At 39.9% G+C, this 144,179-nt stretch overlaps 3 protein-coding genes across 8 annotated transcripts in view; 2 read left to right on the forward strand and 1 right to left on the reverse strand.

Annotated features, from left to right (window-relative positions):
• Positions 1 to 26,040: 26,040 nt before the first annotated feature.
• LOC118579404 (solute carrier organic anion transporter family member 1A5) lies at positions 26,041 to 120,997 on the reverse strand. 6 transcript variants are annotated; one of them, XM_036180656.1, is made up of 18 exons: positions 85,842 to 85,951; positions 84,395 to 85,189; positions 84,088 to 84,229; positions 83,333 to 83,512; positions 66,391 to 66,499; positions 62,926 to 63,067; positions 60,292 to 60,424; positions 55,075 to 55,181; positions 50,754 to 50,900; positions 46,543 to 46,641; positions 45,269 to 45,490; positions 44,699 to 44,863; positions 43,371 to 43,566; positions 39,124 to 39,289; positions 37,039 to 37,211; positions 33,692 to 33,756; positions 30,934 to 31,051; positions 26,041 to 27,715 (listed from the first exon to the last, which is right to left on the reverse strand). In XM_036180656.1, the coding sequence occupies exons 5-18, from the start codon at positions 66,448 to 66,450 to the stop codon at positions 27,496 to 27,498; spliced, it is 2,013 nt and encodes a 670-aa protein (XP_036036549.1). In that variant the 5' UTR covers positions 66,451 to 66,499; positions 83,333 to 83,512; positions 84,088 to 84,229; positions 84,395 to 85,189; positions 85,842 to 85,951; the 3' UTR covers positions 26,041 to 27,495. The 6 variants fall into 6 exon arrangements, with proteins under 6 accessions (XP_036036549.1, XP_036036546.1, XP_036036547.1 ...); XM_036180653.1 differs by lacking the exons at positions 84,088 to 84,229; positions 84,395 to 85,189; positions 85,842 to 85,951 and adding exons at positions 107,900 to 108,072; positions 120,789 to 120,997; XM_036180654.1 differs by having other exon boundaries at positions 84,088 to 85,189.
• LOC118579406 (islet amyloid polypeptide) lies at positions 99,602 to 104,699 on the forward strand. The gene is made up of 3 exons (XM_036180658.1): positions 99,602 to 99,672; positions 99,974 to 100,068; positions 103,870 to 104,699. The coding sequence occupies exons 2-3, from the start codon at positions 99,989 to 99,991 to the stop codon at positions 104,066 to 104,068; spliced, it is 279 nt and encodes a 92-aa protein (XP_036036551.1). The 5' UTR covers positions 99,602 to 99,672; positions 99,974 to 99,988; the 3' UTR covers positions 104,069 to 104,699.
• A 20,529-nt stretch (positions 120,998 to 141,526) lies between the features above and the next one.
• The window catches only part of Pyroxd1 (pyridine nucleotide-disulphide oxidoreductase domain 1), a 19,949-nt gene continuing 17,296 nt past the window's right edge, over positions 141,527 to 144,179 (forward strand). Inside the window, exons 1-2 of the mRNA XM_036180527.1 lie at positions 141,527 to 141,676; positions 143,283 to 143,363. Of these exons, the coding sequence (XP_036036420.1) occupies positions 141,602 to 141,676; positions 143,283 to 143,363 (156 nt within the window). The 5' untranslated portion in view covers positions 141,527 to 141,601. The remainder of the gene's footprint in view (positions 141,677 to 143,282; positions 143,364 to 144,179) is intronic.

The raw sequence follows: 144,179 nt of genomic DNA on the forward strand, positions 1-144,179 counted from the left end.
TTCCTCAAACCTCTTGAAATTGCTTCTCCTACCCACATATTATCATGATCATGAGCCTCAACAGTAACCGTGTCTCTAATCCAATCTTCCAAGGGTGCAGATCTTGCCTTTAATGGCCTGATTATTCTCTTGCATGCTGCATTTGCATTCTCAAAAGCCAAAGATTCAATTATTATCTGGCTAGCTTCTGAATTTGGGACCATTCTATTTACTGCTGAAGCCAGTCTTTGTAAGAAATCTGTGAAAGATTCTTTTGGGTCCTGTATAACCTTTGTAAATATCTCAGTTTTCCTTTCTGGTTCCTCTACTCTGTCCCATGCATTCAAGGCTGCCATTTGACATAGAATTAGAGTTTGGATATCATATAAACATTGTGTTTGTGCCGCAGCATATTTGCCTTCTCCAACAAGCTGATCCTGGAAAACTTGTATACCTTTATCCCTACATTGTTTTGCTATGTTTTCAGCTTCCTCTTTGAACCACATTTGCTACTGGAGCTGTTGTCCGGGTTCCAGAACAGCCTGTGCCAGCTCCTGCCAGTCCTGTGGTATAATCCTATTATAAGCTGACCAGGAGTTTAACATTTGCTTTACATATGGGGAATGCATGCCATAAGATACTATTGCCTCCTTAAACCTTTGTAAGTCTAACATTTCAACTGGACTCCAAATATTTTGTGTATTCACTTGACCAGGTAGCTGTTGTATGGTTACTGGATAAATTAAGGGTGATTGTGTGAAAACAGGCTTTCTTTCTGTAACCTTATAATCCAATCCGGAAACAACTTCACTTAATTTCTTCTGAAAGAATATGAATTTCTCTATAATTCATTTCAACAGGTTTAACAAGTTCTAAAATTTTTATCCTGGCACTTAAATTGACTATCTTTTTAAATAGTAAAATAAGGATAAGAAGAGTAATAATGTGCACAATTTGATCAACATTAATCTTTTCATATAGTTGTTCCATTGTCAGACTGCCTAAAATTTCAAACAAAGCCCAATTTTCTTTCAATGTACACATAAAACACATTTTTTTTAATGTGGAAAAAAATCTCTTTTAAATAGTTTCCTTTAAAATATCTGATATAATTGACTTACCAATTCTGAGTAGAACAGTAGAAATCCGAGGGAATTTCAACACAGCTACCTAGTGTCCAAGGTGGGAATTCAGAGAGAGAGAGAGAGCAAGAAAGCGAAGCCACTTTCTAGCTAAAAGCTTGAATCCAATCACTTGTTCCCGCCTGAGCCAAATCGAGCCTGGGCTCTGGCTTCCTTAAGCTCTGTTGACCATTTGCTCTGGCGTTTCAGCCAAAAGCAGTCTATCTGCAGTTGCTTGTAGCTACTGCTCCCACAGGCCTGAGTTGTTCGTAGCACCGGCTTTTTAAAGAAGTAACTCCAGCTGCAGTGATAACTGCTTGTAGCTAAGGTAGGTTGGGCCTGAGTCCTAAGCTGAGCTAGGCCCCCGCTAGGCCCACCTAGGCCTGAGCTAGGCCCAAACTAGACCTGAGCTAGGGACCCGGGCCCGCCCAGGTGGGAAGCCAGACCCACTGCCAAGCCAAGTGGTTTTTAAGTGAATTTTTGCCACGTTGGGTGCCAATTGTAGATGTAACCATCTTGTTAAATAAGAAACACAGCCAATTGTAGAGTTAAAAGCCAAGAGGTCAGAGCAATAGCTGAGAGCTGAAAACCTTACCCTTCACTGCTGCTGCTGTCTTTCCTCTCTGCAAGAGAGCTACTTCTGTGTGTTTTTTCTTTTTTATAGACTTTCTGTTCTGCTTTCTCATTGGTTGTAAACCCAGCCACATGACCTCCTCGTCACTGCCTGTCTGTACAGACCTCCAGATCTTCTATGGTTGGTAATAAAATTAAAGGCTTGTGTCGCCATGCTGGCTGTATCCTTAAACATACAGAGATCTGCCTAGCTTTGTCTCCCAAGTGCTGGGATTAAAAGGTGTGCACCACCACCGCCCAGCTTCTGCTATGGCTTGCTCTGACCCCAAGGCAACTTTATTAACATACAAATAAAATCACATTTCAATACAAATGAAATATCACTGTAGGCTTGCTCATCCTGCTTTTGTACAACCAGACGTGTCTGACAGGAAGGCACCAGCCACAGTAAGCTAGGCCCTCTCACCTCAATCATCAATCAAGAAAATGCACCACAGGCTAGACCATCAATCAATTATCTGGGACATTTTCTCAGTTGAGGTTCCCTTTTCCTAAATGGCCCTAGCCTGTGTCACATTGATATAAAACTTTCCAGCACAGTTGTGTAGGTGGTTCACTGGGTAACATGTTTGATTCCTAAGCTCAATTTCAATTCTTAACAACCAAGTAAAGAGCTGAGCTTATCTGCATCTGCCTGTAATGCCAATACTGGAAAACCCAGACATTAGGATCACTGCAGTATGCATACCTGGCACTCTAACCAAATGAACAACAGACAAATTCAGTGAGGAAACTCCATTATAAAGCCTAAAGTGTAGCATTCTAGAGGAAGACACTCAACATTGACTTGTGGCCTCCATAGTATACACACCTGTATATATGCACTTGCACCTGCACACATACTTACATATATACACAAACCCATACACACTGTATACACATACACTAACACACACACACACACACAGAGAGAGAGAGAGAGAGAGAGAGAGAGAGAGAGAGAGAGAGAGAGAGAGAGATGTTGTGCAATATTTTCTTTGTCTATTGATAAATAAAGCTTTCTTCCTGGGTGGTTGTAGCGCATGCCTGTAGTCCCAGCACTTGGGAGGAAGAGGTAGGTGGATCGCTATGAGTTTGAAGCCAGCCTGGGCTACCAAGTGAGTTGCAAGAAAGGTGCAAAGCTACACAGGGAAACCCTGTCTCAAGAAAAAAAAAAAAAAAAAAAGCTTTGTTGGTGTCAGAGGGCAGAGGTAGCCAGTAGTTAACCATAGAGGTTTGGAGGACTCTAGAGAAAAGGACAGTAAGTGGTAAGGCAGGGCTGAGATAGAATCTTGGCCCTTTTGGATGGAGAAATAGAAGAGGTAGAAAGTCACTGGTGGCTGCTCCCTGCTCTTCTGATCTTTCAGGTTTTTACCCCAATATCTGACTCCTGATTTTTATTGGTAAGATTAATTAGATTTAACCTTCATTTGGCATTCAACTTTTGGGGCATGAATTCATGAAATAGCCACTTGCCAGTGGCTTTGCAGCCACTGGCATCCACTGGAGCTGCATGTGGAAACTGCAGCCCATGGAGTCACTGCAACACTGGCTGGCTTTCCCTTTCTTTCCAGAGCCCTCTGAGCAAGTCTGAGATCTTTCTGTTGCAGCCTCTCAACAGCAAAATCCACCAGTCCCAAACTCCATGGGCACCTGGGCTCCAAATTCCACAGGAGTTAGTGCTTTAAGACTGGCCAGCTCTGCCTTCAGGTAGCTCTGCACTTTCACTTCCTGTTGGTCACACAAGATGCTTCCTCATGTTCCCCTGTGTCTGCTTTTCAGATCATTGGCTCTTTTGTTCCTTTTCCCTGTGGGTTGTTGTCTTTCCTTAAACCCTGTCCTCATGCTAGTGACTCATAATCAGTGGCAGCTGTCCTCACCCTGCTGTGTACCACCTGTGTTCTCTGCTCAGCCATGCTACACAGCAGCAGCCAGCCTCATACTTCACCATCATCCTCAGTAGATTGAGATGATTGGGAATTCTTAAATGGAGGAATAAGTTTTTTAAAATGAGTTTTTTCCCATGTTAAAAAAAATGGAAAAAACTATTACAGTGAGGTAGGTATGTATTGGTATGATTACTCAATGGATATTTTAAAAATGATAAAAATGGAACAATTAAATGAGGGGATAATTAACTTAGTTGTGATTTACATAATGTTAATTATAATCATTATTAGGTTGATAATTCTTGTTTTGTCCCTCAAAAACTGGCTTGATATGAGTGCCAAGATACAGGCCTTAGAAAGAGTTACCAAAGAAAATATTTTCATTTTGTATGGTAAATTACAAGCCTTAGAAAAACATACTACAACATATAATAGAGATGTTCAGACAAAGACATAGGAATTTAAAGGAGAATCAACCTCACCATTACATTATAAAATTAGAGAGGAGCAGCCCAAGGTTGCCAAACAACCAATGTTAATTTATCTAGTCACCTTACAGGAACAACTGCCAAATGACAGGCATCACCAAGGCTTTGTGTGAATTGACTGGATTCCTGTGAAAATATAAGATTTGAGGGCATTTAAGGAAGGAATAGTCTTATAAGGTATGCATTTACCTTTGTGTATCAGATGTTAAATTCATGGTCAACTAGTAACAGAATTATCCCACACAACTAGAGAAACATAGTTACAGCAGTGTTGGAACCTGGTCCTCAATCACAGTGGAGGGCCTGGCAGAAAAATGATGCTAGGACCATTTAAAACAAAGTAGGGTTAGAGGTATTAAAGTCTCCACTTCTTGGAGAGTAAAATTATGCTGATATACAAAGACAATCTCCATATGAGGACCACACTCTGGCTTTACACTACACAGCAGCCTTGAATGCTTGGGGCAGAATTGAAGAAGTTGGAAAAAGAACTGAGTCATTTACTAAAGTTATAAAGGGTCCAAGAAACCTTCATTGATTTTTTTTTTTTACAAAGATTGACTTAGAAGGTAAATAGAATGATACCAAATTCTGAATCTAGACAAATAATAATTGAATCTCTGGCTTTTGAAAATTTAAATTCACAATGCAAAGGGGTAATTAGGTTTTAAAGGCAAGATCATCACCCATAAAATAGATCTGAGATACAGTCAATATTGGATCTCATAACCATGATGATGCTTATATAAGAGAGGTGATTTGCAGAGGCTTGAAGAAAACTAAAAATGTCAGGTGTTTTAACTGAGGCAAACAAGGTCATCTAATAAGGGACTGTAGAAATGGCATTCCTAGAAACAATGTTTCTCCTAATACAAACAAAAGGAAAAGGCCCCTGCATTCTGGGGTATGCAATAGGTGCATCAAAGGCCAACACTGGACCAATGAAAGCAGATCAACAAGGGACAGGCAAGGTAACCCTTTGCTATCAGGAAATGCCTTGGCTTTCCCAGGCTCATGTCAAATTTAGTTCAGTCATTCCCTGTCACTTGGCTAAACTCCTCCCCAGAGCAATTCAAGGATTTAATGCCTATTATAAAAGACCATATTGCTCTGATCATCGAACAGCTTTAGAAGATAAAACAAAAATATCAGGAGAAATCATAAAACAAATACTTTGGCAAACTTGAATAATCAAAGACCAAAGCTAAAAATATAATAAATTATATTTTAACTGATGGTCTTGTAGGCAGACACAGGCAGATGTAACAATAATTGCACCAGAACCTTGGCACCAAATTGGCCTCTTCAGAGGTAAATGTTCAGCTTTAAGGGATTGGAACTTTATCTCAAGTAAAACAAAGCTCAAGATGGGTCGAATGTATAGGATCAGAAGGACAGAGAGAAAAATTAAAGCCATATGTGGCTAATATAACAATTAATTTATAGGTATGTGAATTGTTACAGCAAGGGAATACCCAGACTAAAGTTTCTCCCATCAGGATCAAGCTGGAACAGGGACAGAGTGGGAGGGCAGGCAGGAAGATACCATGATAGATGAGGACATCATGGGAATAGGAAGAGGCAGGGTGCTATGGAGGCCCTCAGGAATCCATAAGGCTGACCCCACCTTGGTCAGCTGGCAGTGGTCCAGAGGGTGCCTGGAATGATCTACTCTGGTAACCAGCCTAGCAAATAACCTATCTGTCATCTTAGAGCCTTTGTCCAGTGACTGATGGAGGAAGATTAAGAGATCCATGGCCAGGCATGAGGCTGAGCTCCGGGAATCCAATTGATGAGAGAGAGGAGAGATACTGCAGGAGAGGGAAGTAGAGATCATTATGGGAAGATGTGGAGAGATGACCAGCCATACTAGTGGAAGTCCATGAACTGTGAACTGGTGGCTGTGGAGCCCCCATGGGACTGCACTAGGCCCTCTGGATACAGAAGACAGTTGTTTGGCTCAAACTGTTTACAAGACACCCAGGCAGGGGGGTTGGGATCTGTCCCTGGCCTATGGGCAGGCTTCTGGAATCTGGTACCTGTGGTGTGACACCTTGCACAGCCTTGGTGCAGTGGGAAGGGGCTTGGACCTGCCTAGGCTCAGTGTACTTGGCTCTGCTGATTCCCCATGGGAGACCTCATTTTAGGGGATGTGGGGATGTGGAGTGGCTTGGGAAAGAGGGCTGCAAGGTGGGAGGAGAGAGAAGGAGGGGGGGGGAATCTGTGGATAGTATGTGGAGTGAGTAGAAAATTTCTTAATAAAGAAAAATGAAAATAAATTCCTCCCATTTCATAAACAAACTATAAATTAACATAAGCTCCTGAAAAACATATTAAAAGGCATTATATAAAACAGTCACTGACCATTCAGATTATATATAACGAGAGCACAACATAAAGAAAGCTGACCTTTCAAAGGTACCAACAGCCCTACAATTAAAGTGGTTAACTGACAAACCTGTCTGGGTGGAGCAATGGCCTTTGACATCAGAAGAATTATAATCCTTAGTACAGCTGGTATAGGAGCAGTTAAATGCTCAACGTATTGAAGAATTGACCAGTCCTTGGAATTCTCATGTATTTGTCATTAAAAGGAAATCTGAAAAACAGAGAATAGTAACAGATCTAAGAGCTATTAATAAGGTGATTCAGCCAATGGACTCTTTACATCCTAGAAGTCCCCTGCTTTTTCTATTACCTGAAAGATGATCTATTATAGTTCTTTAAAAGACTGTTTCTTCACTATACCTTTACAAGATAATGATAGAGAAAAATTTGCCTTCCTGAGGACTACTTAAAATAATTCTCAGCCTATTAAGATATATCAATAGAAGATTCTCCCAAAAGATTTGTTAAACAGCATCACCATGTGCCAATATTTTGTACGACAGCTGTTGGAAGTTATTTATGCACAATCTCACAATCTATAATTTACCATTATGTAGACAATATCTTATTTGCTGATTCAAATATAGATATTTCAGAGAAAATGTTCTAAGAAGTAAAAATAAAATTTGTCTTGTTGGAAATTACAAATTGTTCCTGACAAATTACAAAGAGGAGATTCTATTAATTACCTATGATATAAAAAAGTTTACAAAATTCAACCCCAAAAGGTACAAATCAGGAAAGATCAATTGAAGACTCTTAATGACTTTCAAAAACTACTGGGAAACATTAACTGGCTATGACCCATAATTGGATTGGCAACTCAAGAACTAAGTAATTTATTTCAAACCTTACAAGGTAACAAGATCTTAAATAGTCTAAGAAAATTATCAGCTGAAGCTGAGAAAGAATTGTGTTTGGAAGAAAGGAAATTACAGGATGCACATGTGGATCATTTGGATCCAGAGCTTAATTGCAATCTGGTTATTTAACCTTCTATGCATTCTCCTACAGGAATTTTAATGCAGATAGAGGATAATATCTTAGAATGGATATTTTTACCAAAATCATTAAACAGAGTAAAACATTAAAGACCTATATATAAAAGGTTTTGGAGCTCATTCTAAAAGAAAAATCGAGACTTCAACCATTAGCAGGAATAGACCCATCATAAATTGTGGTAACTTTTACTATGCTGAAATTTCCTCTTTACTAGCAGAAAATGGACATTGGCAAAATGTTTGCAGTAATTTTTTGGGAGAGATTAACAACAAATATCCCCAAAACAAAAAATTCAGTTTAAACAGAGAACTAACTGGATCCTTCTTCACATTGTTCAGGGAACACCAATTTCTGGAACACCTACATTTAATACTGATGCTAGCAAATCAGGAAAAGCAGGTTATAAATTAGGAAATTTAAATAAAGTGATTCAAAGTCCTGATGATTCTATTCAAAAGTCAGAATTACATACTATTTTCATGGTATTATACTTTCCAGAACCTCTTAATATAGTTATTTACTCTAATATGCAAAAAGAGTTGTTTTACATATTAGAACTGAAGAATGTATTCAGCATCATAGAAAACTGGCCTTCTCATTTACTTAGTTACAAGAAACAATCAAAAACAGAAATCATCCCTTATATATAATACATTATATCCCATACTGATATTCAGGCCCTCTGGCACAAGGTATAGATGAAATTGATCAACCATTAGTAGGAAATGTGCTAGAAGCCACAGAATTTTGTAAAAAACATCATGCCAATAGCAAGGAAATTTTTTCCATCACTTGGCAACAAGCCAAGGAAATTATAAGGGAATGTCCTACTTGCTCTTTGTATAACCAAATTCCACTACCTGCAGGATGTAGCCCAAAGAGTACTCAAAGAAATGAAATTTGGCAAATGGATGTGTTTCATCTTGCAGAGTTTGGAAAATTAAAATATGTATACCACACCATTGATAGATATTCAGGATTTCAGTGGGCAACTTCTTTGAGTTCTGAAAAGGCTGATTCTTTCATCACATATTTGTTAGACGTTACAGCCATCATGGGATACTTGTACAATTAAGACTGGTAATGTTCCAGCATATGTCTGTGGTAAAATGAAACAATTTTTTTGCATATTACAACATAAAGCATATTACAGATATACCACACAATCCTACAGGGCAAACAGTTATAGAAAGATCTAATCAAACTCTAAAAGATATGCTAAATAAATAGAAAGGGTAATAAAGACCCAAGAGATAGATTTCATAATGTTTTATTAACTTTAAATTTTCTAAATGTTAATGAGAAAGGAATGACAGCTGCAGAGAGACATTGGATAATTTTTAAAAATACTGATGAATTAAATCAGCCTGTATACTTTAAATATGTGTTGTCCTCAGAATGGAAACCAGAATATGTGTTACATGTTTTGTTTTTGTTTCCACAGGAGAAGAAAAGCTATGAATATCAACAAAATTGATAAAGATTATATTTGAACAAGGGAGACCTATTGATTAGGAGAGATAATAGTTCATCAATGAGGGTTACCATTCACTTTAAGCTAACTTATAAGACTTACAAACACAGCTTGGCGGTGGTGGCACATGCCTTTAATCCCAGCACTTAGGAGGCAGAGGCAGGCAGATCTCTGTGAGTTTGAGAACAGGCTGGTCTACAAAGTGAGTTCCAGGACAGCCAGGTTTGTTACATAGGAAAAACCTGTCTCAAACAAACAAACAAACAAACAAACAAAAAAGACAAATACATTTCACTTGATCAGATATAACTTGCCAAAAGGGAGAGTCCCCAAAGTTAGGGTTGTGGCAGGGTTTTGTTTTTATTTTTGTCTTTTCAGAAGAATGAAGGCTAAGGAATCTAAAGAACACTGGATAAATGAGACATCGAAAGAAAAATGATTAATCATCCAGAGAAAATGTCCCAAGAAAAAGAATAAATGGCCTAATGATAGAGCAAATTTCCAACAGGAGAAAGCCTGATCTGACCTAGTCTGGTGATCAGATGGTCAAACACCCTGATGGTTGGGCTGAAACTCTCATCCAATAACTGATGGAAGTGGATGCAGAGATCCTCGGCCAGGCCCCAGGTGGAGCTCCAGGAGTCCAATGTCGAGAAAGAGGAGGGATTATAAGAGTGTGAATTGTTGAGACCAAGATTGGAAAAAGCACAGGGACAAATAGCCAAAGGAATGGAAGCACATGAATTATGAACCAAAGGCTGTGGAGCCCCCATCTGGAGCAGGCCCTCTGGATAAGTGAGACAATTGAATAGTTTCAACTATTTGGGAGGCATCCAGGCTGTGGGACCGGGACCTGTCCTTAGTGCATAAGCTGGCTGTTTGGAACCTTGGGCTTACACAGGGACACTTTGCTCAGCCTGGAAGGAGGGGACTGGACCTGCCTGTACTGAATCCACCAGGTTTAAATGAATCCCCAATGGAGTCTTGGCCCTGGAGGAGATGGAAATGGAGGGGAGGGGCTGGGGGGAAGGTGGGAGCCGGGGCAGGAGGGGGGAGGACAGGGGAACCCATGGCTGATGTGTAAAATTAAAACACAAATATAATAAATCAAAAAAATTCATATACCTTCCCAAACATTTTTTCTGCTTTTCTTTACAAACATGTAATGCAAAATGGTCTTTTTGTAGTTCCAATTCAATTAAAAACTAAGCTAGCTGGAGAGTTGGAATGTGGCTCTCTCCTTCTCTATACCCAATCATCCTTGGTAAAGAAAATTCCAAAATCTGTCTCATATCAGAAGAGCCACATATTATGAGATACACAAAAAAAAATTAAAGGTCTATTCATTGCCACTAGTGTCATAATCCATTGGTTTTCTTTTGACTCTTTAAAACTTATCTTAAGGTATAAATATTATCTCAAAATTTATAAAATTAATATATATAAATTGAAATTTTGTCATGATATTAATAGTCATATAGAGTACTAATTCTAGAGAAGGGCTTCATCCTACTTCCTATACATGACTTTGGGTTTGAGTCTCTATCAGGTAACTAGGAATTAAGTTTTGTTCTTTGGATGTACATAGAAAAGTATGGTCCTTTAACATCTTTGAGATCTGCTGCATATGACAGGAAAAACCAAAAAAACTAAACAAAAAACACACCACCCCCCAAAAAAAAGAAAAAAAAGAAAATCTAGATTAAAGACCAGACACCTAGACAGTTTTACACATGGTTATTTATGACCTATATATTATGTATGTACAAAAATGTTCCTCCCTATATAGGTTTTTTGTAGATACGTGTATTTATAATGTATTGCAGAAAGGTGACTTGAGCTCTGTTCAACTGTAATAGCCTCATCAAACCATGTTTTGTCTTGAAAGTAGGATCGTTTTAATCACCATTGAGGTAGTCTGACTGTAAATGGCCCCCATAATCTTATAGGAAGTGGCACTATTAGGAGGTGTGGCTTTGTTGGAATGATTATGGCCTTACTGGAGGAAGTGTGTCACTGTAGTGGTGGGCTTTGGGATACTTTTTAATACTTAGGATACTGCCCAGTGTCTCAGTCTACTTCCTGTTGCCTGTAAGATGTAGAACTCTTTGTTACAGCTGCCTGCATGCTACCATGATGATAATGGACTGAATCTCTGAACTGTAAACAAGCCACTTTAATTAAATGTTTTCATTTATAAGAGTTGCCTTGGTCACAGTGTCTCTTCACAGACTAGAAACACTAAGTAAGACCATCATCAGAGTCTTTTAATTTCATATTTATTCTAGAAAATCATTTCAACAAACCAGTATGATTTCTTAGCAGTATCCACAGCTGAGTTTTATGAATATCCTCTGAACAATGCCCATTTAACAAGCAATCTTGAATGGCTCTAAGTTTGTCTATGTTTTTAAAATATTTTGAAAGGTTATCAGAGTTGCAAGTCCCAGTTGCCTCTGAGGGATTATATATGATCATAGAACTCTTTACTGCCTTGCAGTGCAATCAATTCTTATTTAACACTTACTACGTGCCAGTCACTGCACGAAACACCAAGCCTGAAGAAAGAACAAGATTAGTTTGCTTTCCTATAGAGAAGTGAAGTCGTTTAAGATGCCTGAGTCACCAGAGAAAGCTACTTGGACTCAGATCCCTAGGAACCTATGTTTCTGCTGGGAAAGATAAATTTATTTTTTTTCTTTTCCTCCTTTGACTATTTTTTTTTCATTTTTCTTTATTAGGAAATTTTCTGCTCACTCTACATATCACCCACAGATCCCATCTCCTCCCTCCTCCCACCATGCAGCCCTCCCTCCCAAGCCACTCCACATCCCCACATCCCCCAAATTGAGGTCTCCCATGGGGAATCAGCAGAACCAAGTACACTGAGCCTAGGCAGGTCCAAGCCCCTTCCCACTGCACCAAGGCTGCTCAAGGTGTCACACCACAGGCACCAGATTCCCAAAACCCGGCCTATGTACCAGGGACAGATCTCGATCCCCCTGCCTGGTTGCCCCCCAAACAGTTTGAGCCAAACAACCATCTTCTGTATCCAGAGGGCCTAGTCCAGTCCCATAGGGGCTCCACAGCCACTAGTCTGCAGTTCATGGGCTTCCACAAGGGGATACAAATTGGAAAGGAAGAAGTCAAACTTTCACTATTTGCAGATGATATATGTGTATATACATATATATATATATATATGTATGTATATACACATAAGTGACCCCCAAAATTCTACCAGGGAACTCCTATAGCCAATAAACTCCTTTAGTAAGGTAGCATAATACAAGATTAACTAAAAAAATCAGTAGCCTTCCTATAAACAAATAATAAATTGTCTGAGAAAGAAATCAGAGAAACATCACCCTTTACAATAGCCACAAATAATATAAAAAACCTTGGGGTAACTCTAACTAAGCAAGTGAAAGACCTGTATGATAAAAATTTTAAGTCTCTAAAGAAAGAAATTGAAGGACATATCAGAAAATGGAAAGATCTCCCATGCTCATGGATAGGTAGAATTAACATAGTAAAAATGGCAATCTTACCAAAAGCAATCTGCAGATTCAATGTAATCCCCATCAAAATCCTGACACAATTCTTAATAGACTTGGAAAGAACAATATTTAACTTTATATGGAAAAACAAAAAACTTAGGTAGCTAAAAGAATCCTGTATAATAAAGCAATCTCTGGAGGTGTCATGATCCCTGACCTCAAGCTCTACTATAGAGCTATAAGAATAAAAACAGTTTGATACTGGCATAAAAACCAACACATTGACCAATGGAATTGAATTGATAATTTTTTAAGTAAATATACACTGGGATAGAACAGAAACATATAGGCTGAAGTACAATTTACTTACTGTGGAAATAGGAAAGAAAATTTATAGGCTAAATGTGAAAATTATAGAGACTGTCTAGGAATCTCTCAATAGTAGTGATTATTATTGATTCATTTCACAAATATTTATTATGGCTTTACTAAATTCCCATCATAGTAGTAGATGTTAGGGATCCAAAGATGAATAGTTTGTGCTTTCTCTAAAGGTCTCAGAAGCCATTGAAAGAGATAGATAATTAAGTGGTATGCTGATTCATAAGAAAATGGCCCACAAAGGGAGTGGCACTATTAGGAGGTGTGGCTTTGTTGGAGTAAGTATGGCCTTGTTTGAGGAAGTGTGTCACTATGGAGGCAGACGTTTAGGTTTCATATATGCTCATACTACACCCAGTGTAACAGACCACTTCCTGTTGCCTTCAAGTGAACATATAGGACTCTCAGCTACTTCTCCAGCACCATGTCTGCTTTCACACCAGCATGTCCCACCAGGATTCTAATGGACTAAACCTCTGAAATGTAAGCCACCCCAATTAAATGCTTTTCCATTGTAAGAGTTGCTATGGTCAAAGCATCATTTCAAGGCAATAGAAACCCTAACTAACACAGAAGAAGTGGGGTATGGTTGATATAGGCCTAACTATGCTTTTGTTTCAAGGAATTTGGACTTTGGTACATTGGATTAAGAAAGCAGTGGAATGTTTTAAGTGTTGCTTAATGGTCCATGATAGTGGGTACATGGAAAATTCGAACTGTGAAGGCCTGGCTAAGAGGTTTCAGAGGGGTAGAATATTAATTTGTGCCCTGGATCATTCTTGTGATATTTTGTGAAGAATACAGCTGTTTTTTCCCTTGTTCAAAGAGTCTGCTTGAAACTAAAACAAAGAGATTTTCATTAATTCCATTGCCAGAAGAAATCTCCAAACAGCCTAGTACAGACTCTGTCATAAGGTTATTAGTGGCAACTCTAATAAAGATTTATAATGTAAAGGAAGAAAAACCAAGAAGAAAGAGGAGTGGAATGGAGCTAAGTCCTGTGTTCAAGGAAATAAACAGATTAAGAAATGGAATAAAGGGAGCAGTGACCTCAGGGCAAGATCCCACCCAGCTAAATTTCCAACTTGTGAAAAGAAATTAAAGAAAAACATAGGTAAAGTTGTGGTGGAACACACCTTTAAGAAGAGCTAAAGAGCTACTGCTTAAGAATTCTTGTTGCTTGGCCAGGGTACTGCACATTGGATCCTAGCATTGGCCAGAGGATTGTGCATGGGACCCCAGCACACACATCAGGTAGCCTTCAAACACCTGTAACTCCAGCAAGGGATGCCAAAATCCAATTCTGGCTTCCATAAACAATTGCACACAAGTGCACAGACACATAAGTAAATGAATATTTTTTAAAAAAAATGATAGAAAGCACAAGTTTATAATCCTAGTTTTATCATTTCAGAGGGAGAGGCAGGAGGATGGTTATAAGTTCAAAGTGACCCCAGTCTTCATGATGAACTCCATGCTAACCAAAGCACACAGGGTGAAACTTCCTCAAAAAGAAAAAATATATAACAGTTGTAAAATTAATCAGTGTTACTGGAATTGACTCTTTAATATTAACCAGAATACTATGCATGTCTGAGCCAGACTGATGTTACATGCTAACTATTTTTGTTAATTATTATCTAAACATTTTGATTTCACTCTGCACATCTCTTCAGTCTCCTCATTTGTTCCCTTCTCTTGCTTTACATAGATTTAAGTTTAATGAGACAGTCCAAGGCTATCCTAAGCTTCTAAGCAGAGACACTGAATGGCCAACAGGTGCCTTGAGTCACCATTCAGAGTGCCCTACTGGCTACATATGTTAGAGGTTTCAAGCAATCCTCCAGGTCAGCTTCAGGTCACTTGGTCATCTTCTTGATATGAAAAGACAAGTGTCCCCATTGAGTGTAACTCCAGCACAATGTCAATGCTGAAGATTCATAGGCAGCAATGGAAGAGGTCAAGGGATGCACCAGTATGCATGACCCATATCCATTTCTGTCATCACTACCATGTCTTCCCCCATGCTTTTCCATCGCACTGGAACATTCTGCTTTCTCTCTTGCAGTATCCCACTGACCCCTCAAAGTCAAATATGTATGCATGGGTGTGTGTGCATGTGTGTGTGGAGGGGAGGGGGACACATATGAACTCAGTTGAAAATATCTCAGGTCCTAGCCTTTTTCTTTGTTTTTTATGTGTTTTTGCATGTAAGATTCTGAATTACTATTTCATTCTGATTAATTCATTTTGGTTTTATGTGCTTACACTGAGGATCAAGTCTAGGGTTTTGTGCATGTGAGAAAAGTACTCTATCATTGAGCTATCTTTACTTTTTTGCAATCTATTTAAATCAAATTAAATTTTGATGAATCAATTGTGTTTAGGAATTCATCCATTTCTTAATTTTTTACAGTATTTTAGTGTGTAATTTCTCATAATAGTTTCTTATGATCTGCTGTGGAATATTCCTCATACTGTGTAAATATATGTCACTGTGATTAGTTTAATAAACAAGATGACTAGCCAATAACTTAACAGGATACAGTTAGAAAGGAAAGACAAACTGAGAATGATGGGATGAGAAAGGACAGAGTCTGAAGAGTCACCAGCCAGATGCCCAGGGAGTAGCAGATGACTTTGTCATGATAATAAAGGTACCACCATGTGGCAGAGCATAAATAGAAATATAGATTAATTTAAATGTAAGAGTTAGCTAGTAACAAGCCTGAGCTATTCATCAAGCATTTATCAATAACATTAAGACTGTGTTTGGTAATTTGGAAGCAGCTACTGGGCTGGAGAATGGGCAGTCAGGGTAGGAAAGCTTCCTACTAATTATGGCAGCCCAATGTGGGGCAGGAATTACCATAAAAGACCTAAAAATGTATTCTATACACAAAAATGGACTCAAGTGCAGCTTCATGGTAACTGTCTTTTCTCTGGTAGGCTCTGTTTGCTGGCAGCAAGAAGAGGTGCAGCTCCTTTAAGAGATGGCTTTCTGGCTCAGTGCTAGCAACAAAACTGGGCAACTCTTTTGAGAGGCCATACTGCCAAACACCTATATGGTGTTTATGAGCAGCCAGTGGCATGCTACTCTGTGTCAGGGTGGACCCAGAAACTTCCCCGATTTGAGGCAGTAAACACCGCTCCCAAATCTGGTAGAAAATATGCCTCTGCCATGAGATTAGACTCTCAGGGGACCGCAGGGGAGAGCCAATACCAGCACACTATGATCTAACGGGTTTTGTTGTTGTTTTTGTTGTTGTTGTTGTTGTTGTTGTTGTTGTTGTTGTTGTTTTGCTCATGCAGAGAGAAAAGGTTACAGATGTGCAGTAAGGACAGATTCAGACAAAAAGAGCCTCTACACACTCACAGTGTTTATAGGCTTGAGAGAGATGAGAACAAGTATATCCAGTCTTAGATTAAAAGTAATAAAAGTAAGTCCTTAAAAAGGGAAGTAAAGTCATGACAGTGAGACATATCTGGTCAAATGGCCTCCAGATAGGTACAGCCTAAGATTCCCTACTTGTCTATTTCTGAGCATGGGCTCTCTCCTCTCATCTTAGGATTCCTCCCATCTCCCAATTACTAGAACTATAGGCCTAAAAGTTCCAAATGTAACTTTTGTTGAAAATTTCTAAACTTTAATGTCCCTAGTTTATATTTGTCACATCAGATTTCCACTTGGCTGACAGACAGCATCTGGGCTTGCTGAAAGCTGAGGAAAACCAGTCTGGCCTGTATGATTGCTCCCTCCTGCTAAAGCTGGCTCAGCTAACCAGATGCTTATGATAAATGCTCAGTTGCTTAGCTTTTGGCTAGCATTTCAGCCCTCCTGGGTCTTAATAACAATGCCTTAGCTTCAGCTAGAAGTAGTTACAGAAGAGTATATGCCAGCCCTTGCCCCCACAATGGGCTGAAATGCTAAGTTAAAAGTAAACTCCTTGATGTAGGGGACAAAACAGCTACCCATAATTTCAATTGGCATACCAGGAAAGTGGGCCACGACTTATCAATTGGTAGATTCATTATAGTTCTACAATAGGGTAGGGCATTTTGGCCTGCTTTATACAGAACAAAGAGGTATTATATGGCTTTAAGAAAAAAATGTTTCAGCTGGGTGGTGGTGGTGCACCCCTTTAATCCCAGCACTCAGGAGGCAGAGCCAGGTGGATCTTTGTGAGTTTGAGGCCAGCCTGGTCTACAGAATGAGATCCAGAAAAGGCACAAAGCTACACAGAGAAACCCTGTCTCAAAAAAACAAAACAAAAAAAAAAAGAAAAAAGAAAAAAGAAAAGAAAAAGAAAAAATTTTCCTATGTAAACCATGTGGGATGATAATCTGACTGTATTCAAAGAAATATTACAAAATTGAGATGAGATATAAAATAAATAGCTGCACACACACACACACACACACACACACACACACACATGCTAAATGAATAAATAAATAATCCCTCTAAGACTATGTACAATGAGATGTCTCTCTAACTCCTGATAAATAAAACTTTAGATGTAAAATTGTTGGGTTTTTTTTTTTAACCTTTATTGTTCATCCACTTCATTATAAATGGCTTTTTTTTTTTCGGTCTTTTTAACTATATTGTTTCTTTGCTCTTTGGGAATTTATAATTCATACACTGTGATTGGATCAAATCTATCTTCCATTCCCTCCCTTCCAAATTCTTTCAGGCTGACACCCACTTCCTGTACTTCCTCCCAACTGCCTTTACCATTTTGAAAAATCCAGAGTCCAGTTAGTTTTCCTGCTTATATACTTTATAAAATAGTTCTTATTGTGGTATTACAGACTGTTTTTGAGTGTCCATAGCATTGAGAGAGTAGGTCATCTGCCCTCAGTTATAACTCCTCCATAAGTCATACTTCCTTACTGCTATACTTAATTGTTGAAAATTACATTTATATTTCACAAAAATAGAAACTCCAAGCTCCTACTACCTCTCATACCATTAACCCCACAAAGATACTCAGTATGTGCTCTGCTAATATTTACCCAAGTGTTAATGTAAGGGTAGCCCATGTGCTCCAGCTGCCTATGAAGCACTTTCCATCCATAGGATGGAAATTAATGACAGATCCTCCCTGGTGACAGAGCTAAGCAAGGCCAAGGGTATTTAAGACAGCTTGAAAGTTACTGAGCTGTGCATGCAGAATTAGGCTGTGATTCCTGAAGCTTGTTCTGGCTATCAAGGCATTTTCTGATATTGCTGACACTAAAATGTAAAAGACATCCTATGCTTGAGAAATGTTAGGTAGTAAAAGAAAATCAATCTTCGTCTTACTTGTTGGACTTATTTCGGAAAAGTGTAAAACAATAATGTGTTATACTAGAAAATTTCATGCTGTTTTAAAAAAAGAAATTAAGCATTTTGAAACTTGAAGTTGAAAAGATCATTTAAAAAATTAACAGAAGTCCTTGTAAAATACACTTTAAAATTTCTTTGAAGGTTTTAATTTAAAATTGCATCAATCAAAACTGAAGGACATGGCTTGACTTCATTGTTTTCTCTTCTCAGGAAACTTGAGAAGCAATACAAATCTTAAAGGTGCCAGCTGCTCTCCTCATCATCTCTGTGGCACTAAACCACTTGAAAGCTACACTTGTCAGAAAGTTGGTAACCTAAAAATCCCTAATTTTAAAAAGCATGAGGAAATTAGAATTCAACACCACTATGTAACTAACAGTCCTTGTATTGTTCAATTTCTAAGTAAATCTTACCATGAACAGTACTTGAAGGGGAAGGTTTCCCAATTCTGCATTCTTCCAGGACAAAGTCAGTGACTGAGGAATGACTGGTAGAACTTCTTAGAGATGGGCATGGATAGCAACATTTTTCTGGAACTTATTAGAACCTACAGGGGCAAAACCAGAGTAAGATGCCAGGAGAACTGACAGACAGTCTTACTGTTTGAACCCAACTGCTATGGGATGGTCCTTGTATATGCTGTGAATATGTGTTGCTCTCATTAGTTGGTAAATAAAGCGGTTTTGGCCAATAGCCAGGAAGATTAAGATTAGGTAGTACAATCAAACTAGGGATGAAGAAGTGTGGAGTCGAAAGGAGCCAGTCAGCCACTGGACAAGCAAGATGTATTAGAACACTGATAAAGCCACAATACACATGGCAAAACATAGGTTAATAGAACTTAAGTTGTAAGAGCTAGTTGGTAATAAGCCTGAGCAATAGGCCAAACAGTTTGTGATTAATAGTAAGCCTCTGAATGACTATTCTAAAAGTGGCTGCAGGACCAGGCAGGACAGAAAAGCCTCTGTTTCCACTCAACAGTGAAAAAAACTGAAATGATTGAACAAGACATTGCTTTTTATGTCAGTTGAAATTTTGCTGCGTATTTTCAGGAGTGTGTTTGTTTGTTCTTCTTCAGAAGATTCATGAAATGTCCAAACTTCTACAACTCCTGAAAACTGAAGCTATAAAATGAAAGATTTTAAGAAGTTAAATTTCAGAAATAGTTAAAAAGTTGTTTGCTATTTGAAGGTCATTCCATGTCGTAGCCATACAGAGATAAAAGTTCTACACATGATGACTCTGAGCATCTGTGGATGTAAATTAGCAATGCCTGAAATATTGTCAGTGTGTAGACTGTACATACACATCATCAAGATTTCTGAAGAAGGCTTATTGGAAATATCGAAGGTAAACAAAGAAAACTAAAAGTGATTCAAGGAAATCTAGGGTCATTAATGCAGCTGGCAGCATAGTAGCGATTATAAGCTTCAGATGGAAACCACTAAAAACTGTAATTCTCCATCTATTTAAATGATTCCTGAGACCAAACCCATGGATCTGATTTAAACAAAGTAACAAGAATTTGTGCCTAAATCAGTTTTGCTCCATATATTCTTTTTTTAAGCTTTTAAAAGAAGCATTTATTTGTAGTATGTGCATTACAGGAAACACAAGAAGCCAAGAACAGCCACCTAGTCACATGCATCTCAGCTTGATGTGTCCTTCTAGATGCTGCAAGTGTACACACATTTAGGGTTTTTAGTTGGTGAATATTCGCAATGTGGGGAAAAGCATGGTACATACTGTATAATCTCAATTCCATATATTCTTAAGAGACCAAATGTAACCACTCTTTGACAGCACAAAGAACTAAATACACCTTTGAAAAAGAATGTAATTTAAGTCTCCCAAAAGAATTATTATCATTATCTGTTTCTTTTTCTCTTGGGTATTTGTTCTTGGGTGAAGGTCTGTGTCAATGTGAAGACATTTCTACAGCACTAGCTGTGATTAATAGCAGGAATTATTAGAAAATGGTTTTTGTCATCTGAAGACTTACCTGGTTTCACCCAGTGTTCTCTGAACTGACTGTAATTTTCAACTGGCTTTTTCATGGCTAAAAATAACTGTAAAACCAATATAAAGTTTCCAATAAGCAGAACAATTGAATCATGATGGAAAATTTCACAGCATTACCTAATGTTTCTTCCAGTGTCCCCATTTATTTTCTTCAAGTATATACAGAGATTTGTTAAGCACTTTTACCAAATGTGTCTGTGGGTTCTCACATCTTATACAATGAACTTTACTCTGAAATAGAACTATTCACGACATTACTATCTGTCAGATTATTTTTGTTTTCTCATAATTGTTTATCTTCTGTTCACTCACAAGATGTGCTTGAAATGTCTTTTAAAGCATTTCTTTATATCAGTCCCATTTTGGACGATGGGGGATACATACATACTCACACTCACACTCAATCCTAGTTTTATCACTAGCAGCTCCAAGTAATAGCTGCACACCTCTATACAGAAATGTTAATATAGACAATTTATTAAGAAAAAAATACCAGCCACTGAAGCCATGCCAATCTGAGTGGCTGAGCTGCCACCTGGGGCCAAGATAACGTGCAAGCCCTGGAATGTGGACGAGGACCATGTGGTAGGTATTATGTTCCCTGAAATATTGTGTGTTCCCCGAAATAAACATATCTGTGGTCAGAGAACAGACAGTCACTAGAACAAAGCCAAAAATGGTGGCTAGAAAATGGGTCAGAGCAAGCTATAGCAGAAGTTGGGTGGTGGTGGGGCACACCTTTAATCCCAGCATTTAGGAGGCAGAGCTAGCCGGATCTCTGAGTTCAAGGCCACTTTAGAAACAGCTAAACATGGTGAACCACACCTTTAATCCCAGGGAGTGGGGGCAGAAAGAGAAAGGTATACAGGCATGAGGACCAGGATCTAAAAAGTAAAAACATGCAGTTAATTAGGCATTTGGTTGGTTAAGCGTGCAGGCTTTGGAGCAACACAGTTCAGCTGAGAATCATTAGGATGAGGACTCAGAAGTTTCCAGCCTGAGGAAACAGGATCACCTGAGGAACTAGCAAGGTGAGATAGCTGTGGCTTGTTCTGCTTCTCTGATCTTCCAGCATTCACCCCAATAACTGGCCTCGGGTTTGAGTTTCATTAATAAGAACACTTAAGATTCATGCAATAGGACCATGTGTGAGTCTGTGGTCCTTCAACATTGGGGTCTGTGTTGATGTCTGTGGCTCATGGTGCCACCAGTGATTACATGAATGCCCAGGGTCTAGGCCACAACCTGTGGCCAGGTTGGTGCCCGAGAGCTATGGCACTACCAGGGCTATTCAAATCTGAATAACCATGGTGTCATGTCTGGGTTTGTAGCCCTACCATAGCCAGGGTCTGTGTTGATGTCCATGGCTCCTGACACCATGCAAGGCCAGGCTGATGCCAAGGGTCTGGGCTGCCACCTGGAGCCATGTTGGTATCTAAGTGTTGTGGAAATTTTGCCATTCAGTCTCATGACCAGTGGAATGGAGCAGTTTGGCCCAATGGGCATAGTCTTCTCTGAAGGTACATGACCTTTTAAGAACCAGTGGGGGAGGGTCCTGGTCTCTTAGACTGTGGAGGGCTTCCTGACCCCATGACCCAGTGACCTTTTCTGGACCTTCGCCAGCTCTCCCTGGTGAATGAAGAAGCATTGCTTCATTCTGTATTCATAAGTGTACTGAATTGATTTCATCCTTTAATCTGTCTGACCTAATCCAATATTTCTGTATCTTGCATTATCCAAGGGCCACTCTGCTGCAGGGACCATGCTGGTCAGAGTGGCCTGTGCTAACTCCTGGGGCTATGGTGATATCTAAGCACAGGCTGCTCCAGACCATTCTGAGTCCATGGTCTTAACAAAGTTGGGACCTGTGATGCCCATGTCCTGTGTTGTCACCAAAGGTCACACAGATGCCCAGGTTGCAATCTGTGATCATATCGATGCCTGTGGGCCATGCTGCCACTGGAGCCATGTTGATCTGGAAGTCCTGCACTGCCACATAGTGCTATAGTGCCATCCATGTCCAGGTTGCTGTAGTGAACCATTTCTGAGACCATGGTCCAGCAGCAGCCAGAGACCTGTTTAATGTCTGTGGCTCTTGTTGCCACTGGGGACTGAGCAGATGTGTGCAATCTGGATAGCCACCTGAGACCATGTTGGTGTCCAAGGACTTTGCTGCCACTGGGACCATGGTGACATCCTGCTGCTGAGGGCATCTCTGGTTCTATGCTCCTGCTCTAGTTAGGGTCTGTGATGACATCCATTTTACCACAGGGGTTAATAGGAACAATATGTGTTGAAATCTGATTGCTGGCGCTCAGTGAGCCCTGCTCATCACTGGCCCTGTGATAGGTTAACCTATCCCTCACTGGACACTGTAACAGATTTGGCCTCTGCATTCCAGAGAGATGTCCCTACCCATCACTATGGGCTTTTGAGATCTGGCTCCAATGTCATGGGCCTAGGAGAACTGTCTCTGCCCCTCACCTGAGGGGTTGGTCTCAGTGGCCCAGACCAACCAGCTTGTCTACCACCCTGACCTACATCCTGGGCCTTGGGTTGGCCCACCCTAACATCTATCCCATCTATGACCTGCTGGAGTGCATGGAGATACTTGTCCTACAGAATAATAGTTATAGGATCTCCCTGACTCTGGGAAACAGAAAGATATCCAAGAGGAGGTCTGTAGCCAGAGTTTTCTTTGGTCCTGTGCAGGCCTGAAGTCTTGCAGCTGCTTATAAAATAATCACTCAGAGGCTTACTATTATTTACAAACTGTATGGTCTATGGCAAGCTTCTTGCTAGCTAGCTTTTTCATCTTAAGTTAACCCATTTACTATTAGTCTGTGTATCGCCACATGGCCGTCCCATTACATGGTGCTCCTAGGATGGCGGCTTGGCTTCCCTCCCACTCTTCCTTCTCCTCTCACTGTCTCTCTTGGATTTCCCTGCTGGTCTTTAAGCTGCCTTGCCATAGGTCAAAGCAGCTTATTTACTAACCAATAAGAACAACATATATTCACAGTGTACAGAAAGACATCCCCCAGCAAGGGTCCAGTGATGGCTGTGTGCCAGAGGCCCTGAAGCAGAACAAAGACTCACTGCAATGAACATTTTGCTGGTGGGGCTGATTGGACAGAAGGGTAAACTGTGTAGCACACCACAGCTCCTGGTAACATTAGCATGAATGAAGAGATGTTGGAAAGACAGAGGAGTGAGGTAGAATTATGTATTTGTTTGTTTTTTGTTTTAATTAGCTTGGGGTGGGGACATTTTGCAGCATTGAGGGGAGGATATGAGGGACTGGAAAGTAAGGATTGGGGTACATGATGTGAAATGCTCAAAAAGTGAATAAACAATTATGTTTAAAAATACCGAAAGGGGAGATAGCATCTCTTGCACTGACTTTGTCACCCTTACCCGGCACTCCAATGATTGTTTTGAATAGTTGTGTGCATTTGCTCACCATCTTCAGATGGAAGCTTTCTTGGGGGAAGCAATACTGCATCTAAGACACAAACTCAAGATTTTGGTGCGTTTTTCATGAGGAATGGTGGTCCATGCAGCTAACTCAATATGATAATGTTTTATTTAGATAAGGTAAGGCGCTGTTATTACCCTCTAACCAGTTCTCAAAGTCCAGCCCCACTTGCTTGTGGAGAACTCTACAGTCTGCTCCCATCACTGTCAAGAACATCTGCAGAGATTGCTCTGCATTGGTAGATCGTGTTCTCAACCGTCTTAAATCTATCAGTTTTCAGGTTCACAGACCAACTTCTAGTCCCAGATGTTTTGTAGGAAAAGTAATGTTATTTAAAATTAATGTCTTGTGTTTGGAGACACTGGCAAAACTCTTTAAAGCATTAAGTCATTTCTTTGAAATGCGGCGTTTATATATGTTATAGCTTCAAAGAACAGATAATATCCCTGAGATGAATGCAGATGAAAAGTGTAGATTGCACTGGGTGTGGTGGCACACACTTGTAATCCCTGCACTAGAGAGGGGAGGCAGGAAGATGATGCTGGTCTGAGATTAAAAAGTGGGAAATCGCTTCAAAAACTGAGAATGTTAAAACCAACCTGTGGGTTCCACAGTGGGCTTCCTTTCACTACTGACTGTTTCTAAGTACCAAAGAACCTGTGCTTTTAGAGTGGGAGATAGTCTCCTTCATGAGGGTGAGCCCCAGGCACTGGGGGTGAGCGCGTGTCTTGAAGATCAGAAACATCAGATCCCCCAGAACTGACGTCACGGGGGGGGGGGGGCAGCAGGCGGGGGGAACCAACGCAAGAGCAGCCCATGCTCCTAAGTGAGCTCTCTCCACCCCCATGACCTTTCCTATTGTAGGACACACACAATTTTGGGAAATCATAACAACATGAAGGTAACTGCAGAAAGCCCTTCAGTTCTGTTGCCCACTTTCTCTTCACTGAAGTTTGGGTTTGGACAATCCCCCAAGGTGTTAAAATCTTAGTCTGCAGCAAGGCGCTCTTGAAAGGTGATTGAAATATTAAGAGGTGGGGCCTAGAAAGAGGAAGTTGGGTTCATGGTGATAAGCCCTTAAAGAGATATGAGGCTCTTTGGCCCTTCCATTCCTCTCTCAGATTCCAGGTCAATATGAGGTCCCCACCTTCTTTTTTTTTTTTTTTTAAGGGGGAAGATTTTAATTAATTAATTTATTTATTTATTTATTTATTTATTTATTTATTTATTTATTTTTCATTTTACATACCAACCCCAGTTCTCCCTCCTTTCCCTTCTCCCGCCTCCTCACCTCCCTCCCACTCTACCCCCATCCACTCCTCAGAGTGGGTAAGGATCTCCCATGGTAGTCAACAAAGTCTGGCTTACCTAGCCCCTCCCCATTGTATCATGGCTGAGCAAGGTATCCCACCACAGGGAATGGGCTCCAAAAAGCCAGTTCATGTACCTGGGATAAGTCCTGGTCCTGCTGCCAGGGACCCCACAAACAGATCAAGCCACACAACTGTCACCCACATTCAGTGGGCCTAGTTCGGTCCCATGCAGGTTCCTGAGCTGTCAGTCCAGAGTCAGTGAGTTCCAACTAGGTCCCCAACTTCTTTCCTATGAGTTTCTTCCCCAGTGTGCTGCATAGACACAGGTCCAAAGCCACAGGGCTGAGTGATCATTGCTGGAGACCTCTGCAGCAAAATAAGGCTTTCCTTCTTGGAAGTGGATTGGCCTCAGTTCCAGTAACAGAAACTGTCAACTTAACTCTCCCATGAACATTCTGGCTCCCTTGAAGAGCTTTTAAGATTCTCTAGCAGGTAGATGTTCTTTCTCACTTTACTATGCATAAATAACCACAGGATATTGACCTCCATCCCTCATATTTTGTTTCATCATCCTCCCCATCTTTAGGGATTTATGCTATTTTTATATTATGGAATTCACTACCAAGGGAAGAAAAATGAGGAACAGAAAGAACTAGTTTTGGTCATGCTGTTGTCGTGAACCATGGCTTGTTGTTCCTTAAAATCTCTTCATTCTTTATCATCACAAAATAAGATGAGTTCTGTGTCAGTTACTTTTCACTGTTGTGATAAAACACCACAAAGCAACCTGTAGAAGACAGAGTTTATTTTTGCTTATGATTCTAGAGAGGTAAAAGTCCCTCATGGCAAGGAGGCATGACAGCCAGAAGCAGCCATGGTGACTGGAGCAGGAGGTTTCACATTCTCTTTTTTGTTGTTGTTGTTTGTTTGTTTTTGTTTTTTTGAGACAGGGTTTCTCTGTGTAGCTTTGCGTCTGTCCTGGATCTCGTTCTGTAGACCATGCTTTCCTACAACTCACCAAGATCCGCCTGCCTCTGCCTCCCAAGTGCTGGGATTAAAGGCGTGCGCCACCACTGCCTGGTGGTTTCACATTCTCAACCAAAGCACAAAGCAGTGGGAACTGAAAGTAGGTGAGGCTTTTACCAATTAATGCCAGCCTGGTAATGCACTTCCTCCACTAAGGAGGCACCCCTTTCCTCCCCAAGCAGAGTTACCAGCTGGAACCCAAATGTCCAAATTCCTGAGCCTAGGAGGGACAGTTCTTTAACAAACTATCACAATTTGATTTTGTTTTTAAGGTGCACCTTGAGTTTTATTAATCACAATTTTTTAGCAATAGTCACACTTTACAACTTTGTACATTTTTTTCATTTATTTATTTATTTGTGGGTGAGGAAGTACAAGAGAAGAGGGAATGGAACAGCCTGCAAGAGATGGTTTTCTTTCTTGGTCCTAGGGACCAAAACCACCTTGTCAGGCTTGGCGCCAAATACCCCTTTCCACTGACCCATCCAGCTGGCCCCTGTTAAATTGTTTTACTCTAAGATGATTTTGAACATTAATACCCATGAGTTCTGAGGACACATGAGTAAAATGAACACTGGGCCCAAGAGGCCACCTGCATATAAGAAGGTAGTTTTTTGAGGACATTTGGTACTTCATCCAGCCTTTATTTTTATTTTATTTTATTTTTTATTGTAAGTAGTATATTCTAGCTTGTTGTTGATCCCAGGGTCTCTGACATACTAGGCAAACATTGTACCAATGACATATAGTGCCATCTCTACAAAGGGCCTTTAAAAGGCTTGGCTTTCTCAAATATTTGCTTTTAAGAAACTTTCATTACCAGATTTGAATTTCTAGGGGAACAAAAAGTTCCCCCCATCTTTGCTTCATGATTTTAAATAGCCAGATTAAATCTATCAGTAGTGTTCTAACAAAATGATCAAATGTGTAACATGATTAACAAAGAAAGGATTGAAAACAACAGATGACACATCAATGAGTAGACTAACTTTGGAAGCATCATGTCTAGAATTAAAAAAGAGAGTTTGCAACTCCTAAATAGGCAGAGAGGTATGTCTTGTACATAGAAAAGATAAATTTAAATAAATTATCCCAATGTAACACAACTCTGTAAATTTTCAACTCTAAAAATACCTCTAACATTGAAGCATAAATTCAACAAAATTGAATAGTGTTTCAGGGATGGGTAAGTTTTAATGCTATTTGAAGATATGTGAGAAATATACTTGCTTTCATTGAGTTAAAAGAGAAAATGCTGTTTGAAAATGAAGACATCTTTAAAGTTCAGTGTGGGGTCACCATAGTCTTTCCTGGGAAAATCCTAAGTGCTACCCCAATGTTCTAATAATGCTATCAGTAAATATTTTTATCATGAGTAAAATAACTTTTGAGGTCCTTAAGGATAAAAAAGAGTTCCTATAGTATTCTCATGATTCAAAAAAACCAAAGGCACACTCTGTCATGGCTTATGCAGGCCAACAGAAAACTCATTACAGCTTAGTTTTCAGTTCCCCATCATTCTCAACCCCAGGACTTCTGTGCACATCCACGCACTCGCTTTTCTTCTCTTTGAGCTTTGTCTCTGCAAGTTCAGTGTCTGAAGACTCAATTTCCCCAGGGAGCTGGCGCTTCCTCATGAGTATTAGAATGAAGAACGCTGGGAGAAAGCTTGATCCTCTAAGTGCTGCAGGCACGCCAATGTAAATGTTCCTATGGAAAACAGCTCATCTGTATCAATATCATTCTTAATGAATTCAGTGGGAGCTAATTTTCTATATCCTTACAGATCATTTATTCTTCAAAGAAAAACATCAGGTGATTACTTTGCCCATGTACTTTATATAATCTATTTTGCTGAGTTATTAAGTCTGCTTATTAGAATGTCAAAATTTTTTCCAACATAAAATCTTAAACACATTTTCTTCATTTTGGTGATGGCTAGCTTTCATTGTCAACCTGACTGGATGTAGGATCATTACAGAGAGACATCTCTGGATGTGCCTATGAGAATGTTTTCAGAAGGTTCCTAACACAGCATGAACCATGACCAGCCCCCTCACACCCTGCCAACATTCATCCTCTCCCACTACATCACACTCAGCCATAGTTCTACCATGATCATATAGTCTCTTAAATAACGAGCCAAAAAAAAAACAAAAAAACAAAACAAAAAACAAAACAAAACAAAACAAAAACAAAAAACCCCTATATCAGGTTAAGGGAACCACTCTTTTCTCTTTTCTATTTTGTTTGCTCTGGTTTTGATTACACAAGTCTAAAACACATGTACAGAACAACATACAGTCACTTTTAAGGACTTCTACTCAGCATTTTTTGCTGTATTACACCAATAGATTTTTTTTGATACTGGAATCATCCTGTATCTAAAATAAGTCATATTACTCATTTGTATATTTAGTAGATTCAATTTGTTAATTTTCATGCATAAGCTTGCTTTTGTAATCAATTCATGTATCTTATAACATGTTACTACCTTTAACTATGTGTATGTGTTGGGTCTCTGTGTAGATACGTATCCACGAGTCCTGGATACCTGGGAGTTGGAGTAACAGGGAGTTGTAGGCTGCCCAATGTGGGTTATGGGAATTAAACACATGTCCTCTGCAAGAGCAATGTGTACTCTTAACCCCTGAAACATCTTTTTAGCCCCAAATCCTTTCCATTTGCTGAACTTGTCCACTTTAAGCATGAAGACTACAGGAGCTTTCTAAAACAAATTAGGTAATTTTCACTTTCATCTTTTCTTAGAAGAACTTGTAAACTGTTAAAACATTTATTCTTTGTAATTTGATAAAATATGCCTTAAAGTTTCCAGACCTAATAAATTTTGGAAATTTTTGACATATGAACATTTCTAAATTACTATGAAAATTTCCTTCATTTTCTCAATATTTATAGTAAAATCTAGTGTGATGAATTGTGTTGTCAACTTCATACAATCTATAATCTCATGGGAAGGAAGTTTTAGTGAAGGACTGTGTGGATGTGTGACCTGTGAATGCATCCTTGGGAGATATTTTGATTACATTAATTGAGGTGAGAAGACCCACTTCATAGTGGGTGGTACCATTCCTTAGGTAGAAAATCCTAAACTATATAAGCCTATTAAAAATGATCATGATGACTTTTTATAGTGGAGAAGTATATGTATAGTATATATGTATAGATGCTTAATACCAGATATAAGTCTAGAAATACAATTGAGGTTTTTTTCTAGATGGATAATAGATTAACAAATATCATAGTTTATTTTCCTGCCACAGTTATAAAAGACCATGTCAAAACCAATTTGAGGGAGAAGGGGTGAATTTGCTCACAATTCTAGGTTACAGTCCACCATTCTGGGGATGTCAAGGCAACTAGAACTTTAACCAACACAGACACACAAACAGAAGTAGTTGAGGCCTTCCACACTTTTACTATAGACACGCCAGCCTAAGAATGTGATAGCAGCCACCCCAGCTGCACACACGTGGGGACAGGGAAATAGCCAGCACCTTTTCTTTCCCAGAATTTTTCAGTATCCGCCTCACCCAGAACAGAACTGAACTGGGTCATACCTTGAGAGAGCTAAATTTCCTTTTGGCTGAAGCAGTGTTAGGAGCAAGGAGAAGCACAGTATAGTCTACAGCAAACAAAGTTTCTCTTTGGGCTTTTTTGGGCCTGCTGCCCTATAGGGACAGCAAGGTAACAGCCTAAGTCTGGCTCAAGGTCAGCCTGTCATAACCCCTGGGTGTAGGGCAACAGTGAACCCACAATTCTTTCCTATACTGTTAGTGACAGGGCCTGTGTAGCACTGAGAATGGTGGGAACCATGTGGGTAACTGCCTTTCGTCTAAACAGAAGCATGAAAGCACACAACTGGATGCACCCAGATCTCAGAGGCCAGGCCCCTGGTCTGCTGGGTCTTGGGGTTAGTGGTTTCAGTTATGTTGATGTGTGACAACATCTTCCCGCTTTGTGAAACTCTCTTTGTACCACAGTCACTCTACTGAGCTATGTCATGTTCATGAGGCAGGCAACCACTAAGTGCAGGGGAGTATAGTATCTATGGGTTCCCGGATATGAGACCATCTGTCAAATTCAGGCAGCAGGCCCCTTCTCAAGGAGGCCCCTGGCAACAGCACCAGGCATGCTGATAAATTGCAAGGGCCATCCACAGATTTGGGTTCTTATTATCAGGCTGCAAGCATGAGAAGTCTGTGACCTTTCCAGGAGCTAGAACATCAGAATCCCTGCTGCTTGTATGCACTGGGACTACCATACTGACCCCCTGTGGATGGGAAGAGTCCTCCTCTCTATTCATAGATATGGGATGGTAGGGGCCAAGAGATTTGTTTCCACCAACAGTGCCATTGTTCCTGGTCTCTGCATCTTGCTGTCCTGTTTATCTAGTGTTCTGTTATGCTAGCTCAGCTCCAGATGCAGCTCTCCCCCTACTGCTCCAGGGCCTCTACACAGACACCCTGCTCCCTTTTAAAAGTATTACAAAGGGTTAGGTTAGGAAACCCACTCATGACAATTGCATCAAACACTTTAGAAATAATGGGAAATATTAAAATATATAAATAAGGAAGTTATAACACCCATGTGCATTCTTAAAATGAAGCCTAATATAATCTTATCACTCAAGAAAATGTTAGATAGGAATGGGGACATTTTATGCACTACAAAAGTAGGTCTTAAAAATTATCTTTACCTTTGAGTCTGAGAGATGGTTCAGCATTTAAAAGCACTGGCTGGTCTTCCAGAAGACCTAGGTTCAATTCCCATCACCCACATGGCAGCTCACCAACTGCCTGCAACTCTACCTCCAGGGGAATCTAACACCATCACACAGACATACATGCATGCAAAATACCCATGCACATAAAGTTCAACTAAATAAATTTAAAGATTATCTTTACCTGAAGTTATTTATATCATACATCCTGCATGCCCCTGGTTCACCACATTTCAGAGTTCCCCAGTGTAAACAGGTTCTGTCTATCAGGGCACCAAAGTAAATAGGTGCTGGAATGCCAGCTGCAGTGAGGAGAAAGAAAAACAGCCCATTGCCAGGAAGAGAGAAAAGAGAGAGATGTGTTATTTTATTTGGAAGTACCTCCAGTTCCCTTTTAAATAAAAAAACAGCTTAACAAAATATGAATCAATGCCTCTGCACTTTTAGAAATTATAACTTAATGTAAAGTTTCTAGATCACAACAAGTGAAAACTATGTATAAGATGCTAAGAAAGTACCTATTGAGTTCACAGCCATGAGCTTCATGTATTTTCTGAAATGTCTTATGCTGGTTTTCTATACATCTAACTAACAGAAACATTTTCCATTTTATTTTATTTCTGAATCTACTAAAATATCAAAATTGTAATTAAGTTCAAGTAAGCTCTTTAAAGACAAGGGGAACTATTTTCATGTCTTCAGTTACCTCATTCTCAAACTAATTACTAATTCCAAGTTGCCATTTCTTCATTTCTTTTTTTTTTTTGTCTTTTGCATACTATATAATATTCTTTTTTTCCTTTTTTATTATATTTGTGTTTTAATTTTACACATCAGCCATGGGTTTCCCTGTCCTCCCCCCTCCCACCTCCACCCCCACCTTCCCCCCATCCTCTCTCCTCCATTCCCATCTCCTCCAGGGCCAAGACTCCCCTGGGATTTCATTTAAACTTGGTAGATTCAGTACAGGCAGGTCCAGTCCCCTCCTTCAAATAGCTGAAAGACATTTAAGGAATTGCTCAACATCCCTAATTATCCGGGAAATGCAAATCAAAACGACTCTGAGATACAACCTTACACCTTTCAGAATGGCTAAGATCAAAAACACAGAAGACAGCTTATGCTGGAGAGGATGTGGAGCAAGGGGAACACTCCTCCACTGCTGGTGTGAATGAAAGCTTGTACAGCCACTTTGGAAATCAATATGGTACTTCCTTAGAAAATTGGGAATCCATCTCCCCCAAGACCCAGCTATAGCACTCTTGGGCATATACCCAAGGAATGCTTAATGATACCACAAGGGCATTTGCTCAGCTATGTTCATATCAGCATTGTTTGTAATAGCCAGAACCTGGAAACAACCTAGATGCCCTTCAACTGAAGAATGGATAAAGAAAATATGGTACATATACACAATGGAGTACTATTCTGCAGAGAAAAACAATGGCATCATGAGGTTTGCAGGCAAATGGGTGGATCTAGAAAAAAATCATCCTGAGTGAGGTAACCTAGACTCAGAAAGATAAACATGGTATGTACTTACTCATAGGAGGATACTAGATGTAAAACAAAGATGACTAGACTGCTACACAACTCCAGGTAGGCTACCTAGAAAACAGGACTCTAGGAAAGACACAGGGATCACCCAGTGACAGAGAAATGGATAAGATCTACATGAAGAACCTGGACAAGAGTGGGAGAAACAAAGGGCAAGGTTTGAGGGAAGGGAGGCTTGGGGGAGCAGGAGATCCCAGCTTAATCAGGAACAGAAAGGAAGAACAAGGAATGGTAGACCATGATGGATGAGGACCACATGAGAACAGGAGTGCTGGAGAGGTCCCCTGAGGTCCACAGTGATGCATCCTCTGTAGACTGCTGGCAGTGGTTGAGAGAAAGCCTGATCTGACCTAGTCTGGTGATCAGATGGCCAAACACCCTGATGGTTGGGCTGAAGCTCTCATCCAATAACTGATGGAAATGTAGGCAGAGATTCTCAGCCAGGCCCCAGGTGGAGCTCCATGTGTCCAGTTGTCGAGAAGGAGGAGGGACTGTGGGAACGTGAATTGTTGAGCCCAGGATTGGAAAAAGCACAGGGACGAAAGGCCAGACAAATGGAAGCACATGAATTGTGAACCAAAGGCTGTGGAGCCCCCAGCTGGAGCAGGCCCTCTGGATAAGTGAGACAATTGAGTGGCTTGGACTGTTTGGGAGGCACCCAGGCTGTGGGACCGGGACCTATCCTTAGTGCATGAGCTGGCTGTTTGGAACCTGGGGCCTACACAGGGACACTTTGCTCAGCCTGGAAGGAGGGGACTGGACCTGCCTGCACTGAATCCAAGTTGCCATTTCTAAATACATGTGCTTGTGAACTCCAGTGAGTACAGCATATGTTCATTGAAGATGCCACCAGGTCACTGGGACCTCCTGGATGTGGACAGTTGAGATAGTGTAGATCCAGAGACAAATTACCTTTCATACTGATCATGCATTGCCCCTCCCTCTGCCTGACTTTATATCCATGTAACTATCACATGAAGCCTTCAATGGGATACATTCATTTAACAGGTTGCTAGCCTCTACTCACCCAAACACTAAGAATGCCATCAGATATCAGCTGAGCCTACAGAAGGGAATCCCATGCTTTGCTCTCAACAACCTACTGTATATATTTGAGAAGTGTTGTATTCGTGACTTCCTTTATAAATATCAAGTATAAATATCACTATCTGTCACCATGTTGGAACCTGATATTTGGATGACCTGGATTTCTGTTCCCATAATAATGACTTATATTTGATTCCAGATCAAACTTTCTTATTCCCTTTAAGATGAGGATTATGTTTGGGGTTGACAAGAGAGTTGCTGTCTTTTTATTGAAAGAAAATTAACTGATTTACTAAGTACTTGGTATTGGTCTGATATGTTGGAGAAATTGTTCATACCAAATATTCTTGTGCAAAATGCATGTAACCCAATTCCAAGTGACTTCTCTTCAGACTTAATACACCTGAAAAATACATGTATATAAATAAAAGTTAATCATGCAAACCCATATCTGTTCAAGCATCCTCCAATGACAGGTGTTGTTCATGATCCTAATGGTTAAGTTTTTCATTATGAAGTGAGGATAATACAGCTTTACTGTTAAGCCCACACAGAGGAAGGAGACTATGACTTCTGAAAGCTGTCGTGCGACCTCCATACTTGTAAAGCAGGGTGGAGCCCTTTAGCTTTGGCTGCTAACCTAGATGAATAGTTTCTTCGTTACCATGGAGAACACTATGCTATCCCCAACACTCTGAAGCCATAAACCAAACAAATCTTTCTTCTCTTAAGTTGTTTGCCAGGTATTTTGTCATGTTGATTAAAAAAAAAACTACCATATTTTATATAAAAATTCAAGATATAGTAAAGGTGATCCCACAGATAAACAGAGAAGGAAGACTCCATCATGTAGACTATGATATTAAGAAAATGCCTTTGGGGTTGGGGATTTAGCTCAGTGGTAGAGCGCTTGCCTAGCAAGTGTAAGGCCCTGGGTTCAATTCTCAGCTCAAAAAGAAAAAAAGAAAAGAAAAAAGAAAATGCCCTTGTTATCTGGGCGGTGATGGCAAATGCCTTTAATCCCAGCACTCGGGAAGCAGAGCCAGGTGGATCTCTGTGAGTTTGAGGCTAGCCTGTTCTACAGAGTGAGTTCCAGAAAAGGCACCAAAACTACATAGAACAAAACCCTGTCTCAACCCCCCCCAAAAAAAAAAGAAAAAAAAATGTCTTTGTTATACAGTGTTAATAACATTATACCTTTGTGTTTCCTGTACTGCCTACAAAATTAGATGAAATCGTTTGAAAATTACATACAAAGGGGAGACTTATAAAGCAGTCAGGATAAAATCTGAAATATGTTCTTATAAATTAGGAATGTGAAGTCCTTTTAAAACATGGTCTTTCCCCATCAAATACACCCTTGGGTAAGAAAAGCATAATAAATGCAAAACTTCATTTTGGAAGTGATTCCATGGAAGAGTTCAAAAAACACAATACACTAGAAGACTAATGATAGTGTGCCAGTAGGACTGTATCATCTGTCATTTACTTTTCAATCATCAGTTCAGCAAGAAAGAGCAAAGAAATATGAGAAAAATAATTTAAATAGACCTTAACTTCATTAAATCAAGAAATCATACATTAGGGCCTAAAGAATGGGTAAAGCTGCTTGCCACCAACCTTGATAAACTGACATCAGTACCTGGAGCCTACATAGTGGCAAGAGAACCAACATTTATCAGATGTCCTCTCATTTCAACATACGTGCCATGAAATACAAATACACAGGCGCGCGCACACACACACACACACTGCTTTTTTAAAACCATACATTAAAACATCAAGAAGTCCCCTTTTCATACCCAATGATGAGTCAATGTCAGAAGGTAAGGTAATTGAGAAAGTGAAGAGCATGAAAGTGAGGCATGGAAGTAGGAACAGGCATGCAGTAAACATGAGAGCATATCTTGAGAGTGTTTGGAGGTTTTAACAAGAGTGTATAACTACTTACATTCCTTTCAACTATGATGATCCTCCTCTATGAGGAAAACTCATTCTTATCAACTGAGCACACTGCTTTGAAACAGAGGCACCAGTGTAGTGAAGGAGAAAGAAAACATCTTGTAGCCACATGGGCTAAATCAGCCTGGCATGTGATGGGGTGACATATGTCACAGCCAATATTCTCTCACTTATAAGTCTTAAGAGCTAGCAATACTGGTACCTTTATCTGTCTGTGAACTTATGAACAAGGCATATACCACATCTCCATTTGTGTGAATATAGGAATGTAACATCTTACAGAGGAAAAGGACAATGTAAGGACTGATAACTAGTTTGTCCTAGTGAGTATCTATGAAGTGTATAAGCAGGGGAAAGGAAGAATTAAGGAAAGAGAAGGGAAGAGAAGGGAGGGGAGGAGAGGAGAGGGGGAGGAGAAGGGAATGAAAGGGGAGGGGAAAGGAGAGGAGAAAAGGAGGAGGGAAGCAAAGGAGGAAGGAAGGGGAAAGGGATTTTGAAAAGGAAGAGGAGAAGAGGATGGGGTAGAACGGGAGTGTTGGCAAGTGAGAAAAGCATAGGGAGAGGAAGGGGCGAGTGAGAATCTTAGTCCAGTCTACGGATAAAATATGACAAATCATCAAATATTTTGTAACATTGTGGTTAACTCAACATTGCTTCTGAATCCCAAAGATACAAGAAAAGGTGTTTGTGTGGGAGGGAACTGTTTCCCTGTTGTTACTGAGTATGAAGGCTAAAAAGATTGCCTACTTAATAAAAATACCTTGAAACTTGGCTTTGAAACTTCAACACTTTTTCTTAGAAAGCTGAGTATCTGCTATTGCATTCATATATCTCCTGGTTAGATAGTATCTATCATTGCATTCATGTTTTTTGTTAAAGACAGGTTGAGCTCAGGATGTCAAGGGAGCCTGGTCACTTTGTTCATAGAGAGTTTCACACTCTGCCAGTCAGTTCGCTGAGCCTAGGAAATGAGTCCTAAACAACTCCTCTCTCCCTCCATTAAGATGTCCCTTAATGTAGGCTTAAGACATAAGGAGAGAAAATAGGAAAGAGCAGGCAGGAAAATTCTAGAAAACTTTAAGTAACTGTTAAATATAGCAATGCTCAGTATAAGAACCTTGATAAAGGTATTTCAGAGCATTCTATTTCTTGGGAAATAGAATTTCAGTAAATGACAAAAAAAAAAATCTAAATGGCATTGATGGGGTGCTCAGTATGTAAAGTTGCTTGCCAGTAAGGCTAGATGACCCAGAACCCAGGAACATATGTAAAAAATAATTAAAAAGCTCAATTCAGGGGCATACATCTGTAACACCAGCATTCCCATAGTGAAACAGGAGAAAACAGAATTGCTTGGGAACTTGAGGACCTGCGATGCTGGAGTACACAGCCAGGACAGCAGCAGAAGAAAGAAGGGAGACCCTGCCTCAAAACAAGAGGAACAGAGAACTGATTCCCCAACATTGTTTTCTGACCTCCATGTGCTCTTAGTGGCACTAGGAGCCCCCCTCCATACACACACACACACACACACACACACACACACACACACACACACGAGAGAGAGAGAGAGAGAGACAGACAGACAGACAGACAGACAAAGAGAGACAGAGAGACAGAGTCAGAGAGGGAGGGAGAGAGAGAGAGAAACATCATACATTTGCATATGCACACACTACTAAGAAAAAAAGATAGAAAGATAAATGAACAAGCTACTTATTACCTCAGAAGAACCATATACCCAGGTATGGCTGCTAGAGAGTAGATGAAACAACCAATTACTGACATGATTAAAAAGTACTGCAGCTTGATAGTACAGTCAGGGCCTTTTTTGCACAACCCAAGAACTGCAGATGAGTTTCCTGAAGACTGAATGCAGCTGCAATTTTGAAACACCTGTAAAAAAAAAAAGTGTCCTATTTAAGAAAGAAAAATATTGGGCATAAACCTTCAGTGTTTTCTACACAGCCAGTTAGATCAAAATGGAGAGTGTTAGGGCCAAAGACATGGCTCATATGAAGAACACTCATCCAGCTTGAATGAGGACCTTAATTTGAGCACAAACACCACTGAATAAAAAAATACTAAATAAGTAAAATAGAGGTTTCTTTTCCCCCTTATTTTCATCTCTTTTTGATATCTCATAATTTTATTATAAAATATAAAGGGGTACTGTGGCTGGTATGTAAAATCAATAGAAAATTTAATAAAAAATGAAAAGGAAAAAATATAAAGGGATAGATTTTAAAAATCAGTATTTTGTTTCTAAATGTGTGGAGTAATTTGCAAAAATTCAGCTATAGTGAATTCACATTTATTTTGTTTTTTTATATTTATTTTCATGTGTGTTTGGTCTTTGTTGGTGTGTGTGCATGTATGTGTGTATCTGTGTTCATGTTTGGGCATGTCTGTGCCTATATATAAACATATGTATGTATGCCACATCTACATACATATAGAAGTCAGGGATAAATTATGAGACTAAGTTCTCTCTTTCTACCATGTGGGTTGTAGTTTTGATGGAAAGGTTTGGTGGCAAATGCCTTTACACGCTGTACGAACTTTCTAGCCTGCATATAATTTTAAAACAGTAAATAAATACTGTTTTGTTTTGTTTTGACCCTAATACAAAGAACTAAAACAAAACATATTTGAGAATGATGATAGAATAGTTAGATGCTTACTAAAAAATAAAGTCATGTTCCAAGAAAAAGAGTTTATTTTAACAATATTTCAATTCTTTTTTGAATTGTTGTGTTTCTGAGTATGTTAAGAATCAAAATTTATATTTCATTTTGATTACCAACAACGTCTATAAGTATTATAACATGTTGAAGGGAAGGAAAATGCTTAACTATTTCATGCTAAACTATCATGAGGGGATGGCACAGTCTATAAAGTCCTACATAAGCATGAGGACCTGAGCTCAGACCCCAGCACACATGAGAAAGATGCACATGTGGAGGATGTGCTCACAAGACTGGTGCTCTGAAGATGGGAGCAGTGACTCCATGGGGCTCACTTGCCAGGTAGCCTAACAGAATCAGCAAATTCCAGGCCATGAGATCCTGTCTCCAAAAGCACAAAGTGCGTGGGACCTGAGAGTCACCAGCTGAGGTTGTCTTCTGATCTCCATTTGCACATCACACACACACACACACACACACACACACACAACTACAATAAACAAACAAATAAATAAATATAAGATGTTCATGATACCAAAAGATAAGTTTTCTGCCTGCCTCAACTACATAGCTAGTTTGAGGTCAGCCTGGGTTTCATGAGACCCTATCACAAAAAGGGCAGATTCTGTTCAGAGTATTTTAAAGTTTATTTTTTATGTTTACTTCTGTGTCTGCTTCTCTGTATGTATGTATACAAGCAGATGCATGTAGGTGCCTGAGGAGGGCAGAAGAGAGTGTCAGATTGCCAGGAGCTGGAGTTGGGATGCTCCATGTGGGTGCTGGGAAGGAAACAGGTCTTCTAAAAGATCAGCAAGTGCCCTTTACAGCTAAACTAGCTCCACAGCCCATCCAGAGCATTTTAACCCCAATCATTTGAATAATGATCTCAACTGCTTTTAAATTACAAAGTAATTCTCAGACTCTGACAAAGTTTTACATAATATCTAGAAATTGTAAGGTCAGGTATAAATATATAAAGGAATTTAGTTATTTGTAAAAATATATTAATCTATTTTAAGCATGAACTAATTTTTGCTTTTTAGCAGATGTAGGCTTAGATCATAGCACATATTAATGCAGTACACAAAAAAATCAGCCCAGATCAATGAAAGGGTGTTTACCATGTTGATTCCTGTTCCAACAGACTTCTCACAGCCTGCAAGGCAGGCTGACATGTATGCTAGGCCATTGTCTCCACACACTGGATCCCATGTTTTAGTTAGGCAGTTACACCTTGTGTTGCAGTCAGCAAGGACCTTATTCTCCACATACAAAGGCTGCTGAGTTCTGAAATGATTTTAAATAATGTTATAGATACTGCAAAAACCACAAAAGTACTTTATTTTCTTCTTTTCATCTCAGTACATGCACAGAGAGAGGGGGAGGGAGAAAGAGAAAGAGAGAGAGAGAGAGAGAGAGAGAGAGAGAGAGAGAGAGAGGAGTGAAAGAGAGTAAGAGACAGACAGAGAGAGAAACATTTCATTTTCTCCCCAGATTGGAAACAGAAATCAACCATCCGATATCAACTATACTGGTCTCTATACTGTGTTTTTGGCACACAAGTAGCATGACTACTTTTTCAATTACTTCAAGAGCAAACATTAAGTGCCTACACTATAAGAAAGTACCATGCTGTTAGAGCTAAAAAGGAAGATGGTAATCTCTCATTGACTTGCATGATAAGAAATAATGAAAGAGGGCTGGCTTGAGAAAAATCTGCAATTTCCATTTATACAATAAATGCTGTGTTTCTCCCCCAAAACAGAGTGGTTTGAGTGACCAGGCATGCTCTTCTGAGATACACAGAACCCAGCACTTACCATGACAAGGATAATGTGGAAGTCTAGAGTCTGAATTCACACTGTATCACTCAAACACAGTGTGGAGTCAGCATGACTAGAGATGGAGTCAGAACATACAACTCTACTTCCTTATTGTTAAAGCCATTTTCTGTAAACGCACTAATTTCCTGAGTTTCAATTTCTACATGTACAAAGTAAAAAGAATCAGTCCTATCTTAAAAAAAGATTCAGACCAGGTGATATATATCTTATAATACAAAATCTAAGACTACCGCATATACAAGATTGAACTATACCAGTGGCATGTGTGTGTGTGTGTGTGTGTGTGTGTGTGTGTGTGTGTTCCTTAGTTGACTTACAATGTATTAGATTAAGTTGAGCTAAATTTGAGCCCATTGTAGAACCCTATAAAGACTTGCTGGCATGTATAGTCAACTTTTAAAGCTATCTGCTGTAGAATAATCTTCTTATACACTGTAATGATGTATCACTCAAACTGGTTTAATAAAATGCTGATTGGTCAGTAGTCAAGCAGCAAGGATAGGTGGAGTGACCAAACTAAGGATGATGGGAAGAAGGGCAGAGTCAGGAGTTGCCAGCCAGGTACAGAGGGAGCAGGAGATGAACATGCCATGCTAATAAAGGTACTCCCATGAGGCAAAGCATAAATAGAAATATGGGTTAACATAAAATCTAATAGCTAGTTAGTAATAATCCTGAGCTACTGGCCAAATATTTATAATTTATAACACCCTGTGTGTGTTTATGTGGGACTGGGCAGTTGGGACAGGAAATGTCTGATTATATATGGCACTCAAACATTTGGTAAGAATTTCTGCATAAAGCCTGAAAAATCTTTAAAGTAGATTCTAAACACACAAAAATGGCATCAAACTCAGCTTCTTGTTAGCAGCTTTTTCTTGGGAGGCTCTGTTTGCTAGCAGCATGTAGAGGTACAGCTCCTTTAAGAGACAGCATCATGACTCAGGGTTAGTGGCAAAAAATGAGTGGCTATTTTCAGAGGCCCTGCTACCAAACACTTAAATGGAGTCTATGAGCAGCAGGTGACACACTACTCAGTTGTGGCATAGACCCAGAACCTTCCTAGAGTTGGGGTGGTAAACATGTCTCCCAGAGCTGGTGGTGAATGTACTCTGCCATAAGACTAGCCTCTCAAGGAACCAAGAAGCAGGGCAGAGCCAGCTGCCAAAGCTACTGCTTTGGTCCTAGCTACACTGCTTAGCAGTTTAAAGACTCAAGTGGTCAACAAAACAGAGAGAAAGACAGTAAAGACAGATTCAGACCAAAAAAAAAAAAAAAAAAAAAAAAAAAAACCTCTAAATGTGTTGCAGTGTATTTAAAAATATACATAGGCTTGGGAGAAAAAAGAAAAAGGGTAGAGAAAGTCCTTAAAAAATAGAGTAATAAAAAATATAATAAGCTACATAAAGATGAAAATACACAGAGAATCTGGATTCAGTATGTTATTGTGTTGTCTTTAAATTTTTTGACTACTAATGAACAAATAACTGCTGAGAGACATGTGATTATGAAAGCTGATAGATTAAATCAACATATATATTTGTTTTTTTGAGACAGGGTTTTTCTGTGTAGCTTTGGGCCTTTCCTGGAACTTGTTTTGTAGACCAGGCTGGCCTCGAACTCACAGAGATCCACCTGCCTCTGCCTCCCGAGTGCTGGGATTAAAGGTGTGAGCCACCACTGCCTGGCCAACCTATATATTTTTAAAAATAACTTGACTTCAAAATTTAAGTCAAAGATATGTTACTTTGGGAAAGAGGTTCTGCTTTTATTTCCACAGGAATTGAGAGGCTCTAGATTTATTTTGGGTTCAGAAATATCAGGTTTGTTCAAGGAAGACTTCCTGAAAAATCTCCAGTGGGAATAGGTGGCCCAGATGATCCAATGTTTCAGAGAGTATCTGTTGCAATTTGATCTGAGTTCTACATCCAGAACAGCTTCAAGGCTGCTGGCTGAGATGATCTAACCTCATAGACTACTCCAATAGGACTTGACCACAATCCCAAATTTTCTTAAGGTTCTCCAAAGATTACCATTGCCCCCAATCAACAGGAAGTAGTCTAGAGAATGCCCACAATTCCCAAAATAAATTGTGAATGTTTTTCATCACTTAGGGGGGATTAGTTACAAGTTTTTATGGATAATGGTCAGGAAAAAAGCTAAACAAAGAAGATTAGATTCAGAAATCTTTTTCTGAAAAGAAAAGTAGGGTATAGAAATGATAGATTAAAAGGGTAGATTATTGGATCTACTTTAATCCAAAAAAACTATTAATCTTACATATTTTATAATGGTATGGATTTTGATTTATCGATACAAATTTAAAGTTAATTTTGGTATACTGTATGTATATTTCTATTCTTCTTTAAGGTGTGGTGTTTTGCAGCTCAATTAAAAATATATAATGTATAATTAAGAAATACAGATTAATAGTCATCTATAATAGTCAGACTTATGGTTATGGTAGATATTTTCCAAGGTCATAAACAGATATATTTACATAGATAGATGGTCTTCAAACACTTCAAATACCTACAAAATAGGCATTTAATAAGTTTAATAACCTAAGATTTTCATGACAGTGAGGCACATCTACTTCTGGCAGTACCAATCTACTTCAGAGAAGATGATGGGCATCGAAGAAACTCTGTATGGAGCTTTTGGGTTTTTCTTTTTTAATGGCAAAAAGTAGTCATGTGGTAGCTTGCTTCAACTTCTGACAGTTACTGTCCAAACAGGACCAGGAAGATGCAAGAAAGGTGACTGCCAAACTTTGCCAAGAATAGGTAGGACAGTCCTTCAAAAATTATCAGCTTCACAGAAAAGTCTGTCAGATATTCTAGGCCTGTAGGCCGAAGATGGATGGCTCAATGTTTCAGAGGAATTTTAGGTGACTGTCCAAGCAGATTGAGGTCCCTCATTAGGTAACACTTCACTCTTCTGGGATCTTTGATGGAGTTGTAGACTAAATAGTTATAGTTATAGTTTTCCTTAGTTATAATATAAAGTAACTTAGATACAAAACTTTAGACTCACCAAAGTAAGATAGATAATTAAGTATTATCTCTAATTTTGCCAACTGCAAATAGATTAATTGTGTTACTATAGGTCTTACTTAATAACTGTTTTGTTGTATATAATCTTACTGTGTGAAAGCAAAAACCTTCCTTTTAATTAGACAGGGAAATGCTGTGGAATAATTCTTTTGTACACTGTAAAGATTTGTCATTTGAATTGGTTTAATTAAGTGATGATTGGCCAGTAGCCAGGCAGAAATTATAGGTGGGGTGACCAAACTAAGGATGATGGAAAGGAGAAGGGCAGAATCAGGAGTTTTCATTCAGATGCAGAGGGAGCAGGAGTGTGGGCTGATATAGGAATGATGAGTGGAAGAAAAGTACAAGATAACTATGTATCACTGCTACTACTAATTTGTAATAAAATGATCTTGTCATACCCAATCCTTGAAGAAAACAGACTAGCCATTGTAAAAATATTATGATCTTCATTGGGAAACAACATACCCTTCATAAGAAGTAGTTAAGCCAGCAACTGGGAAATTATCACAGGTCATCATGAAATTAAAGAAAGATAAAAGGTACTCAGTCAGAGATAGGCAGAATGCTATGTATGCAGCTTTCTTGACAGTAATCTTGAACTTCTTCATAATCAAGCCACCAATTAAATATCCAACACATATTGGAGGTAAGTTATAAAGACCTGTAAATGCGAGTAAAATAGTATTTTTAAAAGATAGCATTAAAATAAATGTTATCAATTTGTCTAATACATCTTACTTAAGAAACTATTTAGCTCTAATATAGTGACCCTAATCCCTACAGGCTCACATATTAAATAAAGAGGTTTTTAAGTGTCCCATAATGTCACTTCAAAAAGACCATTACCATTTATTGAATCATTTGCAGCAAGTTATATATAAGTATCACACACATGCATATATGACATTAGAAATTTTGTGTATTTTTTCACTCTGTTTATTGGGAATTTGACTCAGCTCAAGGTGATTTAGAAGGTCACTATTAAGTCCAAGCTTATCAACTGCAGAATATTCCATGTATTGTTGATATTGCCAATTATTCTTCCTCTCTGATGTTCCTTCCCCAGACAAAAACCAAAGGAAAAAAGAAAAGAGAAGAGAAAAATCCCAGGTAGGTTGCATTCATACAACATCAACCCCAGACTGGGGAGAATTTAGCACATTGTTTACAGCTCCATAACATTGCATTTAATTTTATACATCTAAGCGTAGTGACTGAGATTTGGAGGACACAGAACTCTAGATAATGTGGATGCTGTCATCCTGTGATTATCAGTTATCAAGAGTAAAAATAACCCAGGAAAAATCCAAAGTTGGATATACCCCAGGATTTAATGTACTAAAAAGAAAAGCAGAGTGTGGCTGCACAGGCTAATCAGACCATGGGACCCAGTGACTAAATAAGGAGTAATATAGAGGGTAAGAATTGAAGCTCAGAAGTAAAATCTGGGAGTAAGATACCAGTGAGTTAAGCCTATTCCTCTCTTAATTAACATATTTACTCTTGAAAACTGACTGATATAAGCATCCCCAATATTTCCATAATGATGACAATTTTCATTCTGATTGGAGAGAGAACAGAGAGGATTTTTCTGGCATCTCCTTCTCTCTATTGCTTCTTGATTTCCCTGGAGAGTGGAAAGAAAAAATTTACAAGAATGTCCTAACAGATTTTAATTTTGTTGTAGTCTCCTAGTCACATTATCTTACTGTTTATCACACCCTCGGGGGTGCTGTTTATCATGTCCTTGTGGAAGGGAGAAGTGCTACTAAAGAAATAATGAGACTTCATACCTATGAGAAAGACTATCTCTGCAGTTGATTTTCCATATTGCTGTTCCAGGTATTTAGGCATGAAAGTAAATGTATTGATAAATGCATTGAACTGGAGCACACTTATGAGGATGAAAAGCATGTAAATTGGATTGCAGGAGAGGCTCTTCATGAATGGCAAGAAATCTGAAACAAGAGAGTGTCAAGATCATCAAGCTAACTTGACCTTGCATTTTATATCCAGTGTTCTCCTAAAATCTTCTCACAAATTCTGTGCTGTGACACAAATATATTTGATAAATCTTTACTCCTTGGGCTAAAGTTCTATATTATTGTTTAATTCACTTCTAGAAGTTAGTGATACAATAGGTCATATAAGAATCAGATCCCAATTGTGCCATCATTCAAAATCCAACAAAGACAAACTCAGACACTGACACCTAGACCTACAGTCAGCCCAAACCTAGATAACTAGACACCAGCATAAGAAATAACCAAAAACAGCCAAAGAAATATGTCAAAGCATGACAAACGCTCCGCTAACTGCAGACCCAGCGAAACCAAATCCAGGGTTTAAAGTTTTCCTTTTGCCTTTAGTGATTCCGCGTTTTTCCTCCTTGGTTTTTCCTTGGTGTTTCTCTTCTCCGTCACTTTTAGTCACATCCACATTATCCTCTAGTCCTTCCTTTGGGAGTGTTTTAGGAAAAAAGAAAAAGGGGATGCTGGTCAGGATATTCACTCCCGCACAGATCAAAAAGCCGACCCACCAAGCACCGACCCAGCGTGTGTCAGTGGGAGTTATGGTCAGGTCATCTGTGGAGAAACACAGACATTTTATTAGCTTGCACCATCCTTTCCTGTGTAAACTGCAGACAATCATTAAGGACCCTAAGCCATCTAAACACAAATTTGTATATTATTGTAAACTTGTCATACATTAGCTATTCTTATTTGGGCCTTGAACTTATCATCCTCTGCCTCTGCTTCCTAAATGCTGGGATTACAGGCATCTGTTACCCCCTGGGTGAATTCAGACATTCAGAAAAAGTGTCTGAGGTTAGTCAACTGGATGAAGTTGAAATTAAGAAAAAAAATTCTGGATTGCTACATGGCATAAAAGTTAAAGCTTCATTTCAAAAAGATAGAATAAGATTTGAGACATATTTAAGGAACCAGGTTTAACCTGATGTATTCATATCTCAAAGCATCACAGTGCGGAAGATAGGGGGCAGGAGGATCAGTTGAGTGGCTAAGAGTTATTGCTGCCCTGGCAGAGGTCCTGAGTTCAAGTTTCGGCACCCACCTGGAAACTCACTATTGCCTGTAACTCTAATTTTAGGACATCTGAATCCCTCTTCCAGCCTCAGCAGGCATCCACACACAGTGCATCCACACACAGACAGACATACACACAAAGATAATAAAATAAAACATCTCATGGTATCCAATATTTTTATGGTTTGTGTGTGCCTTAAAAATATTAAATGATTTTATTTTGTAGTATAGGTGATGTATTTTCCAGCAGTGAATGAGAATTTCAGTCTATCTTGTGAAAAGTTTATAAATTGGTGCTTATCACATAACAGAAAGGTCTGTTTCATTTCCCCACTGACTGCCTCATTGAGAAAAACCTATGTGAGTAAATCTTTTGAGACCAAAGCTGTGGCTGAACTGTGCCGGGAGAGTGGTGGATTGTTTTTTATCAGCAGGTGACATTGTGTCCTTACTTCTGCTCCTCTTAGGTCTGCAATCTGTAAGTGGTGATAATTGTCAACTGAGGATCAAAGGAAGGAGTGGCATAGAATTCTGGAGCATTCTACCACACTCTAGGGACTGGACTGTATAAATACAATGTGTTGTGTTACCTGTATTCACAGACCCAGTGTCTACATAAATATTTGCACAGAAGGATCCCAACAAAAGTCCAAACAAAGGGCCAATGACCATTCCTGTTTCTAAAATCCCTGGAAGTAAACAAAGACAGGAAGTTACACAAACACACCAAGAATTTGCTTACACAAAAAGCCTTGAGATTGAATTGTTTTTAATATTAGATTTATTTTTCTTCCTTTGCAGAGTTGGGTATCAAATCCAATAGTCTAAGCAAGTGCTCTACACCTGAGCTACAGTTCCTACTACCTCAGATATTTTTCTATCCAATATATTAGAAAAATTAAGCTTGGTATGTATAAGTAAATATATATGTATATATACATATATGTGTTTTTGTGTTACATGTACACATGTGTGTTGCATGTACATACATGGGTTTTTATAAATATTGAGAAGGAATCTCCCATTGTTTCACTATGGAATGTTCCCCAGAAACTCTTGTGTTACTGACTTCTTCCTTAGGGGACTCCACTGAAGTTCAAAGGAACCCTTCTGATGCAGGGCATGGTGGGGGGTATTCAGGTCATCTGGAATAGAACCATAGCCCCTTCCACATTCTGCTTTGCTTCCCAGTCACAGGATGAATGGTTTCACTCCACCCATCCTTCCACCACAATGAGCTGCCTCATGACAGGCCTCCAAAACACACAGCCCAGGGACCTAGACCAAAACCTCCAAAGCACTGAGCCAAATGAATCCTTTATCTTTATAAATAACTATCTCAGTTATTTATTAAAGTGATAGGAATCTGACTGACACAAAAGCTTTATCACCCAAAGCCACCTTCCAAATTCTCTTTTATGCTGAGTTAAAGGCAAAGGCTGTACCATCATAGGCAGTTCCATCAAAGCCATGATGTGAGCAAGGTCATTTTGATGCTTCCATAGCCCTGTTTTCAAAGGGACTCTAATAGGTAGCTATAATTGTCAACTTAACACAGCGTTGATCTACATGGGGGGTAGGATCTTAATAAAGTATTGTCTACATTGGGTTTACCTGTGGCATGTCCATAGAAGACTGTCTTAAGTTAATTGATGTGAGAAGAAGCAGCCCACTGTGGGCAGCTCTATTCCCCAGACAGGGAGTCATCAGCTGTGTAAGACTGGGAAAAAGAGCTGAGCACAACTATGCAAGCAAAGACATAAGCATGCATAATTCACTCCCTCTGCTCTTGTGGGTGTGGCCAGCTGCTTCAAGCTCCAGCTACCGTGACTTCTCTGCTGTGGTGAATTATAAGCCAAATGAACCTTTCTCTCCAAAGTTGCAATTTCTCATAGCAACAGAAATGAAACTAGCACAGTTTCACAACAGTGTGAGCTGTGATGAATTTCCTGTGATATGTCTTCATCAAAGCTCTTCTCTTGAAACTTCCTTCCAAAGTGAGAATGTGTCCTCATAACAGCACTTATCTTGGATGCTGTCCTGGTCCTCTTTCTTTTTTTTTTTTTACATTTTTAAAATTTATTTTACATGCCAACCACAATTTCCCCTCCCTCCATCCCTCCTGTTTCCTCCACCCAATTCCCATCTACCCACTTCCCCATCCACTCTGGTCTTCTTTCTTAGCTTATTATTTTCATTTCCTTGGTCCCTTCCAACCACACCTGGCTTCTTTGAACCACACCAGCATCTCCCAACTTACCTGAGTTCAGAATCTCTGCTGAGCCATCCCTACTCACAGAAAAACCAGATACAAACAACTTCAACTTCCTGCCTTTTCTTTACTTTACATTTTGATTTTTCCTCTTTCCCTGTGGTTCCATGGGTTAGTCCTCCTCTGTGTGCCTGACTTCTCAATACCTTCCTTGTTCTCGCTAACACTCCTCACTGTTTGATGCCCTCTCTGCAATGATTCCTGCAAGATTTCCAACTCCACTGAGTTCTTTCTTGTCCTCTGCTGTCTGCCTTGACTCCCCCCCCTCTCACTCTGCTCAGACCCTTTCTAATTCTAAGATATTCTCTTGGTACCACCAGTGATCTCCATCATGGATCACTATCTTCACTTTTGATTATTTTTATTACTTATTATGAGTTTCACATAATGTACCCCAATCATATTCACTTCTCAGTCTTCTCAAGTCCACCCCCTTCCTTGTGACCTCTGCTAAAGGAAAAAGAAAAGAATTCAAAGTCTAATTTGTGCTGTCTTAAGAAAACTGAATGATTCCCTACCCCTGCCAGAATGATTCCAGCCAGGAACCATCAACTATGAAGAGCTATATTTCTTGATCCCTAGCACACATTTTAAGAGTTCTCTTCAATGGCTTCCTCTCTGGACAGTTTCTTTTCTTTTGGGGGGAGGGGTGTTGTGGGGAGAAAAGGTTGTCATAGAAGCCATCTATGTCTCTCATTCTCAACTGTGAGTCTGCAGTCATCAAAACCACTGCAAAAAGAAGCTTTCCTGCTCTCTACAGTCTGTAGCAGTGTAGATCATGGACTTCCATACAGTTTCTGGTGGCAGCACAGACCCCAAACATCAACAGCACAGCCCTCAGATTCAGCATGACACTCAGACACTATCATGTTCCTCACTGGCAGAACAGGCCCCAGAAATCAACATGACCTCCAAAGGCAACATGGGCCAAGGACACCAACATGACTTCAGGTGATAACAGAGACCATGGACATGCATATGGCTTTCAGTGGTAACATGGACCATAGACATCAACATGGCCAATAGCAGGAGCACAGACAATATGGACATCCAAATGGCCTTGGACAGCTGTATGGACTACAGATACCATCATGGCCTCCAGGGGCATCAGAGACCCTGGAGACCTTTCAAGGAGTCCCAATCCAGAAAAAGAACCATTCTCCATCTCTGACATCCTGTCATTCAGAGCCTGGAAGATTGTGCAGCTATGCAGGATGTTGGGGGTTATGAACTAAGAGATCACATTTTTTTTCTGATAATTTCAAGTAATACAACTAAAAGAATGAACTTGACTATTTGTTAAAACTATGAAGAACCCTGTCTTGGCTGAGGGATTATAAGAAAGGATACTGTCTTTAACTTCATAGAGGAGCAGGGTGCAGAGCTCTGAGTAGTAAAAGAGCAAATTGTAAATAAGAAACTAGATAGTATGGTGAACATGGCTGAGAAGACATGATTTTTTTTTTTTTACTTTTTAAATTTTTTTTCATTTTTCTTGATTAAGAAATTTTCTACTCACTCTACATGCCACTCACAGATCCTATCTCCTCCCTCTTCCCACCCCTCAGCCCTCCCTCTCAAGCCATGATTAAAACCCTGTTTGGTAAAGCTTAAACTGCAAGAACGTTTATTAGAACGCAACAAGAGAAAACACTACAGGGCGAGGCTAATGGCTCAGGCACTTGTCCACGAAACCTGGCCCAAAGATTTCACTTGGACCCCAGGCCAACTACCAAAAGCTGTCTTTTGATCACAATAATTTCATGCAAATTCACACACACACACACACACACACACAAATACAGAGAGTGGGAGGAGTAAAAATTGTAGAACTATATTTTAAAATACAACAGACACAAAATGGTCAATGTTGGAGTCGTAATAACATATAGACAAAAGAATAAGAAGCTAAAAGCAGAAAAGTAGGGGAAAAACAATTGAATTTATGGAAGACTTTCCAGAAAATATTAGTAAATCTCTAATGCTTTAAAGATAGTGTGGCAGAATCAGAGGGATTTCCAACAGTGAGAATCAACCTGATGAAGCAGTTTGTCTGGAACTACTATTTAATTCCCACATTGAACAATCTTATGACCCCTGGTCATGGTCCTGGAAACCACAATGCATCCAAATCAATAATTGATTTCTACCCTCACAGAAAGCTTGATTGTTCAAACTGTCTGAAAGAAAATGCCCCCCAAAGGGAGTGGTACTATTATTAGAAGGTGTGGCCTTGTTGGAGTAAGTTTGGGCTTGTTAGAGGATGCATGTCACTGTGGAGGTGGGCTTTAAAGTCTCATATGTTCTCAATCATGCCCACTGAGACAGTCTATATATTGTTGTCTGCATATCAACATATAGAGCTCTTTTTCCAGCATCATGACTGTCTGCATGGCACCATACCCCCACCATGATGATAACGGACTAAGCCTCTGAAAATGTAAACCACCCCAATTAAATGTTTTTCTTTTATGAGAGTTGCCATGGTCATGTGTCTTAACATAGCAATAGAAATCCTAAGACACTTACCAATGTATAAAGGGGAATTTTCAGATTTAGCAAAATCTTCTATGTAGGAAATACCCAAGGGCATGATGGGAGTTTCACCAATTCCACGGATAACATTTCCCACTACTGCATATATCCACATTAATGATTTAATTTCTTTCACACATTCTGCATTAAAACAAGAGGAAATAGCATGAATATTTTGACAGTGAAGTGTTACTGACAATTAATTCAAAAGTTTCTGTAAGCCTTTTTTCAAGTCACAAGCCCATGATGACCACCAAATGACTTAGGTAACTATGCTGACTTTGAAACAATGCTTATTTGAAAAAATATTTAGCAGTGGAGTGTGAGTGCTGTGCTGGAGCCACTTCCCACTGGATGGGAGAGATGACTCTACAGATAGACACCACGTTCCAAGTCAGTGTTCAGTGACAACACATTGATTGTGAGAATCTACACAAGCAACACAGGAAAACAGTAAATATGAGGACTTTCCCTTACTTCCCGGGACCCAGTTAGTTAATATATGCACCACCGCACTCCTCCACAACTTTGAGGAAGGAAAAAGGAGCACACATGTACATATACTTCTGACAATTCATGCTGTATTGACACAACACAGAGAACATTAACACAACTTTGAATACCCACCAGCCACGATTACTTTATAGAAACTAAATAATCAGCTGAATAGTAAACATATTTTTTCTATAGACTCCATCTTTTGCTATCAACCAGTGGATCAAATAGCAGATAATCAGTGGAATAACACAAACTAGGCCAAATGGACTTGAAAGGCAAAAGGAGAAATCTTGGAAGGTTTGCATGCACCTCCCAAGTTTGTTCTAAGCTAAATGAACTTCCACTTCCACTCTCTAGGGAAGCTGGACATTGTTTTACCAGGGGAAGTGAAGGACAATGCACCCTGAACTGTGGACTGGACAGGGGCTGCTCATAAACATCCTAAGCACAACTGGGTCATGAGGTTTAACTCTTACTTACTCCTTGTTCAGTAAAATCAGTTTTCATCTCTAGGAATTCAGGTTCTTATCTTTGATAAACATAACAATTTCTGTCTACAGATCACAGGGAGACTCTCAACCCTCCTCTAAGGCAGAACTGAAATTACCAGACACTGGAAGAATCAAGTGTTTTGCTGGGGCTCTGCACATGGGGAGATTTTAACTCATCCACCACAACACAAGGAGCACAAGGGGAGGTTTTTCAAAGGTCAGTGCAGGAGGTGAGAACAGGATACCATTGAGGCCACTGTTTCTGGTTGCTTTGCTTAGGAGGTTTCTGTGGCTCAGAGATTCAGAGATGGCTGCTCTTTGATTCTCAAGTTATCTTGATCTCCACAGATTCCCTGAAAACAGTCACAGTCCAAGCCTTGGAGACTGCTACAATTTCTGTGGCATGGATCCATGATAAAATGGAGATGTTCTGGCCTGAAGTGATTCTGCTGAGACAGCTCCAGACTAAGTGTCCATGAGACTTGTTGGGTCCTTTAGCAAATGTGACTTTTATTGAAACACAGCCAAAAGAGTGATGCATGGTGAACAATACCCTGGGGAACTGTGGGAGAGGCTCCAGGTAAAAAGGCAGAGGGCCTTCTACCTCAAGTGCATTTCATTCCCTGGATTGTTCATAGATGTTATTTTGTGCTCCTGTGACAAACAATTACATTCAATTCATAAGTTATGTTGATTCTTGTTGGAAGGGAGAACATAGCTACAGAAGCCAAACTGGTCCGTATGCCTTGAATCTGGATACTCCCTGCTGCCTGGCTTTCACGCTTTCCCAGATACATGCTACAGTAGTGCCAGGCAATTGTGTTTAAATTGGCCTGTCCTGAGTAAGTTTTTGGAAGGGCTGCTCTGTTAACATTTAGTATGTGCTTACTGATGTTTATTTATATGTGTTTCTGTTCCCAAAAGACCCTTTTGAGACCATTGCTTTCATTGTTTCATTCATTATAAAGTCCACTGAATCTGAAGCAAGGTTGTCTCAGCATCAGACTGCATCTGGCCCATTCTTCTAGGTTCTCAAATCCTGATCCCAGGTACAGCAGATCTGCACAGGTCCACTGAAAAGTCAACAATTTTAATACTTCTTTAAAATGTATATGTAAATTGTGTACCTTCATGTGCATATGTGCATCTTATGTGTGCAGGTGCCCAAGAAGGCCAGAAGAGGGCACCTAATTTCCCAGAACTGGAATGACAGGGGTTGTGAGCAACCTGATGTCAGTGCTGGGAACCAATCAGGCTCTCTGTAAGAATGATGTGTAGCAGCCCCCTTCCCCTTCTCTCTTTCCGCCCTCCATGCGGTCTCTCTCTCTCTCTCTCTCTCTCTCTCTCTCTCTCTCTCTCTCTCTCTCTCTCCCTGTCATCCCCTCTCTCACAATAAAGCTCTAGAAAGGTAAAAAAAATTTTTTTTTAATTAAAAAAAGAATGATGTGCAGCTATGAATGGAAATATCCCCCAGAGGCTCTGGTATTGAATACTTAGTCTCCAGTTGGTGGTACTATTTGGGGAGTTGGAGGAAGACTGTCACTGGATATGAGCTTCAAGGGCTTAAAGCCTCATTCTACTTCCATTTTGTTTTCTCTGCCTTACACTTATAGTTGAGATGTGAGCTCCTCATTCCTGCTCCTGCTGCCTTTCCCTCTACCATGATTGATTCTCACTCCTCTAGAACAGTGGTTCTTAACCTGTGGGCCATGACTCCTTTGAGGGTCCAAGGACACTTTTACAGAAGTCATCTAATACCATCTGAAAACATAGCTATAACTTATTGTTTATAATAATAGCAAAATTATAGTTATGAAGTAGCAATGAAAATAATATATGGTTGGGGTCATAACAACATGAGGAACAGTATTAAAGAATTCCAGAATTAGGAAAGATGAGAACCACTGTCCTGTAACCATAAGCACAAATAAACTCTTCCTTTTATAAGTTCGCTTGGTCATAGTACTCTGTCAAAGTCAAAGAAAGATAACTAATACATACAATAAGTACCTTTACCCAACCTCTGACTGTGTCTGTGAGTCATGTAGAGAGACAGGTCACCATGGCTCTGACATATTGTCAATCTGTTGCTGGAGATCTGAGACTGGAACTATTGAGAAGTACTGAAAGGTAGCAGGTGGACCTCATTGGAAGTTGGTCATGGGGGATGACATGTCCACAGAGGCTATATTTCACCACTTCCTCTATCTTGTTTTTTATTCTTCCTACCCCCCAGGAAGTGAAGAACAGCACCACCCAACACTCATGTCACCATGATATTCTGTCCATAAACACGAAGCAAAGTTACCATAAACCCTCTAAAACAGTGAGTAAAAACAAATCTTTCCTCCCTTGAGTTGTTCTTTGGGGTTTTGATCACAGTTATGTAAAATTTAATAACAGAGCATACGAAGGGCCAGGGCCAGGACCACAGTGCCTGGGGCCCTAGGATAAGGGAGCACCACTGTTTGGTTGAACTGCAAAGTAATGTCTCTATTAAAGAGGGGAAAGGAGACTGAAAGACAAATTTCTGGATAATCAAGGAATTCTGAACTGTGACATAGGTACCTGTTTTCCCATAGTGCATGAGGTGCACAGCATAGAACCAGGGAAACTTCTTTCTGTCTACATTTCCTATTTGTATAATCACTGGGATGACTAATTTTTGTCAACTTGACACAAATCTAGACAGACCTGAGAAGAGGGTATCTCAACTGAGGACCTGCCTTCAACAGATTGGCCTATGGGAATGAATGTTTATGAGGTGTTTTCTTCTTGGTTAACTGATGAAAGACAGCATAAACCACTGTGGGCAGTGACATGCCTGGGCAAATTGGCCTATGCTGTATAAGAGAAGTAGCTGAGCAATTCAGTATGCAAGACTCATCGGTGAACTCTGCTTTGGTCTCTACCACCAGGTTCCTGCCATGTCTTCCCTCATGATGGACTGCAGTTTTTAAGCTAGATAAACTCTCTTACTTGAGTTGGTTTTAGTCCATGTTTTATTGCAGCAACAGAAAACCAAACTATACCAATCACATATATCTCATCATGTGTCTAAATCCATCTTTCTAAGTCCTTTTCCTTGTGGGACTAATTCTGTGATGGTGATGGAGTGGATATCTTTGGCTTATTTTTAAAACACCCACTTTAGGAAACAAACGAGTCTTAATAAGTATTTTCAATCTCAGAAGGCAGAGAATTCTATGTTATTAGACAACTCCCTTTCCTGAAGAGGGAAATAAAGTTTGTCCATTTGTCTTACATGCTTACTAAACCCAGTGTCACATTCAAAGCCCTTCATAAAAGAGTAAGAATTAGTCAACCTGTAGGATCATGTGTTGGCGTTAAGGTCTGAGTTCTGTTTCCCGAACACAAGAAGCTGTTTGAGGACAAGTTGCTTGCAGGTGAAATTGTTGTTTCATATTCATATCTGTGTGGACACAGGAAACATTCACTGTGAGTAACTGAGTTCAATGAGAGCATCTGAAAATTACTGACTCCTGTTCCCCGAAAACATAGCATTCAGAGCCTGTGCAGATACATTTCCACAGAAGTCACTGTTGTCATCATAAATCCTATTGCAGGGCCAGCAAGTTATGTCAGCAGGTAAAGAACTTTCTGCAGAACTCTGATTACCTGAGTTCAATCCATGGAAATCACATAAGGTGGAAGGAGAGGAATGACTCCATAATAGAGTTCTCTGATCTCTATACTTGAACACCTACACACACACATACACACACAAACACACACACACACACAGAGGCAACACACATATAACACACACACACACACACACACACACACACACACACATATATATATATATATATATATATATATATATATATACAAATACACTTGAGAGAGAGAGAAAGCAATCTGTATCATTAGGCTGGACATGTAGTTCTATGTTTAAACTCTAGAACTGCATAAACTGGTGTGGTAACTCATGCCTCTCACCCTACTGCTTGAAAGATGGAGAAAGAAGAATCAGAAGCTCAGGGCCATTTTTATCTAAGAAGCAAGTTTGAGTCCAGTCTGGGCTTCATGAGAGATTGTCTCAAAAAAGAAAGAAAGAAAGAAGGAAAGAAAGAAAGAAAGAAAGAAAGAAAGAAAGAAAGAAAGAAAGAAAGAAAGAAAACAACCTGAATGAATAAAATTAAGTAACTAATATCGTCAAAAGAACTTGATAATCACCAAAAATGTGCCCCTCTTTTACAGTTAGCTCTCAAGTCTCTACATGTAGGTGACATTACTTTCAGATTCTCTAATGTCAATGCTCTGTGATTTTTTTAACTTTATATTTTTATGTATGAGTGCTCTGTATGTATACCTGCATGCCAAGAGGTCATCATATCATTTATAGATTGTTGTGAGCCATCATGTGGTTTCTGAGGACTGAACTCAGGACCTCTGAAAGAGCAGCCAGTGCTCTTAGCCTCTGAGCCATCTCTCCAGCCCCCTCTGTGATTTCTAAATGACTATTTCCTAGAAATAATTGGGGTGAGATAAAGAAAGCAAGAAAAAAAAGAAACACACTAAAGAAGAATTAAGATGATAAAAGCTTTAGAAAGACACAAAAATAACACAACAAATCCAGACACCTGCTCTATGTTCTCTGATCTGTGGTCCTACCCTTCCTTTCTGAGAATTCAAATAATCATTCTCCCATGTGTTCATTAAGTCCAACAGAAGAAAAACAAGAGATGACAGAATCCATCACCTGACAACACTGTACCATGGGAACAAAAGTGCTAATAAACTGTGGTCATTTAACTCGATCAAATCACCAAGGATCAGTTTGTGCTAGAAAGACAATGACAGAGTGCAACAGCAGAGGAGAATGTCTCCAGCTAAGTCCCTCTCCATTGTAGGTATGCTGGATTTATTTCTAAGTATTTCTTAGAAGAAAGAAAACCATAGACTACTGAATTCTGCATGAGTAGGGAGTTATACTTGCCAAAATTCTGATTTCTATGCTGCATAATAATAGTACGGAAGTCAGAATCCCTTTCCCTTAGAACAACTGCCTGGACCTCCCCACAGAGTTGGCAAGGGAAGTGTGGACAAAGCTACATGTCTTTCTATTCATGATCCTATGAGGACAGGTCAGTTTCAAAGAATAATTACCTTTGAGAGAAGGTGGGGAAAACACAATAATAGTCAATTATTTCTTGACATTGATTTGAATAGAATAGAAACTAGAAAATAATTTTTAAATTCAAACCACAAATTTTCAGTTCCCTTTAAAAACAGCTGAGAAGATAAAATACCCTTCATTTAGTTCATTATCCACTAAAAGTTCAGTTGTTCACTCGAGGTCCATTTATTCCCCAAATGAAAATAAAATGGCAGAAAAGAGTTATTAAAAAAAGAGGAAAGTTCATTTTCTCAAAAACAAAGAACTCTAGATATGGGGATGATGTTCAATTGCCACATTGGTACATGGCAAGCACCAACACTGGGGTTTGATCCTGAGCACAAAATAAAACCAGATATGGTGGTCCATGCCAATAGCACCAATATGCAGGAGACAGAGGCAAAAGATCAGAAGTTCATGATTATCCTGAACTACAAAGTGAGCTTGAAGCCACCTTTAGCTAAATGAGACTTTGTTCAAAGGAAAATAAAATAAAAATAAGAGGCTTGTGAGATATCAGATTGCCTCCATGTTTACAGGTGCTTGTGTACAAGCCTGACAACCTAGATTGCATGTCAGGTCCTACAGAGGAGGCAGAGAGAACCTACTCCTGAGAGTTGTTTCCTGACCTCACACAAAAGCACACATACTCCACCACCATAACATATACAAAAAAAATAGATAAAAATAAAAAACTGTAAATAAGAGATTGAAAGTGTGGTCAATTTAAGTTCAATCAAATCTCGAGATTCAGATGAGGATATGAGAATGGCCACCAAATCAGAAGGTAATGGAAATATAACCATCATGCTTCAGGTAGCAACAGGGTATGTTCCAGGCCTCCACTGAAAGCTGCATGATGAGACTCCCACCTCGGGGTCTGGCTGGGCACACAAAGCAACGTCTAAAGTGTGGGTTAAAGTGCACCTAAGGAATAGCTAGATCTTCATACTCATCCTCCATCTCTCCAAGTGGAAATGCTCACAGGCAGGAGAGGAGCCAAACTGGTGCACTGAGGGCACAGAGGACAAAAGGAGGAACACTAGGTTGTAAAACTCCACACACTGAAAAATGATGTTCCCATTCCTTTCTGGATGGTAGTCAGTTTCTACCTCTTTAGCAAGTGCAAAGAATTCCTACCCAGAATCACAAGTTATACACATTTCTAGGATAGCTCAAAATCAGCCAGTCCAGCTTGGTCACCACCCAGTGAAGCTCAATTACCACCCAGTCTAGCTCAGTTACCACCCAGTCCAGTTCAATCACCACCAAGTCCAGCTCAACCATCAGCCAGTCCAGCTCAATCACCACCCAGCCCAGCTCAATAACCTTTTGATTCATCCTACTGAAAAAGACAGAAGACTCCCATTAACCAAGTCTATAGTTGTATACAGAATTTCCAGTTAGCTTTCCATTGTAATTTTCAATTAAATATAAACCAATAACCAAGAGCCATCTATGGGGGACACTCTATTACAGTAAGGCAAAGACAAACAAGAGCTACACTTGAAGGGGCCAGAGACAAAAGAGACAGATGAAGAGAGTCACACAAGAAAAGACACTCAATTCTTAAGCAAACAACAAGATGTTCCCTCAGAGGAGATATTTGTAGTAGAGAGGTGTCCTTGGGTGACAAGCCCATCTAAGAGCCTGATGACAAAGGTAAATCTCAGGAAGTACCTAAGAGAGGCAAAAACATGAAATTAAAAAGATGGCAAGATATGAATGAAATCTAGGATGTCCGTGCTCAAATAGGAGCTGAAGAAGAGTGGGAGACGGAGAAAGTTATCAAGTAGAAAGGAGGAAAAAAAAGTACAAAAACTTCACAAATGTCCTGACTGAAGGCACCTGGTGGGGGTGGCAAAGGTCTTAAACCAGTCATCATCAGTGTCGAACAGTGGAGCCAAAAGAGAAACCAGCCACAGGAGTTAGAACACTAATTCTACTTCCAAAACACATAAACTTTGAGGCAATGGCTCCAAAGGCTGTGGGGAATTTTCCTCTACAGAAAGAAGTGAGGGAGAGTGAAGAGGGAAACAGAGTAGGATGTTCCTTCAGTGAGTATGTAAGAGCAAGAAAGAGGTGAAGCAAGGGAGTTGTGGGGGCTCATCCTTGTAGTACCAATACTTGGAAGCCTGAAACAGGAGGATCACCAAGACTTTGAGGCCAGCCTGAGCTACATAGTACATTCCATGCAAGCCTGGGCTATATAGCAAGACCGTGTCTCAAAAAAGCAAAGCAAAGGGGATTTGGAGAGATGGCTCAGCAGTTAAGAGCACTTGCTACTTTTGAAAAGGATCTGGGTTCATTTTTCCAGTACCTACATGGTAGCAGACAACCATCTCTAGCTCCACTTCCTGGGGAAATTACACCCTTTTGATCTCTGTGGGCCCCAGACACACACATGGTACACATGTAAACGTTTAGGGAAAACACTGACACATATCAAATTGATGAAAGATCTCAAAAACAAAAGGAAAGATAGAAGAAGGAAATAATGAAGAAGAGTAGAGGCAGGAGGAAGAGGAAGAGGAGGGAAGAAGTAGACAAATTCATAAGGAAAAGAATGATGGGGAATTACAAGGAAATGGCACTGAGCTGGCCTAGAGGTTTGCAGTTCAGAGGCAGGTGGAGAACAGCAGACACCAGCGAGAGGCATGCCCGGACAACAGTGCAGCCCTGACCTGTTCTGAGGGATGTTCACCCTGCCAGCCAGTGAGTACTAGTGAGACAGTAAGAGACTCAAAGAGTCAATCTAATGGGGACATGGGTTTAGTATTCAATATAGATAAAGAATTGAGCTCCATAACAAAGAATCGCATGATCCTATGGTGGAAAGCATTATTTCGTATATAATTAAAGGTTAAAGTATTAAAAACAAACACGACTCACAGGCAAAAAGAAGGAACTGAAAACTTTCCACAGAAAGCAGAAAAGGGGGTGGGATAAAAGATAACATAATTTCATCTTTATAATATTCTGTATAGAACACTTTGGTAAACATGAAAATAAAAATCAGACTTGGCATTAGTCTATATCTTGATGACTCATGATTATGTCACACTGCAGACCACTTGTAACTGTAGGGTCTGAACAGACCTGATGAAAGATTCAGGACAATATTTGGTAGATTCAGAGAATCTATTCAGGTGTCTCAACTTCATAAAAGCAATGTCTCAAACTCCCACTTCACAATGGACAAGATGGAACCTGAAATGGACCAAGGCTACAAGATTCACAGATCACACCAGCAGAGTGGAGAATATATCTTCTAATTTCCATATTAGCATCCTGTAGTTTAGAGGAAACAATGCTCCTCCCAGAGATGAAATTCTGAACTTCATTTCCTATAGGGAAAGGTTGAACCTAAAATATTACCAAAGAATAGAATACTCACCGGTCCATCAAGAAATGAGGTAGTGATATTAAGAAACACCCTAGGCTCATAACTGCACATCCAACACCAATCACGATAGGTCTGTGCAGTTTTGTTCCAAAATAACTCACAAATATAATCAACAAAAGGTTTCCTAGGAGAGGGGAATGAGAATGTTTGTTTCAGTAAAGTAATAGCAGATCTTAGTCAACAGCCTCATCAGCATTTAGACTCTATGGTTCATTATTTAAATAACTATTTAAGGATACAGGGATGGGTGTTTGGAAAGTTTGGGTGAACATTCCCTGACCAACTATGACCCTGATGGAAGGTTTTCCTTCATTCTGGAGAATATTAAGGGCTCTTTTCAGAATTATCCAGCCCTTGGGAATGGATACAAAAGCAGGTGTCAGCCTGCATCTCACCTCTGACCTCTCCTCTCATGTCTGCTCTATGCAGAGTCAAATGGATTCATGTTTTTTTTTGTTTGTTTGGTTGGTTGGTTTTTAGTTTTTCGAGACAGGGTTTCAATGTGTAGCTTTGCGCATTTCCTGGAACTCACTTGGTAGCCCAGGCTGGCCTCGAACTCACAGAGATCCGCCTGGTTCTGCCTCCCGAGTGCTGGGATTAAAGGCGTGCGTCACCACCACCCGGCTGGATTCATGTTTTTAACTTGCTATTTAAAAACCCCTTGATACTCAACATGGCCAGGCTGGATGTCTGCTGTCACATCTTTCCTTAGACCAGGAAATACTGTTAACAGAGAGAAAGTCAGAGTCCGAATCCTCCAACTGGGACTTAGGCCTAGATTGCAGGAGTCAAAAAGTCAAACCAAAAATTCATCTGTGGTTTAAGAGAAAGTTTAGGATTAAATAAACTCATTAGGAAGCCCCATTGTGACAGAGAGGCCTTTGATGAAGATGTTAAGAGATGAAAGAACCAGTGTGGACTGGTGGCACAGACCAGCCATCCCCAGTTACAGGGAGGATAAGAGAAGACTACAAGATCAAAGTCAGCCTGGGCTACAGAGTGAGTGCAAGACCAGCCTTGCATCTTACTGAGAACTTCCTCAAAATAAAAGGTAAATAAAGGGGCTGTGGATAGAGTGGTAGAATGTTTGCCTTATGTGTGGGAGGCCCTAGGCCCAATCATCAACATTATGCTCATTAAAAAAAAAAGATTTATTCAAATCAGAGAACCCAAAATATCAGTAAGTTCTCCACAAGGCACTAATTGTTAGTTTGATGAAGAAATTTACTATGTTCCTACTATACATAAAGGATAGATCAGAAAACTCAAACATACTTCTTTGATGACATAGCAAATCTCTAAGTGATCTCAAATATTTGAGAGATATTTAAAGACTTTGTTCTTCTTCCAATTCTATTTCTCTCTAGTCTGCTATCTAAGTAAAAGAGATGTTGATTTATTTTGGATGGGGGTGTGTCCCATATCTATATCCTTATTACCCTTATAGCAGCTTCTCTGTTTCCAAAGTCTCTGTCACTGAGGTCATCATGCAGAAGGTAATGTCCCAGAACACCCACTGGTTGAACTTCCTGTGCCTCTTTCTAGTCTATAGCTGTACCCTCCTGAACACACTGGATCTTGTCTGAAATCTCTACTGGGCAAGAGAAAAGGCATTCTTCCACCATCCCATAACACTAGGCTGACTTTGTCTCCACACAAACCATTTGATGGTTTACCTTCTATACAAATCCCCCCTTCACATTTACCTCTCCATTTCCCCATCTAGAAAACCTTTCCTCCTTTAGGATACTGTCTTTCCAAGCACAGTGTGTCCCATAGAATAACCAATGGGCTGCACTTGCTGTATCTAACACATCTAACAGTACATGACTGAATTTGTGAAAGGTCTATGGAAGGCGTTCATCCTGGCTGCACTGTGAAGGCCAAGGACACAGGGGACAGAGCAAGCACTAAGGAGATTGATCCTGGAGACAGGATGAAGCATCCTCAGTGTGGGCTAGCTACTTCACCAACCTGATTTTCTTTGCTTTTTTCAATAAATACATTAAAGGCAATTTCACCTTGAAAGAAGTAAAAACTGTGATTAAACTAGAGATGAGAGGCACCGAGATCTCAAGGTCACTTTGTCTGAAGAGGGCATCTTTTCCTCCTTCACCCTTTGTAATCTCATATCCCAGTTCATTACACAAGTTCATTCACTCCTCTTAGCCATCGTGTCTGGCACAACTCAAACACAGGAAAGCACCCTCATCTTACAAGTGACTGGGAGTGGAGAGCTGCCAACCTCACAGACACAGTGGGGAAGAGAAACACTTGCTCTCTTCTTCAGAACACAAGTTCCTCCAGACCCCCACAGCAGCCTTGTAAAATGCCAAGAAAAAGTGTTTAGTGTCTCTTTGAGTTAGCAAGTGATAGAACTAAATATTAATTCTCTAAATCTCTGCCACTTGTCAGAAAAAAGAAACCATGTCAGGATTTGTGGCAAAAATTGGGTACCATCATGGGAATATTTGAATAAGTATTTTCTTCACACCCAAATAAACCCAGGTCAATCATATCAGGAAGGATGTAACTCAGTCATACCAAATAGTCTACTGCAGGAAATAAGGAGAGAATATCAATATATAACAATAATAACAATAAGTAAACGTGAAAATAACTCACCAATCTCAAAGCTCCCATTGATAAATCCAACTGTAGATGTTGGGATATCAAATTGTCTCTCTATTTGTGTGAGCATGGAATTCATATAAGTTCCTGATAGTGATTTGGATACAAATGCCCATGTTAATGCCAACAGAAACATCTAGGAAGAAAAATATTTAAGAAAAAGTAAGGGCTTTGTTTCCCAAATATATATCTTCTATCTGTTGACAAAACAGTGTTGTGGGATATCTGAATACTGTGTGAAGGTGTATGGCTGTGATTGGGGTAATAAAAAGTTGAATAGCCAATAGCTACGCAGGAGGTATGGGAGAAAAGAAGGAGAATCTAGGTGCCTGGGAGATGCCAGGAGACTCAGAGAGCAAATAGGAGGTGGGAGATCAAAGAGAGGTAACACCATGTAATAGAATATAGATTAACAAAGATGGCTTAATTTAACTAATAAAAACTAGTTAGGAACAAGCCTTAGCTGTAGGACAAGTTTTCATAATTACTAAGAAGTCTCTGTGTCATTATATGGATGCAGGCTAGTGGAACAGAAAAAGACTCCTTACAAAACAGCCTCTACCATGAGATGGAAGATTGTATTCAACATAAACAGTCCTTGAACAAGCAAGAAACTTTAAAGTGTAATCTCTCCTTGGTCATGGTGTCCTAACTCTGGAAAAACAGAGTTAGAATAGCTGGTTAGCAGTGGTGAGTTTTGTAGGTGGGTATAGTTTTGCTCATGTATCAGTGTATCTTATTCATACAGAAAGACATGGAGTTATTCTGTGTAAGACACAGCTATTGATGGGTCTTCAGCACTATACTGTTATCTGCAGGACAAGTGTTGTCCACTTTAAGGAAGGGAAATAACAGAGCACAGAATTACACCATGGCATTTTGTCTGCAGCAAGCCTACTCTGTTCTATCTGCAGGAATGACAGGTTTCTGGATTTCCCTGGCCAAGTCAACATTTTGTCCTCTTTATCTGCATTCTTGAGAACAACAAGTTACATTCTTACTATGGGAGGCAGCACGACCTGTTTTATTTTTCTTCCTGTGGCAATATGCCCTATAACCCTTTATCCCAGTAGTCCAAGTGGTGTTCATGGCATGTAAACCCAGGTCAGAACATTTTGGGGGGTCTCAGGTGCAGGATGAAATGTGGTTGTGTCCTTATACGACTCCTCACTACCTGCCTGTTACTAATGAACTCTTAAATGATGTAGTAAATGAGCTTCCTGTTTCCCTCAACTTATCTTCCAGCAGCTGGTTGAAGGCAAATATCATCAATCCAGCTTCTGTGTACTATCAAAAGTCTAGATCTGAAATAATAGGCAGGTCATACTATGTTAGATTAGTTATTAGTGCTTTTAAGTTTATTGTCACCAGTATCAATTAATTTGGATAAATGAGAACAGAAATAAATGTTAAAAAACAAAAAAAATTGAGAAGCATGAACACCAACTTCAGTATAGCTCAAAAGTACTCTGTGATTGTAAGAAAGTGTAACTCCAGCTCTAGAAGTTTGTCTTCTAACGCCAAATGCCATTTGAAGAGTTCTCTCTTCCCCCTACAAATCTTTCAGAGGATATGATTGATACTTGATAATTTTCACATGGGTTTTATAACCTATGTTTAAAAGCAAGGTCTATCAAATTAAAAGTATCAGGCTTGGGGAGATAGCTTATTTGATTTGTGTTTTTGAAGAAGAAAGCTAAGCAGGGAGTGAGCACACTGCACTTTTCTCTAGAGCATTAGATCCTGGGCAGAAAGTGAATGAAACCTGTGTCTATGCTGGTTCAGGCCCACTGCTACATAACATCTGAATTTATAAAGCTAATCATGCTGATTGTTCGCCTCCGCACTCTAGAGTCTGAAGCAAACTCCTTTGGAGCTGTCTTTTTATTTCCTGAGGGAGTTCTCTTTTTTCTCTTTTTTCTTTCATTTTTTTTCTTTGTGTATATATGTGCATGTTAGTGTAGGATGAGTTTATTAGTGTACATGCACATGGGGAGACAGAAGACACCCACAAGTATAATTCCTCAAGTTTCATCCATTTTTTTTAAATAACAGGGACTCTCACCTGCCTGGAATTCACCCAGCAGAAAAGCCTTGCTTGTCCATGTGCACCAAGCATCTGCTGACTCCATGTCCCACACTGAGATTGTAGTTAGAGTCACCACGCCTAGCTTCTGTGTAGGCTTGGCAACTGAACTCAGTTCTCCTGCTTCTAAGGCCAGTCACTTTACTGATCAAGACATCTCCTCACTTCCTTGAGAAATTTCCCCGTTTTTCTTCAATAAATTTTATTGATTAAATTTGCTGTTTGGTGATTTAATACATATATGATATCATCTGATTATTACTTTCTTCCTCTCTTCTCCCCATCCCTACCAGTACTTTTCCAAGGTTCATGAGTTTGGGTTTAGATTTTTGTTGTTGTTGTTGTTATTTCATGTAACTTAACTGGGCCATCTGCATGTAAAAACACTTTCCAGGGCTGAGTCTGAGGCCTCCATCTCTTTTACATTAATGTATGGAGTCCTCTACACATGACTAAGGTAAAAGAGCTTGTGATGGAATGACTGAGCAGGCAGCAGCTTAGAGAAGAACCTGTGAGGGACTCTGCAGAGACTAGACCAGTGCTCAGATTCCTTGGGTTAATACAAATTCACGTTTGGTGATGTGAAGATGTATTGGAACTACAAGAAGGACAATTATGTCTAAAATACTGAAAACCAGCAAAACAGTGAACAGAGTGGACATTTTTCTTACAAAACAATGATTGTAGTATTGCCAAAGCTTGAAGAAAATATTAGTCTGACTAGGTCATGAAGTCATCTTTGCATATCATTCAACAGAGTACTTCTGTTGGGGAACTGTTACCCAGATGTGACCCTTGACCTTCTGTTAGGAACTCCAGAGGGCTGAGCATTGGGCTTCTGACTACTGTCCTTAGACTAATTCCAGCACAGTATGATACACACCTAAAACTTTTTAGATCTCCTCCTCTTTAAGACCCTCTAACTCAGTGGTTCTTGATCTTCCTGCTGCTGCACATTTAAATACAGTTCCTCCTGTCATGTTGACTCCAATTACAAAATTATTTTATTTGCTACTTCATAACTGTAATTTTCCTACTGTTATGAATTGTAATGTAGATATCTGATATGCAGTATATCTGATATGTGACCCCTTGCGAAAGGGTCATTTGATTCCAAAGGCATGGTAACAGACAGTTTGAGAACCACTGCTCTAAAGCATTCTTACTAAGTTTCCCAGATTATCCTGGTTAGACATCTCTCATTATAAAACCAACTTCTTTAAGGCAAGAAATTAACAACAAATTGGGTAAAATGACTTTTGTGTTGGAAAACTTCATGTAATCTGAGCAATGTTACAAGGACTATCAAAGTTTACTCAAAAGACTTAAAAGACTCATGCACATACACATGCATATAAGCAGACAATCCATACCTTGATCTTGGAAAAACATCTCACTCCATGAGTCACAACCCTGTTCTCAGGTTCTGCCATATTGTTCTTCTGATTCTTCCCAGATGTCTATGCTTTAAAAGTCTTACTGCTGTCTTTGCAAGAAAACAGACAGTTGTTAATTAAATTATTTACTAAATTGTAACAAGTCATTAAAAAAAAAAAACCTCTCAGGACTGGAATATATCTTTTTAAAAAATATTTTTAAAAATAATTCTGCTGTGGATATCGCTCTGTGTAAATAAAGTTCTGATTGGCCAGTGGCCAGGCAGGAAGTATAGGCGGGACAAGAGAGTAGAGAATTCTGGGATGTAGAAGGCTGGGGAGAGACACCTCCAGCCGCCGCCATGAAAAGCAACATGTAAAGACACTGGTAAGCCGCAAGCCATGTGGCAAAGTGTAGACTAACAGAAATGGGTTAATTTAAGATAGAAAAGGTAGATAACAAGCAGCCTGCCACGGCCATACAGTTTGTAAGCAATATAAGTCTCTGTGTGCTTTCTTGGTTGGGTCTGAGCGACTGTGGGACTGGCGGGTGAGAGAGATTTGTCCTGACTGTGGGCCAGGCAGGAAAACTCTAACTACATAATTCTTTATTGATTCTTTGGCAGTTTCACATCATGCACCTTAATCTCACTCACCTCCCAGTCACTCTGTATCTGCCTATCAACCCTGCAGCATGCCCCCCCAAAATTAATTTAAAAAATCATCACGCCTCCATCTTTCTAACACCTCTTCATTCATCCTAATGGCATCAGGAACTGTGGTAGGTCATTCAGTATACTCTTTTGTCCAATCAGTCCCACCCACAAAATGTTCATGGTTTTTTTTTTGGGGGGGGGTGTTTTTATTTTTTATTTATTTTTTGTGTCTTAAACATCATGCCTCATGATCCCACCCATCTCCTTCCCCACACCAAAATAAAATATAAGGGAAAAAGATATATAAGGGAAGAGACAAAGAAGGGGGAAATCTTGCTGTGGAAGCTGCAGTGTGACAAGATGAATCACAAAGTAAACTGCTTATCCATATATATTTAGATGCAGAATTTATCAGAAAGAATCATTTGTCTGGTTAACTGGCCCATGGTCTCCGTTGCACCATTGATGATGGTCCCTCACTGGAACTCTTCCATGACATCCTGTTGCTGCCCTGCATGTGGCAATCCTGCATCCCTGAGTCCACAGGACTAACACCCTCACTCCCTACCCCTCATGATCCAGCAGATCACAGATGGAGTAAATGTTGGGGTTGGTGAGCATATAACCCTGGTTCTGGGCCTGTGTGGTTGCAGGGTTGGTCAGTCTGCCAGCTCTCCCCTGTCTTTGTTACCATCTAAAGACGTGAAAAAGGTGAGGAATGGGATGAGGTGTTCATTATTTTCAATAAAACATTGGTCTTGTTCAAGGCCTCTGGCACACCATTGTCACTGGACCCTCCCTGAAACTCCTCTCAAATATCCTGCTAATGTCCCAAGACATGGGGAACCTTCATTTATTGTTCTGCAGGACCAGTCTTTACACATACTCTAGCAGGTCATAGAGGTCATACAAAGGTAGATATTATGATAGGCCAGCCAAGGCCCAAGATGTTGGTCTGGGTGGTAGCTGAGCTGGTCCTCACCACTGGGACTGCCACCTTCAGGCAAAGGGCAAATCCAGCTCTTCCAGGCCCATGGTGAAAAATGGGGCCATCTCTCCCAAGTGTTGGGGGTGGGGGAGGGACATCTCTTTCATGGGGGGATAGGACCAGCTCTCCTGCTGCAGTGTCCAGAAGTGGCTGGACCAGCTATCCAGGACCAAAAGCAAATTAGAAGGGAAGGGTTTACTTTTGCTCATAGTTCTATATCACAGTTCATCAGCCAGGGAGGTCAGGACTGAACCCACAGCAGCAACCTGGATGCAGGGCAGATGCAGAGGCTATGGAGGTATGCTGCCTCCTGCTTTGTTCCCCAGGGCTTGCTCATCCTGCTTTCTTATACAGCCAGACCTGCCTGCCAGGATGGCCCCAGCCACAGTGAGCTGGGCTCTCCCACATCAGCCATCAATCAAGAAATGCACCACAGGCTAGACCATCAGTCAATATCCTGGGACATTTTCTCAGTTGAGATTCCCTCTTCCCAAATGACCCTAGCCTGTGTCACGTTGATATAAAACTTTCCAGTCCAGCTGTGGAAGTTATGCAATAGGTAACACGTTTGTTTCCTAAACTTGAGGATCTCAATTTGAATTCTTAACAACCAAGTAAAAACCAGAACTTTCTCTGCACCTGCCTGTAACCCCAACACTGGGAGGACCCAGACATCAGGATCACTCCAGTGTGCCAACTTGGCACTCTAACCAAATGAATAACCAAAAAGTCCAGTGAAGAAACTCCATTATAAAACCTAAAGTGGAGCATTCTAGAGGAAGACACTCATCACTGACTTGTGGCCATCATAATATGCATACCTGTTTATGTGCACTTGCACCTGCACACATACGTATATATACACACAAACCTATATGTTGCACGAATCTTAAACAGGTCTTATTAATAAAATCAAACCTGAAGCCAGTTATTGGGGTGAGCGCTGGAAGATCAGAGAAGCAGAACAAGCCACAGCTTCCTCACCTTACCAATTCCTCAGCTGATCATGTTTCCTCAGACAGGAAGCCTCTGAGTCCTCATCCAAATGGATCTCAGCTGAACTGCTGCTAAAAGCCTAAAAGCTTAACCAGGCTCTAGTTCCTGGTCTTCATGCATTATATACCTTTCTGCTTTTGGGGATTAAAGGCTCACTTCCTAGGATTAAAGGCGTAAGTCACCATGCCTGGCTGTTTCCAGTGTGGCTTTAAACACACAGAGATCTGGATGAATCTCTGCCTCCCAAGTGATAGGATTAAAGGTGGGTGTGCCACCATTTTCTGGCCTCTGGATCTAATGGCTGTTCTGTTCTCTGACCCCAGATAAGTTTATTAGGATGCACAATATTTTGGGGAACATAATATTACCACACCTATATATACATATTCACTGCATGCACACACACACACACACACACACACACACACACACACACACACACGAAAAGAAAAAGAAAAAAAATAATGAAATGTGCTCCAACAAATAAAGCTTGCCTGGAAATCAGAGTGCAGAGCTAGCCACTAGAGGCAAAGCAGTGGTGGCACACGCCTTTAATCCCAGCATTTGGGAGGAGGAAACAGGAAGTGATATGGCTGGGTGGAGAGACGAAGTGATTAGATGAGGTGCAGATAGGAGCTCCCCCTTTTTGTCTGAGGATTCAGTAGAAGTAGAGTCTCTCAAGTGGCTGGCTGCTTTGCTTCTCTGATCTTTCAGCATTTACCCCAATATCTGACTTCAGGCTTTTATTATTAAGATCAATTAGAACTTGTGATACTTCTGGTGTCCAACTTGTGGAGCATGAATTCATGAAAAAAGCTGCTTGCCTGTGGCTTTGTAGCCATCAGCACAGGCTGAAACTGCATGAGGTGAGAGGCACTACCCCAACAGCTAAGTTTCTGTTGTAGCCTATCTGCAGCAAATGCAATAGGCTTTTGGGCTCCAAAAACCATAGGATTTAGCTGCTTTTGCACTTTACCCACATGCAGATGGCTGGCTCTTTGGCTTCTTCTCTCCTGGTGGGTTGTAGGCTCTCCCTGGAACCACACTATGGGCTGCTACCATACTAGGTAGCTGCCTTGTAACCTGTCCTAGTTTCTAATGTTCTACACAGAAGCATTCAGCTTCACATTTGAATCATCACTCTCAGCAGATTTGGTGAGACAATTGGGAATTCTTAAAGGGGGAATTAATTAAAAGAGAAAGTTTTTTCCCCACATTAAAAAATGGGAAACACTATTATAATGGAGGGAGTTAGGTCTGGACAGTTTGAAAATGGAACAATTAAATGAGAGGGTAATTAATTCAGATGGGATTTATGTAATGTCAATTATAAATATTATCTGTTTGTTATTTTTGTTTATCACTAAAAATTTGGTTAATATGAGTGCTAAGACACAAGTTTTAGAAAAGTGTACTAAAACAGATCATAGAGATATTCAGACCCAGACAGAGGAATTTAAAGGAGAACCAATCTCAGCATTGCATTATAAGGATAGAGAGGAATAGCCTAAGGTTTTCTAACAGCCAACCTTAATTTATCCTGTAACCTTATAGGAACTGCCAAATGATAGATATCCTCAAGGCTATGTAATTACTGAATGGACTCCTGTTCAAATGTTAGATTTGAGGAGATTCAAAGAAGTGATAGTCTCATAAGGTATACATTCATCATTTGTGAAGCAGATTTTAAACTCATAGTCAACTTGTAATATAACTATCACTGAAGACTAGAAAGATTTGGTTACAGCAGCTGTGGAGGCTGGTCCTCAATTACAATGGAGGATGTGGTCAACAATGAAGAAGGGCTAGAGGTTTGAAAATCTTCAAAGACCAACTTCATGGAGAAGGAGATTATGCTAATGTAGGAAGGCAATCCCTATATGACGACTACACCCTGGCTTTATGCCATACAGCAGCCTTGAATGCTTGGGACAGAATTGAAGAAGGAAAGAAAATCGAGTTATTTACTAAAGTTATACAGGGCCCAAAAAAAACCTTCACTGATTTCTTTTTTCTTAAGTATTTTTATTAAGAAAATTTCTATTCATTTTACATACCAACCACAGATCCTCTCCCCTCTCTCCCCCAACTCCCCAGCCTTTCCCCCTATCCCAACCACTACTCCCACCTCCCCAAAGGCAAGGCCTCCCATGGGGAGTCAGTAGAGCCTGATACACCCAGTTGAGGCAGGACCAAGCCCCTCCCCCTGCACCAAGACTGTGTAAGTTGTTCCACCATAAGCAGTGGGTTCCAAAAAGCCCATTCATGTCCTAGGAATGGATCCTGATCCCACTGCCGGGCGGGGGGGGGGGGGGGACTTAAGCAGATCAAGCTACCATAGAGCTTTCATCTAGTAAATTATATAAGCATATGCAGAGATCCACAGCGAAGCCCCAGGCCCAGCTCTAGAAGTCTGGTCCCAAGAGAGAGAAGAGGGATTCTATGAGCAAGAGGCATCAAGATCATAATGGAGAAATGTACAGAGACAACCAAACCAAACTAGTGGGAACTCATGAATTGTGGACCAATAGCTGTGGACCCTCCATGGAACTGAACTGGGTCATCTGCATAGGCAAAACTTGACTTCAACAGTAAATAGAATAATATCAAATTCAGAAGTTGGACAAATAATAATTGAATCTCTGGCTTTTGAAAATGCTAATGCACAATGTAAAAGGGTAATTAGGCCATTAAAGGCAAGATCAGCACCCTTAGAGGAATGGATCTGAGATACAATCAATATTGAATCTCATAACCATGATGATTCTTGGATAGGAGAGGTGATTTCCAGAGGTTTGAAGAAATACCAAAATGCCAGGTGTTTCAACTGCAGTAAACAAATCATCTAAGAAGGAATTGTAAACAGGGCATTCCAAGAAGCAAGATTTTTTTTCTAAGAATAATCCCAACAGAATGCCCCTCCCTTTTGGAGTATACAAAAGTTATGGCAAAGGCAGACATTGAACTAACAAATGTGGATCAATAAGGCATAAACAGGGTAACCTTTTGCCTTTGGGAAATGCCTTGGAGGCCTCTCATAGACCCCCATGTCAAATTCAGTTTAGTCATTTCCTGTCATCATGAAGGAAACTTCTTCCCAGAGCAATTAAAGAACCCAATGCATGTTGGAAAAAAACATACTGCTGATAGAACAGCTATAGAAGACAGAACAAAAATTCAGGAGAAACCATAAAGCAAATATTTTGGCAAACTTCTATAAATTAACAAAGACCAAAATTAAAAATACAAACAAATGACATCATCATTGAAGGTCTTGTAGACACAGATGCAGATGTAACAATACTTGCACCACAATCTTGGCATCCAAACTGGCCTCTTCAGGAGGTAAATGTTCAGCATTTAGGGATTGGAACATTATCTCAGCTAAAACAGAGCACAATATGGGTCAAATGTACAGGGCCAGAAGAACAGAGAGGAAAATTAAAGCCATATATGACTAACATAGCAAGGAATTTATGGGGATGTGACTTGTTACAGCAATGGAATACTCAGATTAACATTCCTCCAATCTCAGAAACAAACCATAAATTAACAGATGTTTCTGGGAAAAATATTAGAATATAAAGAACAGTCACCAAAGATTCAGGTTGTATGAGAACAGGGCACAACAGCTGCTGATCTTTCAAAAGCACCAACAGCTCTACCTTTAAAATGTTTAACAGACAAACTTGTATGATTTGAGCAATGGCCTTCAACATCAGAGAAACTACAGGCCTTAGAACAGCTGGTGTAGGAGAAGCTAAATGATCAGCATAGTGAAGAATCAGCCAGTTCTTAGAATTCTCCTGTATTTTTATTAAAAAAGAAATCTGGAAAATGGAGAATGGCAGCAGATCTAAGAGCTGTTAACAATGTGATTCAGCCAATGGCCTCTCTACAGTCTGGAATTCCTTTGCTTTCTCTGTTACCTAAAGGATTGCCTCTTATAGTTATTGATTTAAATGACTGTTTCTTCACTATACCTTTACAAAAAAAAAAAAAAAAAAAAAAAGACAGAAAAATTTGCCTTCATGGTGCCTACTTATAATAATTCTCAGCCTGTTAAGAGATATTAATGGAGGGTTTTCCCACAGGGAGTGTTAAATAGCCCCACTCTGTGCCAATATTTTGTAAGTCAACCATTGGAAATGATACTTACACAATTTCCTCAATCTATTAATTATTTAGGATATAAAATAGGTCTACAAAAAATTAGACACCAAGTCCAATTGTCAAGAAAGAGGAGGGACTGTAAGAGCATGAATTGTTGAGACCAAGATTGGAAAAGCACAGGGAGAAATAGACAAACAAATGGAAGCACATAAATTATGAACCAAAGGCTGTGGAGCCCCCAGCTGGATCAGGCCCTCCGGATAAGTGAAACAATTGAATAGCTTGAACTGTTTGGGAGGCATCCAGGCAGTGGGACCCAGACCTTTCTTTGGTGTATGAGCTGCCTGTTTGGAGCCTGGGGCTTACACAGGGACACTTTGCTCAGCCTGGAGGGAGGGGACTGGACCTGCCTGTACTGAATCCACCAGGTTTAAACGAATCCCCAGGGGAGTCTTGGCCCTGGAGGAGATGGAAATGGAGGGGAAGGGATGGGGGGGGGGGGGGGATGGAAGCAGGAGTGGGGAGGATGGGGGAACCCATGGCTGATGTATGAAGTTGAAACACAAATATAATAATAAAATATATATATATATATATTTAAAATCTTCCTAACATAGAATCTGCCTTATTTTTCTAGAGGCAAATTGTAATACTATTTCTATGAGATAATTCATTGTTAATTTACATTCATTAGAATATTTCATGAGTTATTTTATAGCACTAATTTCATTGATTTATTATTCTATTAATTGATAGTCATATCTTTTCTAAACTAGAAAGTTTTCTAAATATCCTTATAGCATTTTACATTTTATGGTAATTTATTCAGCTTTTACTCTTTGAGCTATAATTATTATATTATAGTATCTTAATCCAAATGCTTTGTTTTTCATTCTTTAGCTTTGATTCAGTATATTTTCTAGTTTATACATTTTCATATAATTTCCTTTTGTAATCACTTTGAAAAACTAAAGAAAATAAATTTAAAATTGCCTCAAAAAAATTAGACACCAAAAGGTGCAAATTAGTAGAGATCAATTGCAAACTCTTAATGACTTTCAAAGATTGCTAGGAGACATTTCCCATCTACAGCCCACTATTGGAGTAGAAAATCAAGAACTGAGTAATTTGTTCAAAACCTTAAATGGTGACAAGGACTTAAATAGTCCAAGAGAATTAACAACTGAAACTGAGAGAGAATTGGCTTTTGTAGAAAAGAAATTTTACAGGATGCACATGTGGATCGCTTGGATACAGAGCTTGGTTACATTCTGGTTATTTTACCTTCTACTCATTCCCCTACAGGAGTATTAATTCAGAGGGAAGATATTAATTAGAATGGATCTTTTTACCAATAAACAAAATAAAACATTAAAAATTTATTTGGAAAAGGTCTCTGAGTTGACCCTAAAAGGAAAATTGAGACTTCATCAATTAGCAGGAATAGACCCAGCAGAAATTGTAGGACCTTTTACTAATGATGAAACTGACAAATTATGGGCATAAAATGAACATTGGCAAAAAGCTTGCAGTAATTTTGGGGGAGAGGTTAACAACAAATATCCCCAAAGCAAAAGAATTCAATTTATAAGAAGTAGTAACTGGATCTTCCTCCCATTGTATGAGGTACACCAATATCTGGAGCCCCTAAATTCTATATTGATGCAAATGAATCAGGAAAGGCAGGTTAAAAACAGAAAATTTAAGTAATGTGATTCAAAGCCCTTATAATTCCATCCAAAAGTTAGATTTATATGCTATTCTGATGGTATTAATGGATTTTACAGAACTTCTTAACATAGTTATTGACCCTAAGTATGCAGAAAGAGTTGTTTTATACCTTGAAATGGCTAAATTTATCCCTGATGAATCAGAATTAACTTCACTATTTGTTTAGTTACAAGAAGTAATCAGGGAAAGGAATGATCCCTTATATACAACACACATTCAGTCCCATACAGGTCTGCCAGGCCCTCTAGCACAAGATAATAAAGAAATTAATCAACTACTGATAGGAAATGTGCCACAGGCCTCAGAATTTCATTTAAAAAACACCATGTGAATAGCAAGGGTTTGAAAAAGGATTTTTCCATAACCTGGCAACAAGCCAAGAAAATTATAAGTAAATGTCTTACTTGTTATTTACACAACCATACTCCACTACCTACAGGAAGTAACCCAAAAGGTAATCAAAGGAATGAAATTTGGCAGATGGATGTGTTTCATTTTGTAGAATTTGGAAAATTAATATATGTACACCACACCCTTGATGCCTATTTAGTATTTCAATTGGCAACTGATTTGAGTTCTGAAAAGGCTGATTCTGTAATCACTCATTTCCTAGAAGTTATGGCCATCATGGGTATACCTGCACAAATTAAAACTGACAATGCTCCAGCATATGTCTCTGGTGAAATGAAATAGTATTTTTGCTTTTTACAATATAAAGCATATTACAGGTATACCACATTATCCTATAGGCCAAGCAGTCATACAAAGATCAAATCAAACTCCTAAGTATATTCTAAATAAACAGAAAGTGGTAGCAAAAACCCTAAGAAATAGATTACATAATGCTCTATTAAATTTGAATTTTCTCAGTGCTAATGAGAAGGGACCAACAGCTCCAGAGAGACATTGGGTAATAAAAAATAAAACTACAGAATTAAATCAACCTATATACTTTAAGGATGTGCTGACCTCAGAATGGAAACCAGGATATGTGTTGCATTGGGGTAGAGGTTTTGCTTTTGTTTGTACAGGAGAAGAAAAGCTATGGATATCATCAAAATGGATAAAGGTTTAATTTGAACAAGAGATACCTCTTAATTAGAAGAGATGATAGTTGACCAACCAGCATGACCATCCAATCCAAACTAACTTATATGAATAACAAATGCTTTTCATTTCCTCAGATAACTTGGCAAAAGGGAAACTCCCCGAATTTAGGGCTGGGGGATTGTTTTGTTTTTGTCTTTTCAGGAGAATAACGGCTAAGGGATATGGTGATATTTTATTTGTACTGAAATGTGATTTTATTTGTATGTTAATAAAGTTGTCTTGGGGTCAGAGCAAGCTATAGCAGAAGCTAGGTGGTGGTGGTTGCATGCCTTTAATCCCAGCACTTGGGAGGCAGAGCTAGATGGATCTCTGTGTGTTCAAGGACACAGCCAGCATGGTGACATATGCCTTTAATCTCAATACCAACCATAGAAGACCTGGAGGTCTGTACAAACAGGCAGTGACAAGGAGGTCATGTGGTTGGGTTTACAACCAATGAGAAGACAGAACAGAAAAAAGACAGGACACAGGAAGTAGGCATCTTGCAGAGAGGGAAGACAGCAACAGCAGTGAAGGGTAATGTTTTCAGCTCTCAGCTATTGCTCTGATCTCTTGGCTTTTAACTCTGCAATTGTCTCTGTGTTTCTTACTTAACAAGACAGTTACAGCTACATTTGGTGCCCAACGTGGCAAGAATTCATTTAAAAACCACTTGGCTTGGCAGTGGGTCCAGCTTCCCGCCTGGGCGGGCCTGGCTCCCTAGAACAGGCCTAACTCAGCTTAGGACTCAGGCCCAACTGACCTTAGCTATAAGCGGTTACCACAGCTGGAGATACTTGCTTAAAAAGCCTGTGCTAAGAACAACTCAGGACTGTGGGAGCTACCACTAATTGCAGTAGCTACACATAACTGCAGATAGGCTGCTTTTGGCTGAAATGCCAACGCACGTGGTCAGAACGTAAGGAAGACAGAGCCCAGGCTCAACTCAGCTCAAGCGGGAACACATGGTTGGATTCAAGCTTTTAGCCAGAATGTGGCTATGCTTTCTCTCTCTCTTTCTCTCTCTCTCTCTCTCTCTCTCTCTCTCTCTCTCTCTCTCTCTCTCTCTCTCTCTCTCAATTCCCACCTCGGACGCTAGGTAGCGGTTTAGAAATTCCCTCAGATTTCTACTGTTCTATGCGGACTTGGTAACTCAATTAAATCAGATATTTTAAAGGAAACTATTTAAAAGAGAATTTTTTCACATTAAAAAATGGGTTTTATGTGTACATTGGAAGAAAACTGGGCTTTGTTTGAAATTTTAGGCAGTCTGACAATGGAACAACTATATGAGAAGATTAATGTTGATCGAATTATGGACATTATTTCTCTTCTTATACTTATTTTACTATTTAAAAAGATAGCCAATTTAAGTGCCAGGATAAAAATTTTAGAAAAACCTGTTAAGCCTGTTAAAGTGAATTATAGAGAAATTCAGATTCAGACAGAAGAAATTAACAGTGAAGTTGTTTCAGGATTGGATTATAAGGTTACAGAAAGAAAGCCTGTTTTCACACAAACACCTTTAATTTATCTGGTAACCATACAACAGCTACCTGGTCAAGTGAATACACAAAATATTTGGACTCCAGTTGAAATATTAGACTTACAAAGGTTTAAGGAGGCAATAGTATCTTATGGCATGCATTCCCCATATGTAAAGCAAATGTTAAACTCCTGGTCAGCTTATAATAGGATTATACCACAGGACTGGCAAGAGCTGACACATGTTGGAACCTGGACAACAGCTCCAGTGGCAAATGTGGTTCAAAGAGGAAGCTAAAACATAGCAAAACAATGTAGGGATAAAGGTATACAAGTCTTCCAGGATCAGCTTGTTAGAGAAGGCCAATATGCTGCAGCACAAACACAATGTTTATATGATATCCAAACTCTAATTCTATGTCAAATGGCAGCCTTGAATGCATGGGACAGAGTAGAGGAACCAGAAAAGAAAACTGAGTCATTTACAAAGGTTATATAGGGCCCAAAAGAATCTTTCACAGATTTTTTACATAGACTGACTTCAGCAACAAATAGAATGGTCCCAAATTCAGAAGCTAGCCAGATAATAATTGAATATCTGGCTTTGAGAATGCAAATGCAGCATGAAAGAGAATAATCAGGCCATTAAAGGCAAGATCTACACCCTTGGAAGATTGGATTAGAGACACGGTTACTGTTGAGGCTCATGATCATGATAATATGTGGGTAGGAGAAGCAATTTCAAGAGGTTTGAGGAATGTCAGATGTTTGGATGTGGAAAGCAAGGACATTTGAAGAGGGACTGTAAACAGGGCACTTCTAGAAACAATGTTTCTTCAAGGAACAATGGCAACAGAATGCCCCTTCTTTCTGGAGTATGTAGAAGGTGTGGTAAGAGAAAACATTGGACCAAGAAATGTAGATCAACAAGGGACAGACAAGGTAATACTTTGCCTTGGTCTTTTGGAAACTCCCAGAGGGCCCTCAGGCAGGCCCCTATAGTGAATACAGTTCAGACCTTTCCTGCAATTATAGAGGAGACCCCTATGCAGAGCAATTAAATGACCAAATGCCTATTGGAATAAACCAGGCTACTTGGAGTAATGGAACAACTGAGACAGAGAGAACAGAAAATTCAGGAGAAACTATAAAGAAAAATTTTTGGCAAACTTCTATAAATGAACAAAAACCAAAATTAACAATAAAAATATATGGTGTTTTCTTGTCTGGTCTGGTAGATACAGGTATTGATGTGACCATAATTGCACCAGAAATTTGGCATCCAACTTGGACTCTTCAGGAGGTAAACATTCAACTGTTAGGAATTGGAACATTATCTTAAGTAAAACAGAGTGCAAGATGGCTCAAATGTGTAGGTCCAGAAGGACAGAGAGGAAAATTAAAATCACATGTGGCTAATATAGCTATGAACCTGTGGGGTAGAGACCTGTTACAACAATGGAATACTCAGATTAACATCCCTCCAACCTCAGAAACAAATCATAAACTAGCACATGTTTCTGAGTGAAATGTTAGAAGGTATTATTCTAATGAGTGATCACCAGCCATCCATATTATACAAGAACAGGGCACAAAAACTGATGATCTTCCAGACACCAACAGCTCTACCTTTAAAATAGTTAACAGACAAGCCTGTATGGGTTCATCAATGGCCTCTAACAACAGAGAAACTCCAGACTTTAGAAGAGCTGGTAGAAGAACAGTTAAATGCTCAGCATATTGAAGAATCTACCAGCCCTTGGAATTCTCCTCTATTTGTAATTAAAAAGAAATCTGGTAAATGGAGAATGGTAATAGACCTTAGAGCAATTAACAAAGTAATTAAAAATAATGGGCTCTCTACAATCTGGGATTCCTTTGCCTACTCTGTTACCTAAAGGATGGCTTCTCATAGTTATTGATTTAAAAGACTGCTTCTTTTCAATACCCTTACAAGAAAAACACAGAGAAAGATTCGCTTTCAGGGTGCCTACTTACAATAATTCTCAATCGGTTAAAAGGTTTCAATGGAGAGTCCTCCCACAGGGAATGTTGAATAGCCCAACCCTGTGCCAATATTTTGTATAGCAGCCATTGGAAGTGATATGTAAAAAATGTCCTAAATCTATAATTTATCATTATATGGATGATACTTTACTAGCTGACTCAAATGTAGATACATTAGAAAGGATGATTGAAGAAGTAAATAAAATTTTGCCTTGCTGGGGATTACAAATTGCTCCTGAAAAGATACAAAGAGGAGATTCTATTAATTATTTAGGATATAAAATAGAGCTACAAAAAATTAGACCTCAAAAGGTACAAATTAGGAGAGATCGACTACAGACTCTTAATGACTTTCAAAGATTATTTGGAGACATTTCTCATCTATGAACTATTGTTGAGGTGAAAAATGGTGAACTGAATAATTTGTTCAAAACCTTAGAAGGTAACAAGGACTTAAATAGTCCAAGAGAATTATCACCTGAAGCTGAGAAAGAATTGGCCTGGTAGAAAAAAAAGTACATGAAAGACACATAGATTGTATCAAGCCAAAGTTGGATTGCATTTTGGTTATTTTACCTTCTAGGCATTCTCCTACAGGAATATTAATGCAGATGGAAGATATTATGGATAGTTTTTACCAAATAAACCAAATAAAAAATTTAAAACTTATATGAAAAAATTCTGACTTAATTTTGAAAGGAAAATTGAGACTTTGTCAATTAGCAGGAATAGACCAAGCAGAAATTATACCTTTAACTAAAGAGGACATTGAAAAATTATGGATAGAAAGTGAACCTTGGCAAAGTGCTTGCAGTAATTTTTTGGGAGAAATTACCAAGAGAAATAGAATTGATCTCATAAAGAGAACTGATTGTATCTAGCCTTGAATTGTATGGGAAAAACCCATATCTGTAGTTTGTACATTTTATACAGATGCAAACAAACAGAGAAAAGCAGGTCAGAAAATTTAAGTAAAGTGGTTCAAAGTCCTTATAATTCAGTTAAAAAATCAGAATTGTATGCTATTCTGTTAGTATTAATGGATTTTTCAGAACCTCTCAACATACTTACTGACTCTCAGTATGCTGAAAGAGTGGTATTACATATTGAGACTGCAAAATTTATCCATGATGCTTCAGAACTAACTTCACTATTTATCCAATTACAAGATACAATCAGGAAAAGGAGTCATCCTTTATATATAACTCACATCCAATCCCATACTGGTCTGCCAGGCCCTCTAGCACAAAATAATGATGAGATTGATAAATTATTGATAGGAAATGTGCTGAAGGCCTCAGAATTTCATAAAAAACATCATGTCAATAGTAAAGGTTTAAAAAAAGATTTTTCCATAACCTGGCAACAAGCTAAGGAAATTGTAAAGAAATGTCCTACTTGTTCCTTCTACAATCAGATGCCATTACCAGCAGGATGTAGCTCAAAAGGTACTCAGAAGAATGAAATCTGGCAGATGGATGTGTTTCACTTTGTGGAATTTGGAAAACTGAAATATGTACACCATATATTGATATTTACTCAGGATTTCAATGGACAACTGCTTTGAGTTCTGAAAAAGCTGATTCTGTAATCACTCATTTGCTAGAAGTTATGGCCATCATGGGTATGCCTGCACAAATTAAAACTGCCAATGATCCAGCATATGTCTCTATTAAAATGAAACAGTTTTTGCTTATTATGATATAAAGCATATTACAGGTATACCGCATAATCCTACAGGCCAAGCAGTTATAGAAAGATCAAACAGAACTCTAAAGGACATGCTAAATAAACAGAAAGGGGTAACAAAAAAACCCAGAAATAGACTGCACAATGCTCTATTAACTTTGAATTTTCTCAATGCTAATGAGAAAGGAACAACACTGCAGAAACACCTCAGGTGTCCAGGCGAGAAGAATGGAATGCCAACATGAAGCCACTTATACTTCTTTCCAAGAAGAATGGACAGCTGTATTAAAAAACATCAACAATTTCCAGAATTTAAAATCCTGAATCATGACATGACACTAATGGAACTCAGGTGTTTCTGGTACATGGACTGCTCTCACCAAATGTGGGCTCAAACTGTTGACCTTGTGTACATCCTAGTTCACAAATGAGTCTGTCAGATATGCTAAGCCTGTAGGCTGAAGATCATGCCCCAACACTGTGAAGACACCTCAGGTGACTGTCCAGGCAGCTGGCTGTTTCTGTCAACTCACATTTTTTTTTTTTTCTGGAAGCTTCTTGCATGCACTTCCTGTTTTTATTTTTTATTAGGTAGTATTATTTCCTTCTTGGGTCTCTGGGGGAGTTGAAGATCAGTTAGTTATAGTTATAGTTTTCCTTGTTAAGTATTTCAGAGAAGAAACTCACTAAGAGGTGCAAGTGTATAAATTTGAAAGATGTTATAAGACAGTTCTGTTAGTAATATAAGTTAGGATAGAAAGTGAATCAGGTTCATTTTGGACTTACCAAAATAGGATAGGTAATGGAATTATTTTCTCTGAATTTGTCAAATATGAATGGATGAGACATTTTTTAGGTATTTATTGATTGTGTATACGGTATATAGTTATTGTACTTTTGTATATAGTTTTTCTTATATTAGTTATAACTTTTTTCCTTTTTTCTTTTTATTAAAATAGAAAAGGGGAAATATGGTGATATTTTATTTGTACTGAAATGTGATTTTATTTGTATGTTAATAAAGCTGCCTTGGGGTCAGAGCAAGCTATAGCAGAAGCTGGACGGTGGTGGTAGTTGCACGTCTTTAATCCCAGCACTTGGGAGGCAGAACTAGGTGGATCTCTGTGTGTTCAAGGATACAGCCAGCATGGCAACACACGCCTTTAATCTCAATACCAACCACAGAAGACCTGGAGGTCTGTACAGACAGGCAATGACAAGGAGGTCATGTGGTTGGGTTTACAACCAATGAGAAGGCAGAACAGAAAGTCTATAAAAAAGACAGGACACAGGAAGTAGGCTTCTTGCAGAGAGGAAAGATAGCAACAGCAGTGAAGGGTAAGGTTTTCAGCTCTCAGATATTGCTCTGACCTCTTGACTTTTAACTCTGCAATTGTCTCTGTGTTTCTTATTTAACAAGACAGTTACATCTACAAAGGGATCTGAAGAACATTGGACAAATGAGACATCTGAAGAAAAAGGACAAGTCACCCAGAAAAAATGTCCCAAGAAAGAGAGTAAATTGGCCTATTGATATATCACATTTTCAATTGAATAATATTTCATAAATCTCCCTAAATGTTTGTTTCTACTGTTCTCTACAGACACATAAGCCTTTAATCCCAGCACTTGGGAGGAGGAAACGGGAAGTGATATGGCTGGGTGGAGAGAGGAAGTGATAAGGCAGGGTGGAAACAGGAGCTCAACCCTATTGGTCTGGGGATTCAGTAGAGGCAGAGGTAAGAAATCTCTCTAGTGGCTGGCTGCTTTGCATCTCTGATCTTTCAGCATTTACCCCAATATTTGACTCCGGGTTTTTATCATTAAGACCAATTAGAATTCATGTCACATACTCATACACATACACATACACACACACACACACACACACACACACACACACTCACGCACACACTCACACACACACACCACTTGAAAAGGAACAACTTACCAGTGCCTTGAATATTATAAAATTATCTAGGAATATTTATTCTAATTGACTGTGAAAGTAATGCCATAGGGGAAGATTTGGCTTGTTCAATTTGCTTTTTCAGTATGGTGATATTAAAGCTAGCCTCAGAGCTTGTTAAGCTCTGACCTTAAGCTAATGACAATATGGTTAAAATAAAGCTTTTCAATTCTTTATCAAAGCAAATACAAACCAGATGATGCCCTTTGAACTCACTTGAAGGCTGCAGCCTTTAAGATCTCAAAGACATCCGCTGTATTTGTTATAAAGCTCTGCCTTACTGAGACGAGAAAAGCCCTTTAACCAGGCTTTCTTCTTGAGGTCTTTGCATTCCAAGACTTCCCTGGAGTCTCAAGAAGAGAAACAATTTCAGGGGTGCTGTTGATTCACAGAAACCTGGGGAGACACGGAATTTTAATTAAAAAAAACAACCTAAGTAAAAACAACAAATAAGTCAGTGATCAGGGATGAATCCAACACTTCCAGCTTTAAAAATGCAGGGCTAGGAAAAGACCAGACACCTAAACAAAGATTTATATGTGGTTATTTATTACCTAAATTATGTATGGGTGAACATGTCCCTCTCTGTATAGGCTACATGTAAGTACAAGTATTTATATGCAATACAGAAAGGTGACTTGAGCTCCATTCAACTGTACTATCCTCATCAATCTATTTTGTGTCTTAGAAATAGAATACTTTTCATCACCATCAAATATTTTAATTTCACATTTATTTCAGAAAAATCTGTTTCAACATACTTGTATGATTTCTCAGCAGTATCCACAGCACTAATTTATGAAAATCCTCTGAACAACATCCATTTAACAAGTAATCTAAAAATGGCTCTAGTTTATAAAACACTTCAAACTTTTATCAGAGTTCTAAATCCCTGTTGTCACTAAGTGATTGTGTATGACTGTAGTTATCTTTACTGCCTTGCAGTTACAATGAATACTTATTGAACCTACTCTGTGGCAGTCACTGCATGAAGCACCAAGATTGAACAAAGAACAAGAAAAGCTTGATGTTCTGTGGAGAAGTGAAGTTGTTTGAGATGCCTCAGTCACCACAGCAAGTTGCTTGGCCTCAGATCCCAGAAAACCTATGCTTCTATTGGGGGAAAAAATTGGGAATAAAGTTCACAGTAAATAAATATAAATAAATAAAGGTACACTGGTACAGAATGGGGTCATGCAGGCTGAGGTACAACTTACTTATTGTGTAAATAGGAAAAATTTCATAGGATATGGATGAAAATTATAGGGACTGTCTTACCAGTTATGAACATACATAGGAATGAAACCTCAGACTCAAGGCTTCCACACAAAACTTCTAGTTCATTTAACTTCATGAGAGGACCTGATATTGTTTTTGGAAAGAATGGTAGAAGGGGGTGATTTCCAGTAGAGAGGAGACTCATGATTTAAATCTACACCAGTATAGATGAAACACTAACCACTTGACTCTCCTCACCTGCCTCTCTTTTCCTCATCTGTAGTACAATCACTCATCAGTCTTCTCTTCCTTCTCTTCCTTCTTGCCCATGCCTGAACCTGAGATGGTCTCCTTACCCATGACTAAAAGAACTTACTCTTCTTCCTTATCAAAGCTATCTTTGCTTTCCTTAGTGACTTAACATATAAACATCCCCAATATCTAATTTTCATTTTTTAGCCAAGAGAAACTGGAGTTAACATCTAGAAGATCATTTGATAATTGTTTCCATGCACACTAAGTAAACATCTGGGTAGTTTTTATCACAACCTTGAAGATTCCTATCTAACCACTTTCACTGTGTCTGAGAAGTTTTGCGAACAAATGTCTTGACTGTAAATAAAACGTACAAAGCCAAGCACTTGAAAACAGATTCAATGTTACTAAACTAACCCCCACCTTCCTCTAATGTGCCAACACTTTCTGTGAAAAACATTTGTATTTTTTTCAGATACATTTTAAACATGTCTATAATAGAAGGAAAAGAGACAAAGCAATGTCTGTTTCATTGATTCAACAAAACCTGTGTAACCCAATGCTGAACCATGTCACATTCCTTTGCTGAGCACTTTGAACCTAAATGAGAAATGAGCACAGAGTAAGTGGCAGCCACATGAACAGTGTCCCCTTGTTAGCACAGCACTATTTAAACAATGACCTCTGTTCCCAGGATCACACAGTATCACAGATAAATCCACATCAGTCATCAATGCTCAAGAAAACAGCAAGTTGCACTTTTATTAAGCAGACAACACTCTCACATCTCCCCCTCTTTTGCATCCACATGGGGAGTGGGAACACATCACTCTTGTTCTCAAGCAAAAGAGTCCACAACTCTGAAACATTTGCATTGCTTGTGTTATTGTAAAGATGTATGATGGAACATCTCTCTGTATTTTAAGAATACAGTACAGAATTATTAAGTAGGTGGGTGAGCATACTGCAAAGAAAATCTCTAAAAGAGTAACTAGCTTGCAATATTGGCACTCTATATACACTAAGCAGCAACCCTGAATGGGGGGAACCTTTTGGTTGATGGTCCTTAACAACATTCAATCACAGGAGAATACAACTCTGTACAAAGTGAATAAACACACCCACTCATGCTCAGTATCCACACAGTTTGTGATTATCAGAAAATGCATGCTGTTCATTCCACCTTACTCTGTATTATTGAATTAATGAAACAAAGGCTTTGCTTTACCATAGCCAAGCGAATAGTACATACATGAAGAAGCCCGAAGAGACGGTCCTCTCCCTGGTGAGGGAAAAAGAAAGTCACAGCAGTGAAACTCGTATGAAAAGCACCTTTTTCTGGAATCCTCAAATTGCCTTGAACTACTAGAGACAGCCTGTTGGGTGCTTTCCAGCTGAAACAATTTCAACCACTACCAAGCCAAGGAAGGGCGTGGAGAATCAACAATGACTTCTTGTTTGTTTCCAAGCAAATAATTTTACTTTGGTCAGATTTTTCCAATCAGAAATCAAAGGAGACAATACTGAATTCCACCTGTTAAGTCTGACATATGTAGAAACACTTTTATTTCCTCTATTCAAGGCACCTGGAATGGGCCACTCTGAGGAAAACTGAAACAGACATCAAGAACATTACCTATTCCTGTGGTTTCACCATGCAAAACAAGACTGGAACACAGACAAACCCTTCTCCAGAAATCTTGGCAGTTTGTGACTTTGAGTATGTTCTAAATCTAGACTGAGAAGCAGAATTGGAAATTCGAAACATGAGTTCTACCTTTAATGGAGCTAATTGTGAATGTCATCAATGTCACTTCCTGTACTAAACATATCTAGAGAATGAGCCAGTTTCCACACTTGCTTTGACTTAGGTCTGCCCAGGCAGCTTTAAGGTTTCTAGTGCACAGTCTTGTTGAGCCCTGGACTTTCCAGTTAAAGCAGGCCAAGCCAGTGTAGAAAATGCTCAGTCTTGATACCTAGTTGCTTCAATATTTGGTTTGTTTCTGCCTCCCCTCATCATTGCCAGCAAGAACTGTCAGGTTGACTTAGCTAGCACCAGAACAGCTGGCATGCTGTTTCCTCTTGAGGACATCCCCCTCCTTGTCTGTAAGTCACCACTGATCTCCCCTGCATCCTGAACTGCACCCAATAGACTGAAGCATTCTCAGCAGTTGCTGCAGTTCCTGAAGAAAGCTTGTCTAACTCCACTCACTGTCCATACTGATTTTTCTCAGAGAGCAATATAGTAGAAATTATAATTTCTTCAGATTGTCTCAATTGTTCTCTTCCTTTTATCTGCACAGGCAAAGTTTGAGAGACAAAAATATGTATCTCCACTTAATCTCATATACCTCTAGCTCTGGGGTTAACCAAAAAAAAAAAAAAAAAAAAAAAAAAATTGACTGAGGGACTTCAGACCTGTGGGCTGAAGACAGATGCCCCATCTTTACAAAGGAACATTAGGTGACTGTTCAGGCTGCCAGCTGTCTCTGTCTACCCTGCAAGACTCCAGAAAGTTGCTTGCGTCCTTCTCCCATTTCTCAGATAATATTATATCCTTCTGAGGCCTTTGATGTAGATGAAGATTAGATAGTTATAATTTCCTTAGTTATGATAAGAGATAAGTTAGATATTAAACCTTAGACTCACAAATATAGAATATATAGGATATCTTCTTTAATTTTGCCAAATACAAATAGACTAGCTATTATAAATAGACTATATATTGTAACTGTAATTCTTGCTTGATAATTGTTTTGTTATCTGTAATTTTACTATGTGAAAGTTAAAAACCTTCCTTTTTGGAAAAAAAAAAGGGGGGAAGTGCTGTGGATATCACTCTGTATAAATAAAATGCTGATTGGTCAGTGGCCAGGCAAGAAGTATAGGCTGGCCAAGCAGAGTAGAGAATCTGGGGAACAGGAAGGCTGAGCCAGGAGACTGCTAGCCACCACCATGAGTAACATCATGTAAGATACCAGTAAGCCACGAGCCATGTGGCAAGGAATAGATTAATAGAAATGGGTTAATTTAAGATGTAAGAACTAGATAGCTAGAGGCCTGAGCCATAAAGCCAAACAGTTTAAATAATATAAGAGTCTGTGTGTTTACTTTATAAGTGGGCTGTGGAACTACCAGGTTTGTTGGGAGCCAAAGAAACTCTCCAGCTACACTCATGGAAGAAAATGGTTGAACTCCCTTTTTCTCATAGATGTAAGATTTACCTCTTATCAATGTATTGCTCATATCTGGAAATCCAACAAAAATCCCAACACTTTCCCCTAATCCATTTTTGGGTGCATTTTCTCATTCTCATAGTAAAAAGAAGGAGACAGCTGGAGAGTGTCAGGTGTGAGATGTCATTCTGACTTTAATCCCAGATGAGCTGACTTGTGTATATGGGCTTTTGGCCTGTTTGTATTAAAATCCAGGAATCTTTATGTCTATCATGCAATACTGTTATGAAGACTGAACTATAAAACTCCCATCACCACCCTCACATGGGGCTGGAATGAAACAGTCATCCTGTCAATGGCAGTGAATATTATTCATTCATTCCACAAATATTTATTAGGACTTTACTAAATTCCAAACACAGTAGGTGTGAGGGATCTGAAGATGAATAGCCTGTGTCTGCTCTTAACAGATCTCAGAAGCTATTGAGAGAGACAGATCATTAATTGGTAATGGGTAGCTATTGCCATGATGCAGTCAATGTCAGAGGGATTTAAAAGATTAATGAAAACCATTCTCATGCCTGTGTAATTTTGGTGCAGTATAATTGTTTTAGAATAAGCACAAGTTTGAAGATCTGTTTGCAAACTAACCGTGTGCTTTTGGACAGGTCACTCAGTTTCTCTATCACAAATGAAAACAGCATCCATTGTTCTCAAAGTACAGGTAAGAAAATGGAGTTCGTGACAGATACCAGAAGAATTTAATGTGGGAAAACAGTCACAAATGCACAAGAAGAGTTAGAAAGCCAAGCTAGGAAGCAGGTTAAAGGCTGCATCAGAAAGGGAAAAGGCTGAGATGCACAGGCTGGGGTTCTCAAGATCATAAAGCTACACTGGAAGCTAGAAAAGCCCTGGTGCGTTACACCCTGGTGTTTTCCCACTTCACAACCCCAGTGTCACACAAATATTTCCCAATAACACAACCTAACAAAGTCTGATGAACAAAGAACCTTGTCTTCATATGTCAATCTCTGAGATGCAGAAATGGTAGAACATGGGAGTGAATGTATGTGAGATCAGATGAACATTGACCAAGACTGTCACAATCCTCACTGCAGAACTAAATATGCTTAATACATATTATAAAATGGGTGCACAAACAACATCCGACCAATGGTAGCTATTTGTTGCTGCAGAATAGACTTAAAGTCCTTAGTGCTGTTCAGACTGGATCAGGAGACAGGTCCTTCCATATTTCAGTAGCCCACACTTCCTATACTCATATCTCTGAACCACACTAAACACAAGGTTTGCCAGCAAGTCAACTGGTTTCTTTATTGACTTGGATGTATGGACTCATCTCTTCTGCATCACTGCAAAAAGAACTATAGTCATCAGGTTTTCACACAGCATGGTATGTACACAAGGAAAAGACTATTTGAAGAGTTACTGCCAAGAAATCCACTTGCCAACAGAGACAAGCCACTGCATTCCCAAACACTAGATTATTGAGTACTCAGTGAAATTTTAGACTCCATGTGTGATGTGTGTTGTTCAGTTGAGTGACTAACACATAAGAAAAGTGTAAAAGAGTCTTTGTTCCTGAAGAACCACTGCTACATTGGAAAGACACAGCTCTGAATTCATTTAGATAACACATTATCCTGGAAAAGCTGGACATTATGGGAGATTACAGATAATAAATAATAAACATCAACCTGACTTACTCTTCACATATTTTAAGCATTATTCTGGAAACCTTTGTTACACCAGTGCATACAATTATCATAAAGCCCTGTGATATGAGTACTGTCACCCCAACTTTAAAGGTACAGGATTTAAAGCACAGAGGGGTCAAACAACTGTTTAAGGTCACATAGGTCATAAGTGGTAAAGTCAATGTTTACCCCTGGAGACTCTTACCAACTGCAGCAAGCTATCCCTTCTAAAGTGCATGTGTCTGTGTGTAAGACCTAAGAATCTTCTGAATGGATTTACAATGGAATTTGTTTTCATTCTCCTTTGGGATTTCTATGCTGTTTTCTGTATCATTAGACAGATTTTTCCCAGTTAAAAATGGTGGAAGAGCTAGAGAGCTACTACTTAAGAGCTCTTGCTGCGTGGCTGGAGGACTACACATTATACCCTGGCATTGGCCAGAGGATTGTGCATGGGACCCTAGCGCACATCAGGTAGCCCTTAAACATCTGGAACTCCAGCAAGGGATGCAGAAACCAAAGTGTTTTTATGGCTTACATGGGCACCTACACACACGTGCACAGACATATAAATAAAATAAATGTTTAAAAAAAAACATAAAGGGAGCACAACCCCACAATCCCAGCTTTAGTACTTCAGAGGGAGAGGCAGGAAGAAGGTTGTAAGTTCAAAGTGAGCCTGGTCTTCATGGTGGACTCCATGCTAACCAAGGTACACAAAAGAAAAAAATTTAAAGACAGTTGTAAAATTGACTCTTTAATATTAACAAGAATACTATGAACTTCTCATCCAGACTGATGTTGAATCAGCTATTTTTGTTCATGATTAGCTAAATATTTTATTTCACTCAGCACATCTATTAAGTCTCCTGATTTGCTCCCTTCTTTTGCTTTATATAGATTTGAGTTTGAGACAGTCCAAGCCCACCTAAATTTCTACCCAGACTCACTGGATAGGCAACAAGTGCCTTGTGTCACTGCTCAGAATGCCCTACTGGCTGCACTTGTTTGATGTCAGAGCAGTATGATTCAGATTTCTATTTGGGAGATGGAAAACAAAACACTCTTGTAAACTTCGCAAAGGGAACAGCATGTGGCTCTGAATAAATACTGGGGATAATCAGGGGCTGGTTTCATCAGAGGTGTGTCTATATATAGCTTGTCATCATCAGCATCATGCTTCGGATCATTAGACAACTTTCAGTGTTCATTTGTGGCCATGTGCCTTTGTGTTTACACTTCTAATGGGCTGTTAGATCAATAGGGATGCATGAAGAGTTCTGATGGTAAGACATAACCTCCTGAGCTTAAGAAAAATTGCTTGATAAATTATTTTCTCCTGATCCTCAAATTTCATTTGTGATTCAAAATTTTATCTAGTTTTATTTCTCAGAAATCAATTTTTTGAAAGTGATTAATAAGGAAATTTGTATATACCTAGGCATTTCATAATTTGAGAAATATCTGCAAATAAAGATACAAAAAATCTCTTGCCTCCTCAATTTTTAAAAAATGAACATTATAAAAGTTGATTCCTAAAAAAAAAAAAACATTCTAAGTCTTTGGGTGTGAAATTTGAAGCATCATCAAACCAGCTTTTTCTGATCTTAACAACTTAACATATAGAATAAATGCCAAGTTACAGTACAACATCTTTGAAGTTAACAGGTCATTTTCACTCACATAACGTTAATGGACTAGTAAAAGTGTATATCATAATTTAAATTGCATCGTATGTAAGAAAGAAGACATTTGTTTATAGTACATATAGTACATATTGCCAGACACCATTATAAACTTCATACATTATCTGCACATTATCCTAAATAAAACACTTTAGATGGAGCCATCTATTTAAAAACAACCATTTTAGAAGTTAATGATAAATATAAGTAACATCTTTGGGGATCAACTTAGATAAAGCAGAAAGAGCAAAGTTCAAAGAGAACCCAAAGACTGGTGCCTCAGCAGCTCTGATGGCTGACATAGAATAATGTAGGGAGAGAGGTGAAAGGAAGAAATTCAGATTTTGATATAGAGTGTTCCACAGTCACATGGGTATGCCCAGTAGGTAATGGGACATGAATCTCACAGTCGATTATCAGCATAGTAGGTGACCATGTCATGCCAATGCAGAAAGATGGGCCACTGGATCAGAAAGGGAGAGACTAAGTTGACCTGCTGCATCTGGATTTGTAGCCCCCATCTTTTTAATTTTTTAAATTTTAATTATTATTGGTGTGGGTGTGTGTATGTTTTCTGTGTATGAATGCAAGTGTGCCATGGAACAGTTGTGGAGGTAACAGAACAAATCTCCAGAATCTGTTCTTTCTTTCCATTGTGTGAATTTAGGGGACCAAAATGAGGTTCTCAGGCTTAGTGACAAGTGAGTCATCTTACTAACTCCAAACCTTTTCGTCCCATTATATCCTTATCTCCCTGGCTCATATGACTGATTGCTTCTCTCATGTTTCCTTAAAATATTGCAACACTAATTTTTCCTGATCCTGTGATGATTTCTTCCTGCTCTGAGATCAAACCACACATAGTCCTTACTATCTGCTACCATAGCAGCCATGGCAAAGTCCTGTATACAGCAGGTGATCAATAAACATTCATCTCTATTGTCTATAGTCATATAAATATCTCCGTAAAATTTTATTCCTTTTTGTTGTTAAGAAACTTGTTTCTCAATTTCAACATCTTACAAACTTGGGACTACTTCAGGATTGACTTTGAGATGTAAATGGGCAGCCCTTGATCAGGGACTATCTTCCACTAAACACATCACTCACTGCAAAAAAGAGAAGTACTCATCTGTTTCTCATTTCAGGGAAGATTAAGAAGTTTATGGAGGTGAGATTCCACAGAGAATTAGGGTGACTGTAATACAGCATGACGAATCTGATTCCAGTTGGTATTGGAGGTTGAATTTCACACCTTGGTCTAGTTAAAAAAAATACATCCAAGAGAGTGACTAAGAATAAGAACCAAGTAGAATCTTACTGTTGGATGTCTTGGCAATTTTCTGTAACACGTGAAGCATGGAGCATGAAGGATTTGAGTTCAATTTTCCTTGGAATGGGGGATGGATATTCCTTTTACTATCATCGAACTTCTAGGATCTGGATAGACTGATCACACTTGAAGGGTATGGGGTGTGTTCAAAGAAGAACACATTTACTTAGAGGCCCTGGAAGAATGGGGTATATCCCCTCAGGTTCTCTCAGGGCAGCTGTTGTTGTTGTTGTTGTTGTTGTTGTTGTTGTTGTTGTTGCTTTTTGTTTGTTTGGGTTTTTTTGCTGGACTTCCACCATTACATTGGATAAAGGATTTTCATTATCATAAAAATCTACAAACCACTCAGACCTGGATTCCCTCAAACTCTTGAAACACCACGAGCAGGACACTTACTTTTTGCCATTCTCTTGGCATTCTGATCTTCAGAGTCCTACCAGAATTATAAATTATGTTCTGCTTAAACCACTCTAGGCATTCTCTTGAGTGAATCTCCAAATTCTTCCACCTTCACATAAACCAGTCCCAAAGAAGTAAGGTCGTGGGCTCAGGTGTATCATAGCAATGACACTATTCCTTGGAGGAGATTTTCTTTGTAATTTTGACTTTGTGAAGGCACATGTGTATGTGAATGTGGGTAATACAGGCTATGGTGGACATACACAGAAGTTAGAGGATATCTCTGGGAAGTCCATTCTCTCCTTCTACCATATCTGGCTAGATTCTGTCCATGGCCGAGAAACTGAGTAACAGTGAACTAAAAGGAAATGGATTGATCTCTTTGATGGAGGAAATCTCATGATAGCACAATGGTCAGGCTGGAACATGGCTACTGCTTACTGCTCTCATTCCGATCTCCAGTAAGAAAGAGGAGAAAGACAAAAATGTGAAGTTTGGTGGAGAAAGTGTGTGAGCAAGTTTAAAGGGGAAGATGAGGAGGGAACAACCGGTAGAAGATTATGGATTAAAACATATATGCTTGGGTGTCAGGTTGACAAGTAGATTATGATGGTTAATACTGACTGTCACCTTGGCAGATCTAGAATCATGACAGATCTAGAATTGCCTAAGAAACAAATTTCCAGGTATGTCTGTGAAGGAGTAGGGTTAACTGCATAGGGAAAACCAACCCAAAATGTAGCACCATTCAATGATCTGGGGTTCTAAATAGAATAATAACAAGAGAGCTAGCTGAGCACCAACATCCATCTCTCTCTGCTTTTTTGTATTAATACAGATGCAATGTAACTGGCTATATCAGGCACCTGCCATGATGCCTTTCCTCAAAGTAGAAGCCAAAGATTTTCCTTTCTTCAGTTGACCTTTTCATGTATTGGGTAGAAATTATTCAAGACATTAAAAGAGGTTATTATTTCTCACTAAACATGTTTACTGGATGCTGTGTATATTAGAGCTCAAAAAGTTATCATTAGTAGAATATGATAACACTATATGACAGAAACCTATGTAACTTCAGAAATTAAATAACAAAACATATGGAAAGGTGCACATGATAAAACAATACAGAAAAAAATAAAATTTGCTAAACTGTAAAAAAAAAATCCATGAACCTTATTTTTAGATGCACCTGTTTTATGTTTTTCTAATGAAGCCTTCTTAGCATTCTGGAAGCATCTCCTGCTATGGTATTTGCAGCATGGCATCACCAATGTGATTTCTAAATACTGGGGTCAAATGTAGCCATTTGGTATTTCATTCTGTGTGGATACCAATTATCTGTCTGTAACTACATCAGGAATGTGTATGAGGCATTTATATTAATATCTTTTCTTCATCTTTGAACTCTGTGTAGGTGGGTGTGAGTGGGTGTGAGTGTGTGTGTGAGTGTGTGTGCCTGTGTGTCTATATGTGGTTGGTGCATGAGTGCATGCATTCATGTTTGTGTGTATTCACACATGGGTTGCATGCCTCTGTGTGTGTGTGTGCATGTGTGTAAATGCATGGGATCAAAGTGAACTAGAAAATCAAAGTGTCCAAGGCATCATGGATGAAATGAAAACACTACACATGGTCACCATAAAGATTAAAAACAGAAGTTAAATAGAAATGAGTGAGGAATCACTGAATGCAACAGATTTTTCACTCTGAGGGTATGGATAAGAGGTGCTTGCAAAGAAGTTAATCAAGAGCACAAAAAGTGTGTAAGAAATATTTGGTTTGTTTTGGTGTGTAATTGCTCATAATACTTTCTTATGATCTTTTGTATTCCTGTGAGATCCACCATGGTGGGAAAAGCAGTATCAGAGCTCAAGGCAGCCAATCACATCACACCCTCAGTCAGGAAGTGGAAGAGATAAAGACTGGCACTCAGTTCACTTCCTCCTGTCTATCCTGTTGAGGACCACAGCCAGTAGGATGAAGCTGTCTACATTCAGGGTGGGTCTCTGCTGAGTTAACAGCTGTGGAGACTCACTTCTGTATAGCTATATTTGAGTTTCTACATGTTTACAAGTGAACGAACATGAATTATAATATGAAAACCACAAGGCAATGGTCCAAGTTTCGTCTATTCTAAGCTATTTCCCATGAGTCAATGATTTCTGGAAACCTACAAGCAAGTGACCTTGTAGCCTCCCATTAGGGGCATTTGTTTATGCTGGCAGAGCCAGAGAATTTACTTATGCAACCCCATTGAGGATAACACTATTATGAATGGAGAAATGAGTCAACAAAGGTCAATGCATACCCCAAAATGAGGGAAATAGCCCCAACACAAATGACAGTGCTTGGCTACTGAGGAGGCTGAATGTAACATTATATAACTACAACAAAATTCTTCCGAATCACTTAAACCAACTGTTTCTGCCAACAGTTTGTAGATAACTACCAACCTTTTTTAACTTGATGACTGAATAGAACTAGTATCAGTATATCAAACAGTTACATCGTCTCCAGCTCACCAAGAAAACTTTAAAGCAACTCCCTAGAGGATATTATTTTAAGAGATTATTTTTTAACTTGGCCCCAGGTTCTGGCCATAGGGCAGGACCCCCCATCCCCACCGGGAAGGTTCCCCCTCTCCAAGACCCTCTGGTGGACCCTATTATTTTAATTTATATGTGTGTGTATCTTCATGAGGTCAGGAATATATGAGTAGAGATACCCAGAGAAGCCAGAGGTGACAAATCTTTTGGAACTGGAGTTACAGGCAGTTGTGAGCCTCCCAACAGAGGTGCTGGGAACTGAACTGGAATCTTCTGGGGGATCACTAAGTGCTCTTAATCACTGGATCCATCTCTCTAACTACCCTGAAAGATGCTACCATGTAACATAGATAGACATAGGTTAAATACAAACTGCAGCCTATCTGAGTTCATCTACTCTCCCAGTTCTTAGCACATTAGCTGAGTCACAGGAAGAGTCTTAACTCACACAACCAAAAAAAAAAAAAAAATCATGGTGCTAATTGGCTATGGCCATAGGCTTCATTTCCCCTGAAGTTTTTGCAAAAGACTTAATCATGAATCATCAGTACTAGCTAATATAATTAGATGAAGTTTTACATTTATTAATAAACAAACTGCAATTATGCTTTTGTGGAATGCATCTTTTTTCAATTTCATCTGCACATAGCTGAAAGGGTCTTGGTTAGACAATGCAGCAAATAGATGTAATTTACTCAGATTCCTTTTCTTTGGAATCCCATTGTACCTACCATCATGCAGTTACTGCTTTCCTTTCCTCTGGATGACAGTGTTCATCTACCTGATGTAAGTAAACCAGCTCCAAAAAATTACTTTCAGATGCCTCAAGTTTCCCATGCTTCTCTGTAAGGAGGCATTGAGGACTTTCCATTAAGAATGTACTTTAGGATGTGAGGGTGATGTGGCTGTGAAATGTGTCATGCCATTGATCATCAGGGTTAATCTAGTTGATCTGGCCGGCTAGGTAGGTACCCTTTCCACTCATTCAGTTCAGGAACTCATGCCTAGGAATGATGCTACTACCCACAGTGAAGTTGTCATTCCATATCAATTAACATAAAACAATCTTCCACAGACATGCCCACAGGCCAACCCAACATAAACCATTTCTCATTGAGACTTTCCTTCAAGATGAATCTAGGGTTGTGTCAAGTTGGCAATAAGCTAACCATGATGCCAGCTTAAGTTATATAGGTGAGTTACAGACCATCCTGGATACATTGTAAGACCCTGTCACAAAACAACCAAAAGAAAAGAAAGGGAAAAACAAAGCAAGAGAAAAAGAAAGGATGAGATGGATCAAACTTATTTCTTTGCCCAAGAAGTAACTAACATCCTTTGACGCTCATAAAAATTACTCCTGAACACTAAGAATTGGTACTTCCATAAATAAATTCATGTATTTTCAAAATTTAAATAAATCTCATTCACCAAATGACTGAGAGAACTAAAAAATTATATGTACTGCCTTTGAGGAGATTTCATACATCAATAAAACCAAAAGAAGCATAATACCACACCTTTATCCACCGTCCCATAGACCTCCAGTGGATCTGATCATCACTGATGCCTGAGACACAGTGCCCTACACCTGACCCACTATCCACAGCCTTCCTTGCCAAGCTCTACTTTAGCTGCCAGAAAGATTACCTAATTAGTAAATTCTTATTAATGTATTACTACCTTCAACTTTTTAATTTTGTGTTTTTCCCAAGCAGATACATATTTTAATAAGGGTCTTTTTGTTGTCTTTCTTTTTTAATTAAAAGGACTGGTTCACCTCTTTTGAGAATTTTAAAATACTCAAAGCCAAAGAGATAAGTATATTAAGTCTAAATGATCTTTTGAGATCTTTCATAATTATTATATACATTATAATATTATAAAAAATTTATAACTACTTATTCAAATGAATACCACAGAAAATAATTTGCATAAGGGAAATAAAATGAACAGGTTAATCACACAGACTCACTTAATGCAAGACTCACAAAGCATTCAACTCATTAAGTTTTAGCTTGTGTATACAGGACACTCTTCCTACTCCATATTCACACAAGCCTAAAGATACTGTTTATTCATGGAAAGTTCATAGGGAAGATTTCTCCCCCACAGTTCCTCAAGCTCTGGCCTGTAGAGAGCTTTTCCATTGTGCTGCTGGGCTGCATTGGCTTTTCAGTTTGGCTGACTTCAGCTGGAATGACCACTTCAGCAGCCATTGTCTGCATGCTACCCTGAAATTACTTTAGAATGTTATTCACCATCCCTCCTTCAATTGCTAATGCTAAATGCCTCTAAACCAGATAGACCTGAAGCTCCATCAAGCAGGAACTTAATCCAATTTACCTCTAAGTCACCTCCCAGCCCTCATGCACCTTAGTATCTGGAACAACAGAGATACTTGAGGCTGAGCTAACACTCGGTGGTGGAATGCTGCCTAGTGTGCAAGGAGCCTGGGGTTCAATCCCCAAGTAGGAGGAGGCAAGTTTATATATTTAGGATGTTGATTTTTCAACTCTTTTGATGAAAAATATAACCCAAGACACATCAAACAAAATTTCACAGGCCAAGTATAAAGAAAAGATCCAAAGGGAGTTCTGCAGAGTGTTTTAAAAGTCACCCTGAAGAATCAGGAATGCTCTCTATATATAAGGAAATCACTTTTCTTTACAGACATACCAGAGATTAAGTGGTATAGCTGCTAAAGTGGTCATTGCTGACATATAATGCCTATGAAAGTCTAAATATAAATTATGCTACCTATCATAAAGATCCATGTATAGCAGAGAAGACATGCCTAAAAGCCAGGAATGGCATCTGCAATGCCAGCACTTGGGAGATGAGGAAAGATGAGGAGTTCAAAGTTATCCTTGGTTACATGTGGAGTTCAATACCAGACGAGCCAACATGGGGCTGCACATCAAAACAAAATAAAATGTTTTAAGTGGAATAAAGATACGATCAGAAACAAAAGACCATGAGTTTTCCTGTGCTCTTTCTCTCGGAAAGCAATTATAGGACAAATGCCATTTAAGTAAGGTGATGGGGACTGAGACAACTCAGGCATAGAAGTGCTTGCCTCACATAAGGGCAAAACTGTGGAGTGTGGTGGTATGTGCACCTAACCCCAGAACATGAGAAGGTGAACAAGGAAGGTCCTGGGGCACCCTTGCCAAAAATGTCTGGCAAGTTCCAGGTCCATGACAATTTGGTCCTTCTCAGGATAACTCTTGAGATTGTCATTGAGCTTCTACATGTATACACACACACACACACACACACACACACACACACACACACACACACAAATAAATAAACAAACAAATATATAAGACTGTGTCCTTATGTACAATGAGGAGTCTCTATCTAATTCCTGATAAATGATATTTTAGATGTAAAATCACTGGATTTATGTCTTTGGTGTTCCCCCACTTCACTATAAATGGCTCCTGATATATATTTTTTTTCTTTGTTCCTTGAGAATTTCATGCATGCTTACAATGTACTTTGATAAAATCCGTCCTCCACTCCTTCCCCTCCAACTCCCCCAGAATGCCTCCCACTTCTTGTATTCTCTCTCTCTCTCAGCTTCATATGATCTTTTTTTTTTAGGTTTTTTTTTTTTTTAGTTTTTTGAGTCAGGGTTTCTCTGTGTAGGAGCCTATAATCCTTTTAAAGCCCACTAAGTCCATTTAGTTTTCCATTTTATGAACTGTTTACAAAATAGTTCTTATAGTATTACAAACTATTTCTGAGTATCCATAGCCTTGAGAGAGTGGTTATAACTCCCCCATTTCCCTAGCGGTCTCTTTGCATATAACCACACTTTATTGTTATTCCTTAAACTATTTTAAAAATGTCACTTGCTTACTGTTATACTTAATTGTTGAAAATATCACTTATATTTCACAAAAATGGAAACCCCAAAACTTCTTCCCCTGATGCACCATTAACCCCACAAAGGTACTCAGTATGTGCTCTGCTAATATTTACCCAAGTGTTAATGAGATGATGGTCCACCTGCTCCAGCTGCCTATGAAGCACTTTCCATCCATAGGATGGAAATTAATGACAAAGCCTCCCTGGTGACAGAGCTAAGCAAGGCAAGGGGTGTATAAAAGCCAGCTTGCCAGTTGTCAAGCCGTGTGAGCGGAGTTGGGCTGTGGTTCCTGAAGCTTCTGGCTATCAAGGCAGTTTCTGACATTGCTGACACTGATTACTAAAAGGTAAAGAACATCCTGTGCTTGGGAAGATGTTATTTACTAAAAGAAAAGTAATCTTTGTGCTACTTGTAGGAAATTACTCCAGGAAAAGAGTAAAAGATTAATGTGTTATAATAGAAACTTTCATGTTGTTTTAAAAAGGGAATTGAACATTTTGAAACTATTTCAAAGTTGACAAGCATAAGTAAAAATTAACAGAAGTCCTTGTAAAGTATGCTTTAAAATTTCTTTAAAGGTTTTAATTTAAAATTGCATCAATCAGAACTGAAGGACGTGGCTTGACTTCATCGTTTTCTCTTCTCAGGGAGCTTGAGAAGCAATGCACATCTTAAAGGTGCCAGCTGCTCTCCTCATCCTCTCTGTGGCACTAAACCACTTGAAAGCTACACCTGTCAGAAGGTTGGTAACCTGAAAATCCCTAATTTTAAAATGTGTGGGGAAATTAGAATTCAACACCACTATGTAACTAACAGCCCTTGTATTGTTCAATTTCTAAGCAAATCTTGCCGTTAGCAGTACTTAAGGTGAATGGTTTCCTAATTCTGTGTTCTTCCAGGACAAAGTCAGTGACTGAGGAATGACTGGTAGAACTTCTTATAGACAGCCATAGATGGTAACATTTTTCTGGAACTTATTAGAACCTACAGGGGCAAAGCCAGAGTAAGATGCCAGGAAAACTGACAGGCGGACAGTCATATTATTTGAACCCAATTACTGAAAGAAACTGAAGGGATTGAACAAAACATTGGTTTTTATGTCACTTGGAATTTTGCTGCATATTTAAACTGCTTTTTTTTTCCTCCTCAGAGGGGTCTGGAAGTATCCAAACTTCTACATCTCCTTCAGGAATTTGAAACTATAAAATAGGAAGCAAATGAAAGGTGTTTTTAAGAAGTTAAATTTCAGAAATAGTTAAAAAGTCATTTGCTATTTGAAAGTCAATCCTTGTAGTGGTCACACAGAGATATAAATTCTGCACACGGTGACTCTGAGCATCTGTGAATGTAAGTTAGCAATACCTGAAATATTGTCAATACACATCATCAAGATTTCTGAGGAAGGCTTACTGGAAACATCGAAGGTAAACAAAGAAAACTAAACAGTGGTTTGAGGAAATCTAGGGTCATTAAGGCAGCTGGCAGAATAGTAGTGATTACAAGCTACAGATGTAAACCACTAAAAACTATAATTCTCCATCTATTTAAAACATTCCTATTACCAAATCCATGGATCTGATTTAAACAAAGTAACAAGAATTTGTGCCTATATCAGTTTGGCTCCATATATCTTAGGAGACCAAACATAAGCACTCTTTGACAGCACAAAGAACTAAATGCACCTTTGAAAAAGAACGTGGTTTAAGTCTCTCAATAGAATTATCATCATCATCTCTCTCTTTGTCTCTGGGGTATTTGTTCTTGGGTGAAGTTCTGTGTCAATGTGCAGACATTTCTATAGCGCTAGCTATGATTAATAGCAGGAATTATCAGAAAATGGTTTTTGTCATCTGAAGACTTACCTGGTTTCACACAGTGTTCTCTGAACTGACCGTAATTTTCAATTGGCTTTTTCATAGATAAAAATAACTGTAAAACCAATATGAAGCTTCTAATAAGAACAATCATATCATGATGGAAAATTTAACAGTATTACCTAATGTGTCTTCCAGTGTCTTGATTTTTTTTTCTACAACTATATATGGAGATTTGCTCAGCACCTCTACCGAGTGTGTCTGTGGGTGCTCACATCTTATACAGCGAACTTTACTCTAAAATAGGATAAATCACAGCATTACTGTCTGTCATATCATTTTCCCATTTTCTCATAATCATTTATCTTGTACACACTCATAAGACAGTCTTAAATGTCTTTTAATGCATTTATTTACATCAGTACCCTTTGGAGGATAGAGGCTATACACACACACACACACACACACACACACACACACATTCACACCTAGTTGGATCACTAGCAGCTCCCAACAGTAGCTTCACACCTACATGTGAATGTTAATGTAGACAAATCATTAAGAAATGAAATCCCAAAAGTGGAGATAGCATCTCTTGCACTGACTTTGTCACCCTTAGCTGGCACTCCAATGATTGTTTTTGAATAGTCGTGTGCATTTGTTCACCATCTTCAGATGGAAGCTTTCTTGGGGGAAGCAATACTGCATCTAGGATACAAGCTTAAGATATTTCAGTGTCTTTCATGAAAAGTGGTGGTCCTTGCAGCTAACTCAATATGATAATGTTTTATTTAGATAAGGTAAGGTACTGTTATTACCCTCTAATCAGTTCTCAAAGTCCAGCCCCACTTGCTTGTGGAGAACTCTACAGTCTGCTCCCATCACTGTCAAGAACATCTGCAGAGATTGCTCTGCATTGGTAGATCATGTTCCCAACTGTCTTAAATCTATCAGTTTTCAGGTTCACAGACCAACTTCTAGTCCCAGATGTTTTATTTAGAAAAAGTCATGTAATTTAAAATTTAATGTCATGTGTTTGGAAACACTGGCAAAAGTTTTTAAAGCATTAAGTCATTTCTTTGAAATACGGTGTTCATGTGTGCTATAGCTTCAAAAAACAGATAGTATCTTTGAGATTAATGCAGATGAAAAATGTAGATTGCACTGGGGGGGGTGGTACACACTTGTAATCCCTGCAGGAAGACGATGCTAGTCTGAGATTTAAAAGTGGAAATTTGCTTCAAACAATGAAAAATAAATGAACATTTGAGTCCCACAGTGGGCTTCCTTTGGCTACTAACTGTTTCTTTATTGTATATTTACACAAAACAAATAGCCAGATCACTTGATGCTGACAGAATCTAACTGGGGGAAATACAGCAGTAAGGAGACAAAATAATTTCAAAAATTCATATAAAACATTTAGGCCTAGGGTATCTCTGCAGAGAGGCAATGATGATTCAACACTCCCACCCACAAAGTCCTCACAAAGAGACATTCATAGCACTTAGTCCCCAGCTGTGCTTCATCTACATTGTCCTTCATGGTCATTGAATTTTTAGCCCCATAACTTTTACTTTCTACTTTACATGTATCTAGATCTTTTGTTGTTGTTTTGAGACAGGGTTTCTCTGTATAGCTTTGGTGCCTGTCCTGGATCTCACACTGTAGACCAGGCTGGCCTCAAACTCACAGAGATCTGCCTGCCTCTGCCTCCCGAGTGCTGGGATTAAAGGCGTGCACCACCACCGCCTGCCTTATCTGTCTTCTTAATGTTTCTATACTATTTATTGTAGTAAGAATACTCAATGTGAAATCTGCTCTCACAAAAAATTTTAGCATGCAAAAATTTTGTACTGCTGACCAGTGATCTTGAGAACACATTCACCTTGCTGCCAACTGCTTAGTAGCCAGCAATTTACCCCTTACCTGATGAACAGCATTCCAGTATTTGATTCACAAGTTTGACTGTGTGTGATGTCTCCTTTGTGTTCACTCAACATGTAATTTCCTATACCTGAGTTATCTCACTTTGCACAATGTCTTTAGTATTGCATATTGCAGTATTCCTTCATGACATCTTTCTCTTGATGTTTTAATTGAGTAATCTCAAGAAACATACCAAAATATTGTTCAATTTTTGTCGAAAAGATAGAGGAAATGAATACACCTTTAGAATCTCCACATATTCCAGGCTAGATTTAAATCATACATTCCAAATCCTTTATGTATAACATAACATAAATCCACCAACAAGACTTAGAAGAAGATAGAGGGGTTTTTTTTATTATTATTATAAAAACATGTGCCCCAAATATCCAGAGATTACTCTTTTGTTGTTTTGTTTTGTTTTGGTTTGGTTTTTGGTTTTTCAAGACAGGGTTTCTCTGTGTAGCTTTGCGCCTTTCCTGGAACTCACTTGGTAGCCCAGGCTGGCCTCGAACTCACAGAGATCCACCTGCCTCTGCCTCCCAAATGCTGGGATTAAAGGCGTGCACCACCACTGCCCAGCAAGATTACTCCTTGTATTGTGAACTGCGATGCTGACCCCAGTGGAAGGTGCTGTGTAGTTTTGTGGTCAAAAATCAATTCTTCTACATGTTCTGGGTGTCAGAAAGAGCCAAAGTCCTGAGTAACTACTATAAAAATACTCCCCTTCTTTCACTGCCCAAGATAGTGGAGAAGACATGGCTGCCTCTCAACCTGGTACTTCTTTCTTATTTGTGCAGTGGTACCAACCATCTGATGGACAAACGGAAGTGCAACACAGCCACATGTGCCACACAACGCCTGGCAAACTTTTTGGTCCGTTCGAGCAACAACCTTGGTCCTGTCCTCCCACCAACCAACGTGGGATCAAACACATATGGCAAGAGGAATGCAGCAGAGATTCCAAACAGGGAATCTTTGGATTTCTTACTCCTTTAGAGTCAACATTCTTCTTCATCTCTTGTTACTTTATGTGTAAATGCTCTGGTAATTTCATTAGAAATTTAACAGTGCCTTTTTCATTTCCACTATGAATGCAAGATGATGTGTCCCATCCTTTCTGGCCGTGTGTGTAAATCCTTATTCTAAGAACTGTTTTAGGACTGATCAAGGTCAGGCTGAAGACAGTGTCTCTTCACACATGTTCTTGAAATACTTAAAGTTTCTTTTCTTACCTTGTAACTTTATGATTCAAGTTCAACAATAAAGGAGACCATAGGAGCATGAAACCTGACAAGTTATTAACTGCTAATAGCAAAGTTCTGATTCTGGACAATGGAAAAGCAAGTATTCTAGGTACCTGTTCAGATGCCATTTCAAAATAAATTAGCAAAATTGTTGCAGTATATTTGATCACACTGTGAACCCCAAGATTGTGTTACTTACTGGGAAAATCTGTTTCTAGTGGTAGTGTGGCTCAGCCCTAGCACACACACCTTTAATCTAAGAGCTTTCTAGTTACTGTAAACAGGATTAAATAAAGTCAGCCATAGGTCAAGAGATGGAGCAAGCAGCCTGGTGACAGGACGTGAACATAAGAAAAAAATAGAGAATAAGAGGGAGTCATAAAAAGATGCACAGGAAGTAGAAAGGAGGGACATTCAGTTTGAGGGTTTGTTGTTGTTGTTGTTGTTGTTGTTGTTGTTGTTGTTGTTTGAGACTGCTTAGGAGAAAGGCCTTGTTTTCTGGGACATCAGTAGAGAAGGAAGGTCAGCCAGGTGTTTGTTCTGCTTCTCTGAGCTATCAGGCTTTCACCCCAGCATCTGGCTCCCATGCCTTTATTATTAAACTTGAAAATTTGAGATCTAATTTAAAACAACACAAAATCTTGTTCTGATGTAATTAAAAAAAAATTTCAATTCTGTTCTTTAATGTGCTTGCTGGTACTAAAAAGGTGTTTTGAAAGATAAAGGTGGTTTGTGTCCATGAGGGGTTCATTGCATTTTCTACAGTGAGTTTTAATGATATGTCTATGACTTTATTCTGTTGAATATTTATACAGCCATATTTATATCCAGCATATTCCATCCTGTCTTCTGTTACTTATGTCTTCAACTAAGAGACCACAAATTCTGGGAACTCAAGCCTATATGTCGACTTATTCTATTGGCTAAGTCAGGGAAGTTTCTAGATGAATGGTGTGACTCTGTAAGTCAGTGTTACAATCTACATGCTTTTCCCTGACTACAAATTGGAACCACTAGAACTAACATTAATGTATACAAATGTCTATAACACTACCTTATATCATTTTTTTAACATATGGTCTTGTTATGGAGCCATAGTTGTCCTGGAGCTCGTTATTAGATCAGGATAGCTTCAAACTCACAGAGATCTGCCTGCCTCTGCCTCCCAAGTCCTGTGATTAAAGTTGTGATCCATGACACCTGGCTCTGTTATTTTAAAAAACAATAATAGGGGCTGGGGAGATGGCTCAGAAGTTAAGAGCACTGGCTGCTCTTCCAGAGGTCCTGAGTTAAAGTCCCAGCAAACCACATGGTGGCTCACAACCATGTAGATCAGGATAGCTTCAAACTCACAGAGATCTGCCTGCCTCTGCCTCCCAAGTCCTGTGATTAAAGTTGTGATCCATGACACCTGGCTCTGTTATTTTAAAAAACAATAATAGGGGCTGGGGAGATGGCTCAGAAGTTAAGAGCACTGGCTGCTCTTCCAGAGGTCCTGAGTTAAAGTCCCAGCAAACCACATGGTGGCTCACAACCATCTGTAATGAGAACTGGTGCCCTCTTATGGGTCCTGTAGGTAGAATTCTGTATATATGATAAATAAACAAATCTTTAGTGTTTCACATACATAGATAACATATGATGATCATATTCTTAATTTCCCCCTCCAACACCCCTGAACGCTCTCAATATGTCTCCCTCCCAACTTCATGTCTTCCTTCTTTCTCTCTAAAGGAACTTAGCTTGCACTTCCAAAAAAATAGAAAATAAAATAGTGAATCTCATTCTTAATGAGAATCTGACTCACAGATATGACTTGAACATTGAAATTTCCTTCATGAAGTATGCTTTATATTCCAAAATAATTTTTTGCTATTGCTGTTGTTTTTAGTGTTGGGATTAGGAAAGGATACTTATGTTATGTTATTAGTTTCATATTTAAATGAACAAGTATGTAAATTTCTCTGTGTGATGTACCAACATTGATCCTGCTTTGAAAAACGACTAATTCCCAGCATTTCAGGTGGTGTGAGGTTCAGCTTATTTCAAAATGTGCCACAATAAACTCAATAAAGCTTTATTGTTTATCACATCTATGTAATAGTATCTGTGGTACAAGAAATAATATTGAAGCTGGGCAGTGGTGGCACATGCCTTTAATCCCAGCACTTGGGAGACGGAAGTAGGTGGATCTCTGAGTTCAAGGCCAGGATCAAATTCCAGGACAGGCAGGTCTACACAGAAAAAGAAAGGGAGAAAGAAAGAAAGAAAGAAAGAAAGAAAGAAAGAAAGAAAGAAAGAAAGAAAGAAAGGAAGGAAGGAAGGAAGGAAGGAAGAAAGAAAGAAAAAAGGAAAAAAGAATATCAGTTAAACTATATGTGCTATATAATTTGTATTATAATTAGGTTTTATATTAGTTGGGGTAATCTAGAGGAACAGATAAGATATATTATATATATTCCTGAGCCCTGATTCACTCTTTGCTGCACAGCTGCCCTGAGATGAGCAACTTTGCTCTGCCACACCCTTTCACTATGATGTTTCAGCCTCACCAAATTTAGGGAAGTCTGTTGTCTTTCTTCATAGATCTATAAACTAAATCATGAACATTTTAAAAAAGAAAGAAAGAAATCAGAAGAGAATCAGAAGGAAAGAGGAAACAAGGGCTTGAGAGATGACTCGGAAGTTCTGAGTTGCTGTTCTTACAGAGGCCTCAAGTTTGGTTTCCAGCAACCACATAGAGTAAGTCACAACCACCTGTAAACCCAAATCCTGGAGGATACAACTCCCTTTAATGATCTCCACAGGCACCTGAGTCATGTGCACAGACCCATACATTCACAGAGTAAAATTAGTAAAAATATATATTTTTAAGCAATGAGATATCTAGGTATATTTATATCTTTGTTATGTTAGTCATTGTTAATCCTTACAAAACCCTGTAATACTAGCACCTTTATGGAATAACATCATGGGCTGATTCATGTAAGATCATGTAGCTAAGAAATACAGTAGGCCCAGAGCTTCAATCCAGACACTAAGGTCCAGCTAATTTCTGTATTTTACAAGCAAACAGAAATATTTCTCTCCTCCTTCCATTATGCACCAACAGCTTCTCCTTTACAGAGCTGTGCCTGATAACTCTCTTTTGAGATGACCCCTTAAGTCAGCAAGCAGCAATGGAACTAAAATATTTATTCAAACTGTGAAGAGTTTGACCATTTAGAAAAAAATGGTCTTTGCCCACACACTATGAACAGGATTTCTTATCTTACAGTTTTAGAACCCAAACTCAAACAAAAAAGTTTGAGAAACACTAAATCTAACAAAATTAAATACTTCCAACATTGAAAGATTGCTCACAGTGTCTATTTTCCCTTCCAAAATTGTAATTATTTTAATGGTATATTTCTACAATCAAGTGTGCACCTGTGTGAGTGTGTGTGTGTGTGAGTGTGTGTGTTTGTGTGTGTGTGTGTGTGTGTGTGTGTGTTTGGTGGACATGTATGTGTGAGAGCGTGGGCACACATGTGCTATAGTACATGTGTGGAGGTCAGAGGATGATGCTGGTACCAGTCTCTACCTTCTGCCTTGTTTGAGGCTGGCTCCTCTGTTTGCTGGTCCCTCGCTGCAGATGGAAGACTTCCAGGAAATCTCCTCTCTTCTCCTCCCCTCCAACCACAGGAGTTCTGGGATTAGGGAAGCTACTGTCCAGCTCTCTATGGGTCCTGAGGATCCACACGCAAGTCTTCAGGCCTGTGTGAAAAGTATTTTACCCACTGAGCCCTCTCTCCAGAGCTGTATTTATCTTCCTACTGAGACTTGTATTTCTGTTTGGTAGAAAGCCGGGAAAACTTTCTTTTTTGATTCAACGAGAACTTTGATGCTAGAAATACTACCTTTGGGCACCTGAGTTCTGTCCATTCCATACCTTACACTTGGCATACCTCCACCTCCTGGCTCATATATCCTGATCACTCAAAACAGCTTTTTCCACCTTTGGGATATGCTCAGTTCTGTGCAAAAGCTGCACACTGTGTGTGTGTGTGTGTGTGTGTGTGTGTGTGTGTGTGTGTGTGTTTGTGTAACCTCTCCTGCTCCATTCAACTTTCCTCTGAATTCCAAGTTAACTACTTGTTTGTAGATTGCCAGATTTCTCAAACATTCCCTCAGTCACTAAAAGCTGTGTATGTAACTTGCTTTTGAATTTGATACTGTCATAGTGATTACAACCTCAAAACTACCTAGAAGACAACAGAGTTTCTTACATTTTGATCATCATGCTCAATTGTTATCTCTCTGTTTATCTGGCAAGCTTCCTGAGATCAGAGTTATATGAGAGCTAATATAATCCTCATAATATTTAAGATCATTATTTTCACAAAATAGGCGTTTGATGCATAGAGGTGTAGTTACTGTCATCTATGAATGATGAGTGAGGAAATGCATAAATGGATTTTGGTATAACAATAATTTTGTATAGTACAACAAAGTTAAAAAAGAGTAGCTTTTTTAAACTCTTTTTACAAAACAAAGGTAGTAATGTCTTCCACACATATTTTTATGAAAGATTAGGACTAAAATAAAGCATCTGGCAAGTCTTTTGTGCTTAACCAGTCATGCCTATTTTAGCCATGATGAGTGTATCTAAACAAAGGGTAGGGTGGCTTGGTATTATGGAGTATACTTCTGTTGTTGACTGCTAGCAGGACTGGAAAAGTGGGAAAGGGAAACCTGATCATGGTTGACAGCCTAAATGGACATAAAACAAAGATTGGAGAAAGCCTTGAAGATAAACAAGGAGAGAGATAGAATAACAATAATCCACCCACATATTAGGATATGCACCACCAGATCTCTTCCTGCCCCAAGATCCAAGTGACACAAAGACATACATACTGTACAATTACATCTAGAATTACAAAAATTTGACAGAACTGTGCAAGATCTAGGCTCTGCAAATCCACCAGCTTCCCTGTGAGAACATTCGTCCTGTTCTCTAGTGCAAAAGCTAAGATCCCCAAGGAGCTGTGAAAATCTTAGTTATAAGCAGATTAGAAAAGTAGGACGGAACTTAAGTCAGCAGAAATTTTACCACACTCCTTGGCTACTCTTCTTGCTGTGATAAAACACCCTGACATGAGACACTCTGGAGAACATGTTTGTTTTGATTTATACTTCCAGAGTACAGTCAGGCCCTGCGGTGCAGGAGTCAAAGCAGCTGGAGCTTACAGCAGCTGGTCACATGGCTGGTCACGTGGCATCTGCAGTAGGAGGCAGCAAGCACTGAACACTTGTGCTCAGCTCATTGTCTCCTGTTTCTACAGTCTAGGATCCCATCTTGGTTAGGGTTTCTATTGGTGTGGTAAAATCATGACCTAAAGCAACTTGGGGAGAAAAGGGGTTATTTCAATTACTTACTCTTCCACATCACAATGCGTCATTGAAGAAAGTCAGGGCAGGAACTCAAACTGGACAGGAACCTGGAGGCAGGAGCTGATACAGAAGCTGTGGAGGAGTGCTGCTTACTAGTTTGCTCCTCTTGGCTTCCTCAACTTGCTTTCTTAAAGAATCTAGGACCACCAGCCCAGGAGTGGATCCACCCACAATGGACTGGGCCATCCTACATCAATTACTAATTAAGAAAATTAGACAGCTGGATCTTATGGAGGCATTTTCTCAGTTAAGGTCTCCTCTCAGATGACTCTAGCTTGTGTCAAGTTAACACAAAAACTGAAGCCACACACCATCGAAGGAATTTAGGTGGGTCTTCCCACTTCAATTAATCTAGTCAAGATAATCCCCCACAAGCATGCAGAGGCTTTTCTTCCAGGTCATTCTAGATCTCATTAAATTGACAATTGAAACTATCATACTACATACATAACAAACTGTTAACAAATTAAGCTTATTTTAAATTGACTCCATGATCAGGCATTAAAAAAGGAAAATTAAGTCCATCAAACATGTGGAGTTAATTTTATATATGTGTGTATTTGTGTGTGTCTATTTCAATAGATAGATAAACAGACAGACATATAAATAACAGATAGATATGTATATATACTTAAATCTAGGTTTTACACATGGCAGAAAACATATGATAACTCCTATAACTGGGCAGATTTTTAAAATTCATTCTATGCAGGACATGATGATGGTTCACACCTGTTACCCCAACACTTGGGAGGCTGAGGCAAGAGGATTGTTCAAGGCAGGCCTGTGCTCTCCAGAAAGATCTATCAAAACCAAGGGATTGGTGTGGAGGGGTAAGGGTTAATTTCTGACACATAGGAGAACTTTGAAATTCAAGAGTCTCTAAAAAAAAAAAAAAAAAAGTCCCTCTGGCAGGGGAAATTCTTACCAAGTAGTAATTGAAGTTAGTTAGCAACTATCTAAGAGCTTTAAAGGAATGGAATGGATAGGCATAAGGTATAAGATAAATGATAGAGGAAGGCTTCAGGTAAGTTGAAAGGTCAAGAAGAAAGTACGAGAAAAAGGCATCAAGGAGTCCTGGCCAATTCCCAATACCTCTGTGCAGCTCTGGGCTCTGTGGGATGAAGTGGCTATGAAACAGGACCAGCCCTTGAAGTGTGAAGAAATTCCAAGTCTGGCTCTAGAGTTTTACTTGTTATTGAATTTATTATTTACAAGGAAATTTCTGCGTGTGTTCAGCTTCCAAGTGTTAAAGTAAACATTGGATTTTCTATTAGATGGTAAAGAGCCAAATAACAATAAGGCATTGAAAATAATAATAAAAATAAACTGAGCAAATGTCATGCTGAGAGGTGTGGGCTTTGGGAACAAGGCAGGGCTCTCTGAACATCCTGGGCATGTTTTCAAACCTTTGTGTACATTCCCAGCATTTCCTAGCTTCAGTTTCTTCATTTGTACAAGAAATAGTGATGTGCACGCATACATATCAAGAAATAAGACAAGATGACAGAGCACAGCAGAGGCCTTCAGTAAATAACTCTTGGCAGGATAACAGCATGATTTTTGCACTCTAGAATTTTATGGAATTGTTCAAAGCATGGGATGTTGAAGAAAAATATCGATCAACAGTTTTCACACTTGGTCCCAGCTTATTTCCAAGCCCTTTGAGCAAAACCATGAGAAAGAAAGGACAGTCATGGGTCATGATGTTTGGGAGATTCTAATAGCTACATCTAGTAAATTGCTGCAGGCCTAGGTTCTGGAATATATCTGGATGCAGAGACAGCCTGGCTCTACCTCACCACTGTAAGCATACACTGCAGTCCAATGACTACCCAAGGTGGCTGTTTTGAGACACAATGTGCTGAGCTTCCTTAATATCTGAGATTGTCCTCATCTCTAGTGTAGGTTATCCTTTGGGTATGTTAGCTGCAGGGGCTGAGTTGTCCAAGATGGATAATACACTGGGTTACCTCCAACAGAGATTGTCACTGTGATCAGTAAACTGAAGTAAATCATTTTTCTATCTATGAGACCTAAAGGTAACAGGATATGAAGATAACTCGTTTAAAATTTTGTCTTCATCATTCAGGTTACCCTGTACTTTTCTTACTGTGGATATAGGCTCTGAAAAGCTTTAGGGCTTTTTCTAATTTTTAAAACCACCCATATACTTTTCTTTCTAGTGTTTTCTGGGAATATATTAGGAATTATCCACCATTAAAAACACAGGCAGGTGAGATGGCTGGTGAGCTAGCCCCGGGATGCACACAGCCCCACCGCTCCACCACTGAGATGACAAAACCATGCCACCGTACTTGGCTCTTTTCTACATGGACTCTGAGGGCCAAACTCAGGTCCTCCTGTGTGCAAGATGAGCACATTGCCAGCTGAGCTGCCCTTCCAGACTCAAGGAGGGCATCTTCACACACACACACACACACACACACACACACACACACACACACACACATTAATTAAATGTATTCATTTATTTTACATCCTGACTGCAATTTCCCCTCCCTCCTTTCCTTGAATTCCCTCTCCCATCTCCCCACCCCCATCTCCACACAATCCACTCCTCCTCTGAGTCTGTTCAGAAAAGGCATGACACCCATGCCTCCCATGGGTGTCAACAACTCATGGCATATGAAGTTGAGGTCGGACTAAGCTCCTCTCCTTGGCTGGGCAAGGCAACCCAGTTTGAGGAATGGGTTCGAAGCCAGCCACAGTGTTAGGGACAAGACCTCCTCCTACCACTAGGAGTCCCACAGTAGACCAAGCTGCGAACAGTCACACATAAGTAGAGGACCTAAGTTGGTCCCACACAGGCTCCCTGGCTGTCAGTCCAGAGTCTGTGAGCTCCTAGGAGCCCAAGTTAGTTGTTTCTGTGGTTCCCTTGTGAAGTCCTTGATCCCCAGGCTCATACACAATCCTTCCTCCCTCCCTTCAACAGGATTCCCAGAGCTTGGCCCAGTGCTTGGCTGTGGATCTCTGCATCTGTTTCTGTAGATGTAACCATCTTGTTAAATAAGAAACACAGAGCCAATTGCAGAGTTAATAGCCAAGAGGTCAGAGCAATAGCTGAAAGCTGAAAACCTTACCCTTCACTGCTGCTTTGTCTTTCCTCAGACACTGGATGAAGGCTCAAAGAAGATATCTTAACAAGGGGAGATGCAGAATTAGCTTAGTGAATGGTCAATGTTCTGACTAGAAAATGGAAAATGGTCTGATGTCTGTATTGGTGAAATTATTAAGGCCACTCCACGTAGTTAAAAGGGAGGTTTATTTTGTGTCATAACTAACAAATGAAGGGATAGGTAGGTTGTAGGGTCTGGCAAAGGTATGGCACAGTCCAGCAGTGTTCTCTGGAGAACTCTGCTCAGTCTACCTCCAGTGTCCAGGGTCTGGGCACCAAGAGATCCCTCTCATTTGGATCCTGGGTCTTCAGCATCCTCCCTCAGCCCTGCCTTGTAGGCGTGACCATTACTGAAGCCTCAATGGGGGTTGGAACTTCCAGGCCAATGCTGGGATGGCTACCCACTACATCTCCCCCTTTTGTCTAAATAAGAAGGTTCTAACCTAATACAAGACTATACACAAAGAGATGGTTATCAAATATTGTCCAGGAGTAATGAGAGATAATGACCTAGATAAGATGCAACTACAAGTAGGCCATTTTGTGCCAAGAAGACAAACTTTCAAATGGAAATGGAAATATCTTAGAAGCCCTTCTTTATATATATATTCTTATGGAAATATAGAAAAACATCATTATAACAGAATCAAAGCTATATTCATGAAAGTGTGTATTTCTGACACTATAGTGCTCGATGAATTCAAATATTAAGTAGTCATACCAATTAGCTTTATTGAACACCAAGATTTATAGACTAAAAACCAGGCACATACAAACAGAAGTGGCATGTCACTGGGACATTTTTAAAAGAATAGCCCACACAGAGATGAAAGACTTCCTTTGGGCTTTTCATAATATTACCTCAGATGTTGTTTAAGAGTTTTGTAGAATATTTAAAATGCATAAAGAAACCTTCTGGGTAGAGAAGCATACAATGGTCACACACACATGTGGAGGCCCACAGAGGTTTCCTAGTGATATCTGAGCTTGCTTTATCCAGCAGAGCTTTATTAAAGGATTGCTTGACCATGTGCATGGTTTCTAGGTGACTGGAAGGGTCTACACTTGATTGAGCTGGGGGAGGGGCGGTCTTTTGCTCCACCTCTTGGCATTCCTATAAAAGGCCCTTAGAAGAGCCAGAAGAGGCCAGTGGATAATGATCCAGGCCCTCCCGAGGATGTCCTGTGTTTCTGTCTGACTCTCTCCCCTCTATCCTTCTGTCTAAATCTCTTACCCCTCTCTCCTCAAGAGTACGCTGGGGGAAATGTGGGAGCCAGTCTCCCAGCTGGGCTCCCCCATACCTGGGTGCAGTATGTCCAGTTTCCAAGCTGTTGTCACTTTATTGTATTTTCTACATATAAATACAAACCTAAATTTCAGTTTATGCTATCCAAAAATGGAAGGGAGAATGGGGATTTGTATAAAAGATGTTTACCAAGACAGGGTCTCATTTCTGTAGCCTAGACTATCTACAAACTCATAGCTGTGCTCCTAACTAAACTTCCCAAGTGCTGCATTTACAGGAAAAAGTTGCCATGCCTGTCCTTAAAATTTTTGCAATATATTTATAGTTTAAATAGTTTGCAAAGTGGCTGAGGTGCAGGAAGCTGTGGGAGAATGAAGACATTTCTCGCCTCCAAATTTTTGCATCCTGGCCAACCTTTCCCATCTATGTTCTCATATTCTTTTCTTTCCATGTAGACAGTCATACCAAATACATGTTGGATCATCCAAGCTGCTGCAAGTGTCATGTCCACACTTACTATAAGCATTATTTGTAGAAACAGGTTGCAAGTACAGCTAACTTTACAAATAGGGTTCATGTGGTGATATCAGAAGATAGCTTTGACCTTTTCTTTCCAATACAGGTTATTAGACCACTTCTATTTCCAATTCTCAAACCAGCCTTGTTGCTTTCTCTTGGTTTCCAAAGGACAAAGGGACATAGTAGAGAGAGATGGCTCAGCCAGTGGTTAAGAGCACTGGCTTCCTTTACAGAGGACCTAAGTTCAATTCTCAGCACCAATATGAAGGCTCACAACCATCTGCAACTCCAGTTCTAGAGAACCAACACCCTTTTCTGGCCTCTTCAGGCTCCTGTGCACACACAGTACATATAAACTCATACAATCACACACACATGCACATAAAAATAAACAGATTAAGTTTTTTAAAATTTCAGATTATCTAGTTTTTTCCATCCCAGTTGCTCTCTTCACCTAATGCTCATTCCTTCTCCCAACTGAATAAACTCCATCAACTGCACAGTTACAACCTTCAGGGGAGGGTTTGATGAAACATATGTCATCCCTGCCTGCCTGCCCAATGTTTTAATCTGGCCCTTTCTATTCATAGTAGCAGTGGGATCGTGGACAATCTCAACCCTCCTTCATTACTTGCAGGGTAAATGCATCTCCTCTGATTATCACACACAATTTCTCCTGCAGCAGTAGCTACAGAACACTTTCTCTTGAGGTTTCATCACTGTACCATACAGCTCAGCTCTTGTCATTAGATAGTCCCAACTCCTATCAGTTAGTCCTCTAGTCCCAACTGGATAAGGGACCTTTTAAAATATAGACCTTGTCCGTGAAGTTGGAGAGACAGCTCAGCAATTAATGGTTGCTCTTACAGAGGACCCAGGTTTGATCACCAGCACCAACAAGGTAATTCACAACTATGTGTAACTCCACTCTTAAAGGATCCAGCATTAGAGAGCATTGGATCCCCTGGAACTGGAGTTACAGGTGATTGTAAGCCACCATGTAGTGCTGGGAATCAAATCCTGACTTCTGAGAAAGTATCTATAGAAAAGCCAATGCTCTTAACTGCTGAGCCATCTCTCCAACCCTGACCTTGACTTTCTTATCTTCCTGTCTCGACTTCTTGAGTGCTGATATGACAGGTATGCACCTGATTTTTAAGCTGTGCTGGAGTTCAAATCCAGGGCTTCCTGCATGCTAGGCAAGCACTCTACCAACTGAGTTACCGCCCAGCCCCAAGCTTTGGTCTGGATTCCTTAAGCATGAGTCTGACATCAGTCTCCAGGGTCATTCAAGCTGCAGGCACACAAGTAGACAATAGAGTAAGCTTCTTAAAGTCATGCTTACTAGGCTTGAGTTCAGGAGAAGGAACAGTCATTGCCTCATGGAGCTAGGAGCACAAAACATTCCAACACTCACTAAAAACTTCCTATTTCTTTAAACACAGGGAACTTCCAGCTTTCATTCATTCATTCATTCATTCATTCATTCATTCATGAATGTTGCTAGGAAGAGGTCTAAAGACAACTTGCAGGAATCAGTTCTTTCATTATACCACATAGGTTCCAGAGATTGAATTCACATCCTCAAGCTTGGTAGCAAAATGCCTTTTCCAGTGAGCCATCTTGCCAGCCCCATAAAACCCATTTTGTCCACCTGCTTTGTAAGCACTCTGATAGTCTAAAGACCTGTGCTCTAACTAAGATATGTGAATATTTAGGACAAACAACGTTTGCCAAACAGGCATTAATAAGTTGAAGGAGATTAATTTTCAGTTTCCTTTCAACAAAAAACACTTACAAAACCAATCTAAAATGTGCCCACAATTTAGACAGCATATTTGTCTGTTTTTACAGGCTCCTCTTGCATAATTTCTTCTCCCACATTTCAGATGAAAGCCTTATCTCTCACCTTCTTAAAATGTCCATTTCTTCCCCTTTATCAAAGAATTCACTCTGTTATTTCCCCAGGGAACATCCCATGAGGCCAGGCTTCCTGTATGTGTCCTCTGTAGTAGGAGCCAAATACTTTAGCTTTGTAGTTAATTTCCCTACAGGGGATTTCATTGCATTCTTAAAAGCATAATACCTATGTGTTTACAGAAGGAAGGCAAATGCTCTCCAAAGCCATTGAAGTGGCAACACCCCAAACCTTCGGAAGCTGTTTCCTTTGTTTAGGAGGGATACTCCTGCTCAGAGTATGATAAACTCTAATTTTATAAAGCACTGTTGAATTATGAAGGAAATGTCTCATCAATCTAGATACAAAATTCTCCAAAAGCTATTTTTCAACCCATCTTGAATCTGTGTTGAAGCATCTCAGAGACTTACAGATTAAAAAATTAGAAGTTAACAGAAGCAAATGTACCTTCCCTTAACTTATTAGGGAGCAGGGAAATCCCACATTAGACATATCCAACTAATTATTTGGTTAGAGTTGATATCATCTAAGTGGGAGAGGTGTGGTCAATAATCCTTGCATACATCTAGAGAATATATTTCAAAATATTTCTCAGAAATCAACAAATGAATGATTCTCATAACCAAATAACAAACTTGTCTATGGATTATGATTGTTTCCAATAAACTTGAGGAAAATTAGCATTTACCAATAATCTTTAGTATTTTAGCTTTTTTTTTTTTTTTGATATGTAACTGTGAAGAATTCAAACCAACAGGTCTTGGTGGAGGAAGCATGTTTGTGATACCAGTGCTCAGGAAGCAGAGACAGGAGAATTGCTGTAAGTTCAACCCTGACCTGGCCTACATAGTGAGTTCCAGGTTATCATGGACTAGCAGGACTTTTTATTTCTAAAGGGAGGAATTTATACAATTAAATAGAATTCACAAAACTAGCTCTTCATACAAAACAATAAGAATTGAAAATGAGGCCAGGTGATGGTGGCACACACCTACAAAGCAAGTTCCAGGACAGCTAGGACTGTTACACAGAGAAACCTTGTCTCAATAAATAGATAGATAGATAGATAGATAGATAGATAGATAGATAGATAGATAGACAGATAAATGAATGAAAGAATGAATGAATAAATGAATGAATGAATGAATACATACATACATACATACATACATACATACATACATACATAAATAAGTAAATAAAAATGAGCTATCTGTCTTTTGTGAACAAGAGAAACTCCTGCAAAGCCAATTAACTGATGAGAATGTCAGTGGTTGTGGAGAGGTCAGAATGTGGCAGATCCACAGACAAATAATCTTGGGCCATTTTTATCCCTCTTAATAACTGTGTACTACTGTCCTGTGTGCCTGCAGACAGCCTTGTGCTCATTGTCTGAATCATTTGAAATGTACAGAGTACTGGCTTTCCACCCAACCAAAAAATTAAAAACGCTGCTGAAAAATGTCCAGGTCTGCTGCAGAAAAGGCTCCACCATGTTTTAGTTCTCCTATCCAATGTTTCCACTGAGGGATTTGAAAAATGACTTGATCTATGGATTTCTTTGTTCTATTTCTATAAACTGTCCCCACATTGGAGCATGGACCTTGGGGTAGCCTAAGTCTGTGTTTGTGAGCTGTGGTCACTCATATTTGACTCCAGACTAAACTATCCCTTATCCCTTCTTAGATGAGAGTTTTATTTTTGCATGGATACTTTTGATCAGTAAGGCTAACACAGTCGTAATTCAATGATGATCTTCACAGAGAAAAGTTGAGTTTCTGGAAGTGGTAAACTGTTGTCCCCACAGACAAGCATTAAATCCTTAGGATCGGCTGAAGCAGACTCATCACGTGACTGACTCTACAAGCATCTTCCCCTCTTTCCTGTCAGAATGAAGCAGCTGAGTGAAAGCATGAGTTGTGACTTCACTTCAGGGCAGCAACTAGAGCAAGTGTCCCTTGAGCTCTACAGACTCACCACCTTTGGGAAGGAGAATACATGCCCTAACGGCCCCTCCTTTGCTGTCATGGATGAAAATGTAGTCCACAGGCTCAGGTGGCAAAGCCGTTAGGGAGGTGAAACCCATCTGAAGGACGTAGGTCCTTGTGGAATGGCCTTGTGGTTTCTAGTCTGGCCCCACTTCTGTCCCATCTGTTTACTGGTCCACCAACAGACCACTCCTGCATATACCACCATGATGGATTGTACTTTGAACCATTAGCTAAAATATGCCCTTCTTCCTCTAACTTCCTTCTTGTTGGGTATTGGATCACAGTAATGAAACAGTGGTTAGCTGCTCAAGAAGACATTTATATATTGCTAGTACTTAGAAACAGTCTTCTACTCAAGCCGCTGGTGGTCAATGGATGAGAGGACTGAGCACATAAAATAACAAATCTCTCTGCTCATCCTTTGCTAGGGATGGAAGAAGATACAATGGCAGAAGTCTCACTAAGCTCTGCAGCTTCCATGAGAGAAGCAAGCCATCCCCACAACAGCACTAGGAGTAGGTAGCAAAGTAGCTCTTCCAGCCTATTAGGACAAGAATGAAATGCGTGTGTGTGTGTGTGTGTGTGTGTGTGTGTGTGTGTGTGTGTGTGTGTAAAATTATGAACACATGTAAAGCCCACAATTTAGGGCTGATGAGATGGGTCAGCAGGTAAAGGCACTTACAGACAAGTCTGAGAGCCTGAGATCCATTCCCAGAAACCAGGCACTGGAAGTAAAGAACTGATTTTCTTGGTGTGCACACACATGTGCTACATGTGCCATACATATACACACACACAGACACACACACACACACACACACACAGATAAATAAATAAATAAATATGTAAAGTTTTAACAAATAAGTTGAAATAACTTTAACAGTTAAGTCAAAGAATAAATATGTCAGATTTGCCTATGAATACTGAAAAAATGGTAGGCACTGCCATATGAGATCCATAATCATGGCACTGCTTTAATTAAAAGGGTATGCTTTGAGCACAAATACAGACAAGCAGGCTGCTGGCAGAATCCAACCAGAACCAGGATCAATGGAGGTGTAATATGTAAGAATAGCTTAACAGGAAAAGCAAAGCACTAATAATTGGTCTTAATGATGTATCCAGGCCCCCTCTAGCAAGACTAAAAGAGAGATGGAACTGGCTAATATCATGCACAAGAAATTTAAAAGGCAAGAGATCAGAGATCTTAATTTAAAAAAGTTTAATGGTGGGGGTTGGGGGGAGAATCCCATAAATGGGAAGAAGCACATGGGGAAATGACCAGATTGGGATTTTTACAGGATGCTGGTGCTGAGGAAATGCACCTCAAACAGCATATGCCTCTGGGTTTACACAGTAAATGAAGGAAATGAAGAGGTGCCAATACCCAGTGGCAGGTGATACTTTGGGGGACTCACCTGTTGTCACCTAAGGACCAAGCATGAATTAGGCGTGCATGCTGACACTGAAAGCTTTCCCCAAGGTGGCATTAAATGAAGACAGGAACAAATCCTGAATATCCAATGGTCTTAAAATCATGAATGAAAGGGGGACATCTCCATGGTTACGTGTATTGACATATGCTTTCATACGTTCTTCATGAATACAGGAAGCAACATGACGATAAGCAGCAAATGATGTTTGTTTGTTTTTAAGTAATGGTCTTGCTTTTTCATTTTCAACAGAAATGCCCATGGAGTGTGTGTGTGTGTGTGTGTGTGTGTGTGTGTGTGTGTGTGTGTCTGTCAGAGTGTGTGTGTGACTGTCAGAGAGTGTGTGGACAGAATGGGTTCTCATAGCTCTGGGTTTTAGACTTGAAGAGTGTGTCGATAAGGACACATGGAAAAAGCAAGGCTTATAGGAACTGGAAAGACTGATGTAGAGGAACTAGATAAAGGAGGAGAGGCCTTCCAGGACACTGACAAAGCAGAAAGAAAACAACACTCCTGAGACTCAGTTAGACTCACTTCTAATCCACCAAACATTAAAAAACTCCAGGTACACCAAACTTTATGTAGGAACAAACAAACAATCATGCTGCATTACACAGAATAAATCAGTATTAAATACAGTTGCTGTTGCTATCAGGAATTTAAAGATCAAATATTAGAAAACTCGAAGAATCTTAAGTTTATAATTTAGGATTAAATCTACATTGTGTTTCTCCAAGCAAACATTGCTGGATTGCACCCACAACAACCATAGGAAATGAACGACTTTTACCTGAGTGTTCTTCACTCTATTGACAGTGGCTTCTGGTCTGCAAGCTCATCAGTGCTGCCATGTCTCACCTACTGGGTGATTGGCAGGAGAGAAGCAAAGCAGAGTGTAGGCAGGAGCCTCCTGTTCCTTGGAGAACTAGAGGGATAAATAAAGGGATCTTTGTTTACATAACTTTTAATCCTTTGTTAAAGTTTCTTTGGTTCTGAGGGTTGCATAAAACAGGTTATAATCTTGGAAACAGACTCGAAGATTAGCCACTTGGAGCCTGGGGCTCCTCCTTCCTGATCTGTGATTTCAGTTAACTCCTCAGTGGCCTTGTCTCCCATTGCAACATCTTATCAAAAGACCACAGAAAACTCCCTTTATGTTCCTTCGTGTTTTCTTTTCTGATTAAGAAGCCTTGAACCAGCCTCCTATACTGCTCACTTGATGAATTCAGATGTGCATAGAGGGTTGGAGAGCTAGCCCAATCAGAAAAGCATAGGCATGATGCAGCTGCCAGGTGGCTTCTCTGTCTCCATCAGTTAAAGAATTAAAAGACAGAGAAATGAGACCGTGTAGAGTCAGTGTGTTTATGAGCAAGCCTTGCAGACTTCTATAGGAGAGGAGCCCTCAGAGCAGAGCAACCATCAGCTTTAATGGATCTGAGGTTTTCTTTGTGTCTAGGATACCCTCCGTGGCTTGTTGCCCTCTTTTGCTTTTCTTTGCTCTGAAGATGTCTCTATACCCCTTCTCTAGCAGAGATAATGTTTCTGCTTCTGGAATTGTTAATCAGCTGGGATAAAAGTGGGTCCCTTGACCTCCTCTGTGCTTGATGGTGTAGCCAGTACAGAGAACCTCACTCTATGTGAAGAAAATGGGTTATGTTTTAGAAAAATAGAAACTTAAACTACTAGAGACAAAGGCAACCACAAAAAAAGGGAGTAAGAAAAGGAAGGAAGGAAGGAAGGAAGGAAGGAAGGAAGGAAGGAAGGAAGGGAAGGAGGGAGAGGGGAGGCAAGAAGCAGGGAGACAAAGAAACAAAGAAAGAGAAAGAGAACTTACTACCTATTGCTGGGGGCAAGAAGTAATTTTTTTTTAAAAGCTCAATGGAGTTGTGCCCCACTTTCTCCCATCCTCAGTGCCCATGACCTCAAAGCTAATTTTGACCTCCAGAACCCACCTTTCAAAAGCTGGTGTGCAGGCATACACTCACAGTCTCAACACTTGAGAGGAAGTCAGGCGGGTCCCTGGGGCTTGCTGTTGAGCTGTCCTCACTGACTTGATGAGAGAACCTGTCTCAAAACCAGGGTGGATGGTGCCTGAGCAATGACACCTCAAGCTGACCTCGGGCCTCCACAAGCACACAACTTGTGCTCCTGTGGACAGGGACAGGCACACACAAAAGTACAATAAACATATGAAAAGAAGGAAATGGAGATAGTGGAGAGATGTTTAGTGTCCGATCCCCAAAGAAGCCTGAGACAAAGCCTCACACAGTACCTGTGGTTCCTCCCAGCACTCCCCAACTCTAATTTAAATCTCTCCAACCCAGGGACTGGGTTTCACTCTCCATCCCCCAGCGTCTGTGATCCCTGTCTAATTCCGCTGTTTTGGCTGTGTGCCCTCTTGGTCTCTTTGCTTTTGGCCTGTTGGTCCTCACAGCTCTTCTCTTCCTCCTTTCTTAGTCCCTCCCTCCTATTTTCTTTCTCACTAACAACCCACATGGCCCAGTTCAGCCTGGATTCTTCCAGATGCCTCTGTCTGTTCTCTCCCTCACATCTATAGTAGAACCTCCTCAACCGTATTTAGGAGCAATGATGTCCTCAGTTTCATTCACTTAGCAGGGAAGTGTCTCCTTGCCCTTTCAGAGGATCTGAGTTGGGTTCCTAGCACCTACACCGCAGCTCACGGCCTCCAGTTGACCCCACCTCCAGGACATCTAATGTTCTCTTCTAGACTCCTCGGAAGCCAGCACACGTGTCATATATTGACATGAGTAAAGAAGATATTCTTAAAACAATGAAAAGATGTACATTAAACAAATGTTTCATTTAAGGGTAGCTGGAGGGGCTCTGACAAGCTTAACAGGAAGAAATGGAAGGGCTGAGTGGAAGGCATATGCTCATTTCCAGGATGCTGCTGATGCTTGTGAACACCAGATTGTCTTGAGAGAATCAGCGCTCACAGATTAGTGGACCAGTGATTTTTCTAGCTAAATTGAGGTAGTCTGCATCAAGCCACAAGATAGTCACACCCCAGGGAAATCTAGGATAGAATGAAAATTATAGTGGATTACTATCTTAAGGTGAGAAATGTGACATGCTACAGGCCATTCAAAGGCTTTGACACATCCCAACACTCATAGTGACTACTTGTAATTTGAGACTAGGTCATTAGCTTGTGTTTTTAATTTCTTTTTAAGTTTTGTGCATTTGTATGATATGTGTGTGTGTGTGTGTGTGTGTGTGTGTAAGTGTGGTGTATGGTGTGGTATGTGTGTGTGTGTGTTTGTGTGTGTTTGTGTGGTACGTGTGGTTGTGTGCTGTAAGATGAATCTTGAAAGGTCTTATTAATAGAAAAACCCAGAGCCAGATATTGGAATTAAAACCTAAGAGATCAGAAAAGCAGAAAGAAACAAGCCACGTTCTCACCACTTGGAGATCCTCAGCCAAAGAGACCTACTTCCTGTCTACCCACGCCTATATGCCTTTCTGTTCTACCATCTCACTTCCTCTCTCCACCCAGCTACAGTGTGCTGTGCGCTATGTGCTGTGTGTTTGTGTGGTATGTATGTATGTATGTGTTTATATTATGTGTGTAATAATATAAATTAATTTAAATATGGTTGTGTGGTATGTGTGTATGTATGTATGTGTGTGAGGTAGTATGTGTGGTGTGGTATGTGTATGTAGTGTGTATATGTGGTGTATATAAGTGGTGTGTATGCATGTGATGTGTATGTGGTAGGGGGTGTAGTATGTGGTGTTTATATATGTGTGTATTGTATATGTGTGTGGTGTGTGTGCATATGATGTGGGGTGTGTGTGTGTGTGTGAATGCACATGCTAGTGAGGAGAGATACATGCTTATGCATGTGCACTGGCCATAAGAGCACTGTGTCCTTCTCTGCTACTTTCCACCCATCCCTTTGAAGCAGCAGCTCTCTCTGAACCAGTTTACATTTCTGGGCTCAGCTGGAAGCCTGCAAGCCCCTATGATCTGTCTCTGCCTGCATCAGACCTGGAATTGCAGATGTCTCTGGGACAATGGCTTGTTATATTAGTGCTGTGCTCCAAATTTTGATTCTACACAACTGTAACATATATGCAGAGTGCCTAGGTCATGTAGGCTCCTTGGTTGTCAGTTCAGTTTCTATGAACCCCTATGAGCCTGTGGGTTTTCTTTCTTTCTTTCTTTCTTTTATTCTTTTTTTTTTTAAGATTTGTTTTATTATGTATACAGTGTTTTGCCTGAATGTATGCCTGCAGGTCAGAAGAGGGCACCAGATTTCATTATAGATGTGGTTGCTGGGGATTGAACTCAGAACCTCTGGAAGAACAACCCGTGTTTTTAACCGCTGAGCCATCTCTCCAGCCCTCTGTGGATTTTCTTGTGGTGTCCTTGACCTCTCTGGCTCCAACAATCCTTTCTCGGCCTCTTCTGCAGGATTCACCAGACTCTGCCTAACGTTTGGCTGTGGGTCTGCATTTGTTTCCATCAGCTGCTGGTTGAAGCTCTCTGATGGCAATTGGGCTAGGCACCAATCTGGTCACGTGAGAAGGCTAGCTCAGGCTACATGTCTACTACTGCTAGGAGTCTTAGCTGGGGCTATCCTTGTAGGTTCCTGGGAGATTGCCTTGCACCAAGTTTTCACCTGGTCCTGAAATGCACCTCCCTTTCCAGTAAGTCTCCTTCAGTACTCTCCCCCTTCATCCCCACAGCCCCAAAACCTAATTGCTCACGTTCCCATCCTCAGTTCTGGCCCTCAGTTCACTCATGAAATCTCTTCTACTTCCTCTTCCCAGGGAGATCTGGGAGTGCCCCCCCATGAACTTTCCTTATTACCTAGTCTTTCTGAGCTGTAGTCTTTCTGCAGCACAGCTGTCCTTCATTTTACAGCTAATATCCACTTATAAACGAGTGCATATCATGTTTGTCTTTCTATGTCTGGGTTACCTCACTAAGGATATTTTTTTTTCTAGTTCCATCCATTTGTCTCCAAATTTCCTGATTTTTTTAAATAGCTGAGTAATACTCCATTGTGTAAATGTATTTACATTTTTGGTTGAGGGACATCTATGTTGTTTCCAGGTTCTTGCTATTATGAATAAATCTGCTATAAACATAGTTGAACAAGTGTCTTCCACAGGACACTTAACCAAATCAGCTGGAACATGTTTCAGATCTCCTTTGGTCTCCGATGTCACCAGCCCCACACATCAGCTGCTGCTGTAAAGATTTCTCATCATTTCAGTTCTTCCATAGTTTCCAGAACAATGGACTCCCCAAATGCCTGCACAGCAGCCAGCTCCACGGGTGGGGCTGGGCACTGCTTCCAGTGTGGGAGGCTGGTTGATCTCTCCAGTCACCTCACCCAGGGTAGACTTGAAGTTCCTACCTTTCACCTCTCTCCACAGGCTGGATGGTTTTTTCTTCTCTGGTAAGAAAGTTAACATTTCCTGAGTGCTTCTGTGCTCAGCCAGACTAGGAGCCCATGTGTGCAAACCTCATATTTTAATCCTCTCACTAACAGGAATTGGCTACTGTCGTGACCCCACCTTTGCAGAGGAAGATTGAGTATAAACAGGCTCTAGTGGCCCCAAGACCACATGCCTGGTAAGCACATGATGAGGGTTTGGTTTGGTTTCAGGAGTCTACACTGCAACTGACAAACAGCGGACAAAATAGCAAAAGGGTAGGTAGATGCCTTCCCTTCTTTAGTTTTGTAGAGAACCGCATGTGCTCTTTCCTTCTCTTGTTACAATTTGAATAAACTGTCAAAACCTTGGAGGACCATACTCAGGTAAAAGTTATGGCAGGTCATGCCTTCACATATGCTACCTCTCTTCAAAAGAAACTCTAACAAAATTACCTCTGTCCAAAAAAGTAGGTCTCCATGGCAGCCAATGCCCCCCTGCTCCTGTGTTCCTTCCCACTTCAGCTTCTGACATTGTTTCCCCATGATTTGGTGGAAGGGTTCAACAAAATGGCCTGTGAAAGGCACAAGAGTTACAAAAAAAGTCAAAGTGACAGGACTGAGTGGCAAGGAGCCCTGACAGTGTGGTGGTTTGGGAAGGTGTGTGAGGAAACCACGCTTGTACTGTGTTGAGTGTAAGAGCTCCAGCACTTAGACATTCAAAGACAGAGCCTCCCAAGTGTGTGGAGCTGATAGTGCAAAGGCTGGAGGAAGAAGAAAACAAGCACGCAGGTCTAACAAGAAAGGCACTATTGACGGAGGAAGGTGACTCGCCGAGGAGCCAAGAGACAAGAAACGAGGGCAGTGAGCACTGGACCGTATAAAATACGTTCCTAGACTAGGGCAGGAAAAGGGCCTGATTAAATTCTTACGGTTTTGCTTTAGATTTTTCCTGTATTTGGCTTTTTCAAAAGAAATGTTACTTTTATTGGCTGTAGGTGTAGACAAATTTCTAAACAGTCTTCTTAAATAAGAAACACAGAGCCAAATGTAGGAGTGAAAGCCGTACAGATCAGAGAAATAGTGAGAGCCAGCAGCTAACCTTACTCACCACACCGCTGTAGCTTCCACAGAGAGAACCGAACCAGCTTCTTCCTGTCTAACCTGCACCTTTATTGCCTTGCTGTTCTGCCTTCTCATTGGCTCATAGCCCAGCCACCTCACTTCCTCATCACTGCCTGTCTGTATAGACCTCTAGGTCTCTATGGTTGGTACTGGGATTAAAGACATGTGTCATCACACTTGGCTGTGTCCTTGAACACACAGAGACTCTGCCTGCCATGTGATCGGATTAAGGGCATGTGCTATCACCGCCTGACTTTTGTTTATAGATGGCTATGTTCTCTGATCTCCAGGCAAACTTTATTTATTAACATACAAATAAAATATCACCACATTTCAGCACAAATAAAACATCACCACATGTAGGAGTTTTCTGATGGCACCTTTAGGGTTTTCACATATAGAATCATATATGCAAAGAAATATAATTTGAATTCTTGCTTTCCCAATTGTAACCATTTTATCTTTTGTAGTGCTACTGGGAGAAACAAATAATCACCACTTGTACCAAGCTGTGAACCCTGTCAATTATAATATTGACTGCCTTGGCAAGATGTGCCCACTGGTGCAATAGAGGCATGATATTATGGGAGTAACCAACCACTTTCTGATTGGATTTAAGGTATCCTCCACAAGATGAAACCCATACCTGGTTTCATTTCTGGGCTAAGAACCTATGGCTAGACAGCTCATAGACCCTAGGGGAGAACCTCCTGCTCTTATGCTGCCAAATAGACATAGTATTAAACCTACTACTAATGACTTATCATTATACCCATAGATCAATGCATTTTTCATCCCTCATCTGAGAAGCTTCTATTTGCAGTAGTGCAGATGGTGGTTAGCACAGAGATCCACAACTATCCAAGTTGCAAATAATAAAAGAGACTGCAGAATGCTCAGCTCTAAAGGGAACATATATACTTCATCCTCCCTGACCAGGGCTCAAAGGCCATTGCAGAAGAAGTGGTTGAAAAAGTGTGAGAGCCAGAGACCACAGATGATTACAAGGAAGCAGCACTCCTACCTTCAGAAGGACAGCTACACATATGAACTCACAGTGATGGCAGCAGCATGCTCCAAGCCTGTGCAAGTCCAATCCAAACCGAATTCCAGCATGGAGAGTAGAGTTGTCCATGAATCCCACCTCCAGCCATGGAGTTATTGGGCAATTGTTAGCTGCTGTGAAAAGAGACAGTTTTCTCTAAGGCTGTAGCCCCTGTTAAGCTGACCACACTCCAATGGATGACCACACATCCAAGAATATTTGAGCAACATACTTTAGTCTCTTTTCTAAAAATAAACTTTATTATTTAAAAATACAAACTTGTAAATAAGTAAAATTATCTCATACCAAAATTAACTAGACCCAAACTCTGTACAACTTAATAAACTAATATAAATTAGAATTGTCATTCAAAATGGACGCTATGAAGCTCTACATTAAATTTTACAAATTTTATGTACCTTTCTACCATCCAACCCAAAAACTCCATTACAGAATTAAAATTAGAACAACAAGTAGTTTTAACTGATCTTGGGGAAGGAAAACAAACAAAACAAAACAAAACAAAACAAAACAGAAAGAAATAGTGTGTATAGGGAAGGGGAGATGGACCTGCAAAGAGTTAGGGGAGGTTGTGAATATGATCAGTACATCTAAGAAACTCTCAAAGAACTGAAAGAACATCATGTAATTTATCCTTTGAAAATTTCATATATACATGCAATATATCTTGATCATATCTATCCCTTACTTTTCCCTCCAACTCCTCCAGAAACCTCCATTGCATCTCTCTCCCAACTTCATGTCCTCTTTTCATATTTATTTAATGCTGCCCACATACACATGTCAGGGGACTGTCATCACTGAGGCATAGGGAACCTACCAGTGTCCACATTCCTAAAGAAAAGTAACTCTGCCAATATTGTTTACACAGGAGTGGAAGCCTTGGAGCCTCTCCGAAGTCCATGCTAGAATTTTTAATTTGCTTAATTTTGTGCATATCTTGTGTAGGTGATCATAGCTGCTGTGAATCTGTGTGTGCAACAGCCCTGGCACACACAGATGACAGCATTTTGTGGGGTTCCTCTCTGTCCTCTGACTCTTACGTTCTTTCTGCCCCATCTTACCCCATATTTCCTGTGCAAGTTCAGAATGCTTTGGGGAGATACACCCAAGACTTACTGATGCATGCTTTCCAGAGGAACGGTTTAGAAAACTCCATGGTAACTCCCTGGATAGGGCTCTCAGCAGTTAGGACACCATTACTTTTTCTAGTAGTCATCATTCTAAGAGTTTTTTTTTTTTTTTAAATACAAAGTCATTATCCTCTGACAAACTGACTGAATGACAAAATGACAAAAGATGGTTGTCATCTGGAAACTATCTCTGCTGATAATTGCCACTTGGTTACAAGCAATATGTTTTCCCCATTTCTTTGTTTCAGTCAGCTACCCTCTGTGTAGCTTTGCGCCTTTCCTGGATCTCGCTTGGTAGCCCAGGCTGGCCTCGAACTCACAAAGATCTGCCTTCCTCTGCCTCCCGAGTGCTGGGATTAAAGGCGTGCGCCGCCGCCGACACCACCACCACCACCGGTCTTTTTATTTTATTTTTTTTAAAGATTTATTTATTTATTATGTATACAGCATGTATGAGTGCAGGCCAGAAGAGGGGACCAGATTTCATTACAGATGGTTGTGAGCCACCATGTGGGTGCTGGGAATTGAACTCAGGACCTCTGGAAGAGTTGTCAGTGCTGTTAACCTCTAAGCCATCTCTGCAGCCCCCCTCATTTTTTTTAAATAAGAAATAATACCTCCTCTTTGAATACACATGTATTAAAGGCCACCATCCTTCCAATGGTAGAAAACAAAGTGGACTGTAAGATGGCATGGTTGCCTCTTACATGGTTGAGATTCTATGTGGTTTCCTAGACCTCAGTACTACCCTACTACATACAACAATGCAGCCAGATGTGTGTGCCCCTCTGAAATTTGAATGAGGGTCTTGTGGATATACTCAGCACTGAAAAACTCCTCACAGACGAGGGAGTAAGCCAACAAAAAGAATATCTGGGGATTGGGGAAAGGAGGGATAAATGTAAGCACTGAATGCTGATCTTAGAATTGTAATTGCATTGATGTATCCAAAAAAGTTTTCTAAAATCCAGTGTAGGCTCTTGACTAATATCAAAACTCAGGAGGTAGAGGCAGGAGGGATACCACAAGTTCAAAACCAGACAGATGTACACAGTAAGTTCCCAGGCCAGACAGGGCTACATAGCAAGTTCCCAGGCCAGCAGGAGCTACACAGCAAGGGCCTGTCTCAAACAGCAACCCTGAATAAAGGAATACTGCATTGTGTATGTGCTGGTACATGGGAAAATGTGTTCTGTACAGTGGATGATTGAAAAATCAAGAACAAGAAGCAAGAACACCTTTTTAAAAGGGTAGAAGCCAATCTAGCTTTTTATCTTTCTACAATAAAAAGGGAGTGATAACACAAGAAGCTATGAAAATAACTGTGTCCAAGAAGAGGGATTTCATGTTGTTGTTTTAAGTCTTGTAAAATAATTTGATTGGTTCAATATCTGTAAAAGGTTCATCTAAAACAAGGTAAAATAAATACAAATCGTATCATTAGTAACATGCAATGACAAAATAAGTAGAAGAGAGGATGCAGCCAATATCACAAAGAAATTAAATCTAAGTTTAAGAAATTAAATGCTGGGGCTGGCTGTAAAAATGACTGAGCAGTTGAGAGCACTTGCTGTTCTTGCAGAGAATGGGAGTTCAGTCCTAAGCCCAACCACTCAGCAGCTCACAGATGCCTGTAACTCCGTCTCCCCAGGACAGCTGACACCCTCTTCTGGCCGTGGAAGGCACCTGCATGCATAGACAGAAACAGGCTTATAAGTAAATACAAAGGCTTTTAAAAAAGACATTAGTATCAAGTTTACTAAAAGATGTTTGAGAAAATAGAAGAAATGCTTTTAGACCTTACTGTGAGTGTGGAAAATACACATATTTATAAAGTACAGGTAATGGGTAAACTTGTAAAAATAAGATATTGACCTTTGTTGTAGATCTGATTGGATGAGGGCACTCTGAGGCCTCAAACTACAGGGCACATAGCTCCTTCCAAGAAAGTACACTTTTCTGCACACTGTGGGTATCCACAAAGGGAAAGAAAGGAGACTTAGAATTCTAAGACAATCACCCTGCCCTCATCACAGCCTACCTCTGGTTTCTCTAAAATAAGAACAATTTTAGCAGCATTTAGATGGAATGTCTTAGTCCAGGGACAGCAGAGGAAACTAGTAAAGGGCTCCTTCACAGAGCCAACTCTCCAGAGAAAGTTTCCAAGTTGATGCTCTGGTTGTCAGCAGAGACAACCAGAAACTCTACCGATATAGTGTGTGGTTCAGTGATGATCTCCACAAATAGTGAAAAAGCAAACCTTTAGAGTGGGGATCAGAAGAGATAATCAACGTGAGATGACAAAAACGGTTAGATTATAGAAACCTCAGACTCAGATTGTCAAAGTCTTACATGAACCTTCTAAAGGGTGAGAGGGTTTCCACTGAGCGCAGTGCTAGTCTCGACGGCTGTGGCGGTTGGAAAGAAAACGGCCCACATAGGGAGGGGCACTATTAGGAGGTGTGGCTTTGTTAGAGTAGATGTGGCCTTGTTGGAGGAAGTGTGCCACTGTGAGGGCAGGCTTTGAGGTCTCCTATGCTTCTGCTATGCCCAGTGTGGTACACAGTCTCCTTCTGCTATCTGTGGATCAAGATGTAGAACTCTCAGCTCCTTGTTCAGCACCATGTCTGCCTGCATGTTGCTATGGCTCTTGCCAAGACAATAATGAATTTAACTCCTGAAGCTGTAAGCCAGCTCCAATTAAATGTTTTCCTTTATAAGAGTTGCCATAGTCATGGTGTCTCTTCACTGAAAGACCCCCTACAATAGCTTTAGCTTGACTGCTGTAACGCCATTTTGCAAGGCTTAAACATAAAGAACAGGATATCTGCGGTTCAGGGGAAGAAGGCCAAACAGGAGTTCATAACTATGGTCGGCCACCCGGCCTTGGGAGAGAAACCATTGAGTCAAAACAGGATATCTATGGTGGGCCACCTGGCCTTGAGGAATAGACAGTTGGGCTAGGAAAACACCACTGTGCCCTAGACAAGGCCAGGTCGGACACACACAGCACATTTCTGAAAAATTAAGAATATGTCCCCAAGTTCACCCTGGCCTTATTTGAATCAACCAATGGGAACCCTGTAACTATGCTTCTCACTTCTGTAACCGCGCTTCTGCCCCTGGGATCCTATAAAAAGTCCCCCTTTCCCTAGGAAGGCGTGCAAGTCCTCCGAGAGACTTGTCGCCCCAGGTACCTGTGTATTCAAATAAACCCTCTTGCTGTTTGCATCTGATGGATGGTTTCGGCGTGTTCCTTGGGTTCGGGGTCTCTCCTGAGGGAAGATCTCCGCTGGGGGTCTTTCATTCACAGCAATAGAAACCCTAAGATAATGGCATATTAGTGAACTACCAGACTGTGGGCCAAGTTTGGTTCATATAATCTGTGCTTGTGTGACTTGTAAGAAAAGGACAATTTTTATGTCTTTAAATGACCTTTTAAAGATGTCAGGCTAGTACTCTGTGCTCCAGGAAAATCACATTGACATGCTTTGTCTCTGGAAGGTAAATAGATAAGTGGATGGGGACATGACAAGCCCTGGAATTGGCCTAATTTCCTTTGTTGTGTTTTGTTTTTCTTTCTCTCGTATAACCAGTTTTGCTGGAGAAACCAGGAACCCAAAAATAAGATTCAGAACAGAAAAAAAAAAAAAGAAAGAAAGAAAACAAAAACATCTTTGTTCTCCTTAACTAGAAGATCGGGGTGGGGCAACCTGGCCAGACAAGAAACTTAGAGACATTTGCCTCTTTTCTAGCTAAATACCAGAGAAATGGGGATGACCACTGCTGTCAGCAGAGCTGGAGTAAGATCTCAGCCTTACCCCCTCCCCAAAATAATTCTCCATGTGGTGGCATCACAAAATGAAAAACAGGCGTCAGAATTATGCACCTTGCAGGCCACCCACAGTAGTGTCACAGGAAAAGCCTGAACTTCCATGCAGCACAGCAATAATACACTGCACCTTTGTCTTCATAGGCAAGCCAACAAAACCCTTGGGGCATGAAGACCCTTAGCATTTCCCAGTAGTACCAAGGCAGTGCCCACTGGAAGGACCACCAGGGAGTAGCATCCTCCCCCAGCAATAAGCAGGGGGCTCAACCAATCACCCAGCTACCAAGGAAGCCATGGGTGAGACTGATTTCATCCCCCTGGCTGTGAGTGGTAGCTATCCACTCCTCTCCTGAAGGAGCAGCAGAGAAAGCCATCTCAAGTGAGTTTAACAATGGATGCACACCAAAACCAGGATCTCCAAATGATCAAGGGAAGCAAAAAGTGGGCAGTTCCAACAGATTGTTTAATTGCCTGATTCTATTTTCATAATATTGTGTGGTAGAATTACAAAGCAGAAAACAGATCAGTGGTTATGAGAGCATGGAGTGGGGGAGCGTGTAGACATGGCTATTAAAGGAAAGGAAGAATTGGTGTGAGGAAACCATTCAGTGCCTATCTCCTACAGGTGTGAGTAGCTGTCTGTGATACTGTACTGTAGCTTTCAAAATGCTTCCTGCAAGAAAAAGTGGGTAGAGGGAACATGGATGTTCAGAGAAAGCCAGGTTTGGGATTGGGGATACAGCCAGTGGGTATAGTACTCACTCAGCATGTACAAAGCCCTGATCCCCAGCACTATTTTTTAAGGTGTTGAGGTCTGTGTGTGTAACCCAACACTTCCAGAGCTGGAAGAGGAGAATCAGAAGCCAGCCTGGGCCATGGCTACATAGCAATTTCCAGGACAGCCTAGTCAAAAAATGAAGAAAGGAAGAAATACAGGGAGGAGAGAGGGAAGAAGGGAAGAAGGAAAGAAAAGAAACAGAAAGCAAAGCAAAGGAGAGGAGAGGAGAGGAGAGGAAAGGAAAGTAAAGGAGAGGAGAGGAAAATGCCCATCTATCTGTTTTCTTGAGATGGGGGTCTCACCCTGGAACTGAAGAACCTCCTCGTCTGCCTCCTGAGGGCTGTACTGGAGTACAGGCACTTTAATTCATCCACTTACTACGTATGACTGTCCTTGCATCTCAATGACAGAGTCAGTAATTCATTGCCAGAGAGACTACATGGCTCTCCAAGTCACACAATTACTCTCTTAGCCTTTATTAAGAAGAAAATTGTACTGGGTGGTGGTGGTGGTGCATGCCTTTAATCCCAGCACTCGGGAGGCAGAGCTCGGCGAATCTCTGTGAGTTCGAGGCCAGCCTGGTCTACAAATCGAGTTCCAGGAAAGGCACAAAGCTATACTGAGAAACGCTGTCTCGAAAAACAAAACAAAACAACAACAACAAAAAAAAAGTATTTAAAAAATTGCTGACTCATATAAATCATAACAACAATGAACCCCAAAAATATATATGTACTCATGCATATACATATATATATACATATATATATATATGTATATATATATACACAAAAAGAAAAGGAAATGTGATACCCTCTCCCATCATTAAATGGTGCTTTTGTCCGGAAGATATTTTTTATCTAGAATGAACAGTGGAAAATCTGACCATGGGGCCACAGCAATGGCTCAGCAGTTAAGAGACCATAATTCTTCCAGAGGACAGAGAGTTGGTGTCCAGCACCCACATCTGGTGACACACAACCAGTACCAGGGCATCTGATACCCACTTTCAGCCTCCACAGTCACTGTACACACACGGTACACATGTGGACACACATACACATAAATTAAATTAATTTTTCCTTTTTCTTTTTCAAGACAGGGTTTCTCTGTGTAACTGCCCTGGCTGTCCTGGAACTCACAGGATCAGACTGGCCTCAAACTCACAGAGATCTACCTGCTTCTGCCTCTCGAGTGCTGGGATTAAAGGCATGTGCCACCATGCCCACCTTAAAATTGTAAGAAGAAAAACTGATCCACTTTTATCAGTTGTGGGCACAAAATTCCAACTAGAGTGAATTTACGAGAAAAGAAAAGAAGTGTTCTTTCTGGGGTCAGTATGAATGAAAATTCCTAGAAAGCAAAAATTGATTGGCCAATTGATGCTTCAGTGAAGGAAGGGGTCGGAATGTTGCAGTTCCATAAAATGCTAAAATTTTTCTTGTGTAATCTTTAGCCTACTATATAGCCATTCTTTGCTCCCCTCTATGTGAAAATCTTCACAGTGACAGACTTTTCTATCATGCTGAGCAAGCTCAATATAGAAGGGGTGTGGGATTTGTGTCTCACAAATGTGCCACACCTTCCCCCAATGTAAATCCACCCAAGGCGCCATTGGTGCTAGAGTCGTAGGGACAATTAACTCCCAGTATGGTCAGGGAGTGCTATAAGGAAATCACACTTGAGTCATCAAGGCCGTCATGCCCTTCCTTCCACACCAGTAGCATAATAGTGGCTTAATCTGTATATTTAATATCCTGGCTGCTCTGCCCTAATCACACAGGTACATTCCAGAAAGGGAGAAGGAAGCAGGACAAAGAGCCAGCAGTGAGGGCACCTGGGAGTGCAGGCTTTCCCCTAGTTCCCGGCAGTTAGAACTGCATCACACGACTACCTTAGTTAAAAAGGGGGGTATGGAGGGGCTGAGGCTAGAGCTCACTTATGTTCACATAATGTTGAGTTCCATAAAACCAGAGGTGGGGGTATGTACCTGTAATCCCAGCACCTGGGAGGTGGAGTCTGAAGGATCAGGGGTTCAAGGTCAGTTTGAACTTTACTTTTAGTAGAAGGAAAAACTGGGGCAAGGGGTAGACATGTGTGTAATTAGCAACCGTGGCCAAAGTGTGGCCTGACTGATCCATGGTCTCAGTGCTTCTGCAAGGAACCTAGATGTTACCTACATTCTGACTTGAGGGAAGTGTAAGAGTCAAAGTTAACCTGTAAGCCCCACTTGCCCAAAGGCAAAATAACTTCCTGGAATACTGGGAGCTGTAGTTCTTGGGAAATAACAAGCCACAGGTTTCCATTCTCCTAAACAAGATTGTTTGCACAGGATGTGCTTGACCGGATGAAGGTAGGATGTACATAGACAGGAAATATGTCAGGATGTATGTTTGCCCTCATTGGACCTCATGAGAAATTGGTGGGTTATGGATTTTGCTTTTTTAAGCATCTGCAAAACATGACTCCCAGGCTATTCCTGGGAAACCCAGGAGTGGACCTGGCCAGAGTCTATTTTCCTGGCCATTATTCAATTAAGGCTTGGTTCAAATTCAGCTCAAAACTGTGGAACTGCTTTTTCTCTGGAAAATCTGAGGACTAACAGAAGCAACCTGGTTCCTAATGGTTAGCTCTGCTCCGGGTGCAGCCTCACCATCATGGTTACTCTTATCTGAAGACAGTCTGTCTCACCAGACTTCTGCTGTTCCTAGAATCCAAAGGGACTGGAAGTTTCAACAACGACTTATTGTAATGCCTCCAGTTTTGAAGGGAATTGAAACGTTAGATGAACAAACATTCCTTGAGTAACTTTGTACTTTTTTCAAAAGAATTATTTATTTATTATGTATACAGAAGAGGGTGCCAGATCTCATTACAGATGGTTGTGAGCCACCATGTGGGTGCTGGGAATTGAACTCAGGACCTCTAGAAGAACAGTCGGTGCTCTTAACCTCTGAGCCATCTCTCCAGCCCCGTAACTTTATACTTAAAGTATATAGAGCAAAGCAGAAGTCTGACCCAAAGAAAACAGACTCAAAAATCAGGCAGAGAGACAGCAGGCTTCCATACTGCATTTGTTACCCTATGAGGTCAAGTGAGAAGTCAGTTTTGTTGCTTTTAGAAAAAAAGTTAATTTCCAAGTCCCTGTTATAAAGTGGGACTATTTCATTTTTATCTTATTGTTTTGGGTCTGGCATTTTCAGTGTGAATCAATGCTACTGTATTTGAACTGATTTGATAATTTTTGATACCTAAAATTTAATGTCTCACAAAACCCTGAAAATATTTTTGTGTTACTTAGGGTTACTATTGCTATGATGAAACACCATGACCAATAGCAAGATGGGGAGAAAAGTGTTTATTCGGCTTACACTTCCACAACACTGTTCATCCTCAAAGGAAGTCAGGACAAGAACTCAAACAGGGCAGGAACCTGGGGGCAGGAACTGATGCAGGCCATGGAGGAGGGTTGCTTACTGGCTCCTCAGGTCTTATTCACCCTGCTTTCTTATAGAACCCAGGACTAGCAAAGAGGTGACAATGGGCTGGGCCCTCCCCCACCAATAATCTGTTAAAAATATATCCTATAGGCTTGCCCTCAGCACAATCTTATGGAGGCATTTTCTTAATCAAGGTTCCCCACAACCACCAGATGACTTAGCTTGTATCAAGTTGACATAAAGCTATCCAGCACAATTTTCAACAGTAAAAAGGAGAAATTTACTAAAACTTAGCATCTATCTGTGTTAAGTTGAGAAAATATTCGTGTATAAAACGTTGTTAACCGAAACAACAGCCATTACCAGGGTCTTGCTCTGGTTTCCCTTTTTCCAAGCCTTGTAATCTCTGTCAAGAGAACTTAGAACAAGCCATGTAGTGTCGAGGATGGGTAGAGTTTATCATAAGGTAAAATGGACCATCATAAAAGACCAGCATGGCCAGAGGAACCACTGTGCCAACCTACTGTTTAGGCTGGTTTTCTATGAATTCAAACAGCTATCCTCATGGGTGCTTTACTGCTCAAGTGATTGGCTGGCCCATTGGGACTAACTGAGTGGTGTGGTGCAATGATATGCAAAGCATCCTTCTGGTTATCTTATGACTGCTAGAGCAGCTCTGACTAACTTGCCTCCTCCCAGGGCGAGATGACTCAGACCTCCCTTTATAAAATTTATGAAAAAAAAAAAAACCAAAACTCCGTGCATAATACATATACAACCTTGTATGCATTTTTGTGTTAAAATTTATCAATCTAATGTTGGAATTCCTGGCCACTCCTCCAGCTATATGACCATAGTTCAGTAGCCAAGCAAGGGGCCTTACATCCTATGTAATCCATGCACTGTGTGATCACACAATCTGTGCATGCGTGGTGTAGCGCCATAAACCCAAATGCACATGTGCAAGGGAATCCATAAGAAGCCGGACAGACTCCTCCCCTTCTCCTCCTCCTCCTCTCCTCTCTTCTGCTCTCTCTTCTCCTCCCCCCTCTCTGCACGTGTCTTCTACATGCCTGGCTGTGCTCTTTTCTGCCCCTCCCTTCTAATAAAACTCTGCTCTGATAATGGGTCTTGGCGTGCTTCCTGCACGGTAACAGCGCTGCTTATTAAAACCAACACCTAATATTGATTATAAAATCTTTACTATTACCTACCTCTTTTTGCCAGTTTACACTTCTAGATTACAAATTTCATTTTATTGATTTCTGACTTAGCATACAGAGTAATGCAAAGTAGGAAATTTTAATGTTAGTATACATTTTTTGTTCTCAGTTATTCTTCCCCCTCACACATATACTTTTTGGTTTTTAGCTTTCTTTTTATTTATTCTTTGTGTCTTTTACATTATGCATCTCAATCCCATTCACTTCCCATCCCTGCATATCTGCTCTCTGCCCTTGCAGCCTCCACCCCCAGATAAAATTTGAGAGAAAAAAAGAAAAAAAGGGGGGGGGATCTCGTCGGGAAGCTCTAATGTGACACAGTGGGTCACGCAGTACACCCATTTGTCCACATATTTTTACTTGCAAATGTTCATTTTAGAATCATTGGTCTGGTTGAGGCCTCTGGTTTCTGCTACACTATCAATGCTGGGCCCTCACTGAAACTCCCCTTGGTTATCCTGCTGTTGCCCTGCATCGTGGAGATCCTGCAGCTTTGGGTCTGCAGGACTGGCCCCTTCATGTGCTCCAGCAGATCACAGATAGGGTGGAATTGAGGTGGGCCAACCCATAACCCTGGTTCTGGCTCTGGGTAGTTGCAGGGTTGGTCAGCCTGCCTGCTCTCACTTGTCTTCACCACCAGGGTGAGCTCTCCTGCACAGCCCTGGCAAGTTCACCCCTTGCAGCAGCGATGGTCAGGGGTAGGGCCAGCTCCCCTGCTCTCATGTCCCATAGCTACGCCTTCAGGGCCAGCTCTACTGTGTGGTCCAGGCACAGGGCCACTCTTCTGAGGGCTGCAATACTTTTATTTTTTAATATTTATTCATTTTTAGTCTTATGGGTATTTTGCCTGCATGGATGTCTGTGCACAACAGGCATTTGGTATCCATAGAGTTTCTCTAGCAGGTATTTTTAATAATTCTTTAAGAATTGTATACATGTTTTGATCATATTCAGCCCTTCCCCTATGTAGTCCCAGACCCACCCACCTCATTAGTCCCATCAGAGCCCCCTATCTACTCCTGGGTGTATGGCCACTTATTGGATCATGTTACACTTACCATGAACCATACCCTTAAAGAAAGCTAACTTTACTCTTACAGCTATCAATTGCTGATAATTCCTCCACAAGGGAGTGGTACTTCTTGTCCACCTTCCCTCTCCATGCTGTCATATCCTCTGTGAGTTCCTGTGTGCAACTGCTCTGTTGTGTCCCTAAAAAACAATTTCTGCAGTCGTTCACTGTGTCTGCTTCTTAGACCTCTCCCATTTCTCTTCACAATGATCCCTGAGCCTCGGGAGGAGATGGGTCTGAGAATGATGCACTGCAGAAATGGTTCAGCTGGTACTGTGCTTGTCACTCAAGTGTGAGGACCTAAGTTTGGATCCCCAGACTCCCAAATCTGGGTGTAACAGTGCACCTCTATAAACTCAGGGCTGAGGTTGGGGGAGACAGGCCAGTCACTGGAACTCAGTAGTTAGTCAGTTAAGCTGAACTGGTGAGCTCCTGATTCAGTGAGAGATCCTTCCTCAAAAATTAAAGCGGAAAGTGATCAAAGATGAGAGCAAGCGTTGACCTATGGTCCTCACACACACATGTACACACATGCACATGCCCCTGTTAAGAAAACCGAGGAAGGTCTGGAGACATGGCTCAGTAGTTTAGAACACTAACTGCTCTTCAGAGGACCCAGATTCTATTTCCAGCACCAACATTACAGCTCATAACCATCAGTGCCAGGTAAGCAAATGCCCTCTTCTGGCCTCAGCTGGCATTGCATGCACATGGTACACATATATACATTCAGGCAAAACATCCATATACGTAAAATAATATTTTTTTAAAAAAACAGAGTAATTCTCTTTAGCAGCACAGCAGTATCTTTTTACAATGATTTTTATTTTGTGTGTTTTTCCTGAATGTGTGTCTGTGTATCATGTGTGTGCAGTGCCCATAAAGACCACATACATATGTATGTGTGTATATGTATGCATATATGTGTGTGTATACATATATAATACAATACTTTTTGCTATTTCATTGTAAATTCAAAAAGTCCATTTATTCTGAACATCCCTTCACTGTTTTTTTGTTCTTGTTTTTTTTTTTTTTGTTGTTGTTCTAGAGTATAGTATAGTAGCAACTGATGAATGAATACGGTTTGGATATTGGTTAATATTTCTATTTGTGTTGATGAGCAAAATAGAAGCGAAACAAAAACCCTGTAGGCTAGAAAGATGTTTATCTGTGACTTGTCAAATTAAATGTTAATTTTCTAACATTGGAAGGATGTTTCTTCATTTTTTTAGCTATTCACAATATATAACTTTTGTTTTGATATAACATGTTTTTATAGCTTTGTGTTTGATTAACAATAGCTGGGTTAGGATTAAGGAGCTCATGATGCTGGTGGAGTTGGGATGAAATAAAGAAGTGGGGTAGATTTAAATTCAGAAGACCACAAGATGTCTTTGGACTACAGAGAGACAACTCCTTACACTTTTAAGTTATTTAAGTTATTGACGAGGATCAACAGTTTAATGAGGAAAAGGAGTTACAGAAAGTATATGTCTATGTGCTCAGAGAGGAAAAAAAAGCAGCCGGTGCGGGGAGCCAAGTGTTGTTCAAAGCTGAAAGGAGAAAACGTTCCCCCGTTAAAAGATGGAGGTAAGAGCTAAGCAAACAGAACACACTATTTCCTGCCAGGAGGCTGTCCAAACTAGAAACAGAAACTAGAATCGAACTGTGCACATTTAACTTGGTAGATAAAGAACAGTGAGTATTACAAGAAGCAGTAAATATCTATAAATATACATGCAAGTTTTCCTATTATACAGAACGGCTATTCTCAGAGTTTAAAGAATTAAAGGAGCGCCAATAACTAGCAGTATTACACAGAGGCAACTGAGAAATACCTCAATATTACAATAAAACGCCTAGCTAGATAAGCCATGAAACCACAAGATAAAAGCAAGGTAATAGAGACTACTACAGAGGAAAAACCTGAAAATAACTCAGCTTTTTCTCAAATCTATTCCTCATACAAATGAACACTAAACAAAAAATAATATCAATGCTACATTAAGAAATGCTTTTTTTTGGGGGGGGGGGGATGCCTGAAATGTTCATTGATGAGGAGGCAAGCAACTCTATTTTACGGCACATTTTTACTGAATTGGGAATTGAAGGCTAACTTCTTATGGAACGATTCGATAGTATTTGATTGTCACAAAGAATCAATGTTTCCTCAAATGAAAATCTCCCATTGCTAGGTGAAAGTAGTCAATCGAGACGGTTCCAGGATCTTTGTGTTCGTCACCTACAGAATGAGAAGACAGGGTTGTACGAAGGTCCCAGAAGGCAGCTCCTACCACAGACAGTTTAAGATGTGGGAAAGGATGCAGTACAGCCAAGCTTTCATATGCAAATGACACGGTAAGTGCTCAAATAGATTAAGTGTGAAGCTTCCAGGCACCCGTAGTCCAGAGTCCGTAGAACGAGCGCCGGAAGTGACTATGCGGGCAGCTTCCCTTCCGGGTGGACGAAGGTTTGCAGGTCACCAGTGCACAGTCAGCCGCCAGCCGCCAGCCGCCGGGGAGTATGGAGGCCGCGCGATCGCTGGGGACGTTCGTGGTGGTGGGAGGCGGCATCGCCGGCGTCACGTGTGCCGAGCAGGTTTGTGGGCTCGGGCTCCGCCCCTTCCGGCCCCGTAGGCCGGTCCGGGAGACCGTGGTTGGGCCCCTTCGAGGGTCGCCCTTCCGGCCCCTTGCCAGGCCCCTCCACTTGCAGCTGGGCGGGATGCTGCGCTTGGGGATGGCGGAGTGGGCAGTGCACGATGAGCTGGAAAGCCAAAGCCAAACCATTCTCCGAGGGGATGGCACGCAAACCGGCAAGCGGCCATGGCATTTGGACAGAAAATCCACCCACTTTTCTCATTTCCGTCACAAATGAAATTTACTTTCATGACAGGTGCCAAGTCCTTAATAAAGTAATTCTCACATAATACCTTGAACTTCCAAGGCAAGATTTCATCTCCAGCAAAAGTTTGGGGCAAAGGAATACAGATGTAGAATTTCTGACTGTGATAAACAAGTGAATCAGATGAATTCATATACATATATTACAAAAAGGACTAGATTATTTTGTTGCTGGAACAAACCACTTTAATCACGCACAAAAAAAAAAAAAAAAAAAAAAAAAAAAAAAAAAAAAAACAGAAGAAATTTAAGTGCTTTGAGGTTTTAATCTTTGGAGGCCATCTTCTGTTTACATATCAAAAGTTCTTATTCCAGGCAATGCAATAAGGGTTTACCAGATAGAGAAGAGCGGCATACTCCACAGTGTAAGAAACAGAAGCAAGGAAGACTGCTAGAGGTCAGGCTGTATAGGGTGTATGACATGCCAAGTGTTTAACAAAACTCTGCAAATAAATGGTTTTGAGCTGGGTATTAAAGTGTTCAGATGAGAGCTTTTGAAATGTGATTAGCTGTCGTGTTGGTGATAGTAGCAAAGGTGACAGCTATGTGAGCCAAGAGGACTTGATCAAGCAATGGAAATAGAGATAGGTTGCAGAATGTGAAAAATAAACAAAGATGGAGAGAGATAATATTGTCAAATATAGGAAATTCAAATGAGTTGAGACAAAGAACCCTTCATGTCCTAAGGGCATGTTACTTGAAGATGCTCAGCCTTAGGGGCCATGAGGAACGGCAGGCAGAGAAGCAGATCCAAGATGAGCAAGGGTTTCCCCTCCAAAGTCAGAAAGAAAGGCAGAAATACTGAAACAATAGCACATTAAGTCTTTGCATTTTGTTAGGCTAATGTTAACATGGCTTTATCTTCCCGAATAAGCACCAGCCAGAGAGTGTGGAAAAAGTCATGCTGAGATTCTGTTTAATATCAGAGACCTGTTTTAGTTTATCCTTAATGAAGACAAAGTAAAAACATCATTTCAGAATAAATGAAAGTAGGCAGTTTATAATCAGCTATATAACTTTAAACTGGTATGCAAAATAAGTCAACCAAAGATACTGCTGTAGTGATTTGACTTATTCGGATCTTTGTTCACCTTTAACTTGAATGTATTGTTTATTTTAGCACTGCAAGAGTTTAACATTACCAGTGCTGTACCATTATGAACAGAACTCAGAATAACAGATTTTTTTTTACAAGTGAAACACTGAAGTTTTATTAGTTAGACTGCATCATCACCATACTGACATCATTTATTCAGTAATACCTGAAGTTATTTTTTATCCTGTTATTTCTCCTTAAAATTCAGCTGGCTATTAACTTTCCTGAAGAAGACATTCTCCTGGTAACAGCCTCTCCTATCATCAAAGCAGTTACAAACTTCAAGCAGGTGAGAAACTGGAGAACAATGAACTGTATTCAAGATGTAAAACTTTGTCCTTTCACAGAATTTATTGTGTTTTGGCAAATCTGAAGCTTCTTTCATTAAAAGTCTGTGTGTTCAATGTATATTAGATATAGTTATTTTTAACTGAAATAGGAAATTCTGAAGTTTTTATTAACTTTTATCTCTAATAAGGCAAATACCACTGTGTGTGATTGACATAGGTCTCTAGAGTCCTTAGTAACTCAGAAGAATGTAAAAAGCTTCTGAAGACAAGCTTGAATATTACAAGTCATGGTCAAATTCATGAAATGTTTGCAGAGCAGCCAAGTTTCAACCCTGACCTGTGGTCCATCACACAAGCTAGGGAGTTTGAGCTGTACATGTTTGAGGGTTTGTTTGCGGTTGAGGATAGGGCAGCAGAGAAGCAAAGGGTTTGGACAGAGGATGAAAACTCCACAGGCATCTTGGGTGGGAAGGACAGGGAAGCCAAGGAGATAGTGATGGCTTTAAAGAACATGAAAGAAGGGTCTAAAGATAAACAAAAAAGTTACCTGGTAAAGAGAGTGGAGAAACTAGAATGCACATTGTCTCTTCAATTAAACACCAATAAAGTAAGTTGTGTTAGGTGACATTTTTAGAGGCAAAAAATAATAAAAAAAATAAAAAATAAAACCCAAAGCACAGCAGAGACAGGACAGTTGAGCTCAGAGCATAAGGTGCAGTGCCCAGTTCTCGTTCTACTGTATAATGCCTGTGTTAATCAGCTTTCTGTCACCATCGCAAAATGCCTGAGAGTATCAGCCTCAATCAAAAGTTCTA

This window comes from Onychomys torridus, chromosome 3, assembly GCF_903995425.1.
Source record: "Onychomys torridus chromosome 3, mOncTor1.1, whole genome shotgun sequence".
NCBI lineage: Eukaryota > Metazoa > Chordata > Mammalia > Rodentia > Cricetidae > Onychomys > Onychomys torridus.

Coding starts and splice junctions, on each gene's coding strand:
- LOC118579404 (XM_036180652.1), bottom strand. CDS start 66,450: ATGGCAGAACCTGAGAACAGGGTTGTGACTCATGGAGTGAGATGTTTT. Junction 63,068..66,390: donor GATGTTTTTCCAAGATCAAG/GTATGGATTGTC, acceptor TTTTCTTCCTAG/ATGTTTCTGTTGGCATTAAC. Junction 37,212..39,123: donor TTGGAACAGGAATCAACATG/GTAAACACCCTT, acceptor TTTTTTTTACAG/GTGTTTCAAAATTGCAGCTG.
- LOC118579406 (XM_036180658.1), top strand. CDS start 99,989: ATGCACATCTTAAAGGTGCCAGCTGCTCTCCTCATCCTCTCTGTGGCA. Junction 100,069..103,869: donor AAAGCTACACCTGTCAGAAG/GTTGGTAACCTG, acceptor TTATTTGTGCAG/TGGTACCAACCATCTGATGG.